At 38.2% G+C, this 144,179-nt stretch overlaps 3 protein-coding genes across 7 annotated transcripts in view; 1 reads left to right on the forward strand and 2 right to left on the reverse strand.

Annotated features, from left to right (window-relative positions):
• cep44 (centrosomal protein 44) overlaps window positions 1-5,999 on the forward strand; it is a 10,915-nt gene extending 4,916 nt beyond the window's left edge. The window contains exons 4-11 of one of the 3 annotated variants that reach the window (XR_007185775.1): window positions 1,150-1,296; window positions 2,431-2,529; window positions 2,613-2,817; window positions 3,794-4,006; window positions 4,456-4,516; window positions 4,616-4,710; window positions 4,831-4,865; window positions 5,912-5,999. Coding sequence is in view for 2 of the 3 variants with exons in the window: in XM_048196700.1 (XP_048052657.1) it covers window positions 1,150-1,296; window positions 2,431-2,529; window positions 2,613-2,777; window positions 3,794-4,006; window positions 4,456-4,516; window positions 4,616-4,710; window positions 4,831-4,865; window positions 5,912-5,966 (870 nt within the window). In the remaining variant the exon portion in view is untranslated. Of the gene's footprint in view, window positions 1-1,149; window positions 1,297-2,430; window positions 2,530-2,612; window positions 2,818-3,793; window positions 4,007-4,134; window positions 4,265-4,455; window positions 4,517-4,615; window positions 4,711-4,830; window positions 4,866-5,911 lie in introns of those variants that run through there. The other 2 variants (XM_048196700.1, XM_048196701.1) reach the window with 2 other exon arrangements.
• Window positions 6,000-18,723: 12,724 nt separating this feature from the next.
• Window positions 18,724-32,245, reverse strand: hpgd (15-hydroxyprostaglandin dehydrogenase). Of its 2 annotated transcripts, XM_048196704.1 has the most exons (7): window positions 32,107-32,245; window positions 31,772-31,895; window positions 31,112-31,218; window positions 28,500-28,596; window positions 20,572-20,648; window positions 20,138-20,301; window positions 18,724-19,431 (listed from the first exon to the last, which is right to left on the reverse strand). In XM_048196704.1, exons 1-7 carry the CDS (start codon window positions 32,197-32,199, stop codon window positions 19,308-19,310), a joined length of 786 nt encoding a protein of 261 aa, XP_048052661.1. In that variant the 5' UTR covers window positions 32,200-32,245; the 3' UTR covers window positions 18,724-19,307. The 2 variants fall into 2 exon arrangements, with proteins under 2 accessions (XP_048052661.1, XP_048052662.1); XM_048196705.1 differs by lacking the exon at window positions 18,724-19,431 and having other exon boundaries at window positions 20,143-20,336.
• A 2,580-nt stretch (window positions 32,246-34,825) lies between these two features.
• On the reverse strand, window positions 34,826-93,800 carry glra3 (glycine receptor, alpha 3). Of its 2 annotated transcripts, XM_048196699.1 has the most exons (10): window positions 93,075-93,800; window positions 65,683-65,810; window positions 63,963-64,030; window positions 55,235-55,458; window positions 53,063-53,145; window positions 50,780-50,917; window positions 40,825-41,039; window positions 40,218-40,367; window positions 37,806-37,922; window positions 34,826-36,201 (listed from the first exon to the last, which is right to left on the reverse strand). In XM_048196699.1, the coding sequence occupies exons 1-10, from the start codon at window positions 93,143-93,145 to the stop codon at window positions 35,926-35,928; spliced, it is 1,470 nt and encodes a 489-aa protein (XP_048052656.1). In that variant the 5' UTR covers window positions 93,146-93,800; the 3' UTR covers window positions 34,826-35,925. The 2 variants fall into 2 exon arrangements, with proteins under 2 accessions (XP_048052656.1, XP_048052655.1); XM_048196698.1 differs by lacking the exon at window positions 37,806-37,922.
• Between the last annotated feature and the right edge of the window lie 50,379 nt (window positions 93,801-144,179).

Genomic DNA, 144,179 nt, shown 5'->3' on the forward strand with positions numbered 1-144,179 from the left:
GGCTATGTAATTTATACAGCTAACATGGTTTAGGGATGGGCTTAGCTATTGGATAATTTCAACCACAGATCTTTATTAGCATGCATGTTTGTGACATTGCAGCCCTCTTTAATTTGACTTTTATAAACTGTTTGCAGTTTCTTTCAAGAGCTAGTGGTTTTGAGGAGTTTGTTGTTTTAAATGGATCAAAGTGGTTGCAGTTGCTTTGTTTCAGTTATGAGGACAGAAAGTTCATTTTTTGAGGTCAAAATTATAGACTTATAGAAATTTTGACCGAGTCAATGATATTGTTTTTCACTTCGCCTTTAATGAGGTGGATTTTTTTGTTTTTGGAAAAACAATTTTACATGTAATGAAATTCTACAAAGCCAGGTTTTATGTTGCCTAATAGCCATATTTATTGGCACTGTCCCTGATCGCAGAGAGTTTTATCCCCCAAATCAGAAACGCAGAGCTCTGTGATTCGGAGCATCTGTAGCCCCATTCTCCAGCATTCAGATGTTCAACTGGCAGCTCTTCTCTACCAAGTCTTGAGTAATTACAATTCTCTGCTCACGTTTCTCTCCTGCATTGAGAGAACAAAAAGGACTCTGGCCTTCATGTTGGTCCAAGTCGTCTGATTTCAGATTAACTCGAAGCCGATTCTGTACGTTTATCCGTGGGACTGAAGAGCTGCTCTCTCTTTCGGCACTTCCTCCTGTTCATTGACCTTTCGTGCAGTTCTAAAAGTTCTGGCCTTCATCCCAGGATCATCTGCAGCTCACGTGAAATATTCTGGGGGGAATTAGTGGTCCCAGTATATTACCTTGAGGGCCTCGATGGCATTTGCTAAAAATTAGGGTTGTTGTAACAGGAAACCAGTGTTTAGCAGTTCTATCATATTTTTTCCAGTCGTCATTTTTCCCTTTGCGCTACAGCTCATTGTTTACATCTGCCTTAGTCCTCCTGTGATTAGTCTTGGTGGCTCCTCTGGAGTTCCTCCTGTTCCAGAATTTCTACAAATCAAATTTTTGTTTGTGATTTTAATCCACTTAGGAGATAATTTCCTTCTAATTCATTTAATATGTTAAACCCCTCAAGTTGTAATATTTATTTTAGCACCGTTTTTGTTGTATCTGCATTTTCATGGGAAAATCTCTTAAAATGTAGGTCTTACGGGATGTTTTCAGCTATAAGCCATTGTTGACCAAACAGCAGTTTCTTCAGTTTGGCTTTGCTGAGAGGAAAGTCACCATTCTCTGTGATATCGTTGGCCTTGTTCTCAACAAGCACAAAGAACTCACTAAAGAAACCAAGGTATCTCAAAGATGAACCCACATGCAGTTTTTTCTAATGTAGCGATATGGTACCATTTCAGTAATCAGCCAATATTAGAGAATGTTTTATTTAAAGGGTTTGTTCACCCAAAAAATGAAAACTCTGTCATCACTTAATCACCCTCATGTCATTCCAAACCAAACCCGTAAGACTTTCGTTCATCTTTGGAACACAAATGAAGATATTTTAATGAAATCTGATTGATTTCTATCTCTCTATTGGCAGTCCATGCAACTACCACTTTGACACTTCAAAAAAGAGATCGTAAAACTAATCCATATGAATTGAGAGGTTTAGTCCAAATTTTCGGAAGAGTCTTGATCGCTTTATATGATGAACAGATTTAATTTAAGCTTTTATTCACATATAGACATTGATCAGTTATTATAAATGGAAGATCAACCATACTTGCTTGGAGCATGAGAGCAAACCTCATCGGTTCTTGTGGAAGCTCAAACGTGCTGCGTAACACATGAGAATGAACCTCATTGGATCTCACACGTTACGCAAACATGCTTGAGCTTCCGTTTACCATAACTTATGTGTGTGTTGATGAATGTTTATATGTGAATTAAAGCCTAAATTAAATCTGTTCATCATCTAAAGCAATCATGTCTCTTCAGAAAATTTGGACTAAATCAATGAATTCAAATCTCTCAAATTTAATTGCAAGTATCTTCATTTGTGTTCCAAATATGAACGAAAGTCTTACAAGTTTGGAACCACATGAGGGTGAGTAAATGATGACAAAATTTTCATTTTTGGGTGAACTAACCCTTTAAATTTGAGAATTCATTTTGCATTCTCATTTCCCCTATTTTTACATTTAAGTTTTTACATTTGCTGTCATCTGTCACTTAAAGTTAATCTTTATTAAAAACACTAATATTAAATAACACTGTTAAATGTAATCTTGAGCAAATCTAAAAATGATTATTTATTTTTCATACTTTACATATTGTTGTGATGCTTAAATTCACTTGTAGCATTTAAAGTGATTTATTTTAATCCATTTAGAAAAAAATATAGAATTTTATTATCAGACATTTATTGGTTATTGGCCATATTATATTTATTTATTTTTAATCAAATAAACAGCAAATTGTCTTACAGCATGTCAGTAAACCAAAGAGAAGGCCTCAGTTGAAGAGCTGCATTAAAAATGAGATCCCTTCTGCTGAGAGTAACTCACTTGTGTTAACATCCCTGACAGTAAGTGTTCATGTAAACCTCATGTTTTATAAAATGAACATAATTTATTTAATAATAATAATATCTGTTTCTGCCCCTCTTAGGTTCCTCAGAATCAGCCACTGGTAGAAAGGCATCTTGGCAGCAGCTCAGCACCAGCTCAGATCATACGCTCCTCAGATGAGCAGCCACAGCAGGAAGAGGAAACACAAAAGAGGGAGTTAGACAGTGAGCATATAGAGGATTCGCCTCAACCTACAGATTCCACTGTGAGAATGCGCATCCTGCAACACATGTACACACAGGGAGGTGCATGATGAATCAAATAGTCAAGCGTACATTATGCACCAAGTAGTGAGCTTTAATGGCGAAAGAAAGTGTAAAGTGCTATGAGAAACTTGGTCGCTTATCATAAGCAGTAGCAGTGTTATTTTCTCCACAGCAGAACCTTTTGTTAATAGAAAATCTTTTTTTTATTAATAAAATAAAAAAAAATATTTCGAAAATATTGATGTTTTTTGTGCATATTGTTCATTTATTTATTTATTTTTCCCCCCAAAAGAAAAATGTAGGTTGTTTAATGTTAGATTTTTAAACCATTATTGGTGATTACAAATATATGGTGATTAAAACAAAATATACATTTAAACTACAGTTTTGAAACTACAGTTCAAAAGTTTGTGGTTGGTAAGATTTTTTAATGTGTTTGAAATAAGTCTCTTATGCTCACCAAGGCTGCATTTTTTTGGATCAAAATTACAGTAAAACCCAATGTTGAAAGTAATATTCTGAAATAAAAGTACAATTTAAAATAATTTTCTTTCATATTGAAAATTGTAAGTTATTCCTGTGATGGGAAAGCTGAATTATCAGCAGCCATTACACCGGTATTCAGTGTCATATCATTATAATATGCTGTTTAGGTGCTCAAGAACATTTCTTATTATCAGTGTTGAAAACAACCTGTGTGCTGCTCAATATTTTTGTAGAAACCATGATACATTTTTCCAGCATTTAAAAAAAAAAAAAAAAAATAATTAATTTTTTTTTTTGTATCATTATAAATGTTTTTACTGTCACTTTTGATCAATTAATGCATCCTTGCTGAATAAAAGTATTATTATTATTATTATTATTATTTTCAGTATTATTTATCATTTTGTCATTTTTTTCTGTGTTGTAGAACTCATCTACACAATTACTCAAAATGCCAGTTCCTAGTTCACACAATCCTCTGAAAAATTCTGAACTTGTTCAATCCACTCTAATCATGCTGTCTCTTTAGGAGTGTGTGTTAGAGAGCCGGCTGAGGGGCGTGGAGGTACGTCTTCTGGAGAGTGTTGGCAGACTGGAGCAGCGATTGGCCCTCATGGAACACAGGATACATGCACTGGAAAAAAGCTTGGCTGGCAAGATTATCATCGAGAGGAACCAGTGGGAGAACTTGGAGAGTCGTGTGCTGCTGCTGGAGACCAGGCTGGCACTGACCTCAGCACAGGTAGGGTAGTTTAACATCTGTTTGGAAGTTTGGCACTGTAAATTTCAAATTATATTGCAATTGTGGCATAATGCTGCTTTCTCCCAAAACTCACTTTGATGATTGAGCTTGCGTTACGTGATGAAAAGCAGTGACAGTCAGCACAGATATACACACACTAGCAAAGCTCTCGCATGTGTCAGTTTTGAAGTAGGAAAATTCATATGGAAAATACGTTGTTTTATGAAGACTGCAAACCACATTAGAGGTCAGATGCCGGTATACAGCAACTGATTTGTTCGGCAAAAAAAAATTTTTTCTAGCAATTTAAAATCCTAACGGTTCATGGGTGTGTTATTTTGTTTTGTGATTTGTTTTAAAATGGCAAGTTGCATTGTATCTCTTTTGAAGTAATGCATATAAATAGATGTATTTATGGCGCTTACAAAAAGTTTTCTCTACTTCCTTAGAGTCTAACTTCACAAGATGGGGTATTCAACTCAGGCAACGTTGAATCTAAAGAGAACACAGGTACTTTGCTACATTTTTAGCTTAATAACTTTAATAATTAAAAAAATAAATATTCATAAAGTCTGAAATTGTTTGATTTTCCATTTGTATCTATTAAAGTATCTGCAAGTGGCTTTTCTACTGTGATTCAACAACCATCTGACATCAGTGATAATGGGCATATTCTAGCCAGTTCTTCTCCCACAGCTACCCAGGTGACCATTCATTCATTCATTCATTCATTCATTCATTCATTCATTCATTCATTCATTCATTCATCAAAATTTTCAAGAGACATTTAATAACTACTATATATTTTTCTTCCAACTTCTTAGAATTTTAAAGAAAGGCTGGACAGAATAGTTTACATGTAAGTGTAGTTATTTTTTAGATAACTTTATCAATAGTTTAAAGGTGCCATCGAATTGAAAATTTAATTTACCTCGGCATAGTTGAATAACAAGAGTTCAGTACATGGAAATGACATACAGTGAGTCTCAAACTCCATTGTTTCCTCCTTCTTATATAAATCTCATTTGTTTAAAAGACCTCCGAAGAACAGGCAAATCTCAACATAACACCGACTGTTACGCAACAGTCGGGGTGTACGCCCCAATATTTGCATATGCCAGCCCATGTTCCCAACATTATGAAAGGCATTAGACAAGGGCAGCCAGTATTAACGTCTGATGTGCACAGCCGAATCATCAGACTAGGTAAGCAAGCAAGAACAATAGCGAAAAATGGCAGATGGAGCAATAATAACTGACATGATCCATGATATCATGATATTTTTAGTGATATTTGTAAATTGTCTTTCTAAATGTTTCATTAGCATGTTGCTAATGTACTGTTAAATGTGGTTAAAGTTACCATCGTTTCTTACTGTATTCACAGAGACGAGCCGTTGCTATTTTCATTTTTAAACACTTGCAGTCAATTCATAAACACAACTTCATTCTTTATAAATCTCTCCAACAGTGTGTAATGTTAGCTTTAGCCACGGAGCACTATCAGACTCATTCAGAATCAAAATGTAAACATCCAAATAAATATGATACTTACGTGATTAGACATGCTGCATGACGAACACTTTGTAAAGATCCATTTTGAGGGTTATATTAGCTGTGTAAAGGGGCAGCATCCCTGAATCGGCGCATTTCTAATTATGCCCCAAAATAGGCAGTTAAAAAAATATTTTAAAAAAATCTATGGGATATTTTGAGCTGAAACTTAACAGACACATTCAGGAGACACCTTAGACTTATATTATATCTTGTAAAAAAAAAAAAAAAAAAAAATGTTCGATGGCACCTTTAATATTTCGCTTGAAGGGTTGTGTTTTGAGAAAGAAAAAAATGTCACTTATATAAAGACTGCATATCAATACATTTTTTTGTTCCTTTCCCATTTCAGGATGAAGGATACATCTAACATTCTGCAAAATATAGAGCCGACAATACAAATTTGATCTCAGCTCAAGTTTAATAAAATAAATAAAAATAAATAAAAATTAAATTAAGTATGTTTGCTCTGCTCTTTCAATACAATAAACCCATATAGTTATCAGGGGTGGTCAAACTCCAAATAGGAAAAAAAAAAAAAAAAAAAACAGACCATGTGACTTTTGTGCTATATTTTTCTGACTTTCTTGCGCAGACTTTGTGATCAACAGAGCAAATTTCAATTTATTGAAAATCTTGCCCAACCCTATAGCTTTCAAATCACAGATGGCAACTTCACATCACTTCAGGTTGGATGACAATGACATCATCAGTCGTCATTGGTTCTTGTGTGTCTCATGACCAAATATCAGTTCATTAGTTACACAGTCACTATGAACTGTATGGAAAAGAGCTGTGTGAAGTGTTCCACTGAAAAACAACAACACTGAAATGAGTAGGGTGAGTCAAATATTATTATTATTATTATTACTGGGTGAACAATATTTCACTTTAATATGCTTTCCAAGTGATTCTGCAGTTGTATTTACATACAAATAAAGTGTCTTGTCCTCTAGATGTCACTGCTACCCAAGTAAAACCTAATGGTGAATTAGTCAATGGCGCCCTCTGTGGTCAGTTTTCTGTATTACACTCTGTGAAAGCAACATCAGTCCATTGCCACACAACAGTTGTGCATTCACTTGAATATCAGATAAAGCAGATGTGTGTAATGACTGGGTGATGCCTCTGTGCATTAATATTAGCTTGTATTTGTTATTGTACGATTCTTTCTTTAGCACACCCCCCCCCACACACACACACCTACTTTAGTACTTAGCCAACATTTATGTAGTACTTTGTTTAGGCAGATGTGTGTCATTTTTTTTCTACAATGCGTATAAACATTATTATAATAGTGCTTTGTTTGAGATCCTGACTAGTTTACAGCATAGGCTCATCCAATGAGTTTGGGACATGACTCTCTGTGTGTGTTCGACCAGTGACAGTTGAGGGAGTGTTTGTAGAATTTGCTGAATGGTTATTTTCTGTTTGGTGATGTTAGTAGCACAGAAATACTTTACCTGAGAGTTTATGTCTTGTACTGTTCCAGGCACCCCCCACCCCAAATTGTAAAAATCCTAAACTGAAATAGGACAAGCTTGGAATGTATTTTTAAGAACAGTTTCCATATTAATGTTTGGTAGTAATTTGAGCATGAGTTCAGTTGACCTTTGGATGGTCTCTTGGTGTTGGGCGTCATTGCACAAGTTATCACATTCATCAGATTTCAGTTTGCATAAAAAAAGAAAGAAAGATCTGGCTTTGACCTAGCAATGTCCCACAAAAATACATCAGAGGTCTGACTTGTTGGTCTCACAGGACAGCTTTACCCTTCTCATATTTCTTTTCTGTACAAGTCAATGATGTAAAACTGTTTTTCATCAGTGGATTTTCTCTCTGCAGTTGACAACACTGAGTGGGTCACTGACCTCTGGTCGTTCTTCCCTTCAGTGCCCTATATACTGCAGACACAATGAGAATTGCTCTGTTGAGATCAATCGGACACAAGGCAGTCATGGAGCGGAAAAGAAAGGTCAGATGACCACTGTAATTATGTTGAAGGAGAGTGTGTGCGTGTGCATTATGTGTGGTTGGTCATCAGAGCATGCCTGTGAGTTTAATGTATGTTTGGTGTGTGTGTGTATTGAACAGCAGTTGGAAGAGATGCTCATACAGATTCTTTGGGAACTGATGTGTGTACATCTGGTCGGTTTGAACTAACTAAACGGAAGGGCATGCACAATGTCTCCACAATACAGGGTTCTGCTGCTGTCTTTTTATTGGCCTAACATTTGAACAACTTTTGAAAACTTTTCAAATCCAAACAGTTCTAAGAACATTAAAAGTTTTCTTTTCATTCGTGTGAACAAGCTTATATGTCATTGACCCATATACCAACTCTGCTACATAACATCATAACCTGGGCCCCAGAAACCCCCCATGGAATCAACAGGCCTCTGCAGGGGCCAGATGTGAATGGGAAAGACTTTTTTTTTTTTTTTTAAACCTTTGCTCTGCTATCTCCTTGACTGCATGCAAGTTTCTCAGTAGCCACAGCGAGTAGATGTTTTTAATTTTTGTGTTTGTTTGTTTTGTTAGTCCAACTAGAAACTGGGTTTATGGAGCGAGTGCTTTGGGAATAATTAAAAGTGGATTCTTTGAGAAGATTTTTGTGCACGTCCAATTGGAATCCGATAACAAGAGTGAACGGGGAAAAAAAATCACATGAAATACGATTTTTACGAATCGGTTTTGAGCTACAATCATATCTGGTTTGAAATCCTATTCAAATCGCATTTCTGGAAATCAGTTTTAGTCTGACCGGTCTAATAGGATTTTGCATGGTTTATGTCACTTTCTCATGCTGCGTAAAACGTAAACATGTCAGACATTATTGGAAACATGCTGAAAGTTGCTGCAGGAAGAAGTTTGTGTTGTTGAAAAGTGCCGGTTGAGCAAAAAATGACAATATAATGGAGACATGTTGAATTTTAAGACTGACACAGATGATAAAACTGAATTAAGCAACGCATAGCCTGCTACATTTCTGCCACTGACTCAGAAGACGAAGTCATCCAGCTTGGTGGCTACACATTGCCATGTTGTAAATAAGACAACATCTGTATTGGATACTCCTCTATGTTGTTATTACCATAAAAAAAAAGAAAGAAAGAGGACATGGGGCACAAATCAGATCCGAACAGTTGCGATACACAGTGTGGACAGTCAGTAATTTAGATCAGATTCCAATCGGATACACAAATAATCAGATTTTAACTGACAGTGTGAATATAGCCTTAGTAGCAAGTTAACTTTACAAAATACAAAAATATTAAGCAGCATAACTGTTTCCAACATTGATAATAATAAGAAACGTTTCTTGAGCATCAAATTAGAATGATTATTTAAAGCTGCTGTTTGTAACTTTTTTTTTGGCTAAAAATGATCCAAAATCGATTTTTGAGCAAGTATATAACCAGCCAGTGTCCTCCTTATCTCCTTACCTTAGCCCAATTCACAATGGTAAGCTTGTAATAATGTTTTCTAATTCGAGTGGTACTGGTAGGTTTCCATGGGAAATTTGAGCATGCCGCCGTTCATCTTTGCGTCATTGCATCACGTCTTTTTACATAAAGAATGAGTCCCAGCTAGTAGGCTATATCATGTGAGGATGCTGCAGGTGGCGGATCATTTATAGCCTTTTCTCACAGCAGCTGCTATAATTAAACGTATCATTTTGATGGCGGATTGTATGGTATGACAAATGGACAATTAGAGATTAGACTGTACAGAAATTGAAATCTACACACTAAATACACATAGTCATGCAATGCTGATGTTGTTAACATTAACAATTTGAGAACAAAGTATAACAGTAATAATAATTTGACAGTTTGATGTGAAATAGCGATCGTTAGATTTAATCACATTGGCAGCGTGATTTATTGTAATGCTTTTTTTTTTTTTTCTCAGTTGGTCAGAGCAAAAGTGGCAGACATGTTACGTACTTGTTCAGATGACATTCTCTGGTGAAAATTCTTATTTTGGTCATGCTTCCAAGACTACAATCTGTGATTCTGAAGTACAGTATCCACACCAGTGTGGTGACTGACAGCCACACATTCTCCTCAAAACATTAGATTCATCCGCGTAAGAAGCCATACCGATGCACAACCCACGTAAAGATAATAATTCCGCAAATAACTGCAATTGCAGGTTTCGTACAAAGATGGCGACAAAGAGGCAGAACTTACGGACTGCAGCTTTAAGGGTAATGTGACTGACTGGAGACATAAGACTTAGAGTAATGGCTTCTGGAAATTATACTTTGCTGTCAAAGAAATAAATTACATTTTTTTTATATTAAAATAGAATATATTTATTTTAATTTGTAATATATTTATTTTAATTTGTAACTATATATATATATATATATATATATATATATATATTTTTTTTTTTTTTTTTTTTTTACCAAATTTTATCAATATCAATTTTTCATCAATAAATGCAGTCTTGGCGAGCATAAGAGACTTCTCTCAAAAACACTTTTGAACTGTAGTGTACAGTTACAGTACATGTTGGTCAGGTGGTCTCTTCCTGTTTAAGAAGATGGTTCTTGGCCAAAAACGTATGTAATTTAGTCAATGGTTTTGCTATGTGGGACTAGAATGACTGAATTTCTTAGTTTATTAGGCTCGTTACATTTCTGTTGAGGCTTCATTCAGCTTCTTCAGTCATTTTGTTTGGTCATAGCTTTAAAGCATAAAGTGATAGTAGCATACAATCAACTCCAAAACCAATATCCAATCTAAAGGCAAAGCAATTAATCAAGACAAAATTTGTTCAGCCATTTTGACATTAAGATTGAATGTGGAGTGTCCCACAACATTCAAGACAAATAGTCTTATAAACTGGGAAGTTTGCTTTGCTTTTTGACTGTAATTGGATAGTTTGGAGCTGGACAATGATGTAATGTGTTGCATTGATAGTTCCTAGGTGAATAAGAAGCAGACTTACCAGGTCTAATGATTGAAATAATAATCCTGCTCAGGTCTTTATTTTAAAAAAGGAAACGGTGAATGAAAGATGAGAACAGGGATCCAGTCATAATGAATGTGTCATTAGTTTCTGTTGATTGGCCATTGAGCGCATGGCTCTGTTGCTCTCCAGTGCTGCTGTAATCCCCTGCTCTCATTAATCATTGTCCTGAAAGAGGGGTGGGGGAGATGAGAGAAACAACTTGGTGAATTGGGTGAGAGGGAACACTTTTTGCATTCCTCCTCTTTCTTAAAGCGTGTATGTTTATGCAAGCTCCTCTTATTCCATTCCACCAGCCTCACCATTCCATATCCCTCCACATTCAGTTCATTTTCACTCCTAATTAGCAGGACCTCATGCATGTCTATGAACTCTTTACCTTCCTGATTGGTTTGTCGCGGACATGCCGGCATCTGCACCTCTTGAGCAGCACGAGGCTAATTGAGCTAATCACTCAAGTTAATGAGAGCATTTTTAAAGGTTGGAGGGCATAAGTAAATGAGATGAAGAAAGTGAAATGAGAAAGAGATATAATTAGAATCACAGATGAGTTTACTTGACTTTCAGCCATATGAAGCTGAAATGAGTTTTTAATAAGTGAAAAAGCTACCCAGCTAACAGAAAATTTTCTCAGAATGTTAGTTTCTGATGGTGTTTTCTCAAAGTTGTGAACAAAACATTCTTCCAGTAACGTTAATTCAACATTTGTTCAGTTATTTAGGTTTTAATAACATTCGCAAAGCATTAAAAAATGTTATTTAGACATTATTCATTGAAGATTTTTCTTTTTTATATATAAATATTACTCCTTTCAGAATGTTTAGAGAATATTCAAAAATAATGTCCCCATATTGTCTGCAAAATTATGAAATGGAACATTCGCTTAATGTTTTCTATAACGTTCGCATAACCAAGAAAATACATTTTAAAACATGGATGTTTTGAATGTTAAGAGGGCAAACCTTAATGGGAACATTAGCAAAACATTCTCAAAACATATTTTGTTAGCTGGGTATAGTGAGACCGTAAAGTACAATATTCACAGATATGCAATGAATAACATTAAAAAAAAAATAATAATAAAGCTAAGTGCATTACATGTTTATGTTGCCTCATGGGCTAAATATTTGTTCTCTGGGTGTCTCTTTTGCTAACCTCTTAAATTAGCGTTCATTTTATTTCATTGTTTTGTTCCGAAAAGAATTTCCTCCAAGTCCCTTGATTACAAATTTACACCACTCTCAATGCTTATTTTCTTTGCCAATAGGAGCCGAGTTATTATCCTTGGCCAGCCGCCAAGACCTCATTGCCTGCCAGTCAAAACAGTTTTCACATGCTCATGGGAAGCCTTACAATAACATCTTATCATTAGAAACGAGCACATAGGCAAGTATTTGGGCCACTTGGCTCTCCTGATGTAAAATAAACATAGGGGCGCTCAGTAAACCTGCAAGCTGATTGAGTCTTTAGCAACACCATTGGGAATGTACACAGTGATACTGTCCACAAGTCTCTCTCTGTGCTGTATATATATTATTCTGTATCTGTGCAAAACATCTTTTAAAAGTTATTTAGAAGTTTTTGTCTTCATCACTATCAGTATAAAGTTCTTCATCAGTATAAAGATCTCATAAGCTCTTGTTCAAATGTCAGGCTGCTCATGCAGTATTTGGCAACGTGTGCAAAAGCAGCAGAGTTTACAATGCCTAGACACAATCCCAAGAGACTGTCCCTACTGTGTTTACATTGAAGATATCTCCTGTATGCACTACTGGAACTGGCAGAAAATAGAATATTGTGTTTGATTTTCCCACCATAGTCTGTAAAGAATATATGAACTAAACACCACTTGCTTATCTTAGATTTGTCTGCCTCTCTGCCAACAATAATGGCATATTTGCACATTTCCTCTTCCCTCTGACAAGAGAGGACACTTTTGGGTCATCTAGATTTTTGCTTCTTAGAAATCATTTGTTTGCTCAGCTACTTTGTGACTTTTTTTGTGCTTTAATTTTATTTAATTAAAGTGAAAAAGGAATTACAATGGCTTATAATCATTTTTTATTTCATGTTAAAGATGATGTATTTACTTTTTTTTTTAGATAATTAAGTATGAATAATAATTCTGATTTAATAGTCAGTATTAATTTAATTATGTCTACTGGAAAGTGATTCAAGTTCAAAGTGTTTTTTTTTTTTTTTTTTTTTCTCTGAAGAAAAGTAAAAGTAAATAAAACATAATCATATGCATACATTGAAATACAAATCAGGAAAAAAAATCTAGCTAAATACAGCTAAATGATGCTGAAATATATAATATAAAATAATATTGGTAACACTTTACAGTAAGGTTCATTAGTTAACATTAGTTAACTACATTTGTTAACACGAACTAATAATGAACTGCACTTCTACAGCATTTATTAATCTTTGTTAATGTTAATTTCAACATTTACTAATGCATTATTAAAATCATGAGTTGTATTTGTTAACATTAGTTAATATGTATTGCTCATGGTTAGTTTATGTTAGTTAATATACATTAACTAATGTTAACAAATTAACCTTATTTTAAATTAACCTTATTTTAAAGTGTTACCAAGTTTTTAATTTTTTTTTTTTTTTTTTTTTTGAACATGGTATGTTCCTTGAAATTAAAATGCAATACTTCATCGAGCAAATCTGTGAGGCCAAACATTTTCCCAGGAAGAGATTTGAAGTTGCAATACTTTGATAAGGACTGGACACAGCTTTTAGCCTTGCTTTGTTTCAAATACTCCAATCTATTTATGTTTTACCTCAGACCAAGGTCAACATGACCCAAAAGTGAGATTATTTAATAATAATAATAATAATAATAATAATAATAATAATAAAAGAGGTGGAGCATAGTGATTAAATAATTTTAATCTGTGAATTCGAAGAAATTCTGTAAGCAGCTCATATCGATACTGTATCAGTGACAGTCAGAGGCTGGAGGTCACTACAATTTCAAGATTTACTCTAAATGATAGGAAATAATATGGCATATATGAGAAATAGCTATGAGAACTGCTTGCTGCAATAAAATGTTCAGAAGGCACTTTTAGTGCTGGCACTTGCTTGTAGTTGTAAACACTTAACCCCTCCAGGACTGCCGATGAATTTACACACAAAGCATCTAGGACAAAAACAGCGAAATAGTTAGAAATATCTCTAACAAGATGATAATCCACAGTACAATTTGCAACTTCCACAATAATGTTTAAGCTTCAGTTTTAGCTTCTTCTTCTTGCCTTTAATGGCACAAACAGTATATTGGCAGTATAACAAACAGTATAATTGCACAAACAGTATAAGCAGGAGTGAATTATTATTATGTAATTAATGATATTGTATAAAAACACTGGAGTTTGAATCCTTAGTTGGATCTGAAGTGCTAATGTCAACAAACGCTCACAGATGTTCTTAGAATCCGGTACTGTCCAGATGTCCACAGTCTGTGGGACTCAGTATGACAACGGCGGCCTCACAGAGTATTTGAATTAGACACAGTTTTGACAAGATTTGATTTAAACTGTTTTATTTTTCTACAGAACATTTGTTTTTGACTTGACATGCTATTTCTTTTGCTTGTCTTGGTAGGGAAATGCATGAACTAAAGTATCTTAGAGAATTTTTTGGAAAATAATTTAATGGTTTATATATATATATATATATATATATATATATATATATATATATATACTTGGTAACTATAAAACTTGGTAACATATATATATATATATATATATATATATATATATATATATATATATATATATATATATATATATATATATATATATATATATATATAAGAGAGAAAGTAACTTACAGACTAAAGGGCACTGTTTTGGTTTTTGGCCTAACAGCCATCTAATTTGTCCTGAGGGGGGCGCCAATAAACTATTAACACGCTGTCAACCATAAAGATTGTGTAAAATTACAGGAGTTGTGTCAGTGATTCCACCTGTTCACCAAACTATCAGACTGAGCCACAAAATCTTTCTCTCAATCGTTGTTTAATTACATTGATAAAAATAACACTGTATCTTAAACATGTTATAATATAATAATGTGTAAAATCAATAAACTTTATAAAATAAATATAAAAACTACTCATAATTGTTTATAACAATATATATTATTAAAACATTATTATTCTCATTATTACTCTCTCCTAAATACAAATTCAGAGCAGCAGTCACTATGAGCAGAAAATTAATAACTTTTAGCAACTTAAAGGTTGCACGACTTATCACTGTTATGTTCATACATTTTTTCCCCTGCCCAAGACAAGTAAGATTTGACTAAATGCATAAAATTCCTGGTCTTCTTCTAAGTGTTGCTTTGGGGACCTAAAGCTAAACCTGTGTACAGATCACACAAAATGTTGGAGACACAAGGAAGCACTCTCCCCTTTCTCAGAACTATTACTCATGGATGAGTTCCAAAACACTCAAAACAAAACATTTCTGCTGCTATGTAATGAATCTGTTTGCACAAAGTGAACATGAGTTACATGCATCAGGGTCAGGAAATGACCAAGGCCACTTGAAGTTTAGTCACTGGACGTTTAGTCCCTGGAAGTTTAGTAGTTACCTCTGCAGACACTTTTTGAACTAGCACTTTCAAATATCTGTATTCACTGTCTATGCAAGCTAATATAAAGTGGTATTTCATTGGGGGTGGGGGAGGGGTATTTTTCTTCAAATTATGTATCTGAAAATATGCAATTAAGTAGCAGTTAAATCAATATTTTACTTTGATAGACAATATCAAGCTGTGTAATCCAAACAAAGAAACCTCTTTAAAGGGATAGTTCACTCAAAAATGAAAATTATCCCATGATTTACTCACCCTCAACCCATCATAGGTGTATATGACTATCTTCTTTCAGACGAACACAATCAGAGATATATTCAAAAATATCCTTAGTCCTCCAATGTTTATAATAGTTGTGAATGGCTGTTCATATTTTAAAGACAAAAAAATGCATCCATCCATAAAAAAAAAAAAAGAAAAAAAAGAATCCATATGACTCCAGGGTGTTAACCTTCTGAAGTGAAGTGATGTGCTTGTGTAAAACAAATATCCTTATTTAAAATTTTATAAAGTAAAATAAGTAACTCCTGACGCGATGTACGACGCAGGATGTAGGAGTATTGTAAGCCTCTCGTGGTTCAAACAAATACATCTGTGCAACAAACTCAAGCTCCTCTTCTCTTATATCAAAATCCTCTGACATTTCTAGTTCGTGACTGGTGTTTTTTGTTTTGTTTTGTTTTTTGTTTTGTTTTGTTTTGTTTTGTTTTGTTTTGTTTTGTTTTGTTTTGTTTTGTTTTGTTTTTTGTTTTGTTTTGTTTTGTTTTGTTTTGCTCTCTCCTCTGCTCCTCCACATTGCGTGGGGGCAGAGGTTGCTCTTCCGCCTAAATCGACATGCGCAGTATGTGTTCGGTCATCCGCCAGAAGCTAAGGATATTTATTTTAAATAAATGCATTGATTCGCTTCAGAAGGCCTTTATTAACCTCCTGGAGTCATATGGATTTTTTTTTTTTTTTATGGATGGATGGATGCATTTTTTTTTTTGTCTTTAAAATTTGACCAGCCATTCACAAGCATTATAAACCTTGGAGGACTAAGGATATTTTTAAAAATATCTCTGATTGTGTTTGTCTGAAAGAAGATAGTCATATACACCTGATGGATTGAGGGTGAGTAAATCATGGGGTAATTTTCATTTTTGAATGAACTATCCCTTTAAAATGTATTCAAGCAGAGCATAAAAAAAAAAAAAAAAAAAAAAAAGGTTCCCAGAACTTATTTAATTTATAGTTTAAGTGCACATTGTGTTTTTATGTTTAGAAAACAAAAATCATAAATACAAAATCTGCTGCTAAAAAAAAAAAAAAAAATCAATTTCAAGGATCATATATAGGTATTTTCCCTTCATGAAAGAATTTGACACACAGTGAGGCACGTCATTCAACACACAGTTCATCTCATGTCACAACTTCCTGCCTACATTGAGCTAACCAAGCTGCATATCTTTCAGCTGAGGTACTACTAGTAGTGATTAAGCTTTCTCCTCTGTTTAACCTGTATACAACCCCACCCAAGCCTCCTCAGGGCCGATCTGCAATCTCAGTGGCCTGGCTCATCTGGTCTCCTCTCACTCAAATTACTAATAAACGTGTGTCAGAGTGTTTGTTCTGATTGTTTGCCTTGGTGTGAAGACCTAATGGAAAACTGCTTATGTGTATAATAAGTAAGCTATACAAAAAGTTTCTGTACGTTAACATTAGTCACTGCATTAGGTATTATGAACGATCTATGTAAACACATACAAATATTGATGTTTTAATGTTGGAATAAACATTAACCAAAAGATTAAGAAGAGGTATACATAAGTGTTGTGCATTGTTTGTCCATGTATTGCGTTACTGAAACTATTGCAACACAGTTGTGTTTCAGCTGTGGTTATTACAAAAATTTAATGAGGAACTGTTTGTAGAATATAGAAAACATACACTTCCTTCAAGAATTCCTGAGATTCTTGACTAGCTCTGATTATCAAATAGTCATCATTCAAACATCTCCCTCCCAGCCCTCACAGACTTTCACATCTTGATCTGCTGTCATATCAAAGCAGAGTCACATTCTTGGGAATCGCTGTGATGTTTTATCAAAGGAAATTTGTAAAGTTACTGTGATATGCAAAAAGTTTCTCTTCATCTGTGACATAGTTGGACACTGAGAACTGTTATTGCCAAATTTAACCCAACTAGGACATTGCATTATTTATAGAGCTAGACTTTAGACTTGGTGACTGTACTGATGCCCTGATACAGCTAAACACATGTAAAGTATTTAAAACAGAGTCATGTTTTGATTGATCAAGATAATGTGATGCGTTCCATTTCGCAATATGTACCGTTACTGCACCATTTGAATTGATATGTTTTTGATTTGGCTGCATTTATAGGAAGATTTATTCACCCTCAAGCCATCGTGTGTATGACTTTCTTCTTTCAGACGAATACAATCTGAGCTATATTAAATAATGTCCTGGCTCCTCTAAGCTTTATAATGGCAGTGAAGGGTGAGATTTTGAAGCCCAAAAAAGTGCAACCATTCATCATAAAAGATCCACATGGCTCTGTGGGGTTAATAAATGCCTTCTGTAGTGAAGCAATGTGTTTGTGTAAGAATAATATCCATATTTAAAACTTTAAAAACTAAAATAATTAGCGTCTGACATATGGATATTATGGATATTGAATATGGATAGTTTTCTTACACAATTGCATCACATTGCTTCAGAAGGCCTTTATTAACCCCATGGAAGCCATGTGATCTGCCATTATAAAGCTTGGAGGGGCCAGGAAATTATTTAATATAACTCGGATTGTATTTGTCTGAAAGAAGAAAGTCATATATACCTATGGTGGCTTGAGGATGAGTAAATCATGGGGTAATTTTCATTTTTGGGTGATCTAACCCTTTAACTAGATTAGTCTAGTTTAGTCTAACTAGAGTCTACCAGTACTCTAATAGCTGGTAGCTGACATGTATTTGCAAAACTACTTATAGTTAATGTCTAAAGTGGATCATTGAAATAAATTGTTACCAAATTTAAAAGTGGAGGGCTGATATATTTCTGGTAATGCAGTAGCACAGTCAAATGTGCAGATTCCTGGACATACATCCATTCCTTCATGGATGTAAACACAGCTGCCAGGTGACACTTCTGGATTTGCATTCCAGAAAAGTGCATCTTATATATAGGCAGGAATAATAATAATAATAATTAAAAAAAATAATAATAATAATACATAAGAACATTGTATATACAGAAGCTAGTCCCAAAATCGACAAGACGACTAGTAGATTTTGGGTTACATTTTGATAAAACAGAGACTATGCATTATAGCTGCAAGAAACAAATAAAGGGGGGAAAAGTGTAAAGAAATTATTTCCTTTATATATTCAGAAGTTTATTGTTTGATTTATACATCAAGCCTTGGATATTTTCTTTGTCACACTGTAAAACATTATACAACAACAACAAAAAATAATAATACAAAAAAATAATAATAATTATAAGGAATGGTTGGTTGAGCGCGATTGAGGTATGATAGCCACAAAAACAGTAACTGTATTATTAATAAATATTTTTATTTATTTTTTTTCCCCCTTTTTTTCTCAAAAGCAATTACTCACAGTTAAAGCAGTTATGTACAACTTAATGTTCAAGGGCATTACAAAAAAGGAAACGTGATGAAAGAGGCCTGCTCACCAGTATGCAATCCTTTACAAAACTGATAAATGATAAACAGGAAACAAAATCTATACCGTTCATTGGTAACACTTTATTTTAGGGTCTTTTAACTAGTTGATTATTGGAATGCATATTACTAAAATATTGGCTGTTTATTAAGCACATATTAATGCCTTATTCTGCATGACCTTATTCTACATTCTTTATTCTACCCAATACCTAAACTTAACAACTAATTTACTAACTATTAATAAGCAGTAAATTAGGAGTTTATTGAGGGAAAAGTCGTAGTTAATAGTTTATATGTGTTCCCTATACTAAAGTGTTACCCCTTTCTTATTTATTTCTTAACTGGACTATACCGCAAGGTGTGTGACATTCAACCACGTCTGCACTGGACTTCAATAAAATAAATGTTCTGGTGAGGAATGGAGAGGAGACTAAAAAGGACAAACATCACTCTCAAGCTGAAAGAGGCTCATAGGTGTGGAAGTGAATGCCTTTAGAACAGGTGATCTTCATCACGGCTCCGTTTAGGCTTTCATCTGTTATGATTCGCAGCATTCCTTCTGCAATCAGAGATGGTCTGTAGATATACACAGACAACAGCATTTTATTATTTTGTCTTGTAGGATTAAGTGAAAAAAAAAAAAAAAAAAAAATCAGCAAAGTGGAATTTTATCATACAAACACTCTGATTTAACAAAGCGATTCATTTTATCGCATTGTAAAGTCAGTCCATTGGCCTCAGACTTTTTTTTTTTGTTCTTGTCAACATACTGTAACTTCAAATAACAATGTGTCTACAGAGAGTTTTAGGAAGACATAACATTTTTTGGGGGGGGTTGGGGATTAAACATCCTCAGATACACCACCAACACCAAGAATAGTGCAAATGAGGCAAATTGCAGAGCCATGAAAAAAGTATCAGTTATGTAATACTGTAAGTGATTAGTTGGTGTGGAGGAGTTTGTTTTGGTTAAAATTTATATTTCAAAAATCCTGCAAGCACAACATGCGGTCTAATCCAGATTTAATCAATGGGTGGTGCAAAATGGAATGTCTAGATTTTCCAGTTAAGGCAGGTTTAAAGATTTAAAAGCATTTGACCCACTATTTATTTACTTGGAGCTGTAAAGGTCTGGAGAGGAAACAGATTTGTGCATTAGAACACAGTTGCTGTCTGCCCAAGCAAACTGTTTATTCAAAGAGACTGGATACAACAAACAAAGCAAAACTACTAAAACAGTGCCATACAGAAGAAACAGGTAGGTCAACTGAACTTGGCTTACTTAAGAACACCATACTTGTCCATCCTTTGCTTGAATTCATCTTTGTACTTGACAAACTTGCCCATTGTTTCTTCATGCTCCACACTCTGAAGTAGTTGGGTGTCCACGAAGGCCGGGCATAGCGTGTTGATCCTCACTCCATAATTGCCCTGTTCTGATGCGTCCTGCCGACAACAAAACGTGTCCAAACACGGTCAGCCTAAATTACACACACAGCGCAAAGAATGTGTCGTCACACATGAGGAAGAGATCCTATCTGTGAGCAAACACAAATACTCCCTCTTTGGGGAAAAGCTGGGCTTTTAAAACCCTGCTGGGTCAGCCGGTTTGGTTGTCAGGTGCTGGAATGTTTCAAATGTTGGGGAAAGGATTAACCTACGACTACAGTAAACTTTACATAGGGTAAACTGGTGATACAGGATTGATGTACTCACTGCTATAGCTCGGGAAAATCCAATCACCCCATGCTTTGTTGCTGTGTACACTGGCTGGTAAGGAGAATGGAGAAATGCTGGGAAGAAACAAAACCAACATTAATTCCAAAAAAAAACAAAAAAACATTTTGTCTTTATTTATTCACCTAATATTGTTCCAGACCTTGTATACTCAAATACCATGGGTATTTAAAACGTGTTTTAAAGGTGCCATCGAATTGAAAATTGAATTTACCTCGGCATAGTTGAATAACAAGAGTTCAGTACATGGAAATGACATACAGTGAGTCTCAAACTCCATTGTTTCCTCCTTCTTATATAAATCTCATTTGTTTAAAAGACCTCCGAAGAACAGGCGAATCTCAACATAACACCGACTGTTACGCAACAGTCGGGATCATTAATATGTATAACCCCAATATTTGCATATGCCAGCCCATGATTGAAGCATTACAATGGCAGATGGAGCAATAATAACTGACATGATCCATGATAACATTATATTTTTAGTGATATTTGTAAATTGTCTTTCTAAATGTTTTGTTAGCATGTTGCATGTACTGTTAAATGTGGCTAAAGTTACCATCGTTTATTACTGTATTCGCGGAGACAAGAGCCGTCGCTATTTTCATTAAACACTTGCAGTCTGTATAATTCATAAACACAACTTCATTCTTTATAAATCTCTCCAACAGTGTAGCATTAGCCGTTAGCCACGAAGCACTATCAAACTCGTTCAGAATCAAATGTAAACATCAAAATAAACACTGTACTTACGCGATTAGACATGCTGCATGACGAACACTTTGTAAAGATCCATTTTGAGGGTTATATTAGCTGTGTGAACTTTGTTTATGCAGTGATAGAGTCGAGAGCTCGGGAGGGGGCGGAGAGCGCGCGATTTAAAGGGGCCGCAGCATGAATCGGCGCATTTCTAATTATGCCTCAAAATAGGCAGTTAAAAAAATTAATTAAAAAAAAAATCTATGGGGTATTTTGAGCTGAAACTTCACAGACACATTCAGGGGACACCTTAGACTTAATCTTTACATCTTGTAAAAAAACGTTTGATGGCACCTTTAAAAAGGATACGATCCTCATCTACACAAGTATTTCAGAAATGATCGCCGTCTACACTACATGACCAAAAACGCACGTCACATGACCGTTCATGCACACTGGGTATGCACGTACAAGTGTAAACAGTTGCCTCTAGCGCATGTATGTACAGTAGCTGCAGTATTTAAAAAAAAATGCAGAGTTTAACTGCACAATGGCTGCTAAAAATGGCAACAAAGACAGCAAAGATTGCAGTTCAGTCTCCATGTTAGATGTTTACATCACAATTCAATTCAATTTCTATTCACTTGCTTTCCGAGGTTGAAACACTGATTGAGCTATTACACGAGACACGATATGGATTTCAGTAAGTTGTACTGTATCTTTTAACATACCTTCAGATGTTTATTCACGTTTATTTCGTACTGTATTAAAGCGGAGGAGAGGATCAGTTCACGTGCACTCCGTGCAGCCGTGATCTGTCACGCCACATTAAACAGCACCAAAATGGTATTTATTTTTTGAATCTCATAATAAGATGGACATCATTTAAAATCTGAGACTTTGCTTCATATCAAAAGTAACAAAGCAGAAAGATTGTTGCGATTTATTGGATGGGAGGTATGCTACATGTTCTGTTCATTCATCAAACAGACTAGACTAATCGATTCTTGGGATTTAAGAATCAGTATCGATTCGTAAAAATGAGAATCGATTAAAATCAAGAAATCAATATTTTTTACCCAGCCCTAGTTTGCATGGTCATCAAGGATACGCAAAGCGAACGTGGGCAGCCACGCCATCGTTTTCAAAAGTCTCTGTTTTTGTCTATTTACACTGAAATGCAACCCAGGCGTTTTCAAACTAAAATGGGCTTTGCAGCATTTTCGAAAGTCTCTGATTTCGAGGGTCAAAAGTAGTGTAAACGCCAGGCGTAACTGTAGCAAAAGTTATGTGTTTTAAAATGAAAATGCACTAGTGTAAACAGGGCCTTAAGCTCCAAAAATGGACCATAAAAGTAGCCTATATGACTTGAGCATTATACTGCAAGTCTTCTGCACCCATATGGTAGATTTGTGTGAGAAACAGGCCAAAATTTAAGTCACTTCAGAAGAAATCTTCCCATCCAGTGAACAGTTAACTGTGACCAAATCATTTCAGTGAACTGAACTTGAGAACCAGATCATTGAATTAATTATTTCACTGGATTGGTTCTTTTCGGCCCAAAATTTTGAGTTCAACTAATTGACAGCTCTCAAGTTACAGCTCATTGGAGGGGAAGACTGTCATGGAATAACAACTAATATTTCAGTATGTTCCTCATACATGTTCAGGAAATTTGGAAAACAGCACAAAAGTCATGAACTATTTTCATGGTGGTTTATTTTCGACATATTTGGAACAGAGACGGTCAGTGCTGTTTGACAACATTATCATTCCAGGTGACTGAATGAAAGGTTTTATAACCGGAGCTGAGATACTACAGTCTGTTATTTGAAAGCGCAAGGTTTTCATCTTATTGAGGCTGTAGTAAAAGGAAGCCTGTGAATGATTTCCAAGACCTTCGTCATGGAAAATGTTTGGATCTTCCAAGGCTGAGGATTTCGCCTTTAATTCAAGCATGTAAATCCTAATGGCTGTTGAGTCTGTGTAAACTAAAGCAGCTCTTTGGAAACATAAAGAGCTGAGGACATTTCCTACACTAATGCTTTAAACTTTATTTATGGACCAACATAAAAATACAACTTTCTGTGGAAAAGTCACCTGCATTTTCCCCTATACGATGAATATTATTATGAGTATTAATAACTACATATAACAATAAACATATACTTTATTTCATGTGGAAAGTTAATGGAGAAGTAAAATGGAACAATGTTTCCTGTTGAGGCTCTGTTATAATAAACAACATTTACAAGCCACATCAAACCAAAGCAGCCAAGGACGCCTGGGGCAAATAGCTGAGACAGTACATACAATTAAACAATTCTTGTGTGTTCTGGATGAACAAATCTAAACAGCATTAATGCACATCCAGAGAATAACCTGTTTTGCAAAAAAGAAGGCTCTGTTTCCCATTCTGGCTTTATTAACATCTGAGACAGTCCTCAAGATTTCTTGTCTGTAAACATGTTAATTAAGGGGTAAGATCAAGCAAATCAAACAATGAAGTCATCCTACAAAGACATGTTTCCATTCAGCATGGTTAAGTTACTTATTTCAGCTCTCGCACTTTATGCTCTAAAACCAGATGCATACATGTTTTATATGATTATTATATATTCCCCAGCAAGAGTAATGTGGTTTGAATTATAGAGATCTCTTCGAACATTGACAACATAGTATGGAAATTCACCACTCACACAGCTTAGCTGTAATATAAAATACTAAAATTACTTTTGTAGACCACTCCATGTGTCTGTTGTGTGGGATGGTTTGAGGATAAAACATAATTATATAATTCATATTATATTTATAATGTTCTATTTTTAGCTATATCAGGTCTGTTTAATTTATTGCATTTGCTACTTGTGGATGTGAAACTGGATCTGACACAACCCAGGGCAACCTAGTTCTTTTCCTAGTTCTCACATCAATAATGAGAACATGTTTCTAAGTTTCTGGTGAATAATTATTTGATATACTTTCAACATTAATACTGATTTAATGGTGTCATGATGAATAGGCCTATATTTTAACTTAGTCTTAAAGGGTTAGTTCACCCAAAAATGAACATTCTGTCATTTATTACTCACCCTTGTGTCATTCCACATGTTGAGGATAACCCAATGGAGTCACATGGATTACTTTAAGGATGTCAATCCTACCCCTTCTGGACCTTGAAAGTGGTAGTTGCATTGGATCTCTATGGGGGGACAGAGAGCTCTCAGACTTCATCAAAAAGATCTTAATTTGTGTTCCGAAGATGAACGGGTCTTACGGGTGTGGAATGACATAAGGGTGAGTAATAAATGACAGAATTTTCATTCTTGGGTGAACTATCCCTTTAACATTACTTTCTGATAAAAAGTAATGCAATTTAATGTGTGGTTAAACAGCAATGATATCAAGCTTCCAGCTTCGGAAGAGAAAATGAGTTGCCTGATAGTCACAAAGTGAGAGTTGTTCCACTCACAAAAAAAAGTATAATCACCTGTGTTACATTAGTTAAAGAAACCTGAGATTCAGTGAGGGAAATAAACTATCCTTTATTTCATCTCTCAGTGAAATGAAAAGGCTGTTTCAAATCCAAGGTCTAAAAACGTGTCTGGAGCATGTTGGGGGTTATAACAAGTTCACAGTCAGCCATGCAGTATTCATCATCCACCATGTACACACACATATACAAAATCATATTCATAACTTCAAAACATTGCCCAGAATCAGTTTATCTATGTCCAAACAACTCAATGGCACCACAACACAGGTATCTGATGACAGATGGATAGCCTTCCCTTTGTTGTCATAATAGTTATGCTGTTGATTTATGATTCTTTTGCCAAAAAGCTGGTGATATTTTTTAGTGGGAACTTGGATTTGCTTGTGCGAATAGTCAGAGATAGAGCACAGGGTTATACAATATTAAAGCAAGGAGTGTCCCAGTAATTTAATGTAAATGATTAGTGTGAGACAGATGTTGAAATGGCTGTTGAAATGGCTGTTGAAATGACTGTTGAAATGGCTGTTCCCAAAAAAGTTTTTGTATATTTTACACTGGCCCTTTGTTGATGTAGTGGTCTTGGACATAAAATAGCCCTATCATGTGATTTTACATTTTGTTTTGGGGTCTCCTACAATAGGTTCACATGCAACCCCCCCCCCCCCCCCCAAAAAAAAACACTTTAATTTGTTCATAATGTACATTGATGCATCACATTTTTTTCTCACAGTGTCTGAAATGGTTCAGTAAAAGATTCTGTCTCTTTAAACACCTCCTGCTCTGATTTGTCAGATGGCCCAGTCTGTTGTGATTTGTCTACCTCTTACAACACTTTTCAATAATGAAATGCCCATGACCATATCTGAATTACAGCTCCTCAGCTGTATGAAGGCTTCCTCAGCACTTGTATACACAAAGATAGTTCAAGCTCAAGTCATGAACATGATTCGACAACATGAACCAAACTCTTCCAGGCCTCAACTAACTGCAGTGTTTAAGGACGATTTAAAGTAGACATTATTCGTGGGAAGCAAATGAAAACCATAGGCTAGAATTACACAAATTTGTAACAAATAAACATAGGTTTGTGCAGGAAATAAGACTGGATTTACTGATAACTTGCTTCAGGCAGTTAGGAATTGGTTCTTTCTTTTGGGAGACAATAACTCCATTTATCATTCATTTGTTGTCTGAAACTTTGCAAACTTTTTACATTCATAAACAGCTATATAATAAACTACAGTGGTGATCAGAATTATTGGCACACTTGGTAAATATGATCAAAGATGACTGTAAAAATAAATCTGCATTGTTTATCCTTTTGATTTTTAATTCTTAAAATTAGCAAAAGTCTAACCTTTCATTGAAGAAAAAGAATTGAAAGTGGGGTGAAAGTCACATTATGAAATAAATGTTTATCTACAAAACACGTTGGCCACAATTATTGGCACCCTTTTGTTCAATCATTTTTGCAACCTCCTTTTGCCAAGAAAACAGCTCTGAGTCTTCACCTATAATGCCTGATGAGTTTGGAGAACACCTGACAAGAGATCAGAGACCATTCCTCCATGCAGAATCTCTCCAGATCCTTCAGATTCCAGCTCCATCTTCTTCTCTTCAGTTCACTCCACTCATTTTCTTTAGGGTTCATGTTGGAGGACTGGGATGGCCATGGCAGAAGCTTCATTTTGGGCTCAGTGACACATTTTTGTGTTGGTTTTGATGTTTGTTTTGGATCATTGTCCTAATGGAAGATCCAACCATGGCCCATTGTTGGATTTCTAGCAGAAGCGGTCAGGTTTTGAATTTTTATCTGTTGGTATTTGATAGAATCCATGATGCCATGTATCTGAACAAGATGTCCAGGACCTCCAGCAGAAAAATAGGCCCACAGCATTAAAGATCCAGCAGCATATTTAACCGTGGGCATGGGGTACTTTTTATCCATGTGTGCACCAAACCCATCTGGTGGGTTTGCTGCCAAAAAGCTCTTTTTTTAGTTTCATCTGACCATAGAAGCCGGTCCCATTTGAAGTTCCAATCATGTCTGACAACTTAATATACTGGAGATTGTTTCTGGATAAGAGCAGAGAATTTTTCTTGAAAACCTCCTGAATAACTTGTGGGGATGTAGGTGTTTGATAATTTTTTTAGGCTTTCTGAGACTCAAGACTCAACTAATCTCTGCAATTCTCCAGCTGTGATCCTTGGAGAGTCTTTGTCCACTCAAACTCGCCTCTTCACCGCGCATTAGGACGATTTAGACACATGTCCTCTTCCAGGCAGATTTGTAACATCTTTAGTTGATTGGAACTTCTTAATTATTGCCCTGATGGTGGAAATGGGGATTTTCAATGCTTTAGCTATTTTCTTACAGCCACTTTCTATATTGTGAAGCTCAGCAATCTTTTGCTGCACATCAGAACTATAATCTTTGGTATTACTCATTGTGATGAATGATTAAGGGAATTTGGCCTTTGTGTTTCCTCATATTTGTACTCCTGTGGAACAGGAAGTCATGGCTGGACAATTTCATGTTTATGATCACCCCGGTGTGCTAAAAAAATTTAAATATGAATGGGAATATACTTCAGAGATATTTTACTCAGAAATATTCTAGGGGTGCCAATAATTGTGGCCAACGTGTTTTGAAGAAAAACATTTATTTCACAATGTGATCCCCCCCCCCCCCCCCCCCCCCACACACACACTTTCAATTCTTTTCCTTCAATGAAAGGTTAGATTTTTGCTAATTTTATTAATTAAAGATCAAAAGGATAAACAATGCAGATTTATTTGTATAGTCATCTTTGATCATATTTACCAAGGGTGCCAATAATTCTGATCACCACTGTATGTTAAAGGTAATATCCGAAAAAGCATAATGGGGCACTTTAATGTTGACACCTGGGGTAGATGTATTAGGTATGTTTATCAAATGCTGCCGCATCACATGAAAACTTTGTGTTTGTCCTTTGTTATTTTATCTTATTTTATTTTCAAACTGTATATCAACAAAAAGATCATTCTTGGGTTCAATCTCAGGTAGTGTTGTAGGTTAAAGTGACTACATAGCGGCATACTGCTATTGTTTTTTGCTTTATGCTTTCATGTTGTCTTTTTCATATTATGTGTTTTCATGTAAAACTACATTCTTGGAAAAAAGGTGTGCCCGAATTACCTGTTATGCTAAAGGTTCTGACTCGTTTGCATCTTAATCATCAAGCAAGTAATTTATCTGTAATCATCAGTAAATGCACAATATCTGTTATGTAATTTATTACTTAGGTGTAATTGTGCTTGTGTAATTTTTTTTCAAAAGTAGGTACAAAACCTTTGCAACTAGACAGGACAAAACAAATATCTGCTTTACTGTGTGTTACGTTCAGGAGAAGACACACAAACAGCGATTTGGCAGAAAGCTCACTGAAACTTCAGCAGCACAGAATACGGTAAACCAGATTGGCATGCACACAAGTATGATTTCACAACAGTATTACGACAACAGATAACAATGAAGAACTGGTTAACAACCACAACACTGTGAGCACACATTTGACTCATTCTATAGTTTGCTAATGACCATAAAATCACTGTTATGTAATCTTTTTATGCACAACACTCTGTGCAGACTATTCTGAACTTTTAAGCTGACTTTTTCAAAACAAGCACATATGTAAGACACATGATGAAGTTATCAGTAGCTTACCTGCCATAGATGAGACGTTGATGATAACCCCTCCTTCCTTTCCATACTCTTTACTCATGTGTTCTAGTGCTAAATATGTCCCCTTTATGACGGATGTCTGAGGGAGAAAACAATTATGGCGTTATGGCGTTACGTGATTTAATTACAACATAAATGTAACTGGGGACAGAAGCCTAATAAACTTAATAAAATATGATGTCTATCATTGAAGGTGGGGTAAGCCATATTTCAAAAACACTGTTTGGAAGTTAACGGACCAACACCAACAACAAACTTGTAGCCAATCAGCATGGCGGTCGAGGAGGCAGAACGAGCAAGAGGGAGATTTGAAGAAAGACTGCAGAATGAGAGATGAGACATAATACAAAAGAGAGTTTAAAAGAATATCACTGGAATGAAGGTTTATGACTGGGCAAGCTCTTTAGAACCCGCAATAATATTAGAAAAGATTTCCAGCGCTGGAGAGAGCTAAGCGGGAAGGCCTGAAAACAGACGTGGAGGCTGCTTTGATTCCGCTTCACATGTAAGTAACTCTGGGTTTGAGTGTCATTTATTGTTGGAGCTGCTGTGCTGTTGGCGACTAACAACAAACTCTTGTTTGTATTTACTCTTGTGTACTGTATGTTCATTTTTTTTTTTTTTTGTGCTTCCTTGTCATTTGTTCATCATCTGCGCTTTATTTATCGTGAAGTATTATTTTGCTGCGCATCAGCTGTGATAAACAGACATCCACTCTTGCATTGCGTGTGTAACAGTGGCCAGCTAGTGAGAGTTGTGCAGGTAAAACACTACACACTGACGACCACTAGATATCTGTCATTGTTAATGCACTTGCCTCGCCTGCAGCGATCGGGCTTCGATTGACTCGGAGCAGGGTGGTTAGGATTGAAAGGTGCGTTTTGGAGGCAGAGCAATGAAGAGAAGGGTGTGTTTGTTTGGGTTGGTTTCAAGAAGAGCCGTTTAGATCTGCTCTGATGGAAAACAAAGTTGAGTTAATCCTGGTGGTTCCAGGAAGATTTGTCTGCAAATTTTGTCTGCCTGACAAATATTCTGATTGAAAGTCCCTGACTCAGATAGGGGTATTCTCTGCTTTTATTGTTATTATTATTATTTTTTTTAATTTCTTACGCATTCCATTTTTATTTTTATGTATTTGTTTCCTTTTTACGTAAAGCATTTTGAATTACCATTGTGTATGAAAGGTGCTATATAAATAGCCGTCTAGCCTTGCCTTGCCTTGCTAAAGTCTGATTTCGTGGTGGCTGTGCTTTAAAATTAAATTATTATAATTGTAATTCAAGTAAGGAGTTTGAAAGTCTGACAGTAATCCGTGTTGTGTACTATTAGTTAACCCTGATTGGTTTAAATGTTTGAAAATGATTCACAGTTGTAATTAAAAAGTAATTAATAAGTAATCAAATGTAACCAGTTACATTGCTAGAGACACCCAGGTGAATAGGGTAAAAAAATTAACTAATAGATATCACCATACTTCCCCAGCTGGTTGATTACATTAAAAATTGCAAACATTTTTTGTATTACAAGTTTTCTAAAATGTTATGTTTAAATATTCAAATGAGACGTTATCTAATTAAATATGTGCTAATTTGCATACATTTCTAGAACAAAAATCTGAATATTGGATGAAGTCAGGTTCAAAATTCTTGTTTATTTTTTTGGACATATTAAATTAAAAGGTTTTTACAGAGGGAATTTTGGATATCTCCTTTTATCACTCCATAAGTCAGAAAATACTATCAGCAGCCAGAAAAATATTAATTTTCACCATTTTTTTTAGGAATAAAATGTTGTATAAAATACGGCAAATTATATATCAACAAATCCCTCTGTAAAAACCTTCAGAATATAGAATAAAACTGTAAAGTTTGGTGTATGTAAGTTCTGCTGAAGTGGAGATTTCTGACTCAGAGCAAGAGAAAATACTCATTTTGAGAAAACGGCCTTTAAAGATATTTACTGTAATTGAAATCTATAGACGCAAATAGATAAAGTGCTATAAAACATACACTTAAAAGTGTATTTTGGATGTTTTCTTTCCACCAGTCTGAAAAAAACACTTTATGAAAAGCCAAAAAGTGCAAAATCTCAAAATTGACAGGTGCCTGAAAAAACAGTAAAGATACACTACTTATTATGTTTTAAATATGGTAACTTGTAATCTGTAACCTATTACATTTCTAAAGTAACCTTTCCAACACACATAGTGAACAGATGTTTTTTTAGGAGAGTGAGATTATGTTGAAATTGCCCTGCTATTATGAACTAATTACACATTATATTACTGCATCATATCCATTATGAAATCAGAGCATGAGCATGAATAATTTTAAAGATCTGTAGATTATTTCACTTCACGTGGGCTACTATTGTGAAATCTGTTGGACTAGAAACAGGGGGTGGAGTATTTTTAGTGAATTTGCACCTCCTTTCCTGAAGTGTGGTTGAATGTTGTGCCCTAAGGCACAAAACGTGATCCACACGTATCTGTGTAAATCATGAGATGTGTTCAATTAAATGAGGTTGAGAGGAAATGCAACAGTTTGGCATGAAGTTTTTTTTTTGTTGGATTTTAAGAATGATTTTTAACTCACCAAATTTACTTCAATGGTCTTTTCCCAGTTCTTCTCATTGTTGATTCCAGCATTATTGATGACAATATCCAGCCGTCCAAACCTCTCTACTGTGTTTTGAAAGGCATCTGAAGCAAGAAAACACAGCAGTGTTTTCACAACTTTATAAAAAAAATCAATATCATACAGTACAGTACAAAGTACAAAAGTGGCTATCAAAGCCAAATGAGCAGTCCAAGGTAGGCAGCTCACTAGGTTTTAAAATACAGCCAGCATGTGCCCTCGCCCGACTCGCAGCTGCAGCATTCCACAAAGAAACACTTAATTAAACTCTATAGTAATTGTGTTGTTAAAAACAAGTCTAACAGGAATGAACAATCTCCTCACCACCTACCCATAAACTCTTGGAGAAATAATAGCAAAAGTCAAAACATTTGATTGTGTTAAAACTTCAAAAAAACCTATAACATTCCTCAGTGAAGCCTTTAGGCACTATGGATGTCTAGTATGACCTAATTAACTTCCCAAACAATGAGACTCTGTTCAGGAATAAGATGCGCTGCACATACAGGTGCGCAAATGAGAAGTGGATAATTGTTTCGTTTAAGAAAACAACTTAAACCGCAGAAAAGATGATAAATGCCCTTTAAGTAAAAGCATAAGTAAAAAGTACGATTTTACCTTTAAGTTTCCCTCCGTCCGTTACGTCACACTGGATAAAAACACAGTTATCCTCTCCAAACTGGCCATCTAGATCACTTTTACATTCCTCTCCCACAGACTGGTTCAGGTCTACCAGTGCAACCTGAATTGTCAAAAAGAAAGTAAATTATTAACGTAACGCCAAAACAAGTAAAATAATTAAAGCCACAACATGATGTATGATGAAATGGGGAAAAAATCGCCACAAAACAGACAACTAATATAAGTTTGCAAAAGTTTTCCCAACAGTTCAATGGCTACATCCGCGTTAAAAATGTCCATTTTAAAAAGTAAGAGCTTTGACAAAGCGAAACCTTCGCCCCATTCCCCAGGAGATCTTCCACCACGGCTCTTCCGATGCCTTGCGCGCCGCCGGTGACCAGAGCCACTTTCCCGTGGAGACTCATGCTGCTCACCGCCGGGCGCACCGCGCACTGCTTTATGTAGGCGTACAGTCAGAAGGGGGCGTGTTGATGAGTACTACTACAGTAAACACAGACGGCCAGGTGTCGTTTTACAAACTATCATTTACACCCAAAAGATGATTACTAACAATTTTGTGAGTTAGTTCGTTAAAGCCCTCGGCAGCAGTCGAATACAGGTACACACACGTACAGTGAGAAAATGAACGCACTTAAATGAACAATAGACAAAGGATGCTTTTACAAACATCTTTATTTTTCAGTCTTTCTCAGAGGGCGCTTCAGTAAACCTAAAAAAAGAACTTTACACTTTACATTACAGTGTTAAAACTGTTTTGTGCGGTATTTTTTAGGTTTATAACTGTTAACTTATAGCTATATTTATATGTAATGTCTATAACACGGACACTGTAAATTAAAGTGTGACCATAAGTAGCCTATTTATAGATGTACACGGAAGAACATGGGCATCTCACCTGTAACCAACTCTCTTTTGATAGCAGCGAGAACAATTTGACTGACAGGTCAGATTCACATTTAAAAAATGCAGTACAACAGACTTGAGTTCATGCATAACATTTAATACATTAATTTGTACAAAATAAATTACAACATCTCTTGCATTATACTGTAAATAGCTTTGTAAATAGCTTCCTTTATCCATTTCATGATGAATGTGTGTGCCATTTAATGCTGATGTCAGATGGTGTTCAAAACACATCACTGCTCTATTTACTCTTAGGAATGTGTGAGACTAGATATGCTTTGATCATTTGTATGGCACAGTTTTCCAGCAGATTACTTTTATTTTCAAAGAAAAGAAAATACATTTCTCCCAGACAAGGCTTCCATAATCATCATCATCATCATGACAAAAGAAACAAAATAAAACAAAAGGTTTTATAAAGTCTGATCTCAGTATTTTAACTATTTTGAACTAAAATACCGAACACATCAGAGATAATTCTGAATTTCAGTGCAACAAAATAAATATTGATAATACTGTTAAACATTGTTTCATAGTTTTTAAATACATTTGCAGTACCCTATGAATAATTAAAATATCCTTTGAGGCAGAATTAAATATGGTTCTCTCTTTTAGTAGAATTTAATAGCTCCTATTCAAAATTCATTGCCATATAATCACCATACATGCAGTTAGATTAGTTTAAAACCACTCAAACTATTTTATTAATTAAAGGGTTAGTTCACCCAAAAATGAAAATTCTGTCATTAATTACTCACACTCATGTCATTCCACACCCGTAAAACCTTTGTTAATCTTCGTAACACAAATTAAGATATTTTTGATGAAACCCGAGAGGTATATGTCTCCTCCATAGATTTAGCTACCACTTTCAAGGTCCAGAAAGGTATTAAAGACATTGTTAAAATAGTCGATGTGACTACAGTGGTTCTCGTATGCTGTTTACGTTGAGCGCGTCCAGGTTCTACATCACAACGGCGGCTTAGTATTGGCTGACGCTGTTCACGTGAGCAGCACGACACATGCGTGTGATGCTGATGTAGGAGCCGGCCAATACTAAGCCAGCGTTCTGACATATAAGCACTGAATGTAAACAGTATACGAGAAAGACACAGAAGAGAAGATATTGTTGAATAAAGTCGTTATTTTTGTTTTGTTTTTGCGCACAAAAAGTATTCTTGTCAATTTATAAAAGTAAGGTTGAATCACTGCAGTTTGTCTTTAGTACATTTCTGGACCTTGAAAGTGGTGGTTAAATTGCTGTCTATGGACAGTGTTGGGGGTAATCCGTTGCAAGTAACTTGTTACGTAATCAGATTACTTTTTCAAGTTACTAGTAAAATAACATTACTTTTTCAATTTACAACAAAATATCTACGTTACTTTTTCAAATAAGTAATGCAAGTTACTTTTTCAAATAAGTAATCGAAGTTACTTTTTCACATTTATTGACTGACAGCCCTCCTGCCCCCATGTTGAGAGAAACAAAGTGCAGAGGAGTTGTGTGTGGTGTGTAAACATGATGGTTATTGTAATTCTAGACTAAATGTAAACATGCATTTACTCATCTCACTTGCATAAAAAAATTCAGAATTTCATGCAAACCTGTAACAATTAACTATATTAAATTACACAAATCTTTTTATGTATTTAATCTCACTTTATTAAACAGTGTATTTGCTGCTGATCTTCAATGATTTATTTCAACCATACTAATAAGCATGCTAATAGATTAGATTTAGAAATAAGAGTGTTGAACTTCCTTCTCCTGTATCCTATTCTTCTTTAAACCAGAATGGCAGCACAGCTGAAAGGTTTGTTTGAGCTGCGCCCTCTACTGTACAGGCGTAAATATACATTTCCTACAGCCTGAGGCTTATCCAGTTCACTTTTGGTGCAAAAGGGCCTTTACATTTGCCAAAAATAGAACTTTTTTGTTGTTATTAAAAAACAAACAAACAAGCTTAGCTTGTCCAGGTGAGAAAAAGTAACGCAAAAGTAATGTAATGCATTACTTTTCATAAAAAGTAACACAAGTAGTTACTTTTAACGCAATATTGTAATGCATTACTTTTAAAAGTAACTTTCCCCAACACTGTCTATGGATGAGTCATTTACCTCTCGGATTTCATCAAAAATATCTTAATTTGTGTTCTGAAGATGAGCGGAGGTCTTACGGGTGTAGAACGACATGAGGGTGAGTTATAAATGCCATCATTCAAATACCTCATTGAGTCATTTACTATTTTTTGCAATACTATTTGGTCAGAGAACACTATTTCTCAGAAAACACATTGGCTGAGATTCTGTCATTGTCCTAACCAGCCCACCTCTTTTCTCCATTCATAAATTTGCAACACATGTCTGACAGAATTACTCACAGTCACATTATTTTGCAGTGGCATCATTAGCTTGAAGTGACTTGCAATCGTTTTTGAACAATAACGCTTTTGTTTGAGAAAAACTTCAGTTGGACTTGTAGGATGGTTTCAATTTGCTAACCATTAAAGTTTTGAAAATGTGCTTTCTTGAAGCAGTTAATGTTAAGGTGTTCATTGCTGTAAACAGAATAGTCTTCTCTGCTGGTGGTTCAGGGTCATTCTTGAGATTTAGTTCAGAATGTTTTTGGCCTGGATGCTGGTTTCTAGAGCTGGTCAACAATCAGGTCGGGACAAAATGATCGAGGGTACAATACGCTGACCAAATGCAAATAAAGCTATTCAACACTTCCTCATAAAATAATCAAGATTGTGTTTGGAAATTTGTGTAATATACTGTACAGTTCTGCTCTTGCACTCTGATACATACTTGCCATTTTTCAATAGCTGTATATCAAAAATACAACACAGAACATTGGCAGTAAAGCTGTAAGACAAAACCAGTGTAAGACACACACATCTGCCTCTAATCGGTGTCGGACTGTGCTCCTGTGTTAAAGAGGTGTGTGGAAGTTCTGACCACTTTTATTATTTGTTAAAGGACAGGTGTGTCAGAGGCCTTACGGATGCCTATCCATTGCATAGTGAGCGCAGTGTCCTTGTATGGGTGCACAACACAAACAAACTATTGAAAGTAACCACTGGTCCTTGACATCACAGTTCTTCATAGTCATTTTCAGAGTTTAGCATAGATCATGGCAGGAACGGGAGTAATAACATCAAAGTTTGATGCAGCTTTGCTGTGTTACTACAGTATTTCCCAAGGTACAACACGCCATGTTCCATCTATGGCTTGTGCACATCCTCGTGGCGTAGGATTTTGTACAGAACCCAATAGAAAATATTGAAAAACAGGAAGGCCAGTGGGAATCCGGCACGGGACACAGTGTCGATCTTCTTGGCTCGGTCGATGAAGAGTTTTCTCATCTCCTCATGACTCTTGCTGGCAGCAAGGGCTGGGGCAGAGGGTGTTGTGGCTGCATTGTTAGCGGCTTTGGGCACAGCTCCGTCTTTCCCTGTGTTGGGCGTGAAGCTCAACCGGCTCTCCCGCACATCCTCCTCCTTAGCAATAGGAAAGGATAGAAGAGAGATAAGCAATCAAGACTCTAGTACTCTTACATTCATAAAACATGTTGCTTCCCTCATAGGGAATTTTGATAATAATGTAAACAGTAATTGGGAAACATTTTGGGAAGTTTCTGCCAAGATAGTGCCCTGCATAGCATTCTGTCCTGTTGCCAACAAGGATTTTCAGACAAATAAAGAAGACATAAACATAAAATTAAACTCATAAAACACAAACATTATTTTGTACTTATTTTCCACAACTAATAAAATATAAGGAAATATGTTGCATTCAGTGGAAGATAACAGTTTAGCAACTGAGATTAATTGAGTGCATGAGAATTTTGGGACATTTTTAGACATACTGGACATTTAACTTTTAAATTTGTCTATTTGATGCTACTTCTGTTGTACTAACATTTTGCACCAATGGTTTAATAAAGTGATAAAATATACACTATTGTTCATTTTTTTTAATATTTCTGAAGTCTCTTGCGCTCACAACTGATTTAATTTAATCAAAAATAGTAATATTGTGAAATATTAGTACAATTTTAAATACCTTTTTTATTTTATAAAATATTTTAATATTTATTAAAAATCAAATGTGATAGTAAAGCTGATTTTTCAGTCTTCAGTGTCACATGATCCTTCAGAAATAATTATAATATGCTGATTTGGTGCTCAACATTTATTTATTATTATCAGTGTTAAAAACAGTTATACATTTTTTTCAGGATTCTTTGATGAATATAAAGTTCAAAAGAACAGCATTTATTTGAGATAAAAATCATTTGTAACATCATAAATGTCTTTACTGTCAAAATCAAATAATTTATGTCTTAAGACTAGAATTTATTATGTCACAAAAATAGACTTTTTATAAAATGTTTTTTTTTTTTTAATTTAATGGTTAATTTATAAATATAGGCATACTATTGTTTATTGTTGATTCATGTTTGTTTAAAATAGATTCATGTTGGTAACACTTCAGTATTGGGAACACATATTCACTATTAACTATGACTTTTGCCTCAATAAACTCTTAATTTACTGCTTATTAATAGTTAATAAGGTAGTTGTTGTAGGGTTTAAGTTTAGGTATGGGGTAGGATTTAGGGATGTAGAATATGGTCATTCAGAATAAGGCATTGATATGTCATTTATAAATACTAATAAACAGCCAATATGCTAGCTAATAAGCTACTATTGTTCCCCATACTAAAATGTTACCTTTATTTTAAATCTATACAACTAAATGTATATGTATAAATCCACATTGCCATACTTAAATGCTATTAAACTAATATCCAAAGTTAGTTCATGATACCTAAATTTAACCAATGTAACAAATTGAACATAAAGTAAACTTACAAAAAATGGAACAAAATACAATCAAATGAATCCATAATCTTTATAAAAGATGCAAGTGGCTATTTAATTGACATTATGATCACTAGTACTAAATAATGTAACATGCTGTTTCATGAGGGCTGGACACTGAATGAACATGGATGTGTGAATAAGAAGGGGAGTGACTGTATCATCTCATCAGTCAATCAAAAGGGACAGGGATGAAGTGCTGTGTGCTCTGTCTTTACCCTGTCATTGGATTCGTCGAGTTGACCCATTGATCCGTAAACGGGCTCGGCACTGCATAGGCCATTGATACGATGCAATGACTCGGTAAGCTCCTCATCAAATGTTTGATCGAAAGTCTTTTAGCACAGCAGGGGGATCGAAAAAGAGAAAGAAACACAAAGCATGCAAACTAATAAAATATAATGGCTCACAACATGCAGGATATCATGCGAGGTCCATAATTGAAAATTAAAACAAAAATAAATACAAATATAAACCAGTAAGCATGTACAGTAAAATAAATGAAATTGAATGAAAAATGTGTATTATTCTGAAATCAAGTGGTTTCATCTGAGAATTGCAGCGACTGAACTGCTTGCCCATGCATTTTATAATGCCCTTTGAACTTAATGCACTCTGCATTCATTTTTTCTCTTTATGAAAATTGCCAGAATATTCCACTGCTAAGCTTCATATCATGATCTCAATAATCTTCCAGCTCCATAATACCAGGGGAAATAACATCCCTGCCCACATGCAGTATTAATCCACTCCAATAAGGCAATGTATAAACAGACCTAAATGGCAATCTGACCTTTGTACTGTTCAGCAGGCTTCAACCATTGTTTGAAATATATTTGGTTATGTTTATGTTTAGTTGCTAGATATGCCATAGGAATGCACTGACTACTTATGTCCTCAAGGAGGCAGTGTTGTATATGTGTAAGATTAACAACGTTGGTGTTTATGTGATACAAGTGTAAACAAATGTGATTCCAGATGCTTAGTTTAACTAGGAGATGCAAATAACTACCCTTTTTACTGTGTTATATAATAAATAACATTATCAATGATAGATTGTTGTTAATATGTTGTTCAAACTTTACATGATAGTTCCTACTGTAGTATCAGATCCACTCAACATGCCCACCAAAATGCACATTCAATCAGTTCAGCTGTGTTTGGCTGTGTATTTAGTATTTATCTGAGCAGAGTCGAAAAGCCACAGAAAATCTGTCAGTCTCCAAATCATCTGCTTCAGTTACTGTCAAGTTCAATTGCAGTGACAGTTTCTCCTCATACAGGGCAAAATCCTTCCCTTAGGATTTTCAAATACACTTTTTGTTTTAGTGCTGTGAATGGGACTCTGTTGGGTTCTGTTTTCAGAAGTTATACTGACCAGTGAAATTGTGTGGCTCAAAAATGATAGAATATTTCATTTTCTTTATTTGATTTCCCTTGTTTGTTTTCTTGTTGTTGTTGTTTTTTTTAAATTAAGTATATGTTACAGAAAATCTGCTTATAAGGTGAATTGTCATAAGCTTTTATTACCATTAATCTAACTTGACAAAGGATGTGTTTGTTCCTGATATTTCAAATAAATGTTTTATCTTTAAACCCAAAATACATGTTCCAAAAAATTATACAAGAGCATACAGTATACACAAGGTTCATTCATTTGATTGAACTAGCGGTCCAAGAGTGTTGCTTCTTGTGGAAATATTTTTCTTTTCTTTGCCAGGGCAAAAATAAATATAAAAGCTTGCCCTGCTGTTTCTGTAAAACCAGTTAGTTATATATTAATTAATTTATTTATAAAACAATTAGTTTCGATCCTCAAATTTGATTGGTCGAGCAGTGTTCCAAGAGTGTAGAAATAAATGATCAACAGCATATGGGAACTTTTAACTGTTTGTATAATTGTATCTTTGTTGGCGTATTTCAGGCAAGATGTCGGTCTGTGCATTGGTGGGGATTTGTCAGTGACTCTTTCTGAAGGTTACATAGTACCAGTAGGTGGCGACAAGTGACTGTCTTTATAAATGAATCCTGAAAAATTAATTTAAGGATTGAGCTATTTAAACATTCATTCAACCGACCCATTCAAAACCACTAACAAGTGACTGTCTATATGAGTGAGTCATTGAATCATTCATCCAATCGATTTGTTCAAAACCACAGAATCATTTAAAAAAATAAATGACAATAAGAGTATTAGTGTTTCAATGGTTCAACTATGGCTTTGATTGGAACTATTTTCATTGACAGAGCAAGATCAAACAAAGTAAATCACAATGTTATATCTAAAATGGAAGTTGCTCAATATTACCTTCCTTTTTTATGCTAGCACTATCAGACTCACAGTCCTGCTGTTATTCCAAAACACACTCAGAGTGCCATCTTCAAATAAATACTTATTTCAAAACTTCTCATGGTTTATTTTATAGATAATAGACAGAACTTATTTACAATCGAGTTTCCACTTGTGTGTGTCCACCTCAACATGAAAGGCGAGAACTCTGTATTATCGCACACCTTCAAAACACGGGGATGCAATTTACATCTTATCATAAATGTGGGTTCACATTAATCAGATGTGTTTCGCATAATTTTACGACAGATTGCCTGTTATAGTTCAGCTCAGTCCGTACCTTGCCAGACTTCTTCCTTCTCCGTCGGAATCGTAAGAGTTCCTTGTGTTGCCGTGAAACAAAGTTGACTGCAGCATACTCCAGCAAGGCAGAAAAGACAAATAGCAAGCACACTGCCATCCAGATGTCAATAGCTTTCACATAGGACACCTGCACGGCAGAAACACATGAACACATTTGTTCTCAGATACCTTAATTAGCCTTTGACTTTTTTATTCCAGCCTACATAACAGCCCAGTTGTTTAATTATTGAACAAAACAGGGACCTGTTTGACTACTGTCCTCATCACCGCTATTGAATCAGAGATCATTTTCTCTCTGCCAGGTGAAAAAGCCTATTTTCTGGAATGTTTAATTGTGTTACATAACTCAATGTAGCATTTATGAGTTTTTAATATGCAATACATACTGCACGCCCGCTTTTACACATGGATGCACTTTACACATTCCACTGTGGGCTGCATTAATAAATAATAACTGAGAATGAATGGCAAGAAAAGAGATGCTTAGAAGTGCTGGAAGAACTTATACTCTAATACTAACCAGTGATGTTATTTGTAACAAAGATGCTGCAAAGCTATTACTTGGATGCTTTATGCACTCTGACCTTAGGTAAGGATGTCCTGGATCCAGAGCTCTGAGTTGTCATTGTGAGCACCGTGGTGATTCCCAGGGCGACACGGGCAGGAGCGGCATCCATGTTGATCCAGAAGGAGACCCAGGAGAGGATGACGATGAGCAGGCTTGGAATGTACATCTGGATCAGGTAGTAACCCATTTGTCTTTCCAGGTGAAAACGTACCTCGATACATGTGAACTTGCCTAGCAGGAAGAAAAGTTGACATAAATGAGGATTTAAGCTACTAAGACTTGGGGCAGGTACCATGATGGTAGTTGAACAAACTCAGGGTTACGGGACTAGTTTTGAGTTGACAAAACCAAACCAATCCAATCAGGTTTTGTTGGTACCATGACACTGATCATCAGCATTCTCTGTTAACTCAGGCTTTGATCCTGAGTTCATGGCATGTGTGCACGTGAAAGTGTGACATCAATAGTGAACAGCCAGTTACACACCTTGAAACATAAAGAAATTGCAATTCACTTTTTGCAAGAGAGTCAGCACGATTCAAATCTCTCTTCTGCTGAAAATTAAGAAATTGAAGAATATGAAGTATATAAATGTGTTTGCACAATAATAAGTGCAAGTTGTGAGTTAGTTTAGGCTTATATAGTTGATAGGTGATAAGATTTATCTATCTATTCCAAATCATATTTATGTTACATTTGTTACATATTATCATATAATATTAAATATACAGTAATTTAAAGGTGCAGTGTGTAAGATTTAGTGGCATCTAGCGGTGAGGTTGCAAATTGCTCAGTCCACCGCTCACCCCTCCCTTTCGAAGCACATAGTGAAGCTACGGTGGCCGACACAGGACAAAGATGTTGTCGTCTAATACAGAAGAGAGTAGCCATGCAAGCAATGAGGTTTCTTCTTACTTCTAAGAAAGAATGGTCTCTGCTTCTAATAAACCAGATGACAACTACTACTACTACTTCTTCTTCCTGCATAATCAACATAGTGACAATGCAAGCTGCCTCTAAAAACACCAGCGAAGAAGAACAACAACAACATAGTGACAAAACATGCTCTATAAAGCAGTTTGTCTGTTTAGGGCTACTGTTGAAACATGCTGCATATATATATGATGCAGAATATAATATATGGTCCTGAGCACTCTGGAGGTTTTCGTCCAGGATATCCCTGTATTTGGCTGCATTCATCTTTCCCTCAATTGCAACCAGTCGTCCTGTCCCTGCAACTGAAAAACACCCCCACAGCATGATGCTGCCACCACCATGCTTCACTGTTGGGACTGTATTGGACAGGTGATGAGCAGTGCCTGGTTTTCTCCACACATACCGCTTAGAATTAAGGCCAAAAAGTTCTATCTTGGTCTCATCAGACCAGAGAATCTTATTTCTCACCATCTTGGAGTCCTTCAGGTGTTTTTTTAGCAAACTCCACGCGGGCTTTCATGTGTCTTGCACTCTGCCATAAAGCCCCGACTGGTGGAGGGCTGCAGTGATGGTTAACTTTCTACAACTTTTTCCCATCTCCCGACTTCATCTCTGGAGTTCAGCCACAGTGATCTTTGGGTTCTTCTTTACCTCTCTCACCAAGGCTCTTCTCCCCCGATAGCTCAGTTTGGCCGGACAGCCAGCTCTAGGAAGGGTTCTGGTCATCCCAAACGTCTTCCATTTAAGGATTATGGAGGCCACTGTGCTCTTAGGAACCTTAAGTGCAGCAGAAATTTTTTTGTAACCTTGGCCAGATCTGTGCCTTGCCACAATTCTGTGTCTGAGCTCTTCAGGCAGTTCCTTTGACCTCATGATTCTCATTTGCTCTGACATGCACTGTGAGCTGTAAGGTCTTATATAGACAGGTGTGTGGCTTTCCTAATCAAATCCAATCAGTATAATCAAACACAGTTGGACTCAAATGAAGGTGTAGAACCATCTCAAGGATGATCAGAAGAAATGGACAGCACCTGAGTTAAATATATGAGTGTCACAGCAAAGGGTCTGAATACTTAGACCATGTGACATTTCAGTTTTTCTTTTTTAATAAATCTGCAAAAATGTCAACAATTCTGTGTTTTTCTGTTAATATGGGGTGCTGTGTGTACATTAATGAGGAAAAAAAAATGAACTTAAATGATTTTAGCAAATGGCTGCAATATAACAAAGAGTGAAAAATTTAAGGGGGTCTGAATACTTTCCGTACCCACTGTGTGTGTGTGTGTGTGTGTGTGTGTGTACATGTATATATATATATATATATATATATTTTTTTTTTTTTTTTTTTTTTTTTGAAAAAGCAGTACATTTCTCCAGGATTCCTTGATGAATAGAAAATCAAATGAAAAGCATTTATTTGAAGAAGAAGAATAAAAAAAAAAAATCATACTGACCTTTGAAAACTTTGAATGGTAGCATATACTATATAGTCTGAAAAAAGAATGTGTAAATGAGGATGTAAGTTTTATGACAAAACCATGATCACAAACTGAAAGTGTGCTATGTATCTAAATTTAAAAGCAGATATTTGTTCCATATGTGGTTGTTGAATGATTGTAGACAGCCATTATAAAGTTATATTTATGCACATAATCCGCATGAAAGGTAGAGAGCACCTACTTAAAACGTCTGAGAGCTTTCAGCTGCAGTCTGTTTTTTTTGTTCTCTGCTACTGAGCCTTTTCCTCTCTCAAAACAAATTTCTGCAAGGCTCGTCTTTCCTGAAAAGCGGGGAGACGGCTTTCACTTTTTATGTCTCTTTTGTTCCAAACTCCCTAAGAGATTTTTGCTTGGTAATATTCCACATTCCTACTCTCTAATCAGAGTGCACTTTAGGGGAAAAAAATACACTTAAAAAAAAGTCAATAAATGAATAAAAATCTGTAAACTTAAATTTAAATGTAAAGAGTCACATAATGAGTGCTTGCTTAAAACTATGTACATGTACATGTAGATGTAGTATATTCATTTCTATCATGGCAACTCTCCGAAGATTGTTAGCATGGTAAGGGATATGACAATGTTAATGTTTTTGGTATTGGCGGAATAGATCTGTTACGCTGCTGCTGAATTGCTGCTGCTGTAGATTATAGCTGTTGTTGTATATTATTGCTGCTGCTGCAGAGCCAGTACAAGAACTTGCTACTGCCGATACATACGCCGATACGCTTCTGCGAGTACACACACACATAATGCTAATGCACAAATAGCATACATGTATATCAATAACCAATAGCAGATCTATACAGGTGGAGCTGGGGAAGGTGGAGGGTTTTAGAGGAACTCTGAAACATGCTGCAAACTGCTATAATAGTGAATGTAACCAGCCATTTAAATGTGTGAGCAACACGCTCATTGGCTGCAGATGTGACATGGACCAATCAGCTTGTGCCAAGTAGTTAACGTTGTAACTATTATCAGCTTGCGTTAAGGCTGAATGAACCATATCAGCCTGTGCCATCTAGAATTTCATGACAGAACTATGTATTTAAAATGTGCCAAAACAAGTGGTTGCTTCTAAAGAGTGTATATGACATAGAAATGCTCCCTCTGGAATGTAACCTGCTCACTCTCACGCAAACACACTTCTAGTCTCCTTGGGAGTTTGGAGCTGTCAACACTGAAGTTGAGGTGACCTGAGAATAAAGCCCCTGAGAGGGACAGAGGTGAGAGAAACATCAACAGAAGGAAGAGGGAAGGGAAAAGAACAAAAACCAGGATGGAGCCTGACAGCATAACGTTACAGAACGAAAGCGGGATTTGCTGCAGGCTCAGGAAACAACCCAACAGAATAACCCATCCTGGTATATTAGAGTGGACTGGGGTAGAAACAGATTGGACAACCACAGAAGTGTAATTTCTCACTTTTTTTTTTTTTTTTTTTTTTTTTTTACAATTTATCTTATTTCAGGGACCGGGATGAGTAATATTTTACAATTGATAAGTGGGAAAAAAATATGCTATTAGGGCCTACTAGATTATGAACATCAATGGGCTCTAATCCATTTACCTCCCCGGTTTCTCAGACATAATGCCTATCATACAAAGAAAAAACAGCTAGAGCTGAGAGGAAGGATAATGCTATTGGTGTCCTCATTGTTAGCATTAACAGTTGATGTTAATCAATAATGAGTATTATAAGCAGTAGTCATAATAACAAGCTCTATTTGATTTCTGAGTGGTTATCTTTTTTTTTCCCCCTAGTGTGAGAGAGATTATTTTCATTGATCATAGATGTGTTTTCATGTCTTATACAAAAACATTTGAATTTCATGTACAGATGTAATAACATCATGAATATTGTTGCTTGCTGATTTAAATATACCCTCAAGGTAATGTTCAGCCATCAAGGTGACTAAATTATGTGAGGTTTTGATGAATTGTGTGAATGATTTCTAATAGTGCTGGAAACATTCATATGCCATAATTTTCCAACAACATGTGCATAAACCCACATTGTGGTTCTCATGGAGAATCATAATTTCCAGCTACATTTACATTTCCATTTGGCAGAAGCATTTATCAAAAGCGACTTGCGTGACGTTCAAGGCATTCTTTAGTTTATTCATTCTCTGTCTTTGCGTTGTTAGCACCATACATGAAGGGTTAGTTCACCCAAAATGAAAATTCTGTCATTAATTACTCACCCTCATGTCGTTCCAAAGACGTTCATCTTCAGAACACAAATAAAGATCTTTATATATAAAGATATATATATATATATATATATATATATATATATATATATAATGCAAAAAATAAAAATAGCACTCACGTCTCTTCATAAAATGGGGATTAAACAAGTCTTTATGGATGACTTGGATTACTTTAATGATTTCTTTGTCTTTACTACCTTTCTGGGTCTTGAAAGTGGTAGTTGCGTAAGCTATCAATGGAGGGACAGAAAGCTCTCAGATTTCATTAAGAAGATCTTCATTTGTGTTCCAGACATGACTGAATGTCTTACAGGTTTGGAACAACATATGGGTGAGTAATTAATGACAGAATTTTCATTTTTGGGTGAACCAACCCTTTAACAGTTTTAGCTAATAAACAGTTGGAATTTGATTATTATTAATTATCAATGCTGAAAACAATTGTGCTGCTTAATATTTTTGTGGAAACCATATTTTTAAAGGATTATTCAATGAATAGAAAGCAGCAGCAAAATTCCAGGAAGAGATTTTTTTTTTTTTAGTACACTGCTCAATTTACATTAATTTACATTAGGAAACCCAAAGGATCCTCCATCCTTTCACTGACAGGCTTGTTCTGCATTAGCTCAGGGATGAAAACCCGCCGTGACATCACTAAAGCTGTGCCATGTGGTTATTTCACATCCTTCATGACTCAACTGATGGAACATGCAGCTCTGAGCAAATGTATGAGTGGGAAGAACTACATGACAGAGCAGGAAGTCTTGTGTGGCAGAGGAGGAAATGTGTGAGCAATCATGCAGAAGGCCCTGTGTCCATCCTGTCACACTGAAGAAGGGAGATCACATTTAAACAAGTGTTAATGAACCGATGGTGAAAGTAAAATGTCATTGTGGTGTTTAAAGGCTAATGTGATTTTTAGCATCTATTGTGCCCCTGTACCTTTGGTATAGGTCAACCTCAAGGTCAACTGGGGATGGCTGTATGAGTAATAAGATTGGAAAAGGCCTTTGGGTAAATTTCAAGGGTGGTAAATCTGCATTACATTTATGCAATAACTCCATAGGGAAAGCATGCTTGCAAAGAAATGTGTATTTGCATAAAAAGGGACATTGATTATTATTCAACTTGCTTATCTCACAGACCCCAGTCTTATTTTGCCACAAATACCAACATACAAAAAGTGTAGTGTATTTTAATAATGTGACAGATTGAGAAATGTGTGGTCTGCCAGTGATTTGAAATGTGCCATAAATCAAGTATTGAATTATTGATTCCTTACTATATAAATGCAACAGAGGCATTTGGACACTAAGTGGTGTTCAATCAATCAGAGACGCCTGCAGCAGATATGCTAAGAGATCAACATATTGTATACAGGTCACTTTGAATGGATCCCTCTAAAATGCTTTCAAACAGTAAAATTGATCTATTCAGTTTCATTGTACAAGCCAAACTGAGCCAATGTCCTACTAAACTCTACTTGTACTCTACCCAAAACGCAAACGCACTACACTGAACTATATTATTACACTGTAGTGAACTGGATTTTAGTGCATAACAGGTAGTATCACTGCAATGATTTTTACAAAGGTATGTACAGCAACAAGGGCTTGGAAAGAATGAAGAGAGTTCCATTCTTGCGTTTTTATACAATATGATGCTCTACCAACCAAGGAGAACTCAAAAAGGGGTCCTGAAAAAGGTGTAAAACCCCTGATGTAAAATATTGTGGGGCTCTATTGAAGCCAGAATCTAAATCACTGTACTGTGAGAGAAAGTCACTATTTTGTCATCTCTGATTACATTAGTTATTTAGTCTGCTCTGATTGGACATTTTGACAACATTTCAGCACCCTGCTGGCCTAGATACAGCAGCATTAAATTAACACAACAGCTGAGTTTACCATGGCTTCTTTTCCAGAAGCATTTTTAGAGGTTGCTGTGCAACAGTTCTTGTTTGCAGACTTTATTGCATGTGTATTAAGAAAGATAAACAAAGCATTGTACGATGACTGCCAAAGAGAGAGAATAAAAGGGTATATGGGTTCAAGCATTATGAAATATAACAAAACAAATTAAAAATCAAATTAGACCTCGGTAGATGGTAATAGCTTTTGGACTTTATGCTCATGATGCAAGTAAAAATGAAACAACGTAAATGACATGGTACATTTTTTAAATAAAAATGAATTTTTTAACAATATTGCCTGTAGAGTGATCCTCAGTCCTCCTATATGAGGCAAATGGTTTCTCTTTATTTATTTTTTTATACTTGGATTAATTTATATCTGACCAGTTTGGGGTCTATTAATCTCTGGTTTCTGCATTTTTCTCCTCTACTTTTTCTAAACACATTTTAAAGTTTGGAATATTCAAGATATCTCCTGTAGCACTTATATGCTCCGTTGAATACCTACAGGAAGTGTAATTCATAAAAGAAATACATCTATAATTCATTTAAAGCTACAGATATTAGCTGGGCGCTTTGCAATTGTCTTGGACCTTTTATTTGGATACTCAACTCTCAACTCAATCAATATCAATATCCTTTTTTGTGCCAATATTGATTCAATTACTGAGTTAGAAATTTGAAAGGTGTCCAGAGAATAATGTGACTGACTTGTAGCTCCCTATGGACTTCATGTAGCCCCGTCACTTTTCAGCGCTGCACTCGTTGTGTTCTGTCTTCCACTTTGTATTTCCACAGCAGGAAGGTAAGATATTATGGATTAATGAATGAACTGCTCATTGTAAAATCTTCCCGGTCTACTGACATTTGTTATGACATCCACTTCAAACATTACAATGCTTATGATAACGTTCGTTAACAATAAGTAAATCCACTTCACTAGTTAATTACTCTTCGTCACTGATGCCATATAGAAATATAGCTAGAGCTACCACAAAAATGGAAGTTCAATGGAAGTTCAAAGACAAAAATCTACAGATGGCTGCGTGCTTGTTTCTCTGGGGCATAAGGTCTATAGAAGCATACAGTGCCCCAAACACAACTACCAAGAGATTTCCTGTCGAAAAAAGAGACCTTTGAATCTTAGTGTTCTTACAGTAACTTCCCATTCTTTTTTTTCTTTTCCCCCTGCGGTTTTCCATTTCTCTTGCCTCTCAAGTCTTTTAAGGGGTAATCTCTCTCTCTCATTTTGTCCTCACATACAATTGTTTGAGGCAACATGACCTTGACCCACCAGCATCTGTCATTCATTCTGTCAGAAAGTCCCTCTGAGGCAAAACACACCTCTTCACTCAGGATTGTGTGGTATGTATTATGTACTGACACATCTGTAATATTATGTTTCAATTACAGGCAGAATGAAAAGTAAGAGTGCTGACTAATTCAATTACATCTGACAAGGCTAATAAGAGCTTGGTCTCTTAAAGGGCCCTATCATACACCAGGTGCATTGTGACGCCGCAAGTGTTTTTTGCTAGTTTCAGCCAGACGCAGTTATTTTCACATCCAGCACCACGTTGTTTAAATAGCAGTGTACTCATGCCCATCTGTTCACACATGGGCGTGCTGGTCTGAAAATTAGGTGTGTTCAGGTGCATTGTTGGCGCATTGCTATTTTGAGGCAAGTGAAAACGACTGCACCTTTGACCAAAAAAAACCTGGTCTAAAGTCAATGGCGCAGTATTTTTTATTTATTTTGTTTAAGGCGTGCATACGTGCATACACTCTGCTTGTTACATGCACAGGGACACGCAGCACATTTTTCATGAAGCGTTCAGTCTTTCCCCTTACAAATTCCACCATGTAAATAGCGAATCCGCCATAGTGTAAGCACAACTATAAAGGGAATAGGAGATGACGCTCTGATTGGTTTATTGCAGGTTACACCCAGAACACACCCATGACTCAATAAGAGACTAGGTACAACCCTTTTGGACCATGCACCTGGCACGCCAACCACTTTTTCCGTCGTTAAACTAGCAAAATAGGATTCGGACATGCCCTAAGTGCACCTACACCATGCGCTTCATTCCATGTGCTTAGATTGTTAAAACAGGACCCAAGGACCTTTTTGACAGGATGATGGTTACAATAGATATATACAGTTCTGCAATACACTGACACTGGTCTTGACTGAAAGCGTGATGATATACAGTAGCAAGCTCATCCTGATTTTGTCTGTTTTTTAAAAATCTTTCCTTAGTAATTCTTAGAAGTCTTATGGCATTGTGATTTAACCAGTTTTGCGGTTATTGTGCTTGTTTTGAAGATAACTTTTTTTCTAAATTTCAGATTTGGGTTTTCTTCAAGGCCACTAAGATGAATGTGTTATGTAAAATACTGGGCATTTGTATAACTTTGTTAACTGATACATAAAATTAGCAAACTGTAAGTCTGCTCACTGACAGTGTGCTCTCCCACCCTTGATGTTTACGTGTTACGTGATAAGGCCAGGCACAATGGATGCATAATTAGGCACTGAGAAATGCGATAACAAGCTATTATGAGCTAGTAAAAGCTGCTCCTTAACCTTGCATCTCATTGAAGCAAGATTGCAAGCATATTCTCCTGGATTTCTCTCTTCTCCTGTCTCATAGTCTTCTTCTGTTCCTTACAAATCAAGGGACTTTTTTGTAGGTATTGGGCTGTTACATTTGTATACCAAATTTCAATCTTGTCTGTGAAACGTAGCGCGAAGGGCGCTTAATTGAAATTTTGTAGGTGGTGCTATTGAGCCATTTTGCACACCTAACTCTGAAAACCATATCAGACGTAATTTTTCACCACTTCTGACGCGTGTGCAAAGTTTCATGAGTTTTCGAGCATGTTTAGGCCCTCAAAAATGCTATTAATTTCAGAGAAGAAGAATAATTGACCTAGCAATACAATAGGGTCCTCACACCATCGGTGCTCGGGCCCTAATAATGAAATGCTGCTATACTGTATAATCATGCTTAGCATAGGAAAATTAGAGGATATTCACATATTTTGTATATTGGACTATACATCCAGTTGAAATCTGCAGTATTTCATTTTGAAGGAAATTCATCTGTCACATGGTTGAAGCTAGACAAATTAGCCAGATGCCAACATGGACAGGTTGCGTGACATCCTCTCATCCTTGAAAACCATGGACAAGACTATGCAATGTGTTATTTGCTGTGAATTAATGGCTTCTGAAAGCATGAACCCATCAAAATTTAATTTACGTTTAGACTAGACTGTAAATCTAGTAAAGAAAAAGGCATGCATGTGTCATGTTAATAATATATGATGCTTAGCTTATGCAGTTGAACAGTTTCTATCAGGTTGTTTAAATTTTGATGTATGGCATATTTTGAAAATTACCTGTGTTGTAGTGTTTGGTGCAGTATCTTAAATCAGACTCATCCTTGAGGATGAACTGTGGGAGAGTCAGTCCGTCGGCCACCTGCACAGGTCCCTTCTCTTGCCACTCAAAGATCAGGTCATTCATTGTGTAGCCAACTAGGAGAAAGACCAAGAGATAACTTTCAGCACTTCCTTCAGATTTTTGTGCCACATAGAGTTTGAATACAACTTCTAAAATACAAAAAAAAAAAAAAAGAAAAGAAAAAAAAAAGAGAAAAAAACAATTCTTACATTTGATAATTAAGTTCCATGATTGTTGTTGGTACAAAATTATTAGTGCCCCAAAGTTGTTGCCTTTTGGTGATTTTGCCGTTTTGAAACATAATAACTGCACTAGGGAATCTGTGTCTCCGGTGCACAGCGTTTCGCTAAAAGACTACAGAGGGCAACCTCTTATTCACAAAAACGTGCCTCCAAACACAGAGATAAAGTGCAGTTTAGCCTTGCAGTGGTTTAAATGAATTTGTCACTATACAGAATATGTGGAAGACAGAATCGATGCAGGACTTGTGTTCTGCAATAGTAACAGTGAAGGCTTTAATAATGTATGATCCTTCTTCAGTATATAATTCTAAAGTATATAATTGGTCTGAATACATAATTATTACAGATATTATTTTTTATCAATTACTTGTTTTATTATAAGTAATACATTTTTTAAATGTGGGGTTGTTGTTTTTTTTTCAGTTGCCACCTGCCTCACTACGCATGCACTATTCAAACTATTTATACCCCAAAACAGCACAGAATAGTACTTAAGCATGCAAATTGGGATGCACCTACTGTTTGCGGATACCATAGAAATGAATGAGAAGTGCCGTAAACTGTCGTTAAATTGTCTTAGACTTCTAATTAATTTTTTTCAGTGTAAATTCTAAAAATATATCAATCTAAAACAAATGCAAAACATGTTGATGATTAGCCGATAGACTGTTGTTTCATTAAATGATAAGCTGTTTCCCCACAAAAGCAGTTTATTCATAGTGAAGCCTCTTCTCCATTTACATCCTCTTTCCTGTGTATCACCAATTGTTTTTTATTCAAAAGGATTGCCTTAAAGTGGCTTTAGTTGTAGTACAGAAGACGGGGAGGACGAATCAGATGAAAGGGCCGTTTCAGAGCTGCCCAACCATGCAAATCCAATATTAAACTTTTTGTTATCCATAAAAAACAAACAAACAACCCTAAGCTCTGGCTTAATTCTTGTTATTCCATTTCTTAAACAAAATAGAAAAAGTTTCTTGTTTGTCTTTATTTGATTTTCTATGTAAAAATAAATAATCAGAAGGGACGTGGTGGGACTGATGTGATTTTTAATACAAATTTGCTGACTAAGAAATATATCTTTGAACTATAGCCATACAGGCATAAAGCATGCTAACTACAATGCATAATAAAAAGGTGCAAGTCTTCAACATGAAGACAAATCATATCAGTTCAGTTCACCAGCACAATATCCTCAGGGCTGCAACTGCACCGGAAAATGGTGTGCTGTTTCTTGATATAGCTCTGGTGTCACTTTTGCTTCTCTTGGTGGTACCACTTTACTGGAGGGAAGATGAATCTTCCCATTATTCTATTCTATTCTATTCTATTCTATTCTATTCTATTCTATTCTATTCTATTCTAACAGAGAATATCTTTGTGTCTCCTCATTTAATGTGGTTGCCTATCACAAGAGTCTCTCAATGAGCAACTCTCTTAGCGACATGAGCCACTTTAAAATATGTAGTTGTGAAGACAAATTCCCCATGACATGGGGCCTTTCTTTAAAAGCCTCAACCCCAGTTCAGAGCAATCATCATGGGAGAGATCGAGGGAGATGTGGCATGTTTTCAAGTCGACAGAAAGCTCTTGGAATGATTTAGCAAACACTTTGACCACTAGCTTCACTAATCTTTAACCAGACACATGGCACTCAGACTGTAGAGAGAGAGAATGAGTGAGCCCTTATGTTACTGTCTAGGATGGTAAATGACTTCTACATGATGATTTTAATGCAACAGGCCGGATGTCTTCAGGGTCCTACCCACTTATAATGACATAATTTAGCACTGCCAGGTGAATGCTAATGCCAGACATGCTTCACATCAAATCTGCTATTGACCTCATCCTGGCTACCGGGTGAAGTTACATTATTAAATGAGAAACACTGTATGCTTTCCACACTAATCTGGACGAGGGGTAGGGGGAGTTACGTAACAAGCTCTTGATGAGAGGAGGTCATATGAGATTACTCACAACTCTCCAGCTGCATTATGCACGTCTGAACATCCATGGGGAAATTCTTCAGATCCATTGGACAAGACAGCGTCAGTGTCAATCTAAAAATTGAATGGGAAAAAGTATTGATTTTATTAATCATATACACACCTTTTGTTTCTAATAAACAGTAGAAAACATGATAAGAAAATTATAAATTTAAATGCAATCCCATGTACATTTTTTGAATGTGTAATGTGAAAATCCACGGCTCAGACAAAGAAAGGAATTAAAGAGGAGGGCTTTGAGCATCTGAAGCTGCTTGAGTGATGGGATTTCTGAACTGGGCTACTAAAGCAGAGGAGAGACGAGTCTGACAGCCACAGATTGGCCATGTTTTAATTACACTCTTTCTCCCTCAGGGCACCACGTGAATTTCAGTCAGAGTGAATCCTCTGTCGTCTCACATCTGCGCAGCTTTCCGTCATATCTACTCAAAAGCATGACATAATTTACCCCTCACTTTTAACTCCAGCACTTCCCATCAACCCTCATGCTGCCACAATGATGTTGTCTTCCTATAGCTTCACTGCAGTGATTGATGTTGAATGACATTGTTTATCCTACCATTCGTTGAGGGATTAGTTACATTTTAGGGTTCAAAGGGAAATGATATTAAATGACTCAAGTCTGTGTCAGCTGAGATACAGGATTGTGGATTGACATTTTCAGAAGCCAGTGAGGCAGTTATTTTCATCAGTGTTGGGGTAACGCATTATAAGTAACTTGAGTTACGTAATCAGTTCTGTCAGGACCACTATCGTCAAATATGTTTGATAATGTATAGAGTTTGTATTGGCGGTATGGTTCTGTTCTGAGCAAGAACTCCCTGCGCATCCATGCAGCCTAGCATAAATAAGCCCCTAGGGTAAACAGAACAGGACCAACATATGCAGATATAATGTATGTATGTATACAGTATGTCAATAATTTAACATGTACACATATTTCAAGAATTAGTCTGATTCAGGGGAATAATAAGGCCAATCCTGACTGAAGAGAGGAGGAGCTGGGGATGGAAGAGGGTAATTTGCTCCTGAGAAATGCAATAGCTGCTGATAATACTGAGAATATATATATATATATATGCTGTGATAGGTGTCGTATTCCTATAGGTAGACGCAAGTCACCTGGGAGTCAGCTGATGCGAGCTTGACTGACGTGACCTGCCAGAACTGACGGTAATGCTGGATATTACTTTTTCAATTTACAACAAAATATCTAAGTTACTTTTTCAAATAATTAAATCAAGTTATTTTTTCACATTTACTGACTGACAGCACTCCGGTCCCCATGTTGAGAGAAATACGGTGTAGAGGTGTTGTGCGCGCTGTGTGAACATGATGGTTATTGTGAATTACTCATCTCACTTGCACAAAAACATTCAGTATTCCTCAAAATGAATAAATACAGTGAAATTCAATCTCAGAATTTTACGTAAACCTGTAATAATTAACTATATTAAATTACACTAATATACTTTATGTATTTAATCTCACTTTATTAACAGTCTTGTTGACTGTCAATGACCTAATTCATACTAATAAGCTAAAATTACTTTATATTTAGAAATAAATCTATTCTTCTTTAATCCAGAATGGCAGCACAGCTAAAAGGTTTGTTTGAGCTGCGCCCTCTACTGTACAGGGGTAAATATGCATTTCCTTCAGCCTGAGGCTTATTCATTTCACTTTTGATGTGAAAGAGCCTTAACATTTGCCAAAAATAAAAATTTTTTGTTGTTGTTCTTAAAAAACAAACAAGCAAGCCCAGCCCAGGTGAGAAAAAGTAACGTAAAAGTAATGTAATGCATTTCTTTTCATAAAAAGTAACTAAGCAGCACAAATAGTTACTTTTTTAGGGAGTGACGCAATATTGTAATGCATTACTTTTAAAAGTAACTTTCCCCAACACTGATTTTCATAGTATTCATAAAATGTCAGTCATTGTAAAAAAAAGAAAAAGAAAAAGAAAAGTGTGTGAATTTGAAATGGATGCAGTGTTCAATTACATTTCAGTGAAACAATATAATTTTGTGACATTTTATTTATTTATTGACCGATAGATGATGTCAAGTACTGAAACTTACAGCTACTGTAGTTATGCTTTCCATGACCAATGGTTATTCTGACTGGTGCTGAAGAGTCTCACCTGATTGAATAGAGGACATTTCCATTTTTGAATATTCTCAAAAGCTTGTTGTCAGTGGTGACCTCATGGAAGTGCGCTCCCTTCTCGTTGGCGAAGAACAGATCAGGCTTCCAAATGGAGTCTAACATAGAGGGATCCAGGTCCAGGGAGTCATCTGGGTACTCGCTGTAAGCTAACCGAGGGTCATTCCACTGCTGCCGGAGGAATATGTTCACTCTGTAATCCTAAGAGAAAGTGCTTAACATTAGTCAAGGCAAATGGCACATGAGAGGTAAAACAGGCCTCTCTGCCAGTTTTAAATCAGACATAATGGGCATTTTCATGTATAAGCATGCACAGCCGCTGGAATTAGAAATGGAAATGAGCATCATTACTTCAATTTATGGTACAGTAAAATGCTTTCTGTGATTTACACGTTCAATGCACTGCTATTTGCATTTGTAGTTTTCACAGTTGAATAAAATCCTTCAAGGGGAAAGCAAATACCACCAAGACTACATTAAATATGGGCTAAAACTTTGAAAAACACCACCTTAGATAAATAATTAATGATAATGCATAATAAAATGTTATGCATCCAAAAGGTTAATTCTCCAGTCTAATCAGTGGGCATGTAGAAACTCAATCATCAGTCTGGGGTGCGTTTCCCAAAGCCAACCATCATCGCAAGTTATGTCGTTACCAATAGAATTCAATGGAACTTGCGACCATAGTTGGCTAACGATGCTTTTGAGAAATGCACCCCAGATCTGTTCTGGCTTGCTGTGTATGTTGTGAAACGTGACAGACAAGGAAGCAAAATGCTTTTTTAAAGGATGCTAGAATATATTAAAGGTGCCGTAGAACGTGTTTTCAAAAGATGTAATATAAGTCTAAGGTGTCTCCTGAATGTGTCTGTGAAGTTTCAGCTCAAAATACCCCATAGATTTTTTTTTATTCATTTTTTTCTGCCTATTTTGGGGCATCATTAAATATGCGCCAATTCAGGCTGCGGCCCCTTTAAATTCTCGTGCTCCCCACAACCCGAGCTTGCAACTGCCTTAAACAGCATAAACAAAGTTTACACAGCTAATATAACCCTCAAAATTGATCTTTACAAAGCGTTCATCATGCAACATGTCTAATCGCGTAAGTATGGCATTTATTTGGATGTTTACATTTGATTCTGAATGAGTTTGACGGTGCTCCATGGCTAAAGCTAACATTACACACTGTTGGAGAGATTTATAAAGAATGAAGTTGTGTTTATGAATTATACAGACTGCAAGTGTCTAAAAAATGAAAATAACGACAGTCTTGTCTCCGTGAATACAGTAATAAACGATGGTAACTTTAACCACATTTAACAGTACATTAGCAACATGCTAACGAAACATTTAGAAAGACAGTTTACAAATATCACTAAAAATATCATGGATCATGTCAGTTATTATCGCTCCATCTGCCATTTTTCGCTATTGTCCTTGCTTGCTTACCTAGTCTGATGATTCAGCTGTGCACATCCAGACGTTAATACTGCCTGCCCTTGTGTAATGCCTTGAACATGAGCTGGCATATGCAAATATTGGGGGCGTACATATTAATGATCCTGACTGTTACGCAACAGTCGGTGTTATGTTGAGATTCGCCTGTTCTTTGGAGGTCTTTTAAACAAATGAGATTTACATAAAAAGGAGGAAACAATGGAGTTTGAGACTCACTGTATGTCATTTCCATGTACTGAACTCTTATTATTCAACTATGCCAAGGTAAATTCAATTTTTAATTCTAGGGCACCTTTAAAACTATATATGTGCATGTCTGAGAAACAGGATCTTTTTTCTCTTTGTCAGTTTGACATACCACAGACATGCCATTACATGTGCCTTGAGACACAGCCCACAGCCCATATTAAATAAAAATTCTGAGGAGAAAATCTTATACAGTTTTATATATGCCATAATTTTCATGATATTTGCCTAGAAGCCTGGCAGAATTGCATGAGTAATGAAGACAAAATGTTAATGAACCTCAACAATAAGCTTGGAGACAAAGTTACGATAATTTGAAACTAATAAAAGCTGAAGTAAATGTTAAAAACGCATCCAAGGAGAGATTGGAACTTCTGCTTTTTGACTACAATAGTTATTTTGTTCAGAATTTTAAGAATATACTATGTCTAGTCAGACTGAATTTGCCTGAAAGCGAAAAGACGAGCAGCCACTAATAATGAATGGAAGGTGACAGCGCGTGGGTGATATAATTTGTTAGGCAGCAAGGCGGATGGAGAACCGTGTGGTTTTCATATCTTATCTGTGTCTTTCTAAAACACTCGAAGAACTTCATTAGAAGGTGTGTGTGCCTGAGTGCATGAGTGGTGGGATATGGAAAGGAAGTTCTGCTCATGTAGTTCCACATGGAAAAACTAACACGGTGACAAGGTAAACCTTAACTGTGTCAGATCTGCCACTTATCAGCAGTCATGCAAAGGCTGAGGATGGAGAATGGCGATTACCAGAAACAGGAAAGCATCAGTGTTCTGCTCCACTTCCCAAAACATCTAACTGCAGTGGTTTGTTGACAGAAACATAGCTGACGCTCACAGATTACAGATCACCAAATTGGCCAACATCTCAGCTGATGAAGCATGGCTTACTCTCATTATAGATGTCACACCACTTCTTTGTCAATCTCTTGCCCGCTTTGTCATCAACTTAGCGGCTAATTCTGCACATTTCTTTGCGGTTGGTGTGGAGGAGCTCGACTGAACCCGTGCAACGCATCTGCGATTGCTCAACCCGCTGCAGGCCTTCAGTGGCTCCATGGCAATCTCCACACATCTGCTCTATGATTGCTTACTCGAGTGGGACTCAATGGCTTTGAGGGGGGAATCTACGCCAATGCCAACAAGCCAGCAATTAATCACATCTCCATATTTCAGCGTCTTCTGTAACAGTCAGATAGCCCTGTCAATACATTCACTGCTTTGGTGGTGACTATTGAAACACTCAACCTGCATGTTGTCAGCATAACTGTTGGCAATTCTAAGCCTGCATGTTGTCAGCATATGCCAAAATGAGCAATGGCACAAAAAAAAAAAAAAAAAAAAAAATGTGGCACTTACAAGCAAAAATCAAGTTTCACACCAGTCCAGACATGCAAAACCACTCCTTGACGTGGAAATGGAATTTTGCTTCACCATCGTGACTCCACTTTATGAAGCTGCTGATAATCTTCAGATTATCGTTCTTATCAGTTGGTGTACAGAACTGGGCTGCTCAGATCATCACATGGACTGGAAGATGTATCAGGATTCTGAAAAACCAAAGCGTAATCTATCTGTATGGAGATATGTTCAACAACAACCCCTTAAGATATTGTTTTGAAACAGAAACTACTTGAGGTTAGACCTTCATAACCTCATTATCGGACAATAAAGAAATTGTGGATTAAAGCAGTGGATCATCTGAGCATCCCTTAGATGTATAGATGTTTCAGTCCTTTGATTTTCTTTCATTTTAGAGAACAATTTAAGTGGCATATGAAGTAATATAAATGGTGTCACTTGTCATTATGACTATCAGCCGTCTGGGAACTGAGGATTGTCCAGAATAATGTTCTGTTAATGCAGTGCCCTTTGTTCCTGGATGTTAGGATTATCCCATGGCCCTAATGCTGAGGGAAAGTGATCTCTAAGGGCCAGATGGGCAGGGAATCTAGGAAGGGTTAATCCGTATGTAACATATGGGGAAGCATATCTACAGAGAATTCCTTTCCATGGCATTTCACCCTTTTCTTCACCCTTTCAGGAAAAACAAGGACAAATCTTAAGGAAGTTGTTTACTGTAACTCTGTGATTTGTACTGTGAATCAGAAAGTTGAGAACATATCCAGATGTTTACTGTGAACACATTTAACAATGTGTTTTTAAGATGTTAATGTGAGTGTAGTTAACTGATTTGACCACTAACTTTGAATAAAAAGAAAAATCTTTATAAATTAAATTTAAGGGTGTTTTTACACCTGGATCGTTTTATTCCCTAGCTTATGCCGATTTCGACTATGTGTTTTTTCGCTACTCCTTCTACAAATTTGTCCAAAATCGGCTCAGGTGATCTTTGGACCGAGCCACATAGAAATAACTGAACGAATTTTTGATTTTTACAACCGTTCCTGAGATATTTGTCTCTGAATTTGACCTTGCTTGTGTTTGTTGTCTTATGTTAGTTAGCTTAGCATGCTAATTGCTTAGCATACTAACCAGTTGCCATTCTTTCTAATGTGGCTCTTCAGCTATCAGGTAAACTATAGGCTTCATTAGCATGAAGTTAGCTTAGCATGCTAATCTGATTAACATGCTAAGTAATGTGTTTTTTTTTTTTTTTTTTTTTGAATGTGTGCTCATTCTCACTGTAAAAGTTCTCTTCAGCAAGCTGGTGAATGTGCATCCTCAAAGAGCTCAATGTGTAAAGCCAGATGCCTGATGAGCATCTTACCCAAAGACTCCAGGGTGTAGCTGTTTTATGAAATTACTCGGGTCAGCATTGTACTGATTACTCTTGCATTAGAAATAAATGTTCTTTTTTATTATTATTATTATTCATGCTGTGTTCTTTTTCATTTAAACTTCTGTACATTCTGAGTTCATTCTCACCCATAATTCTGAACCAGCTGTTTTTCATGCATTGCGCTACAGCATGATGAGCTGCTGAATGATCTAAATCTAAAGTTATTAAATATAACATGCAGTGCATTTTTATAAAAATTCTTCATTTTAAGCCAAATGAACTACTGAACTTCAGCAAGTGTGTGAATGCACATCTGCCCACTGGCGCAACAGGATGAGTGACCTGCACATGACCCAGAGATTGTGGGTTTGAATCTCACGTGAGACAGCTTTATACAATTGTGTGTAATGTTGTGTAATTTTAATTCCTTTATTATCCAAGTAAGCATAGTACAATGCCCTGTACTATAGCATAATACAATTCTGTATTTCTCTTGGATTAGACACAAGTGTTTTTTTATTATTCATTCTGTGTTTATTCTCATCTGACCTTCTGTTCATTTTGAGTTCATTCTCACCCATACTTCTGAACTAGCTAATTTTCATGTTCATTCAATTGCTGCAGTTTTTTCTCTTCCTGCTCCGTATTAGGCTACAGCCCCTTTAGGTGCTGCTTGCAGCTATATTTATTATTTACTTCTTTAAGTAAATAATGTTTTTTTTTTTTTTTTTTTTTTTTTTTTTTTTTTTAAAGCATTACGTTTTCTTGGTGTTATTCCTTTTGACATTTAAAAATCGGAACTAATCTTATTGACCTTGACATACAGCCATGAGAGTCTATATTTCTGTCGAATCACTTCCTATTTTATAGATTTCTCATCACATGACAACAAAATTGATTACTTTGTGTTGGCGAAAAATCATTGCATAGACTATAATTTGGCATATAATTTTTTTTAACACAGAAACCAATCCATCACAGAAGAGGTGTGTTCAGGACAATGTCTGTATGAGTTGCATTTAAAATTTTTGATTTTTGAATGAATGAATCTGGAAAAAAAAAAGTGTCATGCCATTGAAGCTTCTTACTTTTTTCAAAGCCCAGCTGTGACCTGGATCACAAAGAACAGTTTGTTGACTTGAGTGAATGTCAAGAGACTTGTACCCTCCTTGAAGGAAAGGATATTTCTGAAGAGAGGTCCACTCTGAGTGAGGAAAAGGCTCTGGCAAAAGCACAGTCTCTTCAGACATAATTATTTCAGAGTGAGTGTGCCATCTCACAGCGCATAACTTATTCAGAGCAAGCACAGGGATGAAGGCGACAAGGCACTCTCAGTAAAGGGATGTGATGAGCATTTGAACATTCACAGAGAGGAATGTTGGGACACTTGTGCAGATAAGTTAAAAGCACATCTCCTTGTTCCTGTGTGTAGATCCGAGTTGTAATGGGGTGAAATCCCAAATGTATGTGGCTGTCTGCAGAGTATGATGTGACCAAACATCAAAAAAAAAAAAAAAAAAAAAAAACTATGTGCAACATACAGAGTTCCATTGCTGAGCACACCTGGAGCCTGTTTCTATTCAACCGTGGTGGCATATAATGGACAAACAAGATCCCTACAGGGATGAACTGCACAAGTAAGAACAATAACTGCCCTCTGCCTCTCACTGGCTGATTCCCTGGAGGATTAAAGATATAGCTACCTATATACAAACAATCCAGACCCTAGTGCATCTAAAGGCTTGGATGCTTTCTTCTGCATGAACTCTTGTTTGAGCTGTTTTCCCTGCTATACTCCTGATGTGATTCACCCCAGGGGTTGTTGTTAACCCAAACTGCTGTGAACCACTACTTGTGAACTACTGGTGTTAAACCCCTGCTCTATGCAAAAAGAGAGATAGAAAAAAAAAAAAAAAAAAACTGTTTAAACCCTTTTTAGCCTCTAAACAAACCCGACTGACAATATGTATTATTAGGGTTTTTATTTGTCTGTCTGTCTGTCTATCTATCTATCTATCTATCTATGAAAAACTGCCAAAGGTAAGGTTCATTAGTGATATTTGAAAAAAAAAAAATATCCCTTTTACCTCGAAAAATACATTTTAAAGGGGTTTTAAAGGGCTCATGAATGCTTCCTGGGATGCATTTATAATTTTTACATCAAAAAAGGTCATAATTTAGACATAAAAAGTCATTTTCTATCTAATTTTCTTCCTTAGATTTGAACTCCATTTTAAAATGGCCAGGTCTCAGGATTCCAGTGTAAACGCCCATTTCTGTGATTGGGTAACATCTTGCATATGAAATAAATATTACATGCAGAACACTTTTGAAAACTTTTACTGTGTTTTTCACATTACAGCTTCTGAGAGCATTGTAGCCAATCGCAGTCATGTCTGGTGAGTGCACAAATGCAATGATCTTGCAACTGCAACTCGATTGCATTCACAAATTTTTTTACCATAACTAACACAGTGCTAATACAATGTAAATAAGATATTCATTGAGCAGTGTAGACAGTGTCATTGATTATAACAGAAGTTCTGACAAGAGTGCAGAATGCAGTGCTTGCGCAATTGATCATTTAAGTAACAGTGGATTTCCATGCTACTAAGGTGAACATTGTGAAGTTGACCATTTAGTCACTGACTTGCTTTGTTGACGCATAAACAGCAATAAGCAAATGTCTGACTGTACTGATCACAGATTAGGCATGTTGCTGCACTATTTCTGCATCCATATATTTCTGTAAATGTCTATTTGCAAAACCTGCTTTAAATTTTGACTATAATTTACAAAAGAATCCACAGTGAAATGAACCGGACAAACAAACTGCTATACAGTATATATTTATAGGGGTAGAGTTAATGTTAGGGGATAGAGTATATAGTTTGTACAGTAAAAAAACAAACAAACAAAAAAACACTACTCCTGTAGAGAGTTCCAGTAAACAACATATGCCAAATACTTCATAAATGACATTTTCCCATTTTCCGTGATATAATCTAAACTATTTTCTCCTTATAACCAATTATCAGTTCCTTTACTATGAGCTAATTAAACAATAAAAATTACAGTGAAAACTCACTATTTTTATATAGCCTATTAACAATGTAGAAACTACAGTATATTAACTACGAATTAACTATAAACTAATAGTTTGTTAATAATTTGTAAATACTTTATTACTGTATTCTTATTATAAAGTGTTACCAAATAAAGTTAGTTGACATGTAGGTGCAATGTTACTTATAGTCATCAGAATGCCTAAAGGCGACTGTCAAAATAAAGTGTTACCGAATTTTCATGTATTAATTGCTTTTTTATTGGCAACAGTTTGTAATTAAACTTAAAAAACAAGATCTTTCCTGACTTCCTAGGTTGTCTAATGCCTGTACTTCATCTTTACTTCATCTGTTGATATGATGCCGGTGAGTGGCATAGCTGGTGCAAACATATCCATATCGCTATGATCAGATGCTTTTTTTAACTGCTGCTTTCTCACTGCTGTCATTTTTGTGGTGTGTATTTTGTCATTGAGAGGAAAACATGGAGCACATATTTACATATTCATCTAAATGTTACTCTCAGCAGCGTGGGCTGCATCAGGATGTTTGTTAACAGTATATTGTTGCAAAGGTATTTCCAACTCTTTTTACTTCTAAGCAAAGAACAAACAAGAACTGAGTATATCGTCACCTTAAATCACCTTCAGTCTCTTGTACGTTACGTGTGCACAAGTGCGAGCAAAAGCAATACGTTGCTGGCTACAGTTCACTTAAAGGCCACTGGTGTCGCTAATAACAAGGGTTTCCGAATTCTACATATAACCACTTTAAGAGAAGGATTCAAGGGCTGACATGAAAGACAAAGTGTCTAAATCCCTCCTAAATTTATCTCACAAAATTACTTCTTAGGAGCCTGGTGATGGAAGCAAGTTTGCGTCCCCTCTGACATTCAGCCGGTGGACACTTCCTAACAATGTCCTACAGTCTTTCTCATAATCTGGATTTAAATGTAATACGACATGCACACAAGCGGAAAACATTTCCTCCATAAAAAACACACTTTTTAGTGTGTGATATACTGTTTCTGAACTGTATATTAGTGCATTAATTACACCCTGTAGAAACAATCATCACAGTGCTGATATAATTGCTATGATTTATAATGTGTAAACACCACCATGGGGCATTTGTACATGAAAATTCACGCATCATCGCCAGATCGTGAGTACATACCATAGTTGTCTCTGCAATGGAGCCAAAACTGTTAATGAATATGTTGCATGATACATTCACAGGCGGACCTGTAAAAAAATAAGAGTGAAATCAGTCATGATACACCACAGTCTCTATAAGACTCTTAATAGTGTCATTAGTTAATCAAGGTGTTTATACATATGCGAGTACAATGTTAGCTATGTTAGCATTTGGTCCCATTTTATATTAAGTGTTTTTAACTACTGTGTACTGACAATTAAATGAATCATTTAATACAATGCACTTATTGTGTACAATCATGTTTTTACTTGTACTTATATTTAACAAATATCTGCATGCAATTACAGCTGTAATTAATTTCTGTAATTACATGTATAATTACATTGTTGACCCTTCTCTTGCCCCTTTACCCACGCTTAAACCAAACTATACCACCAAACCTCTCCCTAACCTTACCCATATCCCACTTCAGTAGCAGCAATTGTTTTGCAATACAATATGAATTTTGTTTTTTACTATGGCTGGGACAATACATCGATTCGTGATTCATGATACACTGATTCTGGATTGATTCTGATATTTTCTCTCGAATCAATTCTGGGCTTAGCTTTAACAGCAGATGGCGCTCTATAGGCTAGTTTTAACCACACACTCAAAAGCTCACGAAGAAGAGTGCTGGAGAGCGCTCATGTGTTCGGCTGAGTCATGTAAGTGGTTAAATATACTTGTACCTCGGCTCAGAATGCTTTTATGATGCGAGATTAATGTAAATACCCCACTGCAAACACCATTGTAATTCGCTTCAACCTTTTCGAACTTTATGACTGATTATTTTAGGTTTAAGTGGTGTGTGTAAAGGAACTGGAAGCAAGCAGAGAACGGGTGCAGATGGCACATAGCTAAGCTCAGAATCGATTCGAGAGAGAATTGAGATACATCAGAAAATATCAGAATCGCTCCAGATTATTTGTATCGCGAATCGAGAATCGATGTATTGTCCCAGCCATAGTACACAGTAGTTAAAGACACCTAATATAAAGTGTGACCAAACTTTTAAATTGAGATATTTGTTGAGAACAAAATTAAGATTTGTAAGAAGACAAAACGACATAATAATAGTGATAATAATAATAATGCATGGCCTCTTAGGTCTGCTTCACTCTTTTCTTTTTTTAATTAAAATATTGATGTGTACAATGAACTCAGTGCATACATTTATTGACTTATTTGATTTAAGTCAGGTTCCTGTCATTCAGCATTTCCTCTCATTTTTTTCCAGAACTTTTTCAAACTCCCCTTACATGACATTTATGAATTAGTGGCTTCTATAAATGAGCTTCTGAGGGGAAGTCCTTTGCCAGTTTAATAATTTAAAAAAGCTTGGGCTGATTTATGCTTTGAGATGGTTTGAGTTCAGGGCCATTCTATAACAGCATAATGGAAGAATGTATTCAGGGTCACAGCAGAAATGTCTAGAGGCAACAGGAACCAGGAGCTGCGCAGTATTATTACATAATCATTTCATAGCATGAAACGGAATATAGAGTCACATCTGCTTCAGTTTTGTACCACATAAAAGATAAATCTCGTAGGCACCAATGATCATTATAAGTAATGGCTTTAAAGATGTAAAATTAAAAACAAGAAATTGTGGCAAATAACTGTTAAAGATAACACAATGTATCCCTTTCAAGAAGAAACAGAGTAAAAGGTAGGGGTAAATGGTTAGTTGTACTACCTTTGAAGTTGGGCCTAATTCTGGCATCATAACCTGAGTTTCTTCCCATGAGGTTGTCAAGGAAGACTGAGGGTGACATGGATGCTGCTCTTCCTCGAGGGGTTTCTTGTTCTTTTGATGCTACCAAACTTAGAAATAAAGAGAGAGAGATACAAGGGGGAGAGATTATAGTAGATCAGCCACGACAGTCACCAAGGCTACAAATACAAGGGGCTATACTAATGTCATCTGACATCAAATATTCAGGTTTTCCATTTGGGGCATGAGACAAGGCTGTGTAATAAGCATCTTTTATTCACTTAAAGATATGAAGGCTAACAATACAGATAAATGTCTGTGCATTCAAATTGGTACATATAAAACAAATTGACCATCTGTGCATTCAAATTGGTACATATATAACAAATTGACCATCTGTGCATTCAAATTTGTACATATATAATAAATTGACCATCCTGAACAATGGATTTAGCAATGCATAAAGGCCATGGATAAGATTTGTTATTGCACTGCATTAATGCCATCATTATAATACCCAGGAGAAAAAAAGAGAAAGTATAAGAGTAATATGTTGCAAAACAATAACAATAGCATTCAGCATCATTTCATTTTCAAATACATGTCATATACTTCTCTAAGACTTATTGCATATGATCATACATGGCTAACATGCAACATTAACAGCTGGTGTACAAGTAATGCTGCTGAGCTCCCTAGACAGAACTCTGTATTGTGATACACAATGGAAATTTGTGCTGCCGTATTTCCTTTTAGTAATGACTGAAAAGACAATAATTTTGTCAGGCATTCTTTCTCTTAATACTGATAAGGAGTAAAAGGAAGTTCTGTTGACAGCTGCAGATAAGGGATAATTTATGTCTTGATTATTACCCCACTGTTGAGAGGCACTATTCATTGTGACTGGATTTTATGTGTGTATGCTGGCTTTTTTGCAGTTGCACCCCTCTGTTCCTCAAAGAGAATTTCACATACAGCAAGCAGTGATAGGCAATGGTTAGGACTAAGGAAATCTACAAATGCTTGCCAGTGAATCTTATTTTGAAGAGGCTGTGGGAAGGACACGCTATTGATCTGTTTGGCTTAATGAAAACACACAGTATATTTTCAGGAATTTGTGGACTTGACATTTCCTTGATCTTTTTTTCCCCTAAATTAATCAGGAGAGAGAGATACTCACCTGGAATTAAGCTGTGGATGAATATCCATCCATGCTTTTAAACATTTAAACCTTCTTGTTTTTGATTGCAGTTTATTGCATAAGCATAATGCATACATTATTAAATCACAAATGAATTTTATTAAATCACAGTGCACTCACTACACTGTTGTACTACATCTAAGGTTGTGAGTTAAGCAGAATATGCCCATTTTAATAATTCACGAATATTATTGAATTTATGTACTGAAAGTACAGTACATGACAGTGACCTATTGTTCAATGTAATATGTTTATATGTTCATATTCTTCCCACTCCCTGAACTCCTTCATGTCCAGTTTATGCATACCCAGTCAGTTCTGCTGGGATAATTATCCAGGATAATTTATTAGTCATGCAAACCACTTTGACACAATCATTATCAATTATCATATGGAAATGAGGAAATGAGGGCGATCTGAAACGTAGTGTACAACAGGCCAGTTTTTGCAAAATATGAAGAAGTCCAGAATTTAATGAGGAAAATCAACAATAACTGTGACTGTATTATTGTAATGAAGTTGTAATGTAGAATACAGCAGTATAAAAAAAACAAAACAGAAATAGCATCTGATGGGAATATATATATAAAAAAAAAATCAATCAAAAAAAAAAAAATCAATCAATCAATCATTTGTAAGCAGGCTTGCAAGCAATGTCTGTTCAAATAAATGTTCAAAATTTGAGTGAAAAAATGGTTAGTTCATTTTAGTTAATACATTAACTAATGTTTAACTAATGAACCTTAATTGTAAAGTGTTACCGAAAATAAATACAACACAAGTAACATGCAGTGTGTGGGTGTTAACATAATGCAAGTACAATGAACTGAGCATGAACCATGGCTTCATGTAGTATAATATGTGACACTGTTTTAAGCAATGTGACAAGATTATATATACAGATATGCTTCTTTCTGGCTACTGAAGCGCCTCGTGTTTCTGATGAACATAGGCCAAAGGTCAGGCAGTGAGATTAGGATTAAAAGCATGTGACGCAAAATTACAGCATTACTGACACTCGCTGCTCCGTACCGCAAAATCATCTTGTGAGGCAAACACACAAACACACACACATTCACAACTCTGAGGCTGCTTTGCTCAGCACGGATCAGCTTTGCTCACCACTGTTGACACTGACATTCCTCGGAGCGTTCTGTTGCCAGTTTTTTCCACCAGTTTCCTTTTTCTCATTTTTCTATGGATTTGAGTTCTGTTGTTTTTGTTTCAAAGCTCTGAGACTAAGCAAAACTAAGCAGAAGTGACTTAAGGGGGCTTTAGTGTTTCTCTATATTTGGCTGGTGCAGCATAGAGGATGAGGATTTTACTCTCTACCTTTATTCCAAAGCCAACTGCAGAGAGTAAATCACAGTCTGCAATCAAGCATAAGGACCACTTTTGATATCTTTCCATATCTGGGACTAATATACTGGATTTTGTCACACAGTTGTCTGTTTTCACTCCATTTAGGTCTAAAACCATGTCGTTTAGGGTCGTAACCACCATAGACAAGTCCTCCCCCAATTGTTCTATAGAAGCCAAACATGAATTCCAGTGCAATGCTTCAGAGTGGGCATTTACAAGACACTTTTTTTTTAACTAAAAATGGAAAAATTTTTATGTGTTTTGGCCGTTCATATACACAACAACAGCATTTTGTGGGCCTGAAAATACAAACATTTGAAAATTAATTTCAATGTGCATACGCATGATCACATGACTGCATATTGTTATTGCAATGCTCTGCCAATTGAGCTACGCGAAACCCGAAATATGGCGCAGGTAAAAGGGAACAATGCATTAAAATGAAAGTGTCCTGCATGTTGTCGATAGGGGCACAACGCTCCTATGGGTCGTATTTCATGAATTAAAATGAAACTGTCCTGTTGTCGATAGGGGTGCCACTTTAGTAAATGCTCCTATGGGTCGTATTTTAGGGAAGTGACAAATGACCTATATGGTCGTATTGGTTGGAGAACATGTTGCTTTTGTTCATCAGTCAGTAAAATTAATAAATCAAAATTGGGGGTCTAAGTAGGCCTCAAGATCATTAAAAATGGATGGGACTTAATCGTTGCACTGCAGCTGGATGTGTATTAACATACTTGTATTTTTTATCAATTGGTGTGTCTATTGTAGTTAATATTGTAGTATAGTGTTATTATTTGATATGGATATATATTGATCATAGACTGTATAAAACAATGGACATAGTGTCTGTGACATCACCCATTTCTGAAGAGCATTTTTGAAGCCCAAAGTGGGTGGAGCCAGTCGTCGCCCATCACCGAGTCACCACGTGTCACTCCTGGATAACCAGCCCACATCCTTAATTATGCAGAAATGTAAGGCTTAATATAATTTAAATGGATGAGTTATAAAAAAAAAAATCAGCCCCCCTCACAGTTGTCATGAAGGGCAAAATTAGCTATATAGACCAAAACCACCTTTTGTAATAGGCTATAAACACTTTTTTTTTTTTAAACTTTTTTTTTATTATTATTATTTTTTTTATGCTGTATAGTAGCATTTTAACTTGGGGGTCTATGGGATTGACTTCCTTTTGGAGTCTGTCTCTATAGCAGCCAGTTGATGAACTGCAGTTTAAGTCATTTCCGTGTTGGATTCAAGAGAGAGACTGGAAGGTTGCCGCTTGGTATTGATGTGAATTAATGTGAGACAGTAAACACTGTGGGATGTGAGGCAATTTTTGGAAGAACTTCCAACAATAAAGTGAAATTGAATTGAATTGAAACACATGACCTGAACAACCAATCAGGGGTGCGTTTCCCAAAGCGAATTTTGGAAGTTCCGTTGTTACCAATAGAGTTCAATGGGACTTACGACCATACTTGACAAACAATGCCTTCAGGAAATGCACCCCAGAACATGAAACATACGCAGGGAAGCACAAGACATGAGGACAGACCAATCGGCAGCTGACATAAAGCAGTGCATGCCGGTTAGAAATTTTGTCCAACTAGTGACAGCACTGACGCCATATGACTGTGACGTATGGCGTCAAACTACCACGAGAGCAGTCGGCTGAGTCAGTCTGTGCAGCCAGAAATTGTATATTATAGGGAGATAAGAGGGTCTGTTTCTCTTACCATTGGAGAAAGTGTAATGACTAAATTAATCACGAGCAGCACCTCTCAGCCTATCATTTATTGGCCTCTAGTCTCCTTTCTTGCATACCGCCTGTGCGTACTGCCACAGCCAGAGCGTTAAGCATTAGCCGTTACGCTTTTTTGGCTAAAGGTTGCAGGCTTGGCTTCCAGGGGCTTTGGTGCAGCTTCTCCAGAGCAGCTCGTGACACATGTCAACAATCACGTGTGTTTCATGTTTAGAATCTCAAAATAAAAGACATGAACAAACAAGACCCAAACCAATGTGACAGACGTTATGTGCCTATGTCTTATGTGTTAAGTGATACTTTACAAAGTACTACTGAACTTCTGAAACATTAATCGTATTATGCATACTATTTAAGTGTGAATGTTTACATATTTTAAAATAAAAATCTTGTTAAAAATCTTCAAATCATGGTTATGACCGTGTCATTGTTGAGCTTCTGTCAGCCCACTTTTTGTGGCGTCGGGACTAGTTAGTGGCTTTTCGACCAAATTAGCATGTGGAATGTTGTCATCATATCTGATGTAGGCGTCAGAGCCATCAGTGAGAGAGATCACCCTGATTGGATTTTTATCTTAGCGAACCAGTGTATGAGTAGAAAAACTGTGATGAAAAAGTAATGAAAGCAAGCAAGGTCAAGAGGGTACGCATAGAAGACTCTTCTAATTTTACAACTTTCACATTTCAAATTGCAAATATTTTTCTAATGACATGGCTGTCTGGAATGAAGAAAGTTATTCATATTCAAAATAGTAAGTAAGTGCTGCTTTGTATATGCGTAACGGCTAACTTAATCACATGTGGCACCTCTCAGCCTATCGTGTAATGGCAGTGACGTCAGTCACAACATTCCTGCCTTCTCTTAAAAAAATACATTTTTATCAAGCTAAAATCTACATATAGTTCCCAACGAAAGTATTGTTTAGTGTAAAACATTCTGAAGATTAGCGAACAGGCTGTCCATTAATTAAATGATTAGCTATTTCCCCACAAAAGCTGTTTAATCAGCATAGTGAATCCTTTCATCCATTGACTTCCATTCAAAAAACAGCCTCTGGTCTCCTTCCCTGCGTACCGCGGGGGGTGGAGCATTAGCATTAGCCGTTATGCTTTTTTGGCTAAAGGTTGCAGGCTTGCCTTCTAGTGGCTTTGATATAGCTACAGTCCTGGTTCTGTTTTTGAGTCACAAATATAGACTACTGCCACCTGCAGTTATGGAAAGGTATTTCCTCACATGCAGAACGTATGTGCTAGTTGGCCATAGGCTGTGTCTTTGCGGCGTTCAAGTGATTTTGCTGGCTTTTTTTTTTTTTTTTGATGTTGGCTTGGTGTGTCACATACTTAACCAGCACTGATGTTGCTTCTGAAGCTGACAGAAACTTGCATCTGTGTAAAAGCCTCTGGCTATGAGCATTCTGTCTTGTTGGTGGGCTTTCCTGACTATGCAGAATTGTGAAGTCAACAGTGCACATCCCACCTTTGCTCCCAGGAGCGGAAAGTAAAGTGCAAACCTCCAATTACCAAACTCCTTCTCAGCAGAAAGAGCTAAGCTTCCAGCAACATCTCTCTCTCTCTCTCTCTCTCTCTCTCTCTCTCTTCCCTGAAACCCTGGTCAAGGCAGAAACATCCCTACCAGAGAACACCATCAGCCATGGATTTGCTCTTGTACCCCCTATAAGGAGTCACCTCTGGGTCCAAATGTCTTACTGGTTTACTACAGTCCCAGATACATTATCCTTGACACTCTCCCATTCCCTCCCACCAATCCCAGAAGAGGCCTTAAGACAGTTACCATGGAAACCACAGGCCAATGAAGCATCAATGGTGGTCAACAGAGCGAGGCAGTCACAGAGGATGCTCATGTTGGAACCGATCGAAGGGGATTGAGTAGATGGCGTGAATGTGCATGTGTGGAGCAAGAAGAGAGAATACTGACATCCGTAGATTGCATTCTATCTCAGAGTACTGATTCTGTGACAGCAATTACATTTGGTTAAAGTTAGGGCCTTCTCTCTTTCACACACACACAGAGACATAACCTGACTCTAATCTGTCTTCTGTTGTACTTATTGAAATCTAAAGTGATAAAACAAGTTAAAGTTCAAAGTAATTATTATACAAAGTAATTAAACTGTACTGTAATGTTTGTAATATTTTACAGAAAAAAAAATAGTGTAAAAATGCTATACTACAACCTGGTAATTGGTAATTGTAACCATATATGGTGAAAAACTGTATATGGTTTAACATTACATTATTATTACTGTTAAATGCTTGGTTTTCCAAGTCAGCACTATGAAAAATCATTTAATTTACAGTGAAAACAGAAAATGGACATTCTCAGAAATCCTTGCATGATCACATACAGTGGTGCTCAGAATTATTGGCACCCTTGGTAAATATGATCAAAGATGACTGTAAAAATAAATCTGCATTGTTTATCCTTTTGATCTTTAATTCATAAAATGAGTAAAAATCTAACCTTTCATTGAAGGAAAAGAATTGAAAGTGGGGGGAAAAATACATTATGAAATAAATGTTTTTCTCCAAAACATATTGGCCATAATTATTGGCACCCCTAGAATTTTTTATGAGTAAAGTATCTCTGAAGTATATTCCCAGTCATTACATTTTTTTTTAGCACACCGGGGTGATCATAAACATGAAATTGTCCAGCCATGACTTCCTGTTCCACAGGAGTATAAACATGAGGAAACACAAAGGCCAAATTCCCTTAATCATTCATCACAATGAGTAAAACCAAAGAATATAGTTCTGATGTGCAGCAAAAGATTGCTGAGCTTCACAATATAGAAAGTAGCTGTAAGAAAATAGCTAAAGCATTGAAAATCCCCATTTCCACTATCAGGGCAATAATTAAGAAGTTCCAATTAACTAAAGATGTTACAAATCTGCCTGGAAGAGGACGTGTGTCTAAATCGTCCTAATGCGTGGTGTGGAGGAGAGTTTGAGTGGCCAAAGACTCTCCAAGGATCACAGTTGGAGAATTGCAGAGATTAGTTGAGTCTTGAGTCTCAGAAAGCCTAAAAAAAATTATCAAACAGCACCTACATCCCCACAAGTTGTTCAGGAGGTTTTCACGAAAAATCCTCTGCTCTCATCCAGAAACAATCTCCAGTATATTAAGTTGTCAGACACGACTGGAACTTCAAATGGGACCGGCTTCTATGGTCAGATGAAACTAAAAAAAAGAGCTTGTTGGCAGCAAACCCACCAGATGGGTTTGGTGCACACATGGATAAAAAGTACCCCATGTCCACGGTTAAATATACTGCTGGATCCTTAATGTTGTGGGCCTATTTTTCTGCTGGAAGTCCTGGACATCTTGTTCAGATACATGGTATCATGGATTCTACCAAATATCAACAGATAAAAAATCAAAACCTGACCGCTTCTGCTAGAAATCCTATAATGAGCCATGGTTGGATCTTCCATCAGGACAATGATCCAAAACAAACATCAAAACCAACACAAAAATGTGTCACTGAGCCCAAAATGAAGCTTCTGCCATGGCCATCCCAGTCCCCCGACATGAACCCTAAAGAAAATGAGTGGAGTGAACTGAAGAGAAGAAGCACCAACATGGAGCTGGGAATCTGAAGGATCTGGAGAGATTCTGTATGGAGGAATGGTCTCTGATCTCTTGTCAGGTGTTCTCCAAACTCATCAGGCATTATAGGTGAAGACTCAGAGCTGTTATCTTGGCAAAAGGAGGTTGCAAAAACTATTGAATAAAAGGGTGCCAATAATTGTGGCCAACGTGTTTTGGATATAAACTTTTATTTCATGATGTGACTTTCCCCCCACTTTCAATTCTTTTTCTTCAATGAAAGGTTAGATTTTTGCTAAGTTTATGAATTAAAGATAAAAAGGATAAACAATGCAGATTTATTTTTACAGCCATCTTTGATCATATTTACCAAGGGTGCCAATAATTCTGAGCACCACTGTATAATTACATATATTTTAAATTGCTTTGTTTCTTCTCAGTTTTGTTATGAAAAATATGTATATTATTAAAAATATTAATTTTTAATTAACTATATGATTAATGGGGATGTTGTATTTATTTCTGACAACATTGCTTTGGTTCAAACTCTCATTAAGGATGAGCACAATGGCTAATATCACAGCATCAGAAAATAACCTTTGAAAAACTTTAACTGGTTAAAAAAGATAAAAATGATAAAAGAAAGTGTCAGAATGACAGATAAGTCGAGGGAAGGACAGGGCAGTACTTCAAAGTCTTCACATGGCCACATGAAGGATTGGGAGATGAAGGGGAAGACAAGAGATATTTGAATAGATAGAAAGAATGAAAGAGACAGATTGACGGAGCATATCAATGATAGAAAGATGGCTAAGACAATTAACTGAAAACACCAGCTCACAGTTCAGTCGTTATAAAAGAAGAGTTGTAGCTTCACCTTTCCACTGTGACAGCACTGACTTAATCAAAAGCACTTACAATTCACACACGGTTCACTTCACATTCAGTCCCAGGCAAGAATAAATGCCAGCAGACACCCTATGCTCAAATTCACACGCAACATTCATCCACGTAGATTGTAACTGAAATATGTCAGTTGCTTATTGATAATATATTTAATGGTTTTGTTTTGTTCACTTACACAGATTACAGCAGAATTATAAAATTGCTTTCATGTGCTGCACACGTTTATTATTATCGGTTGCGCTCTGCTTATTGACTGGCACCATACACAAGCATCAGCATTTATACTTTACTGTACTTAATGTGAATAACCAAAATACACTGATTAATATTATATAGGTATATATTATTAATTATAGACTTATATTTATATGGCATGTGTTTAATTATGTACTGTACTATACTGTATGTACACTACTATTTAAAAGTTGGTAAGATTTTTTTTAAAGAATTCTCTTTTGCTCACCAATGCAGCATTTATTTGACCAAAAATACAGTCATATTGTGAAATATTATTACAATTTAAAATAATTGTTTTCTATTTTAATATAGGCATATTGTGAAATTCCCTAATGACAAAGCTGAATTTTCAGCAGCTGTTACTCTAGTTTTTAGCGTCACATTATCCTTTCAGAAATCATTCTAATATGCTGATTTGGTGCACAAGAAATATTTCTTATTTTTATCAATGTTGAAAATAGTTTTGCTGCTTGATAGTTTTGTGGAAATATACTTTTTCATATGCATTTGTTTGAAATAGAAATCTTTGTAACATTACTGTCACTTTTGATCAATAAATCAGTCATTGTCAAAAAAAAAGTATGAATTTCTGTAAATAAAAAAGTCTTATTGACCCCAAACTTCTGAACAGTCATGCATATGTGTATAATTAAATAAAAAAAAATTAAATAAGGACTTTGTTAAGCATTAATACGTTTTTAAATAGGTAATGAATAAATAATATTTTGTAGGATTGCTTCATACATCTGCTGATTTTATCAACTTGTTTCAAAATAACTATATACAACCATATAGAGCATATCTTCCATCTCATTACACCTAACAAGTCTGTGAAATGCATCCAGTTAGTATGAGGAGAGTATAGCTGCAGTTTTGTTGTCACCCCCTGTAGGCTTCAGTCTCATTGGGTTGTCATTGCTGTGGGACAAACAACCCGCTCCCCCACCCCTCGTCTGCTTCCCTTAACGTGAATCCACAGCTAAACTGCTGGATCGGTGTGACCTGTCCTGTCAGTATGGTGTTCGCAGTGTTGTCTTGCTTTGCTAATGCGAGGAGGCTGGACACAATTTGGCTCCTTTGTTTTCTAGTGGTTCACCTCCTCTGAATGTTGCCCACTGTCATTGTTGTGTTGCATACTGTGTGAGATACTGATTGAACTTGTGTTGCTTAGCTGACGGGCATAGACTGGCCATAAGCCTGAAGTGTGCTGGACTAGCTAATGTGTCTATCCTTATTAAGGTGCTAGTTAGTTTTTTATAGTCAGTGAGTAATGAGTTAATGTGTACAGGAATGTGTTGCCACCCTGTCTCACACAATTTCAGTTTGTATGAGTATTACTGTGACAGCTGCTATTTATTTAAATTAAAAATCCACTGACATCAGCCAGCCGAAATAATACCTCACTCAGAGAGTGTTACGACTAACTGATTCCAGAGATGTGATTTTTACGCATTTATACAAATTATTAGAAGAAATTTATTCCATTTTATTCTATTTTGTGGTCATGGGAAGAAGAAAAAACAACATTCTCAGAGCTCACTGTTGTCACTGAATGTGAGGATGTGAGGATAATCCCCAAGTACTCATTAGCTTTTGTATCATGCATCACCATTCATAAATGAATTGTGTTGTTGTGGATGTTTTGTATTGATTTTCTGGTGGGTCCTTCTAGGAATACTGTCATTGTGATTGATTGAAAAGCCTTTGTCCATCCTGTTTCATCTGATTACTCTTTTTCTTGAGTCAAATTGAAATTTTTTTTATTTACATTTAATTATGTAGGAGATTCTTTAATCAGAAGGAATATACAAATGAGGAATGGTGCAAAATAAGCAACTCATCTAACATTATCCATTTTTTTTTTTTTTTTTTGGAAAACTAGAAACATCTAGTCTGCCATTGGTAGCTGATTTCCTTTGAGAATTTCCTTAGAGATACAAGCACCTTGTGCTTTATCAACTGATTGGCTGACTTTTCTGCTAAATTGGATCAAGACTGGAAGCGGTCAGAGACCCTCTCCTCCCCCATTGCTCTCTGATACTAAGCATGCACACCCTTGCCAAAATAATGAACAGGGTGTGCTCATGTGTGCCTGTGTGTGGTCAACCACAAAATTGGTAGTAAAGATAACAGCAATTTGGGTGAAATGGCTTCCATTGCTTGAAGGCGGTGGCACATCTGAACAATTTGTTATTATAATCGCTTAACAAAATTAAAATTCTAGCCAACACAAACAAGAAATCACCATGCTTCAGATCAACATAACTGTCATTTGTAACAATCATTTTCATGCACAGTGGTCTTTGTTCTCATCTATATTCATATGAAACCAGATTATTTTACAGTGCTGGTTCTGCATATGAAATGAGTAATCTGTTGTCTACCCTATATAGCATTAATTTAACTGTAAGTGAGATAAAAACCTGAAATAGAAATGCAGCCTTCCTATTTTTCAACATTATAAAGCCTTGCAAAATCTCTTAAATTCAGTATATTGGTAGATACAAATAAACAAACAAATAAACTGAGTAAATAAATGGGTAAATAAAATGAAGCAGAAATCCAGAGCACATGGATTCAAACAATGATTTGAAGACATGGTCGCCTGAGGGTTTCCAGCAGTAATTGGAGCAGATAGAAGTTCATATGAATATACAAAGCCTTTATTTCTAAAATTAAGAATACTTCTGGTTTGTTTAGCTATCTCACTATAATGTCTGTACTCATTTCAGACCCAGGTCAATGAAGCTGTACACTCAAACTATTGTTTCATGCTCTATTGTGATACTTTATTTTTATTTCTATTATGTTGAGTTATACACTACTGTTCAAAAAGTTTGGGGTTGATAAGGTTTTTTTTTTTTTTTTTTTTTTTTTTAATATATATTTTGAAAGAAGGCCATGTTCACCAATGCACAATTTATTTAATCAAAATAGTCATATTTGAAATATTATTACACAGCTGTTTATATTATATTATAACAGCTGTTTTCTATATTAATATAGGGCCTGAATTTTCAGCAGCCATTACTCTAGTCTTCAGTGTCACATGATCCTTCAGAAATTCTTAGATGCTGATTCAACATCTCCTATTATTATCAATGTTGTAAACAGCTGTTTTGCTTAATATTTCTGTGATACATTTATATTAGGATTCTTTAATTTATTTGAAATAAAAATCGTTTGACATTATAAATGTCTTTACTGTCACTTTTGATTAATTGAATGATGCAGTGTATAATAAAAGTATTCATTTATTTAATAGTAATAAAAAAATATTACTGACACAAACTTATGAACAGTATAGTGCATAATAAATCTATGTTTGTATGTACAGAGAGCTCTTGGAAACCACATTTCCTTGTAATGATTCTTTATATGTAGTTTGATAGTAAAAAAAAAGGGAGAAAAAAAATTAAATGAAAAAGCCTTTTTTCTAGCAACACACAGAAAGCATTATTTCATCCTCCCCACTTTGGCTTTTCAACTACAATGAATGTAACATGAAGGTGCTTCCAAGACACTCCCCTGGAGTAAGTGCAGAGAGGCATGTTAGGGCAGAGATTATCAGTTTAATCAGGGATCAGATAGACACCAGATGATTCTCTGGATTGTGTCTATCAGAAACACTAAATGTAATTCCAGCCAGGCAGAACGTGCTCTCCAGTCTAAGCAGGTAGGAAAGAGGTCAGTTTGCTATAACTGTCAGTGTTGGAGAGTAACTAAGAGTAGCGAAGCTAAACATCAACTGCCTTCTCTTTTATATGTAGCGTTAGAAAGTCCAGAAATTAACAGACAATCCAAAAACCAAAACAATTCACCATTTTAAAATGCCCCTATTATGGTATTTTAAAGGCTTCTAATTTTGTTTTGGGGGTCCCCTACAATAGGTTTACATGCATCCTTGGTCAAAAAATACTTTCATTTTCTCTTAGTCTACATTGCACATCACCTCTTTTCTCACAGTGTCTAAACAGTTCGATAAAGGATTTAGTCTTTCTAAACCCCTCCCTACTGGGAGCATACTCTGCTCTGATTGGTCAGATGGCCCAGCCAGTTGTTATTGGTCTGCAGCTTACAGCGCTTGCCGGAAATAAAGTGCCCAAGACCATATCTGAATTACAGCTTCTGAGGCTTTCTTAGCACTTATACACAATGACACAAACAATAACAATGGCTTCGGTTTTACTGTATCAATTCAAGCCCAAGTCCTCATCATTTGGATAATTTGCTTCATCTTTTCGACATGTCTTCAAAACAAACCAAATTCTTCCAGGCCTCAGCTACAACTGTAGTGTTTGAGGGTGGGTCAAAATAGATGTTATTGGTGGGCAGCCAATGAAGACCGGCTGGCTGTCACATTTAGTTTTGATTCATGTCTTTTGTTTAAGTTTTCTTCCTGGTTTCTTGTCATGTGACTTCCTTTCCCTCATGTGATCTTGTCTTGTGCTTCCCTAGGGTGCTTCTCAATTCTTATTTGTGCATGCTCGTTTCCTTTCCTCGCTTCCTTTCCTCGCGTCTTAGCTCCACCCCTTCAGGATGCGAGGGAAGGACACAAGGAAAAGATGCGAGGACGTAGGAATTGAATCAAGTGAAATTATATATCCTCGCTCCCTTTAGCGTCACTTCAAAGCAACATCAGCTGCACTCGAGGGATCTACCCATATGTTGTTAAAGTTTGGTTATTTAAAAAACTATATTAAATATTAATAAAGCAAGATGCCCCATTGAAATATATGAGATATAAAGGTTATTTAAACTGTAAAAGTAAAGCAAACATTTAAATTATTGTGACAGATATGAAGGGGGAGGAGAATTTATGCGTGCGTCACGTTTCTCGATGAGAAAGACTTCCGCAAAGGATGCACCTGTGTATCCTCGCTCATGACTCCTCAGGAAGCCTCCTCACTCCTCGATCCTCGCCTCCTCACGGTGCAATTAGAGAATTGAGATGTCCTTCAAGATGGCTGAGCTCGATCGTTTTCCGGGTCATAGGATGGAGGACGGAGGAGCGAGGAAACGAGGAGGGATATTGAGAAGCACCCCTAGTCTCATGTGAAATGTTCTGGGGTGCGTTTCCCAAAAGCATCGTTAGTCAGCTAACATCGCAAGTTCCGTCGTTACTTACATAGTTCAACGATTTGGTGTTTTCCGAAACCATCATTCAAACGAACATTTGCAAACTGCATCGCAAACTTGTGTGGTTGGAACGACAGCTCTCGACCTGTGGTTAGAAGCACAGTTTCCTGTTTTTATGACATGTGAACTTAATAAATCGTTATCTTGAGCAAAATAAGCAAGCTGACATCAAGTATATCTATATCAATGTATATCTTTTATTTCGAATATATACAAGTGTCATTTATATATTTTAGTTTGTCAAGAGATTTAAAGCACCGTTTTTGGAGAGTGCGCATGTGCGTACGTGCTCTAGTACTTAAGAACAAGCATTTGATTTAATCTGGAAATAAAGCAAAATAACTGAGGAAAAAGAGAATTAGTCCTCTAATGCCATGTCTGTAATTTATAGCAGAAAATCTAGCATTAATCTGATTTCAAACGGATTAATTTAAAGAAGTTATTACTCCACCATTTGCGTGACGTCATTCACCAACGTGGTTGAACGACAGGTTTGCGACAATACGGTTTCGGGAAACAGTCGTGACTGTTGATTTGTTCAACGATACATCGTACTATGGTAGTTCAGCAGTGAGTTACATCGTTGTTCGGAAACGCACCCCTGATTGGTTCCCATTGTTCATGTGTCACATTTTCATTGGTTGATTGTGTTCATTGCTTTCAGGTGTGTCTTGTTTTGTCATTAGTTCATGTATATACAGCCATCATGTTTCCATTCTTTCCTTGTCTAGCTTGATGTTGTAACCTCCTGTTGGTGAATCTCTTGTTTTCTAGTCAAGCCACACCCACACCCACACCCACACCCACAGCCACTTTCACGTCAATGTTATGTTCTTAGTCAAGTTTTCTTCAGTCATTGTTTGTTATAGTGAATAAGCATTGAAATTTCGAAACAGTTATGAATTTCGAAACAGTTATGACGTAACAAAGCCTCGTTTACTGAAATCATATGACTTTGGCAGTTTGATCCACACTCCGAACCACTGATTCGAAACAAAAGATTCGTAAATTTTTCAAAGCTTCATGAAGCAGTGTTTTGAAATCGCCATGTTTTGTTCACTTTGGATTATTTTAATAAACAGCACCTGGGTTCTCCTCAAACTCCAAAAATTCTGTTGTTCATCAGCTCAATTATATAATTAAGAGTATTTATGTGCATTCTTTCATTTGTTCATTCATTCATTCTTTATCAAAATAATTACCATTGTTTGCTCATTCAAAAACCCTCACTGTTTTGAATTTGTGTCATAAAACAGGGGCTATAATCAAACTTTTAATTCCATTTTAAATTATCATATAGTTATATACTTAAAAGAAATTATCTCCTTAAATAGCTTCAACACAGTTTGCTGCTTTAAATTATGATGAGTAGCTTGTAGCTTGGCACGCTACAGTTTCAAAGCAGCTGCCAAATTTAGAAGACTGTCCTATTTTTCCTAGAGCCATCCTGTGGAGTCTGGGTTTATTGAAATGCGAAAAATCCTGGTTTTAGTGCTAAACAGGTGTGAAAACTCCCTTCCGTGTTTTTCCTCTGGGAGCTCCTCGGCAGGAGAGATCTACAGTACTGGATTATGCTATCAGTCAGAACCAAAATATGTTACATGTCTGATTACTTGACAGAAATGCTCTTTCTCTTCTTTACCTAACACATACAGGACAAATATAAGATGCAACAATAAACTCATGCCAATGAGAAGAGTTTATTTTGACAGTGAAGGTTTTCTGTGCTTGTAAGTGGTAATGTACATAAATAATTTGTGTTCCACATTTTTATTCTCTACATGCACTCAATCTTTATTACTTGTGCCTATTTTGATTAGTAACACAGCTGCTATTCAAATTTAAACACCACTAACTGAAATGACCAGAGTCCCCTGGGATTCTCTGTCTCATTCTCCATATTTCATGTAAGGCCCTTATTTCCTTTTCACTCAGATAGCTAATACGCTGACTGCATGAAACTCTCATTCTGCAGAACAATGAGCTGTCCTTTATCAGATGTTTGAGGTGTGGCTGATAAACATTGCAGCTTACAGTCACTATATTGACAAAACCGATGTAATATCTCTGTTTCTATGTGACCCAACCTCCAGATCTTTGCCCTTAGCTGCACTCCCAACAGTGTTCTTCTAGAGTTGTGGAATGCCGACCGCGGACTGGAGATCTTGAAAGACTGCTAATGAGATTTATAAGATGCGTTGAGAACAAAGAGAAAGATGAGTTCAGGTATACCTGCTGCCTCTGTAGTCATCATACTGTCTGTGTGCTCCTGACATGAAGGCACCAAAACAATTTCAGAATTCTGTTCGGTATGAATTAATACAATGTGAATCATATGAAAATGCATGATTTTTCAGAAAAAAAGTATGAATGAAGGTCCACTCCAAAATAACCATCATTGGGGCGTAAGCAGATCATATAAAAACATTAATGAGATGTACAAATTTATACGAATTAAGCACCAATTCGCCAAAACATAAAATAGTTACGAATTGCCATGAGATTGTGTTGAAGGAAGTAAACTCTATTCTGGAACAGAGCTCTTTTGTCTGCATGGTCTCATAACCTACATGAACTTATATTACATTGAACACACACACATACAGTACTTAACATTCTGTTTCCATCACTAACAATAGACTGAGTGTCCATAGCACAAAAGCTGGACTGAGGATACACTGCATCAATACTGGGATCAATGTAACCACAGACCTTGAGCTCTGCTAAGATCTGCACCTTTCATCTCCATCTTCTAATGTAACGTCCTTTCTGTGCACATACACAGACAGACACACACACACAATGCCGAGATATAATTTCAACAAAACTTCAAAACTTGAGCCTCAGGCTGCTCAATCCAATGTATATATTTTTTTTTTTTGTAAGCAGCAAGCTTTTTAAAAAAATATGTAAAGGTGTAAAGTGCTCCTAAAGGGGCATGATAATGAAAAATATTTGAATGCTTTTGCGTTCATTCACCAAAATGTATTTATTAAACTGTTTATGAGCTTGATTCATGATTTTGTTCACCTGTCATTCAATTAATTATCTAATTTAGTCTGTGGCTATGTCAGAAATCGCCCCCATACTCTTAAATAGGGCACTTTTGAGGGGACAGCCATTTGTAGTGGTGTCCGAAAACATAGTGGACGTTACCGAGTGCACTCATTCAATCCCACAATGCAACACAATAACCAGTGTACAACTGATGCAAACTCAATGGCTAGAGAATACCCATAATCCACCATAAATGAGAGTCGTGCCAGAAACTGAATGAATTCCCGTGCCTGACCAGAAGATGACGCCCACAGATGAATCTTCCATCCATCAACTTCCCAATGTGGGTTTAACGTAATATCACACAGCTATACATTGTTTTTTACTTGATTATTAAATTGTTTAATTAAGATTTATACATGCTAGTTTTAATGACAGAGCTCAAGATACATTTTTTTCATCACTACTGGAGCCGCTAGTTTTCTAAGTTTCAAATGATTATTAAACAGCAAGCACAAATGCAAAAGCGGCAGCCCTTCCGGCGCACTCAGTGTCCAAATTCACTCACTCGTTTTCATTCACTCCTTCAAGTCAACTATATTAGTGAACTAATGTAGGGAATAGTGAATAAGGGTATAGGGGGTGATTTCGAACACAGCTTGTTAATACTCCCTATTTTGTTCAGATTTTTTGTCAGTTCTCATCTAAATTAAGTGGTTGTATGTTTCTCTCCAGCGACTTTCTGAGGTTTTAGTTTGTGGATTTAAATAAAGACTGTTTTGATTTTCTATTTGTCGTCATGAGCTTTGATTGCAACCGCCCGTGACACAACGAAAGTCTTGTGGGTTTGGAACAACATGAGGGTGAGTAAATGATGACAGAATTAAAATTTTTGCATAAACTACTCCTTTAAGAACATTTGTTGGAAGAGTTTTTGAGAATACAAAATATTCTTTATTTTACAAAATATGAAAAAAAAAAAAAAAAAAAGTGGTTAAGAAGAATCTTATTATGAATTCTCTTATAACTACTTGAAAATAATATAATGAAAATTTGGATCAAGAACAAAAGTATGACTGATATAGTGAAAAACTATGGTTTGTTTATAAAAATTGATTTGTTCTTTCAAATGTCTTGAAATAACATACAATAAAAAGTTTGTTAGGTCTTTATAATAAAGTACAGTACTTTCCACACAGCGCTCACAGACCTTTATTAAAAAAATAATAAAAATAATCAAAATATGCTTTGAGGTCAAATTGCTATATACTGTACATATAACTAGCAGCAAAAACGTGTTGGGCCTGACTGTATATCAGGGCAGTGACAGTGGCTCAAGCTGTAATCTGCTCAGGCTGTAGATACATGCACAATTCACTATTTGTGAATTTGGCTTAAGTTGTTGCATCACTGCAGCACAAGATTTAAAAATCTTGTCACTGAAATTTCACAGAGGTCTTCAAACCTACAGCATGTTCCCAAGCCAAGAATAGCTCTTATCAAATTAACACAGTTCCGTACTTCTTACAAGATGCACACTTCACCCTGGTTAGTCTGTTAGTGTGTATTGTCAAGTGGAAACAGGAAACAAGTTAAGTGGACAGGGAAGAGCTCTCCTGCAAGCCCAGCCGAGAGGTATTTTTATTGATGGAGTAGATGCAGCTTTACTAAGCATGAGCTGAGAAAAACAGGAACTTACACTCCACAGTATGTGACAGCAGTGACACTGATGTATGACAGAGCTTTGCGCTTCACGCATCAGCTGCCACAGTGGCAACTTAAATGTTATAGCTTATTTTCGCCACTATACTGTATGCAAACTGTGACCAGCATGCATGACTAAGGTAACAGCTCCCATCCTGGGAGCTTTTTTTTGCTGTACATCACCACCATACCAATACTTCATCACTTACTAAGTGGCATAACTGCTGAGAGATAATATTAACGGTGTTTGTTGTGACGTTTATGAGGAGTCGCATAGGGATTTTAAGAGCTTTTTGTACAAAATACATACTGTACATTACTGTTCAAAACTTTGGGGTATAAGAAATATTTTTTTTTTAATGTATAAGAAACTTCTTTCAAAAACATTAAAAAAAAAAAAACTTTTGAACAGCATAGTGTATTTGGTGTAAAACTCACACTTTGAAGATTTTTAGGGCATCAAAACTATGATGAAACATCATGCAAATTTTAATTATTTTTCAAATGCTTATATCTGTTTGTTGAGTACTCTCGTGTTTGACTTAGCGTTCCCTGTTGCCTTTCAGAGATAGGAAGTGTCAGATGTTTTATTTGAATCTTCCTTCAATATATATTTTAAATCATTTTTGATGTCAACATTTGTTCTTTTGGTTTTAACCTGGCATTTACTTAGATCTTGCTCCTTGACATTTCCCTCATACATAAAAGCTTTATGAAAACTTAAACATTTTAAGCTGCTTACAGCGGCCTCCCTCTGTTCTGAGTCTTTCTTCAGCTTTCAAAAACTCTGACGAAAGTATTCAAGAGAAACAGGGCTGGCAGAATAACTCAAAGCGCAATCAATGCTTTGTGACAAAATCTTATCAATAATGCAACAGGAGCTACCTAATCTGCCTTTTACAATACGCAAACTGGCACAGGAGGCAGACGAGTGAAACAGGCTCAAAGAAAAGACTAAAATACCCCTAGGCAGAGAAAAAGAGAGCATTAGTGCTTTTGGAAGCCAAGTGGTTTGTTAAAGAATGGAGCCAGTTGGTCCTAATGCACACGGTGAAAGGTACACGGGCAGAAAACAGAAATGATGAGGTGCTCTTCCCGCTTGGGGGGGAGCCGCTCTCATCTATTGGAACATTCCGCTCCAATGAGCGTTTCAGCAGATGACAATGAAAGCGAGAGCAGTGCAAATATGAACAAACATCTGGCTTTGCATTGTGCATGTGTGTGTGTGTGTTTATATTATCTTCAGTTATCAAGAGACTCTCTTATTAACGTGTCTTATGTCACAGAAAGTGATTTTTTTTTATGTATTATTAAAATTAAAAGTTGTATCTGTTCATTTTATTTAATGTACCTAAGCTAACATGAACTAACAATGAACATTCTTTATTAATGTAACAAATGTATTTCTCATTGTTAGGTAATGTTAATTAGTGCATTAACTAATGTTAACTGATGGGACTTTATTGTAAAGTGTTATTATTTATGTAGTTTTACGTCACTCCTTTTTAACACCTCTAACTGCCTACCATTGAGAGAAAATCACACACATGCAATAAAGATCATATAATGTAGTCAGTTTTTATGGATTCCCTGCATTGTTAGTGACAGAATATTATAGGTATTTGAAATCTGTATTTCTAGGCATATAACACTTTAAAGGTCCCATTCTATGTGATCCCATGTTTCAAACTTTAGTTAGTGTGTAATGTTGTTGTTGTTAGAGTATAAATAAAATCTGTAAAATTTTAAAGCTCAAAGTTCAATGACAAGCAAGATATTTTATTTAACAGAAGTCACCTACATCGAACGGCCAGTTTGGACTACATCCCTCTACTTCCTTCTTTAATGCCGTCACTAAAACAGTTTTTTGACTAACCTACGCCCACAGGAATACACAAGAGTTGCGTTTGTAGAGTGTGTTTGTCGCCATGTCGTCGAAACGCTGTTATTTTCATCCCGCAGTCCAATCACCGGGTCTGATTCCGGCTCAAATTGATAGGGTAAAATTAAAGACATGTTTACAATAACACTGAGCGCGTGCATCTCCACGTTATGGTAAGAGGCGTGACCTTTCCGGGCAAGATGCGCTAAACTGCTGTCGAATCACAACACAGGAACCGCTGGCACAATCAGAACTCGTTACGTATTTCTGAAGGAGGGACTTCATAGAACAAGGAAGTCATCAGCCCGTTTTTATGACAGTGGAAACAGCGGTATACAGATAAGTAAATTATGTGAAAAATACTGTGTTTTTTTACACGCGAAACATGAACACATGTTATATTGCACACTATAAACACAATCAAAGCTTCAAAAAAACACGAAAAACGGGACCTTTAAAAAGAATAGTATACATCTGTATATTTTTGGTGGGTGAAGTGTGAGACATGTCTTTCTCTTGGAGCAGATGACACAATGATGCACGGTGACCTACGCTGTCTTTGGTCCAGTGCTGATATTAGTCTGTCCTTGTCTAGTCAAGTTATTTGAGTTGGCACGGGCAGAGCTGCTGTTACAAAATAAGTCCCTAAATAAACAGACAGTGTTGACAAAGTGACAAACTCTGTCTTTCTCTAATTCATTACGTATGCAGTATTTGCCCTCTCTAATTAGTAATTATGAATACTGATCAGACTCAAAGACATACCGCAGGAAACATCTTTCTTTTCTCTTACATAGCTGTACATAATTAAATCCAATTCTTCAAACAATGAACCTGTAATTAAAATGTCAGTTTTAATATAACACACATTTCAATCTTTCCAACAGTCAGTCTTTGTGAATTGTCAGTGCAGATTACTGCAAACTGTCAGTCTAAATGCTAATTACTTATGTCCCGTGTTTCTATATCAAGTTCTGACTGTTTAGGTGTTCTCTCTATACCAGTCCAAAGTTAATATTTGCAATCAAGTAGGGGAGATTGGGGCAGTTATCACACTTTTCACACCAGTGAATTCTCCTCAGATAAAGTTTACTTTTTTTTGAGAGTCCATTTTAGACATTCTACTAACTATAAGTAATTTTGCAGCTATAACCTTACAACTAACTCTCATTCATTTGCAACTTCATGCCAACTAACTCTCATTAGAGTATTAGTAGACTGTTAGGTTAGGGTTAGGGTTAGTAGAATAAGTTGACATTTAGTTGAAAAGTTACTTATAATCAGTAGAATGCCTGTTGGGAGAGCATCAAAATAAAGTGTTAGCAGATATTAAACAGACAGTCTACTAATAGTTTAATGACTCTAATAACTGCTATAGTTAACATGCAGTTGCAAAGTTACTTGTAGTTAATAGAATGTCTAACGTGAACTGTCATATACATGAACTAATGTGAACTAGTGAACTATAAAGTGAACCTTAAAAAGTCTAGCCTGCAGAAAAAAGCTACCAAACATTTTCACATTGTTTGCTCAGGGGGAAAAATGCACATGCTGACCTTTAGTGACAACATGACCCAATGTCAGTTGTCACAATGAGTAGTTGCTATTTAAAGGGGGGTACATTCTGACTTTTTTACGCTGTTAAAGAGTTGCATTCTCATGCTAAACATGGCCAAAGTTTCAAAACACGAGTTGGACGTATGACAGAGTATTTATGTGCCAAATATACTACTTCCGGTTGTGGACATGTCTCGCAGAATTTATTTTCAAGTATGGTCCTTTATCACGTAATAAAGGGTGGAATTCCTTGTATGGTCCCTGATAAGCGTACACACACACATCACCCAGAGCAAGAGCACGCCCATCAACACGCTTCATTCGGGTTACGGAAGCCGAGAGATTTTTCAACAATGGCTGTGTCCCAATTCAGGGGCTGCACCCTTCGAAGGCTGCATACATCATTGAGGCAGTCTCATTTCAGAAAAAATAACCATTAGATTGCAAAGTAAGTAAGAAATTACAGTATTTTACAGCTCACAATGAATATCAGTCAATTTTATTATGGTTACTTTTCTTAAATAAGACATCCTTGATGAAGTATTCAGCTTTCAAACGCGACCCTCCGGAGGACGCAGCCTCTGAAATGAGACGCAGCTCCTGTCACCAAAGGAGTGTGTTTTTGGTTTTGAGGGAAAGATTACCTTTTTCAGCTTCCCAAAGAACCCAGCGTTAAGGGAATGGTGGATGAAGTTTGTTTTTCCAATTGTTTGCAACGAAGTTGTGCGTGTATGTTTGTGTATGTCGGTGCTGGATTTGCAGATTAGGGGCGGTGAGTAAAACTGCATCAAATATCAGTGTTTTGTCAATTGGCGCGCAAGTGCATAAAATGTAAATAGCACATTTTATTTTGTTCTCCTTTTATTTATAATGATGTTACAGCTTGCAGACAATCTCTACGCAAAAGCTGCGCACGCTCATGACTCTTTAGCTCTGGCACGCCTCCAGGAGTTCGGCTTTTTTTCGGAAAGACTCGGCTTTTCAGAAATGTTGAGTAAAAATTAAAATGCCGCAAATAATGTAACCCCTGTTTTTCTCTCTTTTGTAATACCATAATTAAGTGCAATATTATAATTTTATAATCTTTGTTGTCATTGTTTTGTAAAGCATTGTAAATTGATATCTGCAAGTATAATACAGTGCATATACATGTGGGACACCTTATACCGGTGACAAATTCCTTGTATGTTATACATACTTGGCCAATAAAAGCTGATTTGATTTCATTTGATCTGTCAAACACAAAAATAACTTTATTATACTTTTTTAATATATATATAATAAAATACTTTATTATATATTTGACCCTTGCCTAAATGTATGCCAATGTGGTTTTTATTGTGTCCACTTCTTTACCCAGCAACTATATCAAAAATTAGATTTTAGGTTAATATTCAGTATTAAATAGATGTGTTTGAAACCAACATATACATAAGCGTTTTAATAAATGAACTTTTACTCAAAACCTTACTGAAATATAGCTCTTGTGACAACTTCCCCGTATGACAGCCAACCCCCATGACCCTTATTTGGGTTCCTAAAGCTATTGAGAAATCAGATTAGTCATCTGTGAACCCACCTACAAGTTAGAAACTGTGACAATATTCAACATCCAACAAAACAAGGTACAGTTGAAAGACTCTTGGGCACTAAACAGGCAATTTGGAGCCTTTATGTTCTTGAAGAAAACAACACATTCAAATCCATGTCAGCCCAGAGGCACATAATGACTAGCTAGTATGAAGCAGAGGCATGTAAACCTGTGCTGAGTGGTGTACTGTGCCATATTCCACTATCCTCTTAGTATAATAGACTGACAGCTGTAATATTTGTCTGTACTCATTCACAGTGTGTTAATGCCTGAGTGTGTGCATGCTGGGGGACGTTTTTGATTGTAGTTGTTGATGTATGTGTGTTGTCATCTGTGGCAATGTGGTGAGGACTTTTGGTGTTTTGGTGTATTTTAGTGTATGCTATGTGGCTTTGGGAGTTTGAATGTGATTTTTTTATTTATTTTTTTTTGTAGGAAGAGTTTTGTCAATATCATCACTGGGGCCGGATTCACAAACATCTTCTGAAGAAAGACGTTAAGAACATTCTTAAGATAAATTTTAAGAAGTTCTTAAGAATGTTCCTAAGTGCAATTCTTGAAAAATTCTTAGGAAGTTCTGAAATATTTTCTTAAGAACTTAGGGCAAGATCTTAATTTTTTACTTAAGAAGAAAATGAAAGGTGTTTATTTGATTGAATAGGGGTAACGTTAATTGCTGAAGACTCGCTGAATGAAAAACACCTCAAAGCCTGTCACTTCCTGTAGATTAGGCATTTGCTAAATCGTGTACGCTGTTTATAAATCGAGGAAACGATTTAGTAAATCGTGCTAACGTCTTGTGCCGTTCTCCGTACAAGCTTGAGTGAGCGCATCATATGGGTACGTGCAAATGATCAATAGTGTAATTTCAGACTTTAGAGTGCTCGTCCACATTCAGGGTACAAGTAATATGTATTATATTTAGCTAGCTAGTGTTATGTCATATGCATAATATTTGAAACGAGCCAATAAATTCGTTGAGCATCTATTTAAGACAGGTTGGAGGTTATCCTAACTTTAAGAAGTTATTTACGATGATTTTTAAGAACATTCTTTTCGGGAATATGAATACTTTTTAAATTTGATTTTAAGAACAATCTTAAGAAAAGTTTTTGAGAATACAAAATATTATTATCTTTATTCTTAAGTTTGAAAATAAGAAGAAATTAGCAGTTAAGAAGAATTTTATTCTTAAGAATGTTTCGTGAATCCGGCCCCTGGTTTACACCTATATATTTAATCTGTATTCTATAATTTCTCATGTGATAATCTGAAAATATTTTGTATTTATTATATTCATACATGTTTTCAGAGACATAGAGGACATTTGGTTGTAAAATTTTTGGTTGTTTAATATATAACTGACAACTCAACAAAAATATGCAAAGTATATTTTAAAACAGTAGTAGGATGCATTCCTCATTCCTATATATTTATTCTTATATATTCGATAACAGTTTGATTTGTACTATGCCTTACCTTTTAACCTAAACATTTCAGATTAAAATTCAGGACATAGTGAAAGTAATGTGTAAGGGTGGTATACCAATGTAAAGTATAAAATTAATTATGGACTGGAGTTTTCTTAATCCGGCTAGTTTTGATGCTTTTCAACTGTATTGTTTATTTGGAAACTGTCACTGTCACACAGCTGGTGTTGAGTGATAATGTATCAAAATATCCCCTATTAAATTACCTGAATTTTGATCTTACCTGAATCTTAATGAGTTATTATGTGCTGAGAGGATTTATGGTACAACAAAATCTGTATATAATGCATTGCATATAATTGTGGATTTTTTTTTTTTTTTCAAATATTTTAATTCAAGTAGATCAAAGATATGAATTATCAAAGAAAATGACAAGTGTTCTATGCCAAGACATCACTATTAACACATTAATAAGATTCTATCAACTGTGAAAATCTGAAAGAGTCGAAGAGAAGCTTTACACAGTCTACAGAGCCTGCAGATTCAATCTTTGCACAAAGATCTTGGCTAAGATGTAAGCACATTGAGACCACTACTTCTCAGCACCTTGCTGGGAATGTACATGTTGTGGAGTGATTCAAAGCCATTGTAGAATGATATCAAAGAGAAATGATCCTCTACCACCTCCTTTCAAGCTATTCACTATCCATACAGCCTTTGACCTCTCTGGACATCAAGATCAATCTCAATGGTGAGTAGCTCTTGCAAAAAGTTCTTCTCAACATTTGTGCATAACACATTCTAACGTGAGACTTGGTAGCAAGAATGAATATTTCCTGTACACTCTAATTAATTCAGAGTTTGGAATGGGGCGCATCCAGCTTTTCTTTGAAAACAACTTCCTCTGAGATGGCTTTAAGTAACAACTTTCCCTTAGGGTACCTAGAATGGCAGCCAATACAAAGGCGACATAGACACTGCAAGTGCCAACATATCAATAATGCAAGACTTTACGCTTGCGTGCGCCCAAGGATCGTAGACAAATGAAACATTAAAAATTCATAGCATCATCAGCTGAAAGAATTGTGAGGATTCAGTACAGTTCAAAGGGACCCAGAATGGCAATTTCATATTTTGCAGCTACTTGCAAGACCAGAGAGAAAGGGTGATGAAAAAAAAAAAGAGTATGGCAGAGTAAAAAATAATCACCCAAACTAAGAGATGTATGACAGGCTTGAATGAATATCATGTGGGACTCATAAGAAGGTAAAGTTCTACTGGTATGTAGTATCAGGAGTACAAGAATAAATTACCATAACTTGTTAAATCGCTTTGAAAAATCAATTTACTCTTTTTAAACTAATTATTTCTACATGAAGGAAGAGAGAATTTTGAAACAAATACCTATTTCCTTTTCTTTACTTTGCCTCATTTTCTAATTTGTTTTCTATTTCCTTTATTATTTTCAAATTTCTACTATCCTTGCGCAAAAGTGTCATCAATATGTTTCCTAAATAGCATCATTCAGAATGATAGAAATAATTTCATTAGGATCCCTGAGCTCTAAGTTACTGTGAAAATTATAAGAGATCACCTGTTACACTGAGAACAAGCTGCTTAAAAACTTTGTCTATGCCTTCAATATCCATCATGAACGTGGTGGTGATGAGATATATTCATAGCAGTATAGCTTACTGTAGGCTACTGATAAATTATCTTGAAGTAAAAGATTCACACAAAGCAAAAGAATATAGTGTTCAAATGACTCTGTCTGGCACAGTCTCCAAAATCATGTTTATACTACGGTGATGCCTCTGCATTGTTGCTCTTTAAGGGTGAAAGTGCACATTTTATTCGTTTTGATACTTTCAGCCTCCACAGCACGTGACTATCAGCTAAACATGGAGTATTCATGTGACGCTGAATCCCGAGACAAAACTGTAGTGGGGAAAAAAAAAAAAAAAAAAGAAAGAAAGAAAAAAACTGTGTTTACTCTCTTCTCCAGCAAGGAAAATATTTGCTCTTACCTCAACAGAATTCCTATTTCCCACGCAATGAATCCCCAGACAGCCACAGAAAGCAGCCTTTTCCGAGTCATCTCAAGACTTGATCGGCATAGACATACAGTCCTCTGTGAATGCCTGTGCTCTCTTCAGCACTTCTGGCTTCTTGACTTCAGGACGCTGGACAGCGCTCCAGCTGTTCTTCCTTCACTCCAATGCACTGTTGGCTCGTTGCGCACGGCAATCGCAAAGGAATCCCTCATAATCTTATAAAGCTAAACAGTATATATGAAACTCTTTCCTCGTAGCGGCACTGGAGGAGATGGAGTGCTGTTTCAAAGGTTGCGGCAGCTGAAGTGATTCTTGACATATTCAGACATCTCTGAGCAGAGACCGCCCCACACAGCGCGCTTGATTGACAGTGCGCTTCTCCACTCTCACTGTACACATGCATGTGTAACGCTTACTTACAATTAGAGAGAACGGAATTTGAATACTTCCCCTTATCCCTGCCAACCCTTTGACTATGAAAGCTGCTCACGTGATTTATAGCCCACCACTGAATATAACAGGATACCAGATTGTAACATTATTGTCGTCGTTGTAGTACTGTTATTTGCAGTGATATGTTTGTATTCATAGCATTTTACAAAATGTTTTATTATATTCTATTTAATAGTTATTATATATGTGCATGTGTATGTATATACTCAACGAGTTCATTCATTCATTCATTCATTCCTTCCTGCCTGCCTTTTCCCATGAGGATTCCCTTGTGGCCAATCTCCATCCATATGATTTTTTTTTTTTTTTTTTTTTTTTAAATGACGTTACCCTTTCAGGATGGACTGTAAGGAAGTGTATCCTTTTTTATCATTTTATTTTATATTTATTTGGGGTTTTGTAGAAATATCAGCATTAATTCTCTTTCTAATAAACAACTTACAGTATCATGACAGTGTTATGGTTAAATGAAGTATATGTCACCATCCCTGTTATTGTTTAAAAGGCTAAGTTTTTTTAAAAGGCTTTTAAAAAAAAAAAAAAAAAAAAAAAAAGGAAAAATGGAAAAGGCACCTATTTTGTAATGCTTGATAGCTGTCTTCAAAATAACATTTAAAATTGAAGAAGAAAAAAAAAGCCTTATAATGATATCACAGCTCCAACTAGAGTAATGATCCGTTTTTAATGAATGATAACACATTTCAGGTTTGATTATGGCTAATATTCAGTATATCATGACATGGAGTTAATCTTTGTGGGTAATAATACACTCCTTGCAAGCTGACTGTATCAGTAAGCAATGACGAAACTAAGTGCAATGTAACTCGTGAGTCATACATGATGGCACATGTTAGAGCACATGCTGATTCCCTCGGTGCTGGAACGTACCCGGTCCAATCGGGCCCTATGTTGTATTTAGGTATATAGTCCTAATGCACTGAGCTTATACTGTCTGTTTTTGTTTCCCTATGAAATCATCGTTGTGTTACAGTGAGTGACAGTGTCTGGCATGAGCTGCCGTAGGCAGCGAGTATGGCACAGCTGAGACTGGGTGCATCTGCGCAGCATGTGTGTGCATGTGTGCGCCCACTCCTGTTTATTGTGCCATGCTGACCCTGTTCCCAGCTTTATGCCATTGCTCTGGAATTGGGCGATAAGCTCAAATGCTCTCTTCTGCCAAAGTTTGGCATTAGGGAGCTTGCGTCTGCCTTTTCACATTTCATTCATTCATCCTCTTCTTTAAATGTTACTTTTGTGCTTTAAAAGACAACAAAGACTTGAATCTAGAAATGATGTCCATTCTTGCATATACGTAAGTGTCTCTTGATTTACTATAAATGATAGATGTTATCCGCCAACTCATTGGAAAAGTGTTACCCTTATTGTTTATGTGACTAAACCAATGGTTCCCATCCTTAATATATTCAAAGACCCCCAGACATGCTATGGTTTTTCATCAGGTACTTCTGTTGAAATTATAATGAAGGTGCTTGTTTTCAAACCCTTTATTAACAGAATACCAAATAAATAAGCTGTTTTTTTGATGCCGCAGAAATTATCCAGATTTGGGTATGCAGACATTCTTAAATGTAACTTGCCTACATTTTAAAGGAAACATAACATCATATCTTTGTTTTTCACACACACGCAAGCACGCACGCATGCACGCACACACACACATACACACGCACACACATACTTTACAGTCACGACTGGTAGGAAACCAGTAACAACTTGAGAGTTAAAATTTATAGACATTTTAAGAAAGAAATACAACCTGAATTCTGGAAATGTTGGGACGTTGTTGTTTTTTTTTTTTTTAATTTAAATAAAATTAAAACTAAAAGACTTTCAAATCACATGAGCCAATATTTTATTTACAATAGAATGTAGATAACATAACAAATGTTTAAACTGAGAAATTTTACACTTTTATGCACTAAATGAGCTCATTTCAAATTTGATGCCTGCTACAGGTCTAAAAAAGTTGGCACGGGGGCAACAAATGGCTGAAAAAGCAAGAAATTTTGAAAAGATTCAGCTGGGAGAACATCTAGCAACTAATTAAGTTAACTGATATCAGGTCTGTAACATGATTAGCTATAAAAGGGAAATCTTAGAGAGGCAGAGTCTCTCAGAAGTAAAGATGGGCAGAGGCTCTCCAATCTGTGAAAGAGTCTGTAAAAATATTGTGGAATACTTTAAAAACAATGTTCCTCAATGTCAAATTGCAAAGGTTTTGCAAATCTCATCATCTACAGTGCATAACATCATCAAAAGATTCAGAGAAACTGGAGAAATCTCTGTGCGTAAGGGACAAGGTAAACGACTTTCATTGGATGCCCGTGGTCTTCGGGCCCTCAGACGACACTGCTTCACTCATCGGCATGATTGTGTCAATGACATTACTAAATGGGCCCAGAAATAATTCCAGAAACCACTGTCGATAAACATAATCCGCCGTGCCATCTGCAGATGCCAACTAAATCTCTATCATGCAAAAAGGAAGCCACATGTGAACAAGGTCCAGAAGCGCCGTCGTGTCCTGTGGGCCAAGGCTCATTTAAAATGGACTGTTTCAAAGTGGAAAAGTGTTCTATGGTCAGATGAGTCCAAATTTGACATTCTTGTTGGAAATCATTTATGCCATGTCCTCCGGGCTAAAGAGGAGGGAAACCTTTCATCGTGTTCTCAGTGTTCAGTTCAAAAGCCAGCATCTCTGGTGGTATTGGGGTGCATAAGTGTATACGGTATGGGCAGCTTGCATGTTTTGGAAGGCACTATGAATGCTGAAAGGTATATAAAGATATTAGAGCAACATATGCTCACCTACAGATGGCATCTATTTCAGGGAAGGCCTTGTGTATTTCAGCAGGACAATGCAAAACCACATACTGCAGCTATTACAACAGCATGGCTTCGTTGTAGAAGAGTCCGGGTGCTGAATTAGCCTGCCTGCAGTGGAGATCTTTCACCTATAGAGAACATTTGCCGCATCATTAAATGGAAAAAATATGTCAAAGACGACCACAAACTCTTCAGAGGCTGGAAACCCTTTATCAGGCAAGAATGGGACCAAATTCCAACACCAAAACTCCAGAAACTCATAACCTTGATGACCAGAAATCTTCAAACTGTTTTGAGAAGAAGAGGAGATACTACACCATGGTAACCATGCCCCCGTCCCAACTATTTTGAGACCTGTAGCAGGCATCAAATTTGAAATGAGCTCATTTTGTGCATCTTTTAGTTTTCATTTTATTCAAATTTAAAAAATGTCCCAACATTTCCAGAATTCGGGTTGTAATTTACCTGTTGAGAGTGTGTTGACAGTCTGTGTAATTGGATGGCTGCTGAGCTCCAGAAAATCAGTAATGATGTGGCTTTGACAGTTAAAGATTTGAAAAACAAAAGAACCCTAAACTCTAACACAAAGGACCATTTTAGCATATAAAGGGTTCTTCAAGACAATACAGTAATAAATAGAACTGATACTATGTGTTGCAACTATACTTTTTAGTTATAGGTTTTGATCACATAATTTATTACTGACAGGTGAGGCCATTGCTTGTTTGCAGCTGAAGTGTGAGCAGACAGGCGCTGCATGTGGGTGGGTGAAGGGCAGATGGATGGGAAGAGTACTGATAATAGCCTAATGTGTACTCTGTCAATTATAAAGGCCACTGTGTTTAGCCCTCAGATAATTTCCCCTGCCCTTGTTGAATGAACACTTGTGTCATGTAAAAGAACTGTTAGAGTTAGAGCTGTTTTGTAGAGCAATCACTGTCAGCCTGAAAAGAGCCTCTAGTGTTTGAACGCTCACCCAAGACACACACAAAAAGTTATTTGCAAATTTGTTTTATGAAATCTTCTTCTTTGTATAAAAGTATGCTCTGCTACAGTTAGAGTTTAGGTTAAAGTTAGGTATATTGTGCCCTTCTGAATGAAATTGTTTATCTTATGTATTACATAGTAGAATATTCTGCCTCTAGTATTTTCTGTCTGTCAGGATATGCTATCCTGGTTGTATTTTAAAGAAGCGCATTTTCTTAGACAAGCATGACACCTTTAACTCAGCTCATCTTGACAACTTCATTCTGAGTGGATATAGGTCAGATTTGAGAACAAGGAAGCCAGAAATTTAAATCTGAGACTGAGTCTGAAGTGATGCCTTGAATCAATGCATAGGCATTCAGGGCTAATCTGTGCTTATTTCATATCAGAAAGTAACCAATAATGATTTTAATTCTGATGGCATTGCATGGTATGCTGCATTCGCAGAGTATAGTTTTATTGCCAGCTTTGCCTCTATCCTCCCCTTCACCGAAACCTTCAGTTTTGTGCATAAAAGAGTCTGCCTAATCAATACTATAATGAACAAACCTCATTATGCTTCACTTAACTAGTTTGTCTCAGAAAACATCAAGTAAAAGCATGGATAAAAAGATATTCGCAATCAACAGGCTCACTTTGTTACTCTGGCATTGAACCGCACCACAAGCAATGAGCAGTGTGGCATATTTCAACACCCGCTCTGTAGGTGCTCATCACATTATAATGCAAATGCATTTACTCGGCAGCCAACGAGACGCGTGGCATTTACTGAATCAGTTCTATATGGAGAGATTATTGCACTCTATTGGCTGGGAAAAAGACAAATTGCTCAATTACTGGTGTGTGGCGAGTTGTTATAAATCTCGACCCGGCACGTTGCATATTAAAGGGCCTTGTTTGGAAGACATAGAGACTTGGGTGGACAGTTTAGTCTCAAAGGAAGGCCGTCACCAGAGAAAAGATCTAATAACTTCTCATTAGAGTATCTATGAGAAAAAATGATTTAGATCAAATCACATTAGTATTGAACTTAGTTTTGAAATAATTTTTTTATAAATATTTTAGTGGGGGGATCTGCTTTAATTATCTTGAAGCTCAAAACTGCAAGGAGCAATTCATGAGCTGTCACTCTTGTGCAAGACGCTTAAAGGGATAGTTCACCCAAAAATGATCCCATGATTTACTTACCATCAAAACATCCTAGGTGTATATGATCTACTTTCAGACAAACACAGTCAGAGATACAGTATATTTAAAAATATCCTGGCTCTTCCAAGCTTTATGGTAGTGAAAGGGTGGCCTGTTTTTTAAGCCCCTCAAAACAACGCATCCATCCATCATAAATATAATCCATACGGCTCCAGGGGGTTAATAAAGGCCTGTAATGAAGCGATGGGTTTTTGTAAGAAAAAAAAATCCATATGTAAAACTTTATAAAGTAAAATAGCTAGCTTCCACCAGACGACTGTACACATACTGCGCAAGTCGACTTGAGCCAAATGAGTAGGAGTAGCGTAAGCTTGGATGCCTTCAAACAAATAGGGCTGTGCAACAAACTCAAGCTCCTCTTCTCTTATATTGAAATACTCAGACATTTCTCTTTAAAATTTCTCATTTTAGACTTCTAATTCACGACCGGTGTTTTGTTTTGCTTCATCATCTGAACTTCATTGCGTCAGGTCAGAGTTCACTCTTCTGCTGCAAATCAATGCGAACGGCCGTCTGCCAGAAGCAAGTTATTTTACTTTATAAAGTTTCAAATATAAATATTTTTCTTACAAAAACCCATCGCTTCACTTCAGAAGGCCTTTATTAACACCCTGAAGCTGTATGGATTATTTTTTTATGATGGATGGTTGCTTTTATTTTGGGCTCCAAAACACTACCATTATAAAGCTTGGAAGAGCCAGGTTAATTAGGATCAGGATATCTCAGTATATCAGGATTTCTCAGATTGTGTTAGTCTAAAAGAACATAGTCATACACCTATGATGGCTTGAGGCTGAGTAAATCATAGGATAATTTTCATTTTGGGGTGAACTATCCCTTTAAACCCATGTTGCACAAGGAGACTGTCCCCCTTAATAAGTGTACTATTAGCTCAATTTCTAAGCCAAAAGATTCCTTACTAGTGCACCCATTTCATAAAAATATGTGGTTAATCTGTAATTTACAGTGAATGTGGGATGTCATCTCTGTCCACCTGCATTACTCACATCATCCTTCTGTATCTATATAACATGCACTTTGCTCAAGTAAGAACAGAATGTGACAAAAGCACACCACACTCCTTATATTTGGTGCCATATTAAACCCTACGAGTGAATGCTCAATTAAGTATCTTCTCAGAGCTAATGGTTTAGTTATTTTCAGCCAATGGGCTGCACATCACTTGCCAAATGGGTCATACCAGCCATGAAATGTTCCAATCTGTCTAGCAGATCCATCAAAAGGGACTTTCGCCATGACTGCAGTAATAGTTCTGAGCAGATAATTAGAAATGCACTCTGCTATGGCACATTTAGACGTTAACAAAGCCCTAGTAATCAGGATTGAAGAGAGCTGCGTTCTGACTCAATCTCAAAGTATTACTGCCTTCTTTTGCTCTTAAATGGTGACAAGTTCATGTCGAAAGCTGTTAATCTTACATTTGTTTGGTCAAGAGGAATATGGGTGGGAAGGTAAGCACACTGAACTACACCCTACAAGCTTCAAAGCTTTGCTTTGAAATGTGACTTTATTAAATGCCATAAACTGATGCTAAAACTGGGAGAAAATTCCAAAACGTGGGCTTTCACTACCAATATTTATTACACTTTCTTGAGAATTATTAAACTTTTGTGATTTTGTGCTTTCCTGTGTGCATTATGGGGCCTAACGGCACATAGAACATTTCCTTCCAGTTGAGAAAGTCTTTACGCTTCACTCAGCTGCCCGAGCTCCATTGAGGTTTATGATGGTCACAGAATTCCTGAATAACATATGTCCAGGCAAGGCACTGACTCATATCATTGATGCTCGCTAAAATATGAGGTAGTTCTAGTGGTAGAGATGTTGCACCAAAATGATGGCAAATTAATAATGCAATACCCAGAGAGCAGCATTAAAGGATTAGTTCACTTTCAAATTAAAATTTCCTGATAATTTACTGAGAAGTCCATGTCCATGTCCTTCTTTCTTCAGTTGAAAAGAAATTAAGGTTTTTGATGAAAACATTCCAGGATTTTTATCCATATAGCGGACTTCAATGGCCTCCAGACGGTTGAAGGTCAAAATTACAGGCTGTTTCTCAATAATGCGTACTTCAGCGATCTTGCGTCCTTGTGTTCTTGCTTTACGTCATCATCAACCGTCGAAGTTCATTCCAATACTCAAGAACGCAAGAACGGAGGACACATGAAAGTACCCGGATGTGTGAGATTCCAGCTACAAGCTTGCAAATACGTGACGGCTCGTGAAAGTAAACCGTTTGTTTTGCTTAATTTTAATAAAATGATAACCTGAAGAAAGCCTGCAGTATTTTTATTGGCATATAAAAAATAATCTTAACATTGACAAAGCATAACAGCCAAAGGCTACTCATTTTCAAAAATACACGCGGTGAAATAAAAAGATATAAAATTATATGAAAACAATGTCTATAATAATATGAAAGATTTTTTTTTAACAGGTTATGACAATTGTTTGTGATGTTATGTTGTATTTATTGTGCATTAGCCACTTATAATATGCTGGGACGGTCAGTTGAGCAACAAGATCACAGCACTTCTCAATTCTCAAATGATGCGTTCTCTGTCCTCGCGTCCTTCCGAGATCGTTCTTTCAAGGTCGCCTGGCAAGACCGGACTCCACGAGAACGCAAGTCCGTTCTCTGCGTTCTTGGAATTGAGAAACAGCCACAGTTTCAGTGCAGCTTCAAAGGGCTTTAAACGATACCAGACGAGAAATAAGGGTCTTATCTAGAGAAACCATCGCTCATTTTCTAAAAAAATAAATAAAAATTATATACGTTTTACGTTTTGACCCTCCACAGGTCAAAGTTTGAACTAATTGTTATATACTTGCACTAGCATATTGTATATGACAATTTAGTTCAAACTTTGACCTGTGGAGGGCAGTAATACACTTAGCAGTGTCTACATTGCTGGAATTGAAATAGAGAAGAAAAAGAGAGCTAGTTCAAGATGAGCATTTATGGTTAAAACGTATATAATTTTTTTTTTTTTTTTTTTTTTTTAAATGAGCGATGGTTTCTCTAGATAAGACCCTTATTTCTCATCTGGTATCGTTTAAAGCCCTTTAAAGCTGCACTGAAACTGTAATTTTGACCTTCAACCATTTGGGCTCCATTGAAGTCCACTATATGGAGAAAAATCCTGGAATGTTTTCATCAAAAACCTTAATTTCATTTCGACTGAAGAAAGAAGGACATGGACATCTTGAATGACATGGGGGTGAGTAAATTATCAGTAAAATTTTAATTTGAAAGTGAACTAATCCTTTAAATGATATGTTTAATTCAGCTGTCTCCCACTGGATGTTAATCCCTTTATTCTCTATTCATGTAAATATTTCCCTGGACGCCTTGGCTTTTCTAACACCCTGACACGGCCACAGTTTTAATGACTTATAGATAACAGTTGTATTTTGCATGATCACCAGGATGAATATGTGGAACTTGTAAGCACTTCTAATGATGCACAAACAACAAGGAATAAGAGAAATGTCATTCAAGCAACATCTGTTTCTAAAAGGGGAGGAATAAAATGGTGCAAAGTCTAACAAACCATATGTTCATTGGAATTTGCACAGTATGTGCAAGTTCACGTTTACCAAGTGCTGTTTTTTTAAGTGACTAAGGACTGTATCTTTTTAATTCTACAAAAATAAAAAAAATAGAGTTGGATTCCTTGGAGTGCAGAGTTGGCAAAACACTTGATTACACACATTATGATGTCACAAAGGTTATTTCGGTTTCTGTGTAATTCATTGATGTGTGCATGTGAGTATAGTTAGATACAGCACTGTGAGTACTATTATGTAATTTTTTATTTTTTTTAAAGGATAGCTGGAATTCCACAGAGCAGCCACAAACATACAAACACAATTGTTCCTTTCTTACACTCCATAATGCTGCAGATATAAATTCATTACCAGCTCCTCATGCTTGTTATGGCCTGATATCAATTAACCACATTTATAATTCACAGTAATGAAGATCCCTGATGGATGATATATAGAAGCATAAAAGTGCTGACCTATCAGCAGATCAGCACTTAACTCCTAATATACTGAGCATAATGATATAAGTGTCTGATTTCAATATCAAAGCTTTGAGTAAGAACTATATATGTAAGGGCCAACACTCTGACACACACACATGCAGTTCAACAATGGGATATGGAGATGATATTAGATTAGAGGCAATTCTTCGGTGAGTGGTTTTCAATTTAATAGTGCATTTGTCCAGCAGCACTAATCTCACCTCCTTCTATGGCTAATATGATCTGATTGTTTTTTCTTCTTTTTTTTTTTTTTTTCTTTTTCATTTGAAAGGATGTATAGTATTGCTCATGTAGGCTGTTCTCATGCAAACTGGCATGCACTGCTGCACACATGTGATGTCCAGATTAGAAGTCACATGAACAATCCCCCCCCCCCCCCCCACCACACACACACACACACTTCTGCTATTCCCTGAAAAAAAAAAAAAAAGTTCTATTTCACTATATAAAACTTTAATGATAGGATTTAGAGTGCTTTAATAAAAATGTCTGCCTATTTTTTTATTTTTTTTATTTTTGTGCATGTTCTTTATCATCTTTATCATCTGTACGGATTGATTAAAAGTAGTGGTAACACTTTAGAATAATGATCTGTCAATAATAAGAAACTATTCAGTAAGTAATGCCGGACTAATGAGTAGTACTACATTAACACTTCAGCTACTACTATTAGAAACAATCTTAACTAATCAGTGAGTAATATCAAATTTAGGAGATAGTTCCTTATTAGCTAATCAATAATTACTGAATGAAATTAGCATCATTAATAACCATTAACTAACTGACATTATCGTCCGTCTGAGATATAATCAATCATTTTTACTCTGAATATAGTCATAAAATGCATCACTAATTACTCAAGTGTTACCTAGTCACTATGCAGGAACTACTAGTGATCTGGACCATTATTTTAAAGTGAAACAGATGTTTTTCACTTTAAAATAATGGTCCAGATCACTAGTAGTTCCTGCATAGTGACTAGGTAACACTTGAGATTATTTCTTAAATGGTCCTACTGGTAAACTGTAATTTACCAGTATTTTTCCCCCCTCTCTTGGAAAGGGCTGTATGTTTGAAAGTCCCTATTATAAACGTTTGGTTAGACATTAGATGTAGTCTGTTTTAGCATAGTAAAAATGATTAAATATGCAGTTATTGAGGAATTATATAGCATACATTGACAACATCTCAGTGTTCTTAGTCTCTACAAAAACTCAAAGTGTGTGAGGTAGCACTTTGAAGTAGCCTATCATTCTCATTTAAAGTATCATTTAAAGGCTTCTGTATCCATTATTCATGTTGTTCCAAAAGCTCCTCCCATGAATAAGAAATGGCTTAGTCTATCACGCTAAAGTACACATCTGCCCAGTTTACTAATGTTTGGCTTTTAAAGACTGCACAAATTAAGTCAAATTAGGGAAGGTGTCAAAAATAATGAAGAAATGAATTAAACATGGATCACCCCAGGCTATTTCATCCAAAAACAGAATGAAACTTGAGTACAAAATGTATTTTTTGCCAAATGAGATGATACAAAAAGAGCTTGAAATTAAAGAGTCAGAAAGGGGAATAAATGATCAGATGCCCCTCCAGATTTTTAGGAAAAAATAAATAAATAAATAAAATAAAATAAAAAACTACATAAAAAAAAAATACAAGATGAAAATACTATCAGAACGCCCTGCTGTATTAAGCCGCGCACACACTTAACAATTGTAAGGCCGATTATGAATGTAAATTGATACTTATGACTGATCGCGCTCAAACGCGTCCAGTCAGAGCCAGTTGCGTTCAGTCCGCGATTACAGTCGGTGTTCAAATTCCATGTGAAAGTATATAAATCGGCTTCAGTCGAAGGAAACAATCGGTATGTGTGTTCAGTTCAGTCTTAGAATGTTTCGGCTAATCGTTAGGTGTGTCCCCGGCTTTAGTATTTGTCTTTGAATCATTCTTTTTTGGGAAACAGGGAAACTTATAACTTTGGAAAGCTGGGTAATTTAGAGAAACAGGAAAGGAAACCTTTATCTGAGAAGAAGAAAAAAAAAAACAATTAAATTGAATATTATTGATAAATATTCATGGTAATATATGTAGCAATAACTAGAGAAAGTGATAAGTCATACAATTCTAAATGAATAACATTACTTGAGCTGAGAAGTTAAGATTTTTGGTCATTGGATTTGCAGGAAATTATAGGGGATTATATTTATAGGTAATTACGTAAATAAGAAAATATGTCAAAGTGCAATGATTGATTGATTGATTGATAAAATTTCAAATATTCAAAATAACAACTAACTCTACTAAAGTTGCCTTCACATGCTATCAGAAATTTGATAATTCTCACTTCTGAAGTTGTGATTACGAGCTCATTGCAAGTTTCGAAATTGAAGGGCGTTCATGTGCATTTTGTATTTACGATAATTTCGACAACACATGAAGGCAGCATAAGACTCCTGCTCCAAACTCCAGTCCGGCTTTTCACTACCGTTGCCACATCACTTATCCAGCAAAGGGATTTCATCAGCTGCTTCAAATTCTTCTGGACGGCAGGAATACAACCAATAAAGTCAGTAGACGCTGTGAGTTTAGTTTATTTTTATATCCTTTGGGAGAAGACAACCAGCAAACTTGCAGATGTAATCAGGATGGGGAGATTCTAATCAAGCTTGTGTAAGTGTAAATGCAAGTAAAGTGATCACATTCTACTCGCAGTGAGTTGATACAGAATTCATCACTATATGATTATAAACACATACAATATAGCATTATGTACCTTACCTCTAGACCTTGACAAATTGTTTTCACGATTGTTGTTGCCACCAAACACACACACACTGATTTATATACATTTATATTTATATATCCCTGTAAAAGATCATAGCCAGTCATGGTAAACCTCTTAACCACCTACAAATCATTGTGTGGTCACTTAATTTCACACAAGCTTTTCCAAGGCATTCTAACAGCCTTTATTAGATTATACTCTGGTGATGAAATATGCATAATCTGAAATGCTATTAACATGCTATGGATTCCTAGGCAGCATGAAGCTGCTATATGAATAAAAGAGTATTTACTGCACTACATGATAAAAAAGGAACCAGTTTCTAAATACAGATCCACATTGCATAAGTTTGCAAGATCACTTGCAACATATATAGCTTAATTATATGTCCCTTTTTACCAAAAACCAGCACAAACCCAAACATGCACAATAATTGACAGGCTTAGAGCGTTTCTGATAAAGTAAAAGTGCTCACCAGACACTTTTTTCTCTCTCTCTCTTTACAGAGCCTAAGGCTGTCACAGAGAGACGTGTGATATCTCAGGACACCAATTTCAGTGATATCTACCAGGTAGTAGAGGCATTTTATGTGTAATATATCCAAACAGACAGCACGCTGACAGTAGCTTTTAATGAAAATAAACCACTTATAAAAATAAAACACATCCATTCTGATCTGCAAAATAACATGATAAAAAGGACAGAAAATCATTGTACCTAGTCCTCTCTTTGTTATGATAAACTAGTGATCGACTGCCATATCAATGGCTCATTTTATTGTGATAAGTGGTTAATATTAGCATTTTGAAATGTGTATACAGTAACTTTTGATAAATCATCTGGTTCCTGTCACACATCTGGTTCCTGGTCACACAAATTATGTAAATATAAAGGTGGCTACTGTCTTCGAGCATCTTCCCTCGTTTAGTCAATTCTGCTGTTGACAGTGATATGCCATGACTGACCAGCTGTATTCCCGCAGACTCTCCAATGTCTAGGCAATTGCTCTTAGTATCTGAAATAACTACCCCACTTCGAGCAGTAAATGGAGTTCATCACTGTGTAGCTGGAGGAGAAGAGTTCTGTTGGACCTGTTAGAGCCCCATGTGTGTAACTGTGGCCAGCTAGTGAGAGTTGTGCACATTAAAAAGTGTGGTGTTTAGCATCATCGTTAGTGCAATCGTCTCACCTGCCAGCAGCAATCGGGCTGGAGTTCGAGACCGACTCGGAGCAGGATGGTTAGGATTGGAGGCTGAGTTTTGGAGGCAGAGCAATGAAGAGAGGGGTGTGTTTGTTTTTGTTGATTTCAAATATCAATGGTCAGTGCAGTGCAACTATCTGCACAGAGAATCTTTGGCCCACACACAAAACCTGCAATTGCACGGATTTCTGTTGAAATGATTGGATTTAATTGAAAGAACACTGAACAACAGTAAATGTGACTCCGCCTTTAGCCACACACCTTGGCTGTGTCCGAAATCACATACTCTCTTGAGTAAGTACTTATTTTGAATAAGTAATAACTTCACGACTGCTAAAAAGTATGTTCTATATAGTATGAGTGTGTGTAGTGTGAATGTAATTCGGACGTACTACATCCGCCATGCTGTCATTATCATGTGACCTACCAGCATCAGTTATGTCACTTCACGGCCATTTGCAATCTTCTCCCATGGCCTCATGGGATAGTAAAGTGTCCATACGCACACTTCAGTATCTCGCCAGAAGTAGTAGGTCATCCGGATTCTTTTTGCCTACTTTTTTATGAGTACTGTGAATTCGAACATACTACTTTTGTCACATACTGTTTTTCGCCTACTATAAAGGGAAGGATGCGATTTCAGATGTACCCCTTGTCTCAGTCTCAAGCCTGGGTTATGCTATACATATCCACAAGTTTGCTTGGGTGCACGTGCCAAAAATGATGTCATCACGGCATTGGCAGAAGTTCGCATTGAGTGTGGATGAACCCATTTCTCATGGCGGTGTGCACGGCAAATGTGCACGCAGCTCCGCATCCGAAGATGCACGAATGCGAGGTGAATCTGGCCAAGCATGTAGGCTACGTCTCACCACACTGGCACCCAGTTTGAGTGTCTAAATTTGTTGCTTACATTTACAAAATGTGCCAACAATACCAGAAATAATCTCTTTTAATGAAAATAAAGGTCCATGTTTAATAAAAATGTTCATGAAACTAAATGAAAATGTTTAGTGAAATTAGAAAATATTTAAGAGATTGTTAATTTAGTAGTATACATGTTCTCATATCCATATATTTTGTTCTAATTTCACAAGTAATAATCTCAAGGTTTACCGGGTTTTACACGATTCTTTTTGCAGTGTGGTTGCCTTTCGTGGGAACTATTGACGCTACGTCAATGACGTGATGGGAACCCTCTGCATTTTGTGTTCGTGAAGCACCTCTGTATCCAACCAATGAGGAAACGTGACATCAGAGGCGGGTGACGTCACGGACCAGGAAACTATAAAGCATACCCAGAACAAAGAACGCTAGCTTCTGTTGTCTTCAGCAAGCGCTATCTGTATCTTGTCTGTCTTATTTATTGTTGTTTGTCCCTGCTATTGCACACAGTGATTTCTTCGTCCGAGGACAAGAGTTTCAAAGCACAAAAATAAGACAATATATATATATATATATATATATATATATATATATATATATAAAATGGCGGAAAAGCAGCAGCAGTTTGTAAAGTGTGTTCCTCCCCGCCCGCGTTTCATTTCGGGTGGGGATACACACGAGATGTGTGTGAGATGCCTGGGAGTTGAGCATGCACAGGCAGCTCTCGAGGGAGCTGTCTGTGTACACTGCCAGAGGCTCACTCTCAGAGTGCTGCGATCGCGCACTATCGCTATCAGCCCTATCGCTCCCCTTACCTGCCAGACCCAGTGACTCTCCTTTGGCGGTGGAAGCACGCGCTGCAGTTTCTTCCTCCCAGAGGGAGACACCGACACTCAACATTTCTTCCTCTGAGGAGGTTGACGTGGAGGGTGTCGAAGGGGGAGATGAGGAACCACCATCCTCATCTCCAGCCTATGAGGAGCTGCTGGAGGTAGTGACCAGGGCAGTTGATAAACTAAAAATAGACTGGCCTGCGGAAAAAAGTGAAAGCAAACCTAAAAGTAAGCTGGATGAAAGATTCCTTCCCGAACAGTCACTACCCCAGCGTCGGGGTCTGCCATTTTTCCCAACCTCCACACCGAGGTGTCGAGGTCGTGGAAGAGACCTGTCCAATATCGTGTTTTCACGTCATTGTACAGCAATATTATGGGGCTGAAACACCACGGCTATGGGGCGATGCCTCGGGTTGAAGAGACGCTTGCGAGCTATCTCTCGCCCGAGTCTGCATCGTCTCTCAAGACCCCAACATTGCCCACTAAGCCGTTAAAAACAACATCTAGCTTGGTGGGCAAGGCTTATTCGGCGGCAGGTCAGGCTGCTGCATGCCTGCATACAGTGTCGATCTTGCAGACATACCAAGCCGACCTGCTGGGGGAAATAGATGAGAGCGGGGAAGCGTCCTTTGAAGCAATTCAAGAGCTAAGAAAGGCGACAGATCTAGCTCTCCGGGCCACCAAGGAGACGGCCAAGTCAATTGGCCGCTCTATGGCAGCGTTGGTGGCCACAGAGAGGCATATATGGCTCAATCTTTCAGAAATCCTGGGCCGCTGTCTCCTGGTGGCCTGTTTGGCGACGCAGTAACAACTGTCGTCGACAGGTTCCAGGAGACACGAAAACAGTCAGCGGCGTTCCAAAATCTTCTACCCCGTCGCTCTCATCCCCCCGAGGCTGCTGGGCGGGAGCAGCCTCGGCCGACAGCCAGCTCCTCGGCGCACAGAGCGAGCAGAAAGCCAGTGTGGCCACTCGTGCTCTCCCGCAGAAAGCTTGAGGACCGGGGCGGTCGGCACAGGCGACTTTTTCAAAGAAAAAGTCCTGACGCCAGTCGTCCGGGGCTTTTCAGGGCAGCCCACTCCGGGGAGGTTCGGCTATTAAAACAGCAGATACCCATTCCTCTCCGGTGCCCTCAGGGGGCCGTTCTGCCAACCCTGCCACCCAGTGTGGGTCAGGGCGCAGCAGTCTCCACCAATCCTCCGAGGAGGGTCGGTCAGCGCTTGATTCGTCTATCTGCCTGTGTGCCGTGTCAGATGAATGAGCCAAGTGCTCAAAAAACACCAGAGACCAGTCTCGAGAGACTTTTGGCTAACTGCTTTTACAGCCGCTACTTCATTGTTCCAAAGAAGCATGGAGGGTTGCGTCCGATCATAGATTTACGTGTGTTAAATCGATCTGTAAAGAAGTTGAAGTTCAAAATGCTTACACTCAAACACATTATCCCACAGATCAGGTCCGAGGACTGGTTTGTGGCAATAGATCTGAAAGACGCATACTTTCATGTATCCATCCATCCTTCTCACAGGAAGTTCCTCAGGTTTGCTTTCGGGGGGCGAAGCTTACCAATACAGGGTTCTTCCTTTCGGCCTATCCCTCTCACCCCGCACGTTCACGAAGTGCGTGGATGCAGCGCTGGCTCCGCTGAGACTCCAGGGCATCCGCGTGCTGAACTATATTGACGATTGGTTGATATTAGCTCAAACAGAACAATTGGCAGTTCAACACGAGATGTTGTTCTAATGCACATGAAAAAGCTTGGGCTGAGGCTCAATGCCAAAAAGAGTGTGCTGGTTCCGAGTCAGATTGCAAACTATCTAGGAGTAATCTGGGATTCCACCATGATGCAGGCGCGGTTGTCTCCTGCTCGTGTGAATTCCATTCTCGGAGCCGTGAATGGGTTGAAGTTAGGCCAGTCACTCACTGTAAAACAGTTTCAGAGACTGTTGGGTCTGATGGCAGCTGCGTCCAACGTGATTACTATTGGCCTCCTGCACATGAGACCCTTACAATGGTGGCTAAGGACCAAGGGGTTTTCCCCGAGGGGAAATCCTTTTTGCAAGATCAAAGTCACACGGCGATGCCTTCGTGCTCTGGTCATGTGGAAAAAGCCTTGGTTCCTGTCCCAGGGACCCATGTTGGGAACTCCTCGTCATCGCGTAATGCTTACGACAGATGCTTACCTCAAGGGCTGAGGGGCGATCATGAGTGGTCACTCGGCTTAGGGCCTATGGGAGGACCATCAGCTCTCCTGGCACATAAATCGGCTGGAGATGATGGCGGTGTTTCTAGCACTGAAGCACTTCCTCCCAGACCTGAGGGGACACCATGTGTTGGTCTGTACGGACAACACTACCGTGGTCTCATATATAAACCACCAGGGGGGCTTGCGGTCTCGCCTACTGTGCAATCTGGCCAGCCGTATCCTCCTGTGGGCCCAGGGAAAACTCCTTTCTGTGAAAGCAGCATATATTCCGGGGCGTCTAAATGCGGGGGCGGATGCTCTGTCGAGGCAGAGTGCGAGACCGGGGGAATGGAGACTCCACACCGAGGTGGTGGAGTTAATATGAAAACCTACAGTCGAGCTCAAGTCGAACTATTTGCCACAGAGGAGTCATCTCTGTGCCCTCTGTGGTACTCTCTGGAGCACCCAGCACCTCTAGGGCTGGATGCTATGCTACAGACGTGGCCGAGGCTACGTCTGTATGCATTTCCCCTAGTCTCATTGCTCCCGGGAGTTCTGGAGAAGGTTCGCCAGGAGAGGGTCGACCTAATATTGGTGGCCCCTTACTGACCGACCAGAATATGGTTTGCGGACCTAATATCACTTCTTCACCGCTCTCCTATGGAGCTTCCTTCCAGATCTCCTGTCACATGGAGGGTTGAGTCCGGGTTGATGAGATAGTTAGCAGGTTATCATCACTCAATGGCTGGCTGTCTAAGTGGTGTCCACAGATTAATATAGGTTTCATAGACAATTGGAAAAGCTTTTGGGGCAGACCTGATCTGTTGAAAAGAGATGGTATTCATCCCTCCCGGGATGGTGCTGCTCTTCTATCTAGAAATTTGGCAAATAGTCTTAGAGCTGAAATATGACAAACCAGGGCCCAGATCAGGACGCAGACAAACTGGCTAAACCGACCGTCTGCTAGCCGCCTCACGTCACAGAACTCAGATAATTCACAGCACATAGAAACTCTTTCACCTAGATATTATCACATAGAGACTGTGTCTGTACCTCGAACTAGTAAATACAAAAAACTTCCGAAACCTTTTAAGGGTAAAAATTTAATTGATGTTCAAAAAATGAAAATAACAGATAAATCAGATAAACAAATGATAAAGCTTGGGCTACTGAATATTAGATCTATTTCTTCAAAAGCACTTATTGTAAATGAAATTATCACAGAAAATAAACTAGACTTGCTGTGTTTGACAGAAACCTGGCTAAAACCAGACGATTACATTATTTTAAATGAGTCTAGTCCTCAAGGTTATGATTATCGACACAATCCTCGACAGAAAGGCAAAGGGGGAGGTGTTGCTGTAATTTATAGTAATATATTCAGAATCATTCAAAAGAATTTCAAATATAATTCCTTTGAAGTGATGGTGCTTTATGTAACATTCTGTAAGTTGACATTTGTGCTGGCTACTGTATACAGGCCACCAGGGCACCATACTGACTTTATCAAAGAATTTGCTGATTTTCTATCAGAGTTAGTACTGGCTGCGGATAAAGTCCTTGTTGTTGGTGATTTTACACGTGTCAGGACCCACTCATTGTCGTAATCATACCTTAGATCTAATACTGTCGCATGGAATTGATATTGATGCTGTTGAAATTCTACAGCAGAGCGATGATATATCAGATCATTATTTAGTCTTGTGTATAATACAGTTAGCCAAGGCTACAAAAACACCACCCAGCCATAAATATGGTAGAACCATCACTTCTACCACTAAAGATTGCTTTATAAATAATCTCCCCGAGCAGTTTCATCGCCTTAGTATACCTGACAACTTAGAAGAACTCGATGCTGCAACAGAAACTATTGGCTCTCTCTTTTCCAGCACATTAGATGCAGTCGCTCCTTTACGTCTAAAGAAGATTAAGGAAACTAATCCAACGCCGTGGTATGATGAGCACACTCGGGCTCTAAAACGAGCTGTGAGAAAAGCTGAACGTAGTTGGAAGAAAACAAAACTAGAAGTTTTTCGCCTTTCGTGGAAAGAAAAAATGATTGAGTACAGAACGGCTATAAGAAATGCTAGATCTACTTATTTTTCAAATCTCTTAATAGAAAACAAACATAATCCTAGGTTTTTATTTGACACAGTGGCTAAATTAACTAGAAACAGAGATTCAACTGCTGACATTTCCAAAGAGCACAGCAGTAATGACTTTATGAACTTCTTTACTTGCAAGATTGACAATATTAGAGAGAAAATTATAAACATGCAACCGTCTACAGTTTCGCTTCAGACAGTGCACTGTAGTGTCCCTGAGGTAAAACTAGAATCATTCGCCACTATAGGAGAGGAAGAATTATCTAAACTTATCAAATCATCAAAATCAACAACATGTATGTTAGACCCAATGCCGACTAAACTACTGAAAGAAATGCTTCCAGAGGTCGTAGGTCCACTTCTTGATATAATTAATTCATCTTTAACACTAGGATACGTGCCAAAAACTTTTAAGCAGGCTATTATTAAACCTCTTATTAAAAAAAGTCAACTAGATCCGAGAGATTTAGTAAATTACAGGCCAATCTCGAATCTACCTTTTCTGTCAAAGATATTAGAAAAGGCAGTTTCAACACAACTGTGCTCCTTTTTAGAAAGAAATGGAATCTGTGAGGATTTCCAGTCAGGATTTAGACCATACCATAGTACTGAGACTGCTCTCGTTAGAGTTACAAACGATCTACTCTTATCATCCGATCGTGGCTGTATTTCTCTATTAGTGTTATTAGATCTCAGTGCTGCTTTTGACACTATCGATCACAACATTCTTTTAAAAAGACTAAAACTATATTGGCATAAGTGGAATTGCTTTGGCATGGTTCAAATCTTACTTATCTGGCCGTTATCAGTCAGTAGTAGTTAATGAAGAGATGTCGTATCGATCACAAGTTCGATATGGAGTACCACTAGGCTCAGTACTAGGACCGTTGCTTTTCACTCTGTACATGCTGCCCTTAGGAGAGATAATTAGGAAGCATGGTGTTAGTTTTCACTGCTACGCTGACGATACTCAGCTCTATATTTCCTCGCGCCCTGACGAAACCTACAAATTCACAAAACTAACAGAATGCATAGCTGACATTAAAAACTGGATGACAAGAAATTTCTTATTATTAAATTCAGAAAAAACTGATATCCTAATCTTTGGACCAAAAACTTCCTCACGAAAAAACCTTGAATACTCTCTAACACTTGACGGGTGCTCCATTAAATCTTCGTCCTCAGTTAGGAACCTGGGTGTGCTCTTTGATACCAATCTTTCATTTGAAAGTCATGTTTCTAGTATCTGTAAAACCGCCTTCTTCCATCTAAAAAATATATCTAAATTACGACATATGCTCTCAATGACAAATGCGGAACAGTTGGTTCATGCATTCATGACCTCAAGACTAGATTACTGTAACGCTCTACTGGGTGGTTGTTCTGCTCGGCTTTTAAACAGACTACAGTTGGTCCAAAATGCGGCAGCTAGAGTTCTTACTAGAACCAGAAAGTATGACCATATTAGCCCAGTTCTGTCAACATTACATTGGCTCCCTATTAAACATCGTATAGATTTTAAAATCTTGCTACTTACTTATAAAGCTCTAAATGGTTTAGCTTCCCGATATCTAAGTGAGCTCTTGGTGCATTATAGTCCTTCACGTCTATTGCGATCTCAGAATTCAGGCCAGTTGATAATACCCAGAATATCAAAATCAACTGAAGGCGGCAGATCCTTTTCCTATTTAGCACCTAAACTCTGGAACAATCTTCCTAGCATTGTTCGGGAAGCAGACACACTCTGTCAGTTTAAATCTAGACTAAAAACACATCTCTTTGCTCTTGCATACACATAACACATTATCAATACATTAACATTTTTCAAATCCGTTAAAGGATTGTTACGCTGCAATAATTAGATCAGCCGGAACCGAGAACATTTCCTATAACACTAGATATACCTGTACATCAGAATAAGAATGGCATCTACGCTAATATCAGTCTCTCTGCTTATCCTGAGGTTTGCCGGGTGCTGGATCCAGGCCGTATCCAGATCAGATGGAGAACCTGTGTCTGGACCTGACTACAACGTAGCCCAGGAGACAATGGGCCTACAGATCCAGTTCTGGCTGCATCTATAATTCAGATTTTTAAATCTCCGTATCCGCTTACATATATTTATATATAATCTATTTTTAATCTCTATAATAAAAATGTATAATTCAGATTTTGATCTCCATATCCATTTACATATATTATATATATCTTCCAAGGGGTTTTTTCCCTCCTAGGACTTTTTTCCCAGTGTTAGCACGCTGGGTTTTTCTCCTAGGGGGTTTTTTCCACCCCTGGGAGTCAGCCGACATTGGCTTAATGTAGCACCATCTTGTATATGTTACATATTACCACGCTTGCTTGTACAGATTATTTTTAACCACTTCTCTTTTTTCTGTTCTCCTAATATGCTTATTTATATAGCGCTTTTTACAATTGATAATTGTTTCAAAGCGCTATATAAATAAATTTGACTTGACTTGACTTGACAAGCAGGCAGCACGATTCTCCATCCCTGCCCAGAAATGTGGAAACTGTGGGCCTGGCCTCTGAGGGGGCAAGGCTCATAGAATCCGGTCTCCCAACCGAGGTTGTGGAGACCATCCTTCAATCCAGAGCTCCCTCCACAAGGAAGTTGTATATGTATAAGTGGAAACTGTTCACTGCATGGTGTAGCCAACGTAGTATGGAGCCTGTCCAGTCTCCTATTAGCTTCGTGCTACAGTTCCTTCAGGAAAAGTTTTCAGAAGGTCTAACCCCTTCAACGGTGAAGGTTTATATCGCAGCCATTTCGGCTTATCATAATCCTGTGGGGGGTTCCTCGGTGGGTCGAGACCCCCTGGTTATACGCTTCCTTCGTGGTGCACTGAGGTTGAGACCTGCGGTGCGCACAAAAACTCTGGCCTGGGACCTAGCTATTGTGTTGCAAGGGTTAGCTGAGGCTCCTTTTGAACCAATAGAAGAAGTGTCAGATAAATTTCTAACACTAAAAACAGTGTTTCTGTTGGCAATTTCCTCCTTAAAAAGGATTGGTGATCTACAAGCGCTGTCCGTCGCTCCATCATGTCTAGAATTTGCGCCTGGTATGATCAAGGCTTTTCTACATACTAGACCGGGCTATGTGCCAAAGGTCCCCACTAGGGTCCCAGGTCCCATTACACTTTCTGTCCTCCTCCATTTATAAATCCGTTCAGGAAAGACGAAATCTGCTTTGCCCTGTGAGGGCATTGGATGCCTATGTTCACAGAGCTGCCCTGTGGAGGAAAACAGATCAATTATTTGTGTGTTACAGAGAAGGGGGGGCCCAGCATCCAAGCAGAGGATGAGCAAGTAGGTGGTCGAGGCCATCTCACTCGCTTACAAAGCTATGGGACAGCCATGTCCCTTAGCTATTCGTGCTCATTCCACAAGAGGTATGGCCACTTCTAAAGCTCTAATGTCAGGAGTGTCATTAGATGATATATGTTGTGCAGCTGGATGGTCATCCCAGCACACTTCATTAGATTTTACAATCTTGATGTAAACTCTACTCCAGGTTCTCTGGTATTGCAAGATAGCAGCCAGGTACTTGAAGATACGGCGTAGTTGGGACAGCGTTCCCATCACGTCATTGACGTAGCGTCGATAGTTCCCACGAAAGGGAACGTCTCGGATTACGGGTGTAACCCCTGTTCCCTGAGTAAGGGAACGAGACGCTACGTCGCGTTGCCGTACCTCCTACATACCTGGAGTGCTTTGCTTCAGACATATTCCAGAAGCTAGCGTTCTTTGTTCTGGGTATGCTTTATAGTTTCCTGGTCCGTGGCATCACCCGCCTCTGACGTCACGTTTCCTCATTGGTTGGATACAGAGGTGCTTCATGAACACAAAATGCAGAGGGTTCCCATCACGTCATTGACGTAGCGTCTCGTTCCCTTACTCAGGGAACAGGGGTAACAACCCGAGATGTTTTGGTGAAGTGTAAGTTACTAGAATAAACTTCATCATGTGTACCTTACTTCTTCTCAGCACTGCTTCCTACTGATTTAGAGAACTATTTCTCTGAGTTGCCCCCTGTCATTTCAAAGAATAGAACAACGGCGAGTGTGTCAAGTATTAAAGGGTTAGTTCACCCAAAAATTCTGTCATTAATTACTCACCCTCATGCCGTTTTACACCCATAAGACCTTCGTTGATCATCTGAACACAAATTAAGATATTTTGGTTGAAATCCGATGACTCAGTGAGGCCTCCATAGCCAGCAATGACATATTTAAATCAGTTCATGTGAGTACAGTGGTTGAATATTATTATTATAAAGCGACGAGAATATTTTTGGTGTGCCAAAAAAAAAACAAAATAAGGACTTATTTAGTGATGGCCAATTTCAAAACACTGCTTCAGGAAGATTCGGAGCATAATGAATCAGCGTATCGAATCATGATTCAGATCTCATGTCAAACCACCAAACCGTTGAAATCACATGACTTTCGCGCTCCGAACTGCGATTTCGACACACTGATTCATTATGCTCCGAAGCTTCCTGAAGGTGTGTTTTGAAATAAGCCATCACTAAATAATTTGTTATTTTGTTTTTTTTGGTGCACCAAAAATATTCTCGTCGCTTTATAATATTAATATTGAACCACTGTACTCACATGAACTGATATAAATATGTTTTTAGTACATTAATGGATCTTGAGAGTGGAAATGTCATTGCTCCCTATGCAGGCCTTACGGAGCCATCGGATTTCAACAAAAATATCTCAATTTGCGTTTCGAAGATTAACCAAGGTCTTACGGGTCTGGAATGGCATGAGCGTGAGTAATAAATGACAGAATTTTCATTTTTGGGTGAACTAACCCTTTAACGTCTCGTCCATTTAGAGAGATGCGTGCGCAGTCAGCGGAGGCCAGGTGAAAATATAAATCAGGCTTCAGACGTCATGCCCAGGGACAGCTGGCTGAAAGTCTGATGCCTATGGCATACAAAATTGGAAACACTTCAGGAGTTTTGAAGTCGTCATCTGATTGATTGAATTCTACAGTTTTTCAGGGAGATGTGTGGGTCACGTAATGGAACACCATGGAAGAAGAAGTTTTCAGCTGTGAAAATGATCGCTTATCATAATCAACTAAAGTTCTGGATTTTCAAAAGTATGTGAAGTGTGTGAAGTTCACAGCATAAACTCGTCCAAGAGTTTTACACGCTGGTCTGTTACTGTAGGGACATTGACTTTACATTTTCACATGCTTAAACATGATGCTGAACAAAACTAAATGTGACTGGTTGCTTTACATGTCCGTCAGATGGCTTATGAACGGTCTTTGGCCAATGAAAGCTGCTATTGGAGTCCAGACTTTCTGCAGTCAGTCTGAAGATCTGGCTATGCGAGACTACAACACACCTTTCTACATCCCCCATTCTTCCTTCTTCTCTGCCTCCCCCTCTCCTCAGAGATAGATCCAATTTTCTCAGGCTACTTTTCTTTCAATTACCCGACTCTGAGGCTTATGAAATAGCGGTGGGAGAGGGGATGGTCTTTGGTGTAAGTTCCATTTAGATTTTGAATTATCCTAGTGTTCAACCAACTGTGGAGAGTTGTCTGATAGTAGGCATGGAGGGGGGAAAAAAAATTTTACTCTCTTTGTGGCTTCTAAATTAAAGTTGCAGAAATATTATTTGAGGCATTTGTTTGTTTGTTTAATCACAGATTGGCATGATTATTTGAACAGGTTTTATACCATAGACATGATTTACTGTATATTTTAAGCAACTGGATTCCAAATTTTGCATGACATTTTGATGTTCATCTTCAGTCATTGTCATCTTTTATGACAGGAAGAAGTTAAAGAATATTTCATTAGTAAGTAATTAATGCACTTGTGACTGCCCTTGGCAATTGCATGTGAAGTGTACTTTGTCAAGTTGGAGCAGACTGAAAACCTTTTTTTGCTTCTGCTTTTGCTTATGCAATGAAAATAAAAACTTAAGCAGCTTTACTTCAACACTCTCGCACTCTAATCATTTAATGTTATTGGATTTCTCTGTTTCTATATTTGCATTTATTTCATTGGTTTTATTTAATATAATTGCAAGGTTTCTGCAAAAACCTCATTGATTTATACAGTTTGAGACAGTTTGAACAGGAGGTTGCACAAAGGCTGTTTCTGAATCTCTCAACCATGGTGAAATCAGGTAAAGTCAAACACTGGCTGCCTCTTTGGCTAATCACATTTGTGTGTTTTCACATGTGTTAAATATTGAATCAGAAATCCTCTCATGTAATGACAGAAATGCACATGCATATGAGCACGCAAACATCTGTGCACACAGACTCAAACACGTGCTTGTGACTTTGCTTTTAGGGAAGCCTGGCTTCATAAAAATGGCTAAATCTCAATCAAGACTCAAAACACTGATCATCAATTACATATGGTAGCTGCCATACCTTGGTTGCCTGGTAAAAGCCAAGATTTTCACTTAATAATTACATTTTCATTTTGTTTCTCAATATACCCTACATTTTGAATATGGAATGAGTTGCATTGGATTATTTTATGACATATTTTCATCCTTTTTTAAAGCTTGAAGAAGGTAACCATTTATAATTTCTCCCTTTGTGTTTCAAAAAATAAGGTAATACAGCTTTAGAAGGACATCAAGGTGAGTAAATATTTACTGAATTTTCATATTTTTATGTGGACTATTTCATAGACAGTCACATAAAAATAAGCTGTGAAGGGGTAAATAAACTCCTATGAAAGCCTGTGTTTGCCAGTTATTGTGACGTGTGCAAAATTTTACAGGGGTGTTTGTTTACTTTATGGTTTTGAAACACTATGTGATTATTTATTCTCTTGGTTAATGTTCAACTGCAGTTTTGTCTCTCTTCTCTGTCATTCTACACTTAATTGAATTAATAAGTTCATGTGATATTGTTAGACTGGATGATGTCATCTGCACTTGCCATACATTTACTTTTAGTAAACTGACGCTTTTGTGATCATCATGTGTGATTGAAATCGAACAGACCCAGCTTGTGTTCATTCTTTTGATCTTTTGTGAATTTGGAGGTTCTCACCATAAGCTATTTAGTTTTTTTCTTTTACCAATCTCTTTAGCGTTCTGACATATTGCTGTGGCGTTTCTTCCTGAACAGATTGCTCTGTTCAGCGCTGTGTAAAATATGGAAACATCTTGGCTCATGCAGGCGTCTGTGCAAGAAACAATAGCTTTTGTCAGCCCGCTGAAACAAGATTAGCAACCAACTGTGCCCTCTGAGGCTTCAAAAAGTAGCAGTTAGAGAGGAAAGCAGATAGGTGAGAGATTGCAGGCGGTTGTTTGCTATGGATAAATCTTCTAATGATAACAAAGCCGTGCATTTGGCTAAACTCAAGGTGAAGCTTGAAAAAAATTAATTGCTGTGCTCTTGGAGTTCTGTCATGCTGGGATAGAGGCTAAAATGGATTTAAACAAATACTCAGAGAAGACCAATAAGTGCTGGTGCTTTGCCACTAGGGGACAACAGCCTCAAAATGGACCATCTCTCAGCAGCCAGTTACCTAAGGTCATTGCAGCCATCCAAATCTGTCAGGGCAATTTACTGCCCCGACTGATCACCAGCATCTGCCACCCAACTCATTATGGCTCCCACCAGTAGCTCAATCAATCTCAACCCCACCTGCATCCAGATCAGCTGGGCTTCAGGAGAAAAGGGGAGTGGGTTGTGAAATCACAGAGGTGACAGGAGCACAGAGGGCAGTAATTGAAAATTCAGAGATCTTTCATGCTATAATATCAGCGAAAAGGTTTTTAATGTGATTTCACAGGATAGGCATGCAATGGAGATCCATCTGACAGTCCTTGAAATGGCTTAACATATTTTGCACTAAATCTTCCAGACACACCTGGCAACCTTATTAATTTAGCATTTTTCACATAGCTCCCCATTATAAAGATAGAGGGGTAGGTGAAAGCTGCATTTATTCAGTGTTATGAAGCAGAATTTGACAAACAGTGACTCCATATGGTAGTTTAGCTTTTTGGTCTTTCCATTTGTCTGACTCTGTATCTTTTCTCAGCATAGTATCGGTTGAAACGGGGTGAGCTGTGTATTTGATGGCGTGTACAAGTGCGTGCGGCTGCTCGCAGCCGTGGGCTAAAAGGTCTGTTGTTTCTCTGGGGAAGCTCTATATCCTTTCAGGTTCACTCAGGTCTTCATCACATTTTGGGACAGTCTGACTGAACATGCCGGCTTCAGACTGATTCACTCGGATGTGGTAAACTAAAGGTGAGGTTGGTGGCATGGGCTTTACTTGGTGTAGTGTGGACTTAGATAATGAATAATAGGTCAGTGATAGACGTAACTGGACAGTAACAATGTATTTTTACTTTGTTAATCTACTTAAGTACATTTTTCAAGTATCTAATCCTTATTGGAGTGTTTTTTATTTTGAGAAACTTTTATTTTTACTTCACTACGTGCCAAACCATTTCATACTTTTTACTCCATTACATTTCTTAAAAACATATCATTACTCATTCATTTGAACTGAAGAAATCGTCACATGCTCAGAGAGCAAAATGAGCCAAGAACTGGGAGATCCTCAGAGCTTGAGTGCGCGTGCGACTGATGGCATGAAAAGTAAGTTACAAATGACGAATTTTAGGCTTGATTATTGTAAATGAAACTATATCTTTAGGTCCCAACTGTCAGTTGTTTATTAACTAAATCTGCAGTAAAAGGGTAAACCGTAATGCTGGCATGTCCGTATCATCATCTCAATGATGTAGATTTTAGTTTGTAGTAAAAAAAAACAAAAAGGAAAGAAAAAAAAAACATAAAATATAAATAATGCAAATTATTGCACTTGCATTCTATCCCACTGCCACTGCAGTTTAAATGACGTAAAACTAGTATGTTTGCATAGCATTCATTTTAAAATGTTATGTATTTAGCCCTATGTAATGTCTTCTACTGGGTAATTTATTGTAAATTTAACAACACTTATTAGGCTTGTTTGAGATGCGCCTAGCCTTGCCTGAAGTTCAGCCGAGAATAGGCGGCTGCAGTGAGGGGAGGAGTGAAAAAAGTGCAGGCAAGACGGACAGTTCTCTGTTCTCATAGTGGATCAGAACCTACGAGATCAAAGGCGGATATAGCGGGATTCACACTCGTGCACTGTGTTGCTGATAAACTGGGTGTAATTTAAGTTCTGTTGCTTTTACATGAAAATAAACATAATGAACAATAAAAGATGTGTGTATCAATTATATTTACTTTAATTATATACATGTTTTTATATTTATTTTTTTATAAATGACAACAATCACATAACCCATAGAGAGATTAGAGAGTTTGGGAATATTTGCACATTATTTTTTACACATAAAAACATGACATTAGAGAGTTTTAAAATCAAACATTTTAAAAGAAATCAATACATCACAGTTGTTTAAACTAATAAGCATTAAGCTGTGTCATCAGAAAGTTGTTTCCCATCGTGCTTTTGGTCAGCGCAGTTGGTGGAGAGCAACTGCGCTCATCTGCAGAATCTGATGAGGCCGCCTTGCCGTCGCGAGAGGTTTTTGACACACGTCGGCATGACATCAGAGCAAGGCGGCCCACCCTTGGACACATTTCTAACCGGCATGCATCTTGCAGTGATCACCTGTGATTTTGAATTTGCTCATCTCAAACAAGCCTATTGTCACACCTGCCAGTCAGAGTGCCTATAATAGCCATCAGAAGACACTCCCCCCAGTCCTTTGCCATTCCATCATGAACTAAATTTCCCATAAACCTTTGCCTGGACTCATTATCATATGATTAGATCCACCTATGTGTCATTAGCTTGTTAAAGTGTCATGAAACCCCAAAACACTTTTTTTGAGATGTAAATAGATATGTATAGGCTGCACATCATTGAAAACACTAAAGTTACTCATTAATGTTACTCATAAGTGAAAAATAGTTATTTTTTGCATTTTTCAGAGTGATTTCTGTCTTCCGGTTTGAAAAGCTGAGTCGGAGCAACGTCACAAAGTCTGACATCATAGCGTTATTTTGAACATGGTGAAGTTGACCGCTTCGAGCAATTCTCAACATATATTCATGACATTAAGCTCATTTAATCCAATCACAGCGCTGCAGTATGCATAAATTATAATTTAGTTATTATGCATGAGACAGTCACTTTTGTCAGGTTCGTTGTCCATCATTATTGTTGAGACATGGGTCGTAAGTGCTTGTATCCTCTGTGCCACAACACAAAAGAGTTGTTTTTGTTTCCCCAGTGACACTACCAGAGCTGAAGTTTGAGCGAGTGCGTCTAGCCTTCTTTGGCCTCAGAAGAGAACAAATGGACTATATGTTTGTTGCAAACATTTTGTACCCGAAAACTTTTTAAATCTGGGACAGGTGGAATCCGGCTTTGCTAGTCGGCTTATTTTAAAGCAAGACGCTGTACCAATTCCCATCTCCAAAACTGTGGTAAGTGTTTGCTAACATGTTATTTATTTTTGTATATTTATTTTTGTGTATTCGCATGGTTAATAGTTTTTATCGGCAATGAACTCTAAGTTCACACCGCACTGAAAAATGCCGAAAAAAACACATTTATCTTAGTGCGTTGCGTATTTTGGTGTTGCTCGGGTTTTATTTTCACCCGACTGAACATGTTCAATCAGCGTTTGTCGGTGTCTGTTTGGTAAGCGTAAACATGACTTCTTTTTATAAAGTTTTAGATCCTGCTTACATGTTGGCGTTTTTCTGTGTGGTGTGAAGTAGTCATTAGGAGCAGACATAGTCAATGTTAACCAAAAACAGATTTTTTTCCCTTCAGTGCTTTGGGTTATTTTCGTATTGTGAATATAATGCTTGCGTGTTGTACTTTTTTAGCTTGTAAAGCCCTTGTGTCGTGAGGCACCTAATGACACTCCCCTATTTATGCAAACTATTCCCTCTTTCCACACAACACCCATCCCACCTTTTGGCAGTCGACCACACCCCTTCTTAAAGCCTTTTCAAATCGAAGGTGTGAAAAAACACTGCTGCAGCAGGGGGGTTTCATGACCCTTTAATGTCTGTGTATATAAGCCCTGAGTTTTCTCTCACACTTTGCAAAGTCTTGTATGTTGTTACACTGCATTCTTGAGCATTATCCTGGTTTCCTGTGCAGTGTTGTGTCACAAGATTTTGTGACTTCCCTGCCCCTTTTGAGATTTTTTTTCAAACATTTAGTGACAAATCTAACAATTTATTGGACAAACCTTATCTAGATTCTTATTTTGCCTACTGGTCTATATTCATATTTATATAGATCAATAAATTTGCCATTATGATGTCATCTAGTCATATTTAGCTACCAGTTTTAGCTACTTTTAACTGAAAGCAGTTAGCTTTGCTTGTTTTTCTGCCCTTATTTGGATTGCTTGCCCGTGTGTGTGACCCTTTGCTTGTTATATAGATTACTATTCTGGAATGTCCAAATAAAGCAGCATTTGGATCTTCAACCAAAGTCTCTGCATTCCGTAACACTTATAGTTCTATGCGAGTCAATTTTGATACATTTTCCTGGAAGAGAAAAACTGTATGTTTTAAATGTTTATCTGCTTAAAGCAGGGATGTCCAAGCTTGGTCCTGGAGGGCCGCTGTTCTGCAGAGTTTAGTTTCAACTTACTAAAACACACCTGCCTGAAAGTTTCCTGTATGCCTAAAAACCTTGATTTAGCTAGTTCAGGTGTGTTTAATTGGGGTTGGGGCTAAGCTCTGCAGGACAGTGGACCTCCAGGAGAAGGATTGGACACCCCTGGCTTAAAGGTACACTAGCATGTAGAGGATCTTAAAGTTAACAGACATGGACACAAAACTTTGATTTTATCTTTAAGAAAAAAGACACTACAGGCAAACCATTGTTTTTCAAGCACTGGTCAATTTTAAGAATTTGGACTTTGGGGTATTTTACATCTATAACATATTTTCATTTAGATTCGGGAAAAGAAAATATCCAAAATGTACATGTGTTAATCTTATTATAGTTTATCAATCTGTGTCTATAGATTTCAATTACAATACTTGATCTTTAAAGGCTGTTTTCTCAAAATGAGTTCCCTTTTAAGTGTAACTCAAAACCGCCCCACAATTTCTTCAGACTAGAATGAGGAACACATGCTGTCTGCATCTGATTTTGAGGAGTTGGATGCGGACAGACAGGCGGGTGCGTCAGCAGAGTAGTCCTCTCATTCAAATGTCACGTTTGAAGAACTGCTCGAGGTTACTCGTGCTGTTGCCAAGTTGAAAAATGTCACTCTATCTAAACTCGACAATCAATATTTAACACCTGGCTGAGAGCAACCTCTCCGCCGCCATCTCCCATTCCTCCCTGACCTCCTCACCGAGGTGTCGAGTTCTTGGAGGAATCTGTACTAAGCTCATGTACATACTCAGGCCACCTTGACATACTTTATGGTAGTCGGTATACGGTATACGGCTCCGGGGTGGTGCCAAGGGTGGAAGAGACACTTGTGGGCTATCTTTCCCCTCAAGTGTATTGTTGCAGCCTTACCCACCAAGCCTTGTAGGGTAACATGGGTAAGGCTTACATGGCAGAAGGTCAGGCTGTTGCATCCTTCACTCCATGGAGGTCTTGCAGGCCTACCAGGCTAACCTGAAAAAGGACTTGGAATTTAGATAACAGCTACACCCTAAGGGTCTCAAGTCCTTCAGGGTTGATTGTTTCAGCCTGTGCTCAACAATTGTCTGTGCATATATACATTGTCCTGTGTTATCTTGTGGCATCGTGAAGTTGGTAATAAAGTTCCCATAGCATCAAGCTGCATTGAGTTCCATTCGAAAGGGAGCGTCTCAGGTCATGTATGTAACCCGGTTCCCTGAGAGGGGAACAAGACGCTGTGTCTCGCTGCCATGGCCCAAGCCATGCCTGCACATCTTCTTCAGACAAATACAATCTGGCAACACCCTGGCATGGTGTCTATTTATGGTTTCAGCGATGTACTACACTACGTTGTCACATTCAGCCAATCACCGACTGCCGTGTGTAAGCTCACGCAAAGCGCCCCCATTGCATTCCCCTCTCTCATGCACTGATCCAGAAACCTCCACTTCAGTATAGCATGCAAAAAAAAAAAAAAAAAAAAAATTAAAATTGTTATATGTCAACAAAATAAAACAAAAATTTTGAACCTGGCTTTATCTAATGTTCAGAGTTCTGTTCTGGAAATGTATTACTTATTTATTAATTTATTATTGAATATTTAATTAGATAATGTATCATTTGCATATTTATACATAACTTTTCAGAAAATGTGTAATTCTAAACTATTCTCTTAATGTACTGTGATTAATAACCTGGCAAAAGTATGGTGATATGTATAAGTTAACATTTTTTACCCTATTTACCTGTAGTATCTTGTAGATCTAGGTTTCATTCTCAAATTTTACCCATGAATTTGTTCTCTACTCATTACTAGCTGGCCAGTTTTACCAGGTTTATGGAAGGTTGGAGTAAATTGGTCTCTGAATGTTAGCCCAAAAGAGCTTAGTCTGTAATAAATCCTTAAAATGTTGACAGTGACAGAAGGATCTGATATACAATACAGAACAACCACGGCAGATATCTGGATTGCTCTAGAGAGGATTACAGTGTAGCATCTACTGCAATTATTCTCCCATGTGGGAAAGTTTTATACCTGTAGTGTGAATGTCAGCAGAAAGAATTATGCAGAGTGTTTTTATTGCGGCGAATAATCACATTCAATAGCATAGCCTAAATATATTTCCTTTATACATGTTTGTAAAAATGCGTTTCCCTTTCAGTCGGTCACGTTCGACGTACGTCAGTAGTGACCGACGAATTGGGATATCGCTTAGAGAGCCCTATCATCTTCGTGTAAACTAAAACAAGCCAATGGAATTGGCGTGCGATATTTGCATAATGCGCACCGCCCCCGACAGGTGTACATAAATAGGAAGCGGATGCAATCGCACTCTGTCTTTCGCTTCGGAGCCATTCTCTGGTGTCCTATTTAGAAGACTCTTTTCTTCGTTTGTTATTTATTCTAAAACAAAAAACGGAAGAGGATCACAGCGAGCTTTTAGTGCTGGTGAAGAGGGCACGTTCAGCGAGGTCGCGAGTGTCCGAGGAGCTGAGCTATAAGCTCTAAAACTGCTGTTTTCACAGCAACACAAAGAGTGTGTGTGTGAGCGATTTGGGCCGGTTCCTCGGTGTGTCAGGGAGTGGTGTACCTGACACATCGCGTCGCTCCCTGGGTGCTTCAGCACGAGTGAGTTGACTTCCCCTTCTAAAAGAGCTTTACAGACGAACCCTGACAGTATGTCATTTCGTCTGTGCGTTAATGGATGCGGTCGTTCCCTGGTCCCTGCTGATGGGCACAATCGTTGCATCTCGTGTTTGGGCATTCTGCACGCTGAAGCAGCTTTTGTGGATGGTTCATGTTCCCATTGCGGGAACATGACCATCGCGGTGCTGAGGTCGAGGCTCTCCTTCCTGAAGTCTCAGGAAGCGGGGGTCCCCTCTCCTATGCCGCGTACGACCGTTTTTTCCGGCCCCCGGAACCGGAATGACGGTACGGCGCTGTATAGAGAAGGCGACCTGAGGATTCCGGTCAGGGCTTTCCCGCCGAGCGGAAACGCTCCTCGGGCCCCTGCCGCCTCATCAGCACCGCAACCCATCGTGCCACCGTTGGTTTCCGCTGGGCCCTCTACGGACTGTCCAGCCGTTACCTTTGGTGTGCTGGCGGCGGATCGGATGTCGACCGCTGCATCGGAAGGTGAGCCTGAGTCCTCGGGGGAAGATCCGGACGCGCTGCCGCCCGGGACGGTAGTGTTGCCCGAATTGGATCCCGAGCTCACGGCTGTGCTCTCCCGGGCCGCCTTGTGCGTCGGGCTTGGGTGGAACCCTCCACCCTGTCCCGGCCCATCTCGGTTGGACGATTGGTACTTGGGGGGGGGTCGCGCTGGTCAAATCCAGCGTCCCGCCCCAATGCCTTTCTTCCCGGAAGTACACGATGAGGTGACCAGGTCTTGGCAAGCTCCGTATGGGGCTCGTACAGGGCCTGGTCCCTCGTCCGCCTTCACCTCCCTGGACGGCGGGGAAGCCAGGGGGTACGCGAAGCTCCCGCCAGTCGAGCGGTCTGTTGCGATGCAGTTGTGTCCAACGGCCGCTGGCGGGCGCGGTGAGCCGCGTCTCCCGTCCCAGGCCTGTGATTTCTCAGCCGGTCTGACTGAGAAAGCTTACAGTGCCTGTGGGCAGGCTGCCTCTGCCCTGCACGCGATGGCCCTTTTGCAGGTCTATCAGGCAAAAGCGCTGTCGCAGATGCCCCAGGAAGGTCCTGACCAACAGCTGCTTGGGGAGCTGCGCGCTGCCACTGACCTTGCCCTCCGGGCAACGAAGGTGACAGCGCGTTCTGTTGGCCAGGCGATGTCTACACTGGTAGTCCAGCAACGCCACCTCTGGCTGACCTTGGCAGACATGAGGGAGACCGACAAACATCGGTTCCTGGATTCCCCCGTGTCTCCGGTCGGCCTTTTCGGCGACGCGGTGGAGAGCTGTGCCCAACAGTTCTCCGCTGCACAGAAGCAGGCTGAGGCTATCAGACATGTCATGCCACGGCGGTCCGCTGCTGCCTCCACCCAGCCGCCCGTGGCTCAGCCTCAGCCCGCTCGTCGCCGAGGGCGCCCGCCTGCGTCTTCCTCCGCCCCTGCTAAGTCGGCAAAGCAGCAGCCTACACCAGCCAAACAGCAGGGTGCCGGTCGCGGACGTGGTGCCCAGCCCGTCTCTGCCAAGCCAGGTGGCAAGCGGTCGGGGAAAACTCGGCCCTGAGACGGGCGACCTGGAGCGGAAGGTTCCTGCCCTTCGGGAGAGTATTCCATCTGCTCTCCCACCCCCGGAGGAGGGCCGGGGGGATTTTGTGGCGTCTGTCTATCTACCGCCGCTGGCTCTCCGGAGTCCAGCGGTACCCACTTTGCCACAAAAAGAGCAGTTTCCTCAAGCTCCAGGTCACAACAAGGTGTGTCTGCCAGTGTGCCAGGCCCCGCCTCGCCGCTGGCAGCACCCTCCCCATTCGCCAGCAGGCGGCAGTGTGATGGCGCAGACCGCGTCCCGTGCGCCGTCTCCCATGCACACTGCTGCCTCGCAGAGTCCGACCCCACTCGCGGCCGCTTCCAAGCCGCCCGAGTCGGGTCCCTCTCTGCCTTGCTGCCCCACCCCCGGTGCGTCTGTGGTGCCTTTGGTCCCGCTGGTTCGGAGTCTGGAGGCGTGGAGCACGCTTCCCAGCCCGTCCCGCTGGCTCATTCGCACTATCAGACTCGGCTATGCGATTCAGTTCGCCCGGCGTCCCCCGGTCTTCAGGGGTGTCCACTTCACTCAGGTGTCGTTGGACAGTGCCCCTGTTCTCCGGGCGGAGATTGCTGTCCTCCTGGCGAAGGATGCAATCAAGCCGGTCCCTCCAGCCGATATGAAGTCGGGGTTTTACAGCCCCTACTTCATTGTACCAAAAAAGGGCGGTGGGCTACGGCCAATCCTGGATCTGCGCGTCCTGAACCGGTATCTTCACAAGATGCCGTTCAAGATGCTCACGCAGAAACGCATTTTCGAATGCGTCCGTCCCCGGGATTGGTTTGCAGCAATAGACCTGAAGGACGCGTACTTTCATGTCTCGATTCTACCTCGACACAGACCCTTCCTCCGGTTTGCGTTCGAGGGTCGGGCATATCAGTACAAGGTCCTACCCTTCGGGCTGGCCCTGTCACCCCGCGTCTTTACGAAGGTTGCGGAGGCGGCCATTGTTCCCCTCAAGGAACAGGGCGTTCGTATTCTCAACTATCTCGACGACTGGCTGATCCTGGCCAGCTCGCGAGAGCAGTTGTGCGAACACAGGGACATGGTTTTAGCTCACCTCAGCCGGTTGGGTCTTCGGGTCAACTGGGACAAGAGCAAACTCGCCCCCGGGCAGAGGATCTCTTATCTCGGTCTCGAGCTAGACTCGGTTGCACGGACTGCGCGTCTCACCGAGGCGCGTGTCCAGTCGGTGTTGAACTGCCTGAGTTCGCTCAAGTGCAGGACAGCGGTTCCACTGAAAGTTTTTCAGAGGCTCCTGGGGCATATGGCATCTGCAGCCGCGGTCACGCCGCTCGGATTGCTTCATATGAGACCGCTTCAACACTGGCTCCGCGGCCGGGTCCCGAGATGGGCGTGGCAGTGCGGCACGCTCCGTGTCCCCGTGACACCGAGCTGCCGTCGCACCCTTGTCCGGTGGTCGGACCCTTCGTTCCTGCGGGCCGGAGTACCCCTCGAACAAGTGTCCAGGCACGCTGTGGTCTCCACGGATGCCTCTGCCACGGGATGGGGGGCCACGTACAACGGGCATGCAGTGGCAGGTCTTTGGACGGGGCCTCAGCTGCATTGGCATATCAATTGCCTCGAGTTGCTAGCGGTTCGTCTTGCGCTGGCCCGCTTCAAGAAGCTGTTGTCAGGCAAGCACGTTCTAGTCCGCTCAGACAGCACTGCGGCCGTTGCGTACATCAACCATCAGGGTGGTCTACGCTCCCGTCGCATGTCGCAACTCGCCCGCCATCTCTTGTTGTGGAGTCAGAAGTATCTGAGGTCCCTTCGGGCCACTCATGTCCCAGGTGTGCTCAACCGTGCAGCCGACGCGCTGTCACGGCAGCCTCCACTTGCGGGCGAGTGGCGGCTCCACCCCCAGGCGGTCCAGCTGATTTGGCAGCGTTTCGGCGAGGCCCAGGTAGACCTGTTTGCCTCCCCGGAAACTGCCCACTGCCAGTGGTTTTATTCCCTGACCGGCGGCACGCTCGGCACGGATGCCCTGGCACACAGCTGGCCCCCGGGTCTGCGCAAATATGCGTTTCCCCCAGTGAGCCTTCTCGCACAGCTCCTGTGCAAGGTCAGGGAGGACGGGGAGCAGGTTCTGTTAGTGGCTCCGTATTGGCCCACTCGGACCTGGTTCTCAGACCTCATTCTCCTCGCGACAGCCCCTCCCTGGCCGATTCCTCTGAGGAAGGACCTCCTGACTCAGAGACGGGGCACCCTGTGGCACCCGCGTCCCGATCTATGGAACCTCCACGTGTGGTCCCTGGACGGGATGCGGAGGTTCTGAGTGATCTCCCGCAAGCGGTCGTAGACACCATCACTTCCGCTAGAGCTCCTTCCACTAGGAGTCTCTATGCGTTGAAGTGGAACCTGTTCGTCGAATGGTGCGCCTCTCGCCGAGAGGACCCCCGATCATGTTCGGTCGGATCCGTGCTTTCCTTCCTGCAAGAAGGGTTGGAGCGAAGGCTGTCTCCCTCCACCCTTAAGGTGTATGTTGCCGCTATCGCCGCACATCGCCACGCAGTTGAGGGTAAGTCCCTGGGGAAACACGATCTGATCGTCAGATTCCTGAGGGGAGCGAGGAGGTTAAATCCTCCTCGCCCTTCCTCCGTACCCTCTTGGGATTTGACCCTGGTTCTCACAGCTCTCCGGGGTCATCCCTTTGAGCCTTTGCAATCAGTCGATCTGAAACTAATGTCTCTTAAGACGGTTCTTCTGGTTGCATTGGCTTCCCTGAAGAGGGTAGGGGATCTGCATGCATTTTCGGTCGACGAAACGTGCCTAGAATTCGGGCCCGGTGATTCTCACGTTATTCTGAGACCCCGGCCTGGATACGTGCCCAAGGTTCCTACCACTCCCTTCAGAGATCAGGTAGTGAACCTGCAAGCGCTGCCCTCGGAGGAGGCAGACCCAGCCCTAGCTTTGCTCTGTCCCGTCCGCGCTCTGCGCGTTTACGTGGATAGAACGCGAAGCTTCAGGACCTCAGATCAGCTCTTCATCTGTTACGGAGGCCAGCAGAAGGGAAAGGCTGTCTCCAAGCAGAGGATGGCCCACTGGATAGTGGATGCCATCGCCTTGGCGTATGAATCCCAGGGCGTGCCTTGCCCGCTCGGGTTGAGAGCCCACTCCACCAGAGGGGTGGCCTCTTCCTGGGCGCTGGCTCATGGCGCCTCGCTGACAGATATTTGTAGAGCTGCGGGCTGGGCGACACCCAACACGTTCGCTAGGTTTTATAGCCTACGTGTAGAGCCGGTATCTTCACGTGTACTCGCATCCACTAGTCGGTAGACGTGCTGTACCCACTCTAAGTGTCGGCTTGCAATGCCATTCCCGCCACTGGCCGGATACGTGCATACTTCTCTCCAGTCGTGTTCCCCGCTTGGCGAACCCTGTCGAGCTCCTCCGCCTCCCCCTTCGGCTCGGACATTGCGGAGTGTCTGATGCCAGGCCTACATCCGTCGCTGACGCTGTCTGTTGGCTGGGGCCCATATGTCGTGACCCCTCTACGTGAGCGGTCCCATATGTGTATTTTCCACGGTTTAAAACTCCCTACGGGCCGAGTCCGTGTCTTTCCCTTAGCAGAGCCAGCTCTGCTGTCACCTGTCAGATGAGTCTCCCCCTAACCAGGTGGAGCCATCCCAGGGACTCCATATGCGTACTGCCCCCCGGGCCAGTCCATATGTGTATTCCCACGTAAACTCCTCCCCCATTGGGTAGGTAGTGGTCTCCGCAGCGTCCCTCACGGGTTCGCTTCCCCAGTGTAGTCTAGTTTACTAGTGGGTAGTGGTTAGACAGCAGTAGACCTCTCGGTGTAAGCTCGCCCCCTTCACCGTCAGCCGGTGCTATGGGCGGCTGAGCTTGCGCTGGGCACTGGAAGGGGTTTCGTAACTGTGGCGCTTTAGTTGGGATCCCAATTCGTCGGTCACTACTGACGTACGTCGAACGTGACCGACTGAAAGGGAACGTCTCGGTTACGTATGTAACCCTCGTTCCCTGAAGGAGGGAACGGAGACGTACGTCCCGTCGCCACAGTTTCTGTACCCTCGCTGTAGTGCGGACACCAGTTGTCTCCTCAGCGAAAAACAGAGTGCGATTGCATCCGCTTCCTATTTATGTACACCTGTCGGGGGCGGTGCGCATTATGCAAATATCGCACGCCAATTCCATTGGCTTGTTTTAGTTTACACGAAGATGATAGGGCTCTCTAAGCGATATCCCAATTCGTCGGTCACTACTGACGTACGTCTCCGTTCCCTCCTTCAGGGAACGAGGGTTACATACGTAACCGAGACGTTTCTGAGAATATGCTATCAACATTTAGCATAGTACTGCATTTTGTTTGGGTTAGCAAGTTTATTGACCATAATCAACATGTTTTAGACCCAAGTTTCCTTTTTCATATTAATTTTTAAATGTGAAGACAAGTAAGGTCTCATATCTTTGATAAAGATCTTTTAAGATTTGTAAATGTTTTACAGGAATCTTAACTTTCCTCTTGTGCAGCAAACCTGGCAAACACAAATCTGTGAGATTCAGTATCAATTATTAAATGACTGAATGACTGCACTTGCACTTGCCTTTTCACATGGTTCAAACACAATTCCAAAAAGATTTTACTGAGTATATTGACAAATGGTAGCTTGTGCTTTGAAAAATAAGAAAATATTAAATATTAAAGATTAATATTATAAAACGACTTGTGCAATAGCTCAGTAGAAGAGGCAAGATTTAAAGATTGCAACTATACTTATATATATATACAGTATTCAACATTTGAAGTGGATCAAAACCTTTCATCAAAGTTGTCCTAAAACCTTCTTCTTAGGACAACTTAGCTCTTTGAAAACTTTGATGAACTTTTTTGATCCACTTCAAATGTTGACTACTGTGTGTATGTATATATATATATATATATATATATATATATATATATATATATATATATATATTATTCAACCCCCTTAACCTGCAAGACATTTTGCTGCTGAGAATAAAATTTTATGAAAACAATTCATCATGGTCGTTTCAGTGAACTATTATACAAACTTTATACAAACCCGATTCCAAAAAAGTTGGGACACTGTACAAATTGTGAATAAAAAAGGAATGCAATAATTTACAAATCTCATAAACTTATATTTTATTCACAATAGAATATAGATAACATATCAAATGTTGAAAATGAGACATTTTGAAATGTCATGCCAAATATTGGCTCATTTTGGAGTTCATGAGAGTTACACATTCCAAAAAAGTTGGGACAGGTAGCAATAAGAGGTCAGAAAAGTTAAATGTACATATAAGGAACAGCTGGAGGACCAATTTGCAACTTATTAGGTCAATTGGCAACATGATTGGGTATAAAAAGAGCCTCTCAGAGTGGCAGTCTCTCAGAAGTCAAGATGGGCAGAGGATCACCAATTCCCCCAATGCTGCGGCGAAAAATAGTGGAGCAATTTCAGAAAGGAGTTTCTCAGAGGAAAATTGCAAAGAGTTTGAAGTTATCATCATCTACAGTGCATAATATCATCAAAGATTCAGAGAATCTGGAACAATCTCTGTGTGTAAGGGTCAAGGCCGGAAAACCATACTGGATGTCTGTGATCTTCGGGTCCTTAGACGGCACTGCATCACATACAGGAATGCTACTGTAATGGAAATCACAACATGGGCTCAGGAATACTTTGTCGGTGAACACAATCCACCGTGCCATTCGCCTTTGCCGGCTAAAACACTATAGGTCAAAAAAGAAGCCATATCTAAACATAATCCAGAAGCACAGTTGTTTTTTTGGGGGGGCCAAGGCTCATTTAAAATGGACTCTGGCAAAGTGGAAAATTGTTCTGTCGTCAGACGAATCAAAATTTGAAGTTCTTTTTGGAAAACTGGGATGCCATGTCATCCAGCATAAGAGGACAAGGACAACCCAAGTTGTTATCAGCGTTCAGTTCAGAAGCCTGCATCTCTGATGGTATGGGGTTGCATGAGTGCGTGCGGCATGGGCAGCTTACACATCTGGAAAGGTATATCCAAGTTCTAGAACAACATATTCTCCCATCCAGACGTCGTCTCTTTCAGGGAAGACCTTGCATTTTCCAACATGACAATGCCAGACCACATATTGCATCAATTACAACATCATGGCTGCATAGAAGAAGGATCCGGGTACTGAAATGGCCAGCCTGCAGTCCAGATCTTTCACCCATAGAAAACATTTGGTGCATCATAAAGAGGAAGATGCGTCAAAGAAGACCTAAGACAGTTGAGCAACTAGAAGCCCGTATTAGACAAGAATGGGACAACATTCCTAGAGGAGGGGATGCCACAACATGGCCTTGTCCCAACTTTTTTGAGATGTTTAAAATCAACTTATTTTTCCCTTAAAATGATACATTTTCTCAGTTTAAACATTTGATATGTCATCTATGAATCGGGTTATGCAGCTTTGCCAAATGCCACTCTTGACCAAGAAGAACATAAAAGGCTGACTTCAATCAATATGCTTAAATTTATTTGGATATACATGTGGAGTTGTGGAAGAATGTTTTATGAAGGGATGTGACCAAACTGGGACTTTTTTCACCCATGGATAAGCAGTACATCTGGTGCAAAAAAAGGCAAAGCTCATGAGCAGAAGAACCAGGTGGTCCAGTCTTGTTATGGGGGTTATTTGCTGTTGCAGGAAGTATAAATCTTGACCATATGAAGGACATAATGAATTATTTGAAGTATCAAGCCATTTTGGCAATGATGGTGATGCCTTTGGTGCAGAGACTAAAGCTTGATGATCAATGGACTTTCCTGCAGGACAGCTGTCCCAAAGTAGCTAAATCTAAATCTACTAAAGGTTGGTTCAGGGATCAGTCGTAGATTGTTCTTGAGAGGCCTATACAGTCTTCAGATTGAAATCTCATTGAAAATATTTGGTAGAATTTGTAGAAAGCAGTGTTAGCATGGAAACCAAAGACTCTCATTGATCTGGAAGCTTTTTCAAAGGAGGAATAGGCAAAGATTGCAGCCGAGAGGTGACAGAAGCTTCTAAGTACTTACAGGCAGCATTTAGATTCTGCACAAAATTTGACTTTTGGGGGTTGAATAATTTTGTACACGAATGTTTAGAGCCAGTTTGGGGGGTTTTTTGTGTTTTTTTTTTTTTTTTTCATTTTCATTTTCATTTTCATCAACCTTACATTCTTGGAATCACTCAAATGTGTTTTAATAAACTTTGTATAATACTTTACTGATGCCTTTGATAAATTGTTTTCATAACATTTTGTTCTCAGCAGCAAAATGTCTTGCAGGTTGAGGGGGTTGAATAATTTTGATTGCAACTGTGTGTGTATATGTGTGTATACAGTGCTGCTTGAAAGTTTGTGAACCCCTTGCAGAATCTGTGAACGTGAATAATTTTAACAAAATAAGAGGGATCATACAGTATGCATGTTATTTTTTTTTATTTAGTACTGTCCTGAGTAAGATATTTTACATAAAAAAATTTTTTAAATATGGTCCATATGGTCCAAAAAAAAAAAAAAAAGTCCAAATGTTTCTTATTTTGTTTAAATATCTTTTTCTTTTCTTTTTATCATTTAGTACTATCCTTCGGAAGCAACAGAAGACACTTAAATGTTTGCCAGAAGACAAATTAAGTACAATATTCCTTGATCTTCAAATTCAAAAGGTTTTCACCTCCCGGCTCTTAATGCATCGTGTTTCCTTCTGGAGCATAAGTGAATGTTTGAACCTTTTTTATTAATAGTTTTTTTTTGAGTCTCTCAGTTGTCCTCAGTGTGAAAAGATGAATCTCAAAATCATACATAGCTCATTAACAACCATCACAAAACATAAAAACAGTCGTGGATCATCCAGGTAATGACACACAGTATTAAGAATGAGTTTATAAACTTTTGAATTGGGTCATATTTATGAATTCAGCTTTTTTTTTTTTTTGTCTTGTGGACTTTGTGTAAACATCGTTTATGTAAAATATCTTTCTCAGGACACTACTAAATAAAAAATGACATGCATTTTGTATGATCCCGCTTATTTTGTTAAAATTATTAACATTTTCACAGATTCTTCAAGTGGTTCACAAACTTTCAAACAGCACTGTGTATATATATATATATATATATATATATATATATATATATATATATATATATATATATATATATATATATATGGTATTTAGCTTTATATCTAGTTTTATATTTAGCTGTTTTGAATATGTTACAAACTTCCCAATTTTTACTTTAGCACTTAACAACCAGAGTGCTATTTATAATAAATGATGCCACATATTTAAAACCTCCGACTCCATCTTAGGTTAACTGATGTGCTTGCATAATAAATGTCTCATCTTGATCTTTTGAAATATTTACATTTTCAATGTTATGTTCCATCTCCAAAACCACATGTGATTTCTAACACTAAGTGCAAATACAACAGAGGTGCAGCTATGCTCTGTTTTTTGGTGCCACTATAGACACTTCCTATGTTCCATCCAAAAATTATACAACCTAAAGTCCAGAAATCTTGGGAAGTTTTTTATTTGAATAAAATGAAAACTAAAAGACTTTCAAATCACATGAGCCATTATTTTATTCACAATAGAACATAGATAACAAATGTTTAAACTGAGAAATTTTACACTTTTATCCACTAAATTAGCTCATTTAAAATGTTATGCCTGCTGCAGGTCTCAAAATAGTTGGGACGGGGGCATGTTTACTATGATGTAGCATCTCCTCTTCTTTTCAAAACAGTTTGAAGATGTCTGGGCATCAAGGTTATGAGTTTCTGGAGTTTTGGTGTTGGAATTTAGTCCCATTCTTGCCTGATATAGGTTTCCTGCTGCTGAAGAGTTCATGGTCGTCTTTGACATATTTTTCGTTTAATGATGTGGCAAATGTTCTCTATAGGTGAAAGATCTGGACTGCAGGCAAGCCAATTCAGCACCCAGACTCTTCTACTATACAATGATGCAATGCTGTTGTAATAGCTGCAGTATGTGGTTTTGCATTGTCCTGCTGAAATACACAAGGCCTTCCCTGAAATAGACGTCATCTGGAGGGGAGCTTAAAGCTCTAAATCCTTTATATACCTTTCAGCATTCATAGTGCCTTCCAAAACATGCAAGCTGCCCATACCATGTGCACTTATGCACCCCCATACCATTAGAGATGCTGGCTTTTGAACTGAACGTTGATAACACGCTGGAAGGTCTCCCTTCTCTTTAGCCCGGAGGACACGGCGTCTGTGATTTCCAACAAGAATGTCAAATTTGGACTCGTCTGACCATAGAACACTTTTCCACTTTGAAACAGTCCATTTAAATGACCCTTGGCCCACAGGACACGACGGCACTTCTGAACCATGTTCACATGTGGCTTCCTTTTTGCATGATAGCGCTTTAGTTGGCATCTGCAGATGGCACGGCAGATTGTGTTTACTGACAGTGGTTTCTGGAAGTATCCCTGGGCCCATTTAGTAATGTCATTGATACAATCATGCTGATGAGTGATGCAGTGTCGTCTGAGGGCCCGAAGACCACGGGCATCCAATAAAGGTCTTCTGCATTGTCCCTTAAGGCAGGAACACACCAAGCCAACGGTTGGCCGTCGGGGAGTTTTTGTTCGTCGGCCGACTAAGTTTTCTCAGAGTGTTCCACACCGTCGGCTGAAGTTGGTCCTTGTCTGCATATTTAGGCCGATTCGACATGTTGAATCGGCGTCGGAGCTCATCGGTCCATTGGGCTATTTGATAATTCTGATTGGCTGTTCAGCTACTACCACCTGCTGGTACGGAAAGGCATTTCATCTTAGGCAGGCACAGAACAGACGTGCTACTTAGCCGTTGGCTTTCGAGCATTGGTTTGGTGTGTAGGGCCAACTTTGGACCCAGACGCTGCCAACGTGAGCCAACACCGCAGTCTGCTTTCATCACCACTAGTTCGGCTACATAGGCTTGGTGTGTTCCTGCCTTTACGCACAGAGATTTCTCCAGTTTCTCTTAATCTTTTGATGATGTTATGCACTGTAGATGATGAGATTTGCAAAGCCTTTGCAATTTGACATTGAGGAACATTGTTTTTAAAGTATTCCACAATCTTTTTATGCACTCTTTCACAGCTCTGCCCATCTTTACTTCTGAGAGACTCTGCCTCTCTGAAAGATCCCTTTTATAGCTAATCATGTTACAGACCTGGTTTCAATGAACTTAATTAGTTAACTTAATTATTCCTACGTAACATCCAAATTAGTCAAATCATGTAACGTGACTGTTGTGATATATAGTCTCCTGCTGGACTTGCTCGATAAAAGAGTTAAAAGAGTATTGAGCTGCGAAGGCAGCTCTCTGTGCATGCGCTCTGAGACAGAGCAAAAAATGGACAAGTAGGTTACTTTGAGCATGCACTTAAATGGATAAATACACACAAAAATATGTCAAAATGTCCGTCTTGGGGAGTTTTCACTTAAACGCATTTAGTTATGTCTTTAGTGAACATAAATAGTTGGAAAGGTAACAGAGTAGCCTTTAATAGATCTGTGCATTCAATTTATCATTTAATGTTAATCAAATCACAAAAGAAAATGAGAAAATCATTCACAGATTTCATTTGTATCTTTTTTCTCTCTCTTTTTTTTCCCTTTTTTTTTCTTTCTTGGTCTCACGACACAGGAGAATTCAAGCAAACATTTCTTTATCAATCCACAAAGTACCATAGAGGAGATGGCAGGAGCAATCTAACGAACAACCACATAAAACAAAGACAATACCGGACAATAAAACAAAGAAAACTGAGGGCTTAAAGGGATAGTTCACCCAAAAATTATTATTATTATTATTATTATTATTATTATTATTTTCATCATTTACCCATCCTCATATTGTTCCAAACCTTTCTTCTGTTGAACACAAAAGAAGATATTTTAAAGAATGTTGGTAACCAGACAGTTGACGGTTGCCATTGACTTCTATAGTACTTTTTTTTCCTACTGTGGAAGTCAATGGCTACTGTCACTGTCTGGTTTCCAACATTTTCAACATCAGCTTCAAAGCTGCCTCCACACCGGCCATGGGACAGCGCCATCAATCTGCTTCCGGGTGAGTCGGTGCCCAGGGGAAAGATTTAGAAGAAGAGAAGAAGAAGGCTATGGAGGAATGCATCGAGGAGGCCCTGGCTCAAGGCTACATCCGTCCATCAACTTCCCCTGCTGCTTCCAGCTTCTTCTTCGTGGCAAAAAAGGACGGAGGCTTGCAGCCTTGTATTGACTACAGAACTCTCAACAATATAACTGTCAAGTTCAGGTACCCCCTTCCTCTCGTCCCAGCGGCCCTGGAACATCTCCGTGGTGCCACTGTTTTCACCAAGTTGGACCTCCGCAGCGCGTACAACCTCATCTGGATACGCGAGGGGGGCAAGTGGAAGACCGACTTCGTCACGCCCACAGGCCACTACGAATATCTGGTCATGCCCTATGGCCTTGTCAACGCCCCCTCTTTATTCCAGGACTTCATACATGAGGTGCTCCGGGATTTTCTCCACAAGTTCATCTTGGTATACATCGATGATATCCTGATTTACTCCCGGAGCCTGGCCGAACATCACCACCACGTTGCGGAGGTCCTGAAACGCCTGAGGGAGTTCCAGCTGTTCCTCAAAGCCGAAAAGTGCTCCTTCCTTCCAGTGCTGTTCCTTGGCTACAACATCGACAGCAGTGGCATCCGGATGGACGAGGGGAAGGTGGCAGCCATCAAGAACTGGCTAACTCCCACCACTATAAAGGAACTCCAATGTTTCCTCGGCTTTGCAAACTTCTATAGACGGTTTATTCAGAACTACAGCTCCATCTCTAATCCTCTCACCAGTCTCCTGAGAAACAAGCTCAAGTCTCTGTCCTGGACAACATCTGCTGGAGAAGCTTTCAACACCTCAAAAGAAGCCTTCACCACCGCTCCTCTCCTGGTCCATCCTGATCCCAACATGCCCTTCATAGTGGAAGTTTACGCCTACAGAACCGGAGTAGGAGCGGTACTATCGCAGCAGCAGGGGAATCCGAGCCGCCTCCATCCATGTGCCTTCTTCTCCCGCAAGCTCCACCCGGTGGATGTGAACTACGACATCGGCAACTGAGAACTGTTAGCTGTGAAGCTGGCCCTCAAGGAGTGGAGGCATTGGCTGGAGGGAGCCAGACATCCCAGCTGCAATGTGCCCTGTGTCGGCGTAGACTGACAGCCGACCTTCATCGCTCTGAAGCACCCGTCTATCAACCTGGACAAAAGGTCTGGCTATCCACCAGGGACATCCATCTACGCCAACCATGCCGTAAGCTGAGTCCCAGGTTCATTGGCCCAGCCACCTGAGTATCGCATTCACCCTACATTCCATGTGTCACTTCTCAAGCCTCACCATCCCTGGCGTTGACGCAGCCGAACCCCCCCCCCCTCACACTCCTACTGAACGATGGAGCTGCCTATGAGGTGAGAGAGATTCTGGACTCCCGGCACCGTGGTGGTCAGCTCGAATACCTGGTAGACTGGGAAGGCTACGGTCCTGAGGAACGCTTATGGGTACAACGCAATGACATACTCGACCCAAACCTGCTGAAAACCTTCCACTCTACTCATCCCAACAGACCTGCCCCCCTTGGAAGAGGAAGACCACCACGACGTTGGGGTCCGTGGCCCTCAGGAGTGGGCCGTGGGGAGGGGGGTACTGTCATAGACACGCAAGGCTCCAACAACAACCAATCACAGCACACTCCATCAGTATTACCATTCATTCAACTATCACTCTGCATTACTGCACCATTACTCACCTGTGTTCCACAAATCCTCTGCTTGTGTCTAATAAATACCTGAACTGTGATCTTCTGTCTCCGAGCCATCTGTTCTGTAACATCCCTCAAGTAAGTCATATTTTATACATAAAAAACATTATTTTAATTATAATTTTACCATAATGTTAAACTTATCTGATATAATATAAATATATGTATTTTTGTAGCATTTTTGCTTTTTTTTCCCATTAAAATTAACAATTTTTAAAATGTTGATACAAACAGATGCAAACTAGATGCTCACAACAACTGTTTTCATTTACACACATTCAGTAGCATAAAATTATTTTGGATTCCAATCACAGGTACCATCAGTCATCAGATCAGGTTTCTGTATTTTAGGATAACACCAGCTTTCACAGTTATCTATCAGATCCTCTTGCCTCGTCATGATCCGATAATAGAGCCACCTGAGCAGCTTCAGATATTTTTGCAAGCATGTAAGACTCTTTATGTTTTAGGAAAGAACCTTTACTGAACTTTCTTTGTCGCCCTATGCAGACTGACATCAAAGACACCTAGTCTCGGTAAAGCAGAAGTAGAATCATTATAGTTTCAGTTCAAGCTTGCCGCAGGTGCCTCAGGCTGAATGTAGATAAGATCAGCTCTGAGTTATCATACATGTGTTCAACTTCCACCATTTCATATTTCTAGTTTTCAATCTCCTGTGAGCAATTGAACTTTAATGTCTGCTCACACTGCTATGAATCTTAATAGTTCTCATTCAGTACTGCTATACTAGAAGTGTGGAGAGAATGGCCTATATGATGAAGCCCAACCAGTGGGATGTGAGATAGAGAGAAATGCTACTCTGTTAATTAACACAGTGCTACAGCAGGCACAGAGAGAGTATAATAGTTATCCAATGTAGGTGGGTTTATTCGGCTTGACATATATTTTGTATTTCAGAAAAATGGAGCGAACACCCCAGTTTATCACCCTAACTGGCCATCCTGTCCACCATTCACTACAATAGCAAAGTATATAGGTTCCATTTAATTGTAAGCAATTGACAAGAAATGTTCAGGAGCTATTTTATATATGCCTTTACAGGGATAGTTTAAAAAAAATCTGTCATAACTTTCTTTTCTGTGGAACACAAAAGAAGATATTTAGATTTTTCCATAAAATGCAAAGTCAGTAGGGGTCTAATATTGTTTTGGATCCCTTGGACTTTGATGTGAACAAAACCAGTTAAAACAAAATATTTTCTTTTGTGTTCCACAGAAAATAAAAAATCATGAGGGTGAGTAAATGATGATAGAATTTCCATTTTTCTGTGAATTTTTCCCTTTAGTACAAGATGAAGGTGCAACCATTGAATGATCATGAAGTAGTAAAGAGATTTCTTGAAATTAATCTGCCAGTTCACTTATGTTTGTATATTTCCTCAGTGTTTCTGAAAGTTGCAGCAGTGGGCCTGAGCACCTCTCTTGGCTCCAGACAGAGGTTGTTAGCAAGGAAAGAAAAATATGAGAGGCTTTTTGGAGCAGTAAAAGCATCGCTAAGGGCCCTTTTTCCTCAAGAAGCTCTGTTTTACCTCTTTTCGTTTTCTTCTCCCTGTTCTAGGAGCCACTCTAATCCCACACAATACTCCTGAAATAGAGGCTTTTAAAAAGAATGAGCGCATATTGGCAGGTTCCAATTTCAGCAAAGCAGAAGAAAAATAGAACTGGAGAACAAGCGAGTCTCACAACCTGGTAATCTACGCTGTACTTTGGTCCGTAAGTGATCCCATTGGTTCTACAGATTTAGGAGGGCTTATTTGTGTCTTCACAGCATATTGGACAGAAGACCAAATAAAGCTCATGCATCCTTTGATATGTGTTCATTAATGGGATTGTGTCAGACTACCAGTAAAAGGGTGTAAATGTAGCTGCTTCCCACCTCTTTTCCTAATTTGTTTAATCATTTTTTTGTTTTTTTTTGTTTGTTTGTTTGTTTTTTAAATCATTCAGTAGCTGGCATTTTAATCTTAGATCTGTCACTATCCTCCAGGGGATATTTGCTGATTTATGATTGGAGAAAAACAATGTACATCCAGGATCCGGACATATTATTATACCCCATGGACATACTGTGACATTATAAAAGTATTCCTGCATTTATAAGACTTTCTGCAAATACATCATCACTAAATCCTTATTCCTGTTTTAAATTAACGGATACTTTAACAGATATTATATACACAATCAACATTTGTTGCACTCTCATATTCGGCTGTCATTTGTTTAACAAATAAACAAAATTTCCTTCTTTCTCCATTGCGGAGGAACCCAAATAAAAAAGTGTCAATCAAACTCCTTATGAATCTTCATACCCCTTGACTGTGGGTGTCTCTTTATTAATTTCAGAAGTTTTATAGAATTGAATACTGTTTGAATACATCTTAATTCATCTGTGCCTTGTATATCCCACACCAAGAGATGACAATAACACTTTTAAACAAATCCATCAAAAAAATTATATATATAATAAAGTTGCATGTTGGAAGTAACCCAAGTGGGTGGTGATGAAAACATCTCGGTTACGTATGTAACCCTCGTTCCCTGAAGGAGGGAACGGAGACGTATGTCAGTAGTGACCGACGAATTGAGATATTGCTAGAGAGCCCTATCAGCTTCGAGTGAACTAAAACAAGCCAATGGAATTAGCGTGCAATATTTTGCATAATGCGCACCGCCTCCGACAGGTGTATATAAATAGGAAACAGATGCAATCGCACTCTGTTTTTCGCTGAGGAGACAACTGGTGTCCGCACAACAGCGAGGGTACAGAAACTGTGGCGACGGGACATACGTCTCCGTTCCCTCCTTCAGG

This window comes from Megalobrama amblycephala, linkage group LG7 (assembly GCF_018812025.1).
Source record: "Megalobrama amblycephala isolate DHTTF-2021 linkage group LG7, ASM1881202v1, whole genome shotgun sequence".
Classification (NCBI taxonomy): domain Eukaryota; kingdom Metazoa; phylum Chordata; class Actinopteri; order Cypriniformes; family Xenocyprididae; genus Megalobrama; species Megalobrama amblycephala.

What these genes read in the sequence shown, in the direction of transcription:
- hpgd (XM_048196704.1), bottom strand. Translation starts at nt 32,199, where the DNA reads ATGAGTCTCCACGGGAAAGTGGCTCTGGTCACCGGCGGCGCGCAAGGC. An exon ending in GGACGGAGGGAAACTTAAAG is followed by an intron (nt 31,219 to 31,771) that starts GTAAAATCGTAC and finishes TTCTTGCTTCAG; the next exon opens with ATGCCTTTCAAAACACAGTA. An exon ending in GATTTTCCCGAGCTATAGCA is followed by an intron (nt 20,302 to 20,571) that starts GTGAGTACATCA and finishes TGTTGTCGGCAG; the next exon opens with GACGCATCAGAACAGGGCAA.
- glra3 (XM_048196699.1), bottom strand. Translation starts at nt 93,145, where the DNA reads ATGACTCGGAAAAGGCTGCTTTCTGTGGCTGTCTGGGGATTCATTGCG. An exon ending in AATTAGGCCCAACTTCAAAG is followed by an intron (nt 64,031 to 65,682) that starts GTAGTACAACTA and finishes ATTTTTTTACAG; the next exon opens with GTCCGCCTGTGAATGTATCA. An exon ending in CATAATGCAGCTGGAGAGTT is followed by an intron (nt 50,918 to 53,062) that starts GTGAGTAATCTC and finishes TCTTTCTCCTAG; the next exon opens with TTGGCTACACAATGAATGAC.